Genomic DNA, 140,359 nt, shown 5'->3' on the forward strand with positions numbered 1-140,359 from the left:
GTTCGCTAGTTTCCACAGTTTTTTCTCAAGCCAAGTTGACAAAAGCAGGCAGAGAGCAGTGGAAAAGTGAGCACATGAGACAAATCAGAGCACAGCCAAAGGATGCGCTCTGCCCCAGGTCTGCCGCAGCCAACAGGGTACACTGAAGGCAACATGCTTTCACTCTTGGCTTTTCCTGAAATAAATAAATAAATAAATAATAAAAGCAACTCTGCACCATCCACATCACCTCTCATCTGCCAGTCCCTGAATCTACCGCATGGGTGGCAGAAGAGGAGAATGTGTCCATTCCTTGCTGCAGTAGCTCACAGCCAAGGTACCAACCTGAGGCAACAGCCTCCAGCAATTCCTTGAGGTGGGTGAGCTCCAAAATCATCCCAATGCATTTGCTGGGGCTATGTGAGTTAGAGCCTCAACAGCCCCACCAAGGGCTGGCTGGTCATAGGGATGGCCACCACTAGCATTGGCATGGCACTGCCGTGACACACGTGAGCTCAAACGAGAGGCTGTGGGTACATGAGTGTAAACTTGTCACGGCACAGCACAGCTCCCATACAGCACCAAGTATAACAGTGGAAAGCAGGGGGCCAAGTCCCAGCCAACTGCTTTTGGCACTCCCAGAACTGTTTATGAATAAAAATAATCCAATAGAGAGACCCAAGGGGAGCAGATGTGCAAAGTTACCTGACAACTGAGCCCTCGCAGCAGCAACAATAAACACAGCACAAGCAGAAATTATCAAAGACAACTTGGGAGGAAACCACAAGAAATGGCAGTTGAACCTTATTAGCGCTATAAATCATAGGGCCGGTTTCAGTTCCTGCAGCTCCTCACAAGCCCTGCGCCGCTGCCTCCCGCTCAGCAAGCAACAGGGGTCTGCACAGCCTGGAGGCACAAAGCCAAGCAGGCGGCGCGGAGCACCGCTTTTTACCAAAGTAATTCTTAATTTAATTGTAAATCAAAGGGGGGGGGGGCTTGCTCTCTGTGAGCAATGAAGAGCAGAGTGAGACGTGCGTGAGGTGGGAGACACATGAACTTTCTGAGGTTTGGAAACTTCTTTAAATGCATTTGTCAGGCAGCACACTCTCACAAGGCTATCGCTTTATTTATTTATTTATTTAAAGATTTACCACCTCCGTGCTTTGCGTTTGCCTGGTCGTATTTAAGTCCATCATACATCTTGGGCATTTTTCTTCTCCAGAGGTGATTTTGACAACAGGAGCTGCAATGTGTGATTCCTCCTCTGCCTCTCCTCTGCAGTGACAGTGGTGGAGGGAAGGGTTAGTTCATCTCACCTCCATTTTTAATGGTGTTTCAAGCTTCTTGAAGGACACGATCGTTTTTTACCTGGGATGCTCCCATCCTCAGCCATTGATGTGCATCATTGATTATCCTTCTTTTCCTGCATGGAAAATTCATTCTAAACTGAAAATAGAGATTTTCTCAGCAGGACTGTAGACTCACCAATAACCACTGTTATCTACCTTTTTCAGAGAAGCAATGAACCTAAGAATTAATAATAATCATTATTTATTTTTAGTATTATTTAAGGGCCGGCAATGTGCACAGCATAGTAAGAGACCCAAAACGAGGACAGTCATGGCCTCAAGACAAATGCTCTCACCCTGGAAATACTTGCCATGAAGGAAAATGTTGATTACCAGGAGTATCTCCAGAGACTTTAAAGGGAATTGCCAGCCCCCAAAGAAATCTCAAGCACTAATGTGTCTGCAGAGCACCCCTAACCATGGTGTGATGCAGGAGTATGCACTCCTGCAGTGCAGGGAATATCTGATAATCGCATAGTAGCTGTAGGTAGGCAGCACTGTAGGTAGGAACAGCAGGTAGGTAGGAACAGCAAACCAAATGACAAAGGTAAGTCCAAAGGGGGAGAAAAGTGGGTTTCTGTGACTTACTCTTTTTGCTCTAAGTTCAAATTAATGATAATCTTCTCCTGACCATCAAGAAGGTGAGAGTCACAGCATCTCGACTCCTTATGCTCCCAGAAACTAGTCCTTAACTATCTCACATAAAATACTGTAAAAGCTGTTCACATCCTCAGGCTCAGGACTGGCACTGCACGTTAGGGAAGGAAGCACCACCAGGACTGTGAGGGTGGATTATGAGAGGCCCACTCAGACACTGCAGTACACTCGAGTGTGCCTGCATGCCTGAAATGCCTAGTGAATGAATGGCTTTGGGTGGAAAAAAAAGAAGAAAAAAAAATTTTGCCCCATTGTGTTATTTCTCTGGAGGATCATGTTGGGTTCAGTTTCTCTCAGCCCACCAAGCTGTGCTTTGCTGTCGCACAGACTCAGAGGAGAGGCTATGAAGGCTGCAACCCACGGTGCAACCTGTTTGCTCCCTGGTGCAACCACTTCATCCAGAGGCACGTTACGGAGCGCCGCTCTTCCGGTCAGCCGGGGAAACCACAGGGTGTGCGCGGCCAGCCGCAACCCGGACAAGGCGCGCATGGATCCCTTCCAGACCACAAGTACCGCGCCTGGGGCAGAAGCAGAAGGCAGGTTTTCGCACTTTGAGTGTTCAGCCACCAGCAGCAAATGGCTCTAGTAGAGGCACTTCTCTGCACTAAGCTGCAGGAGCTGGTTCCATCTGTGAGGTCTGCAGTTTGGTGGTCACAGCCCAAGCCACCCCTGCTAGACACAGCGGTCCAGCATCTCCTGCCTCCTGCCAACACTTCCCACTCTGCAGTCACCCTCCTCTTTGGCTTCATGAGAACTGATCTCAGTATTTTTGCTGTCTTGGTTAATTTTTATCTTGACTTATTCCTTGATCCTGGTTACTGTGTGGTTGCCCATGTTGTGGCATCAAACAAGTGAGGGAGCACTAGGAAGCAGGACAGGGCAGCCAGCAGGAGAGTCTTCCTCCTCTTACTGCAGCACGTGCTTAATGCCACTGTGGCTTTTGGTTTTCATTTGGGTTTTTCAAAGGGGAACTCTCATTAATGGGGCAGAACATTCAGCTTCTGGCTCTGTGTTTAGGGCTGCAACAAATTCACAGTGACCTTGTGTTTCTCAGTAAGGAAGGTTCATGTGAGCCTGTTACACGGGCATGGAACTCCCACAGGCTCTGCTAACACACTTCTGTGTTTCAGACAACCTCATAAAAGATTTAAGGTGAACAGTATGAGCTCCACCATCTCGCTGGGCACACATCCCATGCTGACTCTGCTGCCTAGACAGCTTTCTGAGTGTAAAGGAAATCTATCCTGTTGTCCCGAGCTCAGGACAGCCTGGACTTCATGCAGTTGTGCTGTAGGACAGCCTACAGCGGTACATCAGATGCTGAAACATTTTATGTAACTGCTGTTGCCAGCGACCAGCAAAGCAAAGAGTAATGGGATACTTGGCTTTGTTCTGACTCAGTGTGGTTGTTCTTTTGTGTGTGATACCACTTCTTTCAGTAGCAATACCCATAAACGTCCGCTTGAAATGACTGTGAAGCTAAGGCTTGATCTACGACTACCTTGCTCAGGGAGCAGGGCTCCAGGTCAGCTTCTGTAAATAAGCAGATTGCACCAAGAATTACCTCAAAATCACATTGCTCCCTTCTCATCAGACCAGAACAAGACCATGAAGCTCTGAAATATGTCTTCTTCTTCCATCAGTGGGGCAAAATCAGCTTCTGATCCCTCCAGTCCCTATTCTGGAGGCAGCTCCGTTCCACACCAGCTGCCAGAGGACACTCCGGGGCAGGGAGCATCTAGCCTGCTTCCCTTGTCCTTAATCGTGTGCTGTTCCTTAGTCATGTGCTGTCATGTGTGGTCAGGGAGTGGATGACAGAGGGAGGCATCACAGGAATCACCAGTGACTCAAGTATCCCACTGCAAAAGAAAGGCCCCCACAGGATGAAGGAAGCTTCCCTCTCCTATCCCACACACATGCCGCTTGCTGCATTTCTGAGGGGGCTGATAAGTATGATATGTCACCTCAATGACTGTGGTCCTCTGCCAGCAGCTGCATTGCCTGCCTGAGGGTAAGGCAGAAATACAGCAAGGCAGAAGAGGCGTGGGCTGGTAAAGGAGGAGGGCTTTTAGCCCCTCAGACAGGCTGGTTGTTGGAAAGGAAGGATTAAGACGTAACGCCCAGCAGCCCTGGACCATGCAGACATTTGATTCATAATATCCAGGTCATTTCCTCTGCAGTCAGTAGAATGGAAATATCCACAGTACTAAGGATTTTTTTTTTAATTAATCTGTAGGAATCTTCAGTAACTCACTTCAAACTTTCAAGCCTTTCTCCTCTATCTCATCAGCAATTAAATAATGGTTAGGATGTTTTGTTTAACGGTGTAAGAGCACAAACTAAGGGTCTGGAATATAGGGTTGCACCTGTAACTTCGGCAAAGTCTTTGGCATGTCACTGACATCTCCAGGCCTCCATTTCCCAACTCATAATGTGCACTGTATGTCTAGGGACACCAAATGCCTAAGACAGAAACAATTTGTGCGTCCAAAGTTACCACCATCTTGTCAGATCTAAACAAAATTGATTCCCGCATCAGGCAGAGATATTGAAAATGGCCTTTGGCACGTCATGGTAAACATGGTCTCTCTTGTCACGATAATGCTATTGTCACTGCTAGCTACCTTCATGGTCATCAACATCCACTTTCTGCTGGATGTTCCCACTACCCAGGCTGTTCCCTGCTCCCCTGTTCAATACTCTGACTCAGCTTCCTGCTTAAAATCAACTCCCAAACTCTGTTTCTGTGGTCATGGCTCCCCCCACCACTGCATTTCCCTCTAAAGTGGAACAAGGGTTCAGATTTTGATATAGCGCAGTTACAGGGAACCAGCATTTGATTAGATTCCCCGAACAGTATTATATTCCCGCCCTTCTCATTACTTAGTGCTATCGAGAAACAATAGATGATCAGATGTGTCCAGAGAAACAGCTGGGGTAAGTACAGGGATAGAAAAGCTAACTTAGGAGAAAAGGCACTGAGCAGTGAACCACACTTTCAAGTTTTGCCAGCACAGCAAAGAGTGTGGGAACAAATTATAACCATCAGTGAGATACCTCTGTCAGTGAAAGGCCCAGTTTCTTCAGGAAACTGGTGTACATTATGCTGGCAAAAGCTGTATCTCCAGTAGGAGTTTGTCAGAAAACCCTTCCCAGGGTAGACAGAGCCAGCAATATTAAAAGGCAATAAAAGGCCCAGCTGTAGGAAAGCCTCTTTTCATGGGGAGAAATATTTTCCTGTGACAAGTCTCAAGCAGCTAAGCTCCAGAGAGCTTCAGAGTACAGGCAGAAGCTTTGTGCATCTTCTGTATGAATATGTATTTAATTACAGCTCCAATGCAGAACACATTAACATAAATAAAGAAGAGAAATAGGATGCAGAAAAGGATTTGGGGGGAAGGGCCTGTGTTTCACCTGTCTCCATTAGCAGCAGCCCTTACTCTTGCCATGCTGGGGAGGGTGTGGAGCAGCGCTTAGCCACTGCAGCATATCCATCTTCCTAGTACCTGTACCAACACTCATAGGTGCCCAACTTCAACTGGACTTCACAGCTACATTCCCAGGGATACAATGAATTTCCAAAATGTGCAATACTACATCATCCTTCGTTACTATGCTTCAAAAATACACTTGGATGGAAAAATAAATCTGAAACATTGACAGCAATCCCTCCCCTTTGTTTGTACTAACGTTGCTTTGTAATCCTTTCTCAGCATCATTAGCAGCAGTTGAATCCTATCTCGGCATTGGAAGGACAGACAGAAACCAGCTGCACTTGTTCACCTGTTTTATTTTTTTTGGGGGGGGTTGTTTTTGTTGTTGTTGTTCTTGTTTGTTTGTTTTTTGTTTTGTTTGTTTGTTTGTTTTTGAAACTCCTTGCTTGGAGCAGGCCAGGTGAAAACAGAAACATTCAGTGCACGTGGTTACTTGCTGTCCCATCTGCTCTACAGGTTTGCTGTTGTCAGTGGAGTTGACAGGGTTAATTTTAAGAAGCTTTTTTTTTTTTTTTTCTTTTTTTGAAAACAATCCATACTGTAGACAAGGATAAAATGTTTTAGCCTCTTGTGGTCAAGGCTGGCTGGTTCCCATACCTTACATTCAGGGCTGCCTCAACAAGTGCAGAGTTGCTTAATTACTGACAAAGAAGCAAGTGCTCCAATCAGTCCACACTTCATTTTAGGAAGGAGAAAACAGCTCTATCCAAACTGGCAATGCTTGAAAGTTTTACCTCTTTGTATTTTGAACATCAGTGCACATAAAGGAAAATACAAGGCCCAGCCTGAACAGCAGCTATGTGTGCTTAATATTCTCTTTGCAGATCCCTAACAAATCAGTGTATGATTTAAAAATGTCACTGCACATCTGTATGTTAGTGTGTGTTGGTGCATATGGGAGCAGGGGGAGGGGGAAGCAAAGAAGAAAAGCAGTAGATCATGCAAGCTGTGTTGAATAACATCCCTGACACTTGCTGCAAAGCGCACATTGAGTGCTGAATTTCACAGAATCACACCAAATCACAGAAGGATCAAGGTTGGAAGGGACCTTTGGAGATCAACTAGTCCAACCGCCCTGTGCAAGCAGGGCCACCTCGAGTTACTCCTGAGCTTCCAGGAAGTTCCTCTGCAAGAAGGCTCCGTGTCCTGCTGCAACCCCTGGCCTCTGGAAGGGCACTGCTCAGGGCCTCAGGGCTAGCAGACAACCTCGACTACTTCGAACAGATAATATCCGCAAGATCTTGCTTCTCTGTCGATTTGTAACTGCAATGGCTATGCTTTGCAATTAAGGATGCCCAAAGTTAATCTCCTAATCTTTCTCTTGGGGGGAAAATCAAAAGGCACTTTTTTTCTTTCCAAGTCATCTGCTGCAAATATTGCTCTTACAAAGAAGCATGGGGCCTGCTCCCACCATACATCTCCAGGTGACCATTAATAGCCCCCTGAGCAGAACTTTCAGGGTTTGTAAATGGCTTTGTATTACATCTAGCTTGCCAGAGGAGCTGCAAGGAGCTGCAAGGAGGGGCGGACGCAGCTTCATGCACTAAGTCACCTACGGCCCACTGGTAGGGCATGTGTTTTCATGGTAAGTCGCTCCTGTGGGGGGGATTTGTTTCCTCGGCTGCTCCCACTAGTAGCCTGACATACTCTGCTTGTGTCCCAGGCACTGAACAAAGCTCAGGGGATTGAACAGGCAGTACCAGAACCCTCTCATGGTGATAGGCCTTTTAAAATGTGAGTGGGGAGACATTCTGGAGAAATGTGGACTGCTTGTGCTGTGCAGCCCTGAAGACAAGTAGAAGACAAGTCTCCATGACAGCCGAACTGGCACCTTTCATGGGTAATAAAATACGCTCAACGCTTTTCAAGCTTTTTTACAAATAATCAGAATCATTTGTTACTATGTTGAGAGAATTAGGTTTTTAAGCACCATTGGAATGATTAAATAGAGGTCTTTCTTTCAGAAGGGCATGAAATTTCACTGAAGAGCAGAGTTTTGAGTTTTCCGCTAAGCAGGCAAACTATCCAGGCCAAACTGGCAGGAAGAAAGGCATACTCTCCAAGAAGGCATACTTCCCCAAGCAACTAAGCAGCTCAAAGCACCCCAGCTCTCAGCATTGCACGTGCTCCTACACGTGCCTGTGTTACTGTGTGGGGAGAAGGGCATGCTGAAAACACTGCCGTGAGATCAGTAGCCTCCAGAGCAAGGTAGGAAGCTTGTTGTGTCTCCTGTAGCGGCATGCAAAAGGGAGAGGACTGATAACCACGCTAGGAGGAGGTGTTAAATTCTCAGCAAGAGGTGGTGGCTAGACTTGAAGAAGAAGGTGCTTCAGGAGCTGCATGAAAGTCATCTGAGTACAGGTGGGGAGGTAGATCTGTGTGTGAGCTGTGCTATAGGCCAAGAAATGATCTGTGGAGAATGTAGCAGGATAGAGCTACCTAGGGACAAAGGTAGAGGAGAGGGGAGGAAATGAGGTGATGTCCTAAGCAATGCTTGTAGCAAGAAGGGAAAAAAAACATTAAGGAACAGCCAGAGAGTGAAAACGAGGGAAGCAGAAGTCTGTAGAGCACCTCAGGAAGAAAGCTTGCAGATACAGAAGGAATGAGCCACACCAAAGGCAGTCAACAGCCTAAAAAGGAGGCTTTGGAGTGTGCTGAGAGTAACAACGGAACTTGTGCTCATGTGGTGTTCCCTCTCCTCCGGCGGCACCACCCTCTTCTTTGCATTTCATCTGTAAACTCTGCAGGCAGGGACCGGCCCTCTTCCCTGTCTAGCAGTTCAAGTAATCATTTGCCACTCATTTGAAGACTGTTAATTGTATGGATGTGTATGTGTGCTTTTAAACACAAGGGGTGTAATCCCTTTCACCCCGCCAGAAACCACACTGCCATTAATTCACTCACATTACTGCTACGCCAATATTTCAAAATTTTCCATCAAGTCCTTTCCCTCTCTCCTTCCTCTTCCAAGACTTCTGGAGGCTCTGCTAAAGAGGAAAGAATACATCATGGAATTGTTTTGGCTTCAGCTCCTGGGGATCATCTCCAATGTAGCTGCAACAATCTTAGTGTGAAGATTCAACCTTAAAAGTACATAAAATTAACTCATAATTCTGCAGAACCTGGTTTTGCTATCTTTACTCAATTTTGCTTTCACTGCCACAGAAAGCTCTCCCTCCCACGCTCATCTTCTGCCTTCAACACCTTCCATGCCCCCCACTTGCAAAGACAACTTTCAAGATCCCAATTCTTTCAGCCCCTGTCTGCAGTAAGAGCCATGTTCAGCCCAGAGAATCTTTAAATATATTTCTAAATATTTATACTGTAGTTAGCTGTACTGATCCTGATCCAGGAAGGAATTTAGATGTTTCTTTGTCTCTCACTCCAGTGCCAGCTCCAGTGGCACTTAAAGCATGTACATAAGGGCTTTGCTAAGTAGGAGTGGGCCTTAATACATACTTAATTACTTTGCAGTCTGGGCCCAGATATTTGACTATATTGCAGTGATCAAGTTCTGTCTCTCGATTTCCTGCCTGCAGTACGTGGATAAGGAGAACAAATAATGACATGAGATGGAAACTCCACTGGCCTAACCTTGCGATTGCTGGATAACTCATGACCGGCAAATTCCTTGGTTGATTTCACATGGATTTTATGAGGCACGGAACTGGAAGGACTGATTTTTTTTCACCATCTTATTAGATGGCAATGATTATCCTGCCCATGGCTCCTTATCCTATATTCAGTATTTCCCATGTCTGCTGGATAGATATTTTCCTTCTGCTCATAGCATGCTGCTTTTCAATCTTCTTCAATTTGCAGACTCTGTGTACCTTCTAGCCCACTTTAGAAAGCGAGTAATCAAGGGACTGTCCACACAGGAGAGAATTTATGGCAATACTGAAACTAATTTTCCTTACCGCTTTTCTTGGACCCTTACTGGCAATCTATGTAGGTCCACAGAAAGTAGACAGCAGAGCACTGCCCTGGCTCTTACAAAGACATTCTTCTGCTCGCAGTTTCAAGTGTCACCAGTGACCGCTGGTATGTGACCAAGCACTGTTTGGATCTAGACCGGAGCAAAATCCCAATAAACCAAAGCTCAGTATCATTTCCCCTTCCTCCTGAAGTTAACCTATTCTGTTGTCTTAGTAAAATCAAATATTAGCACTACAGACTTTCTGCAACAGAATACTGTCTTGGTAATCATTCAGTGTACAGAATAGAAGGCCGGTAATAGCTCGCAACAAGGAGGAAAGAAGACTACCGCCTTCTAAACTTTCATTCACTCTACAGTAGCTAATGATTACTTAGACATCATGGTCAGTTATCACTATTTGCTAAGTTTCAGGAAGTTCTGTTTCTACAGTATTTTAAAAAGTAGTAAAGGTTTTTAGACACTCACTAAACCCAGCAAAAAATTATACACTCAGTGCCCTTACAAATCTGGATCCTTGTGACTGTAGCACTTGCTGTCAAGCGTTATGATGCCAGAAGTTTGAGATGAAATTAAAGCCTCCATCTACTCACAAGAGACACAAGCTATTTCTCTGAAGTTGTTTTTATTTTTATTTTTAAACCAGAACTGCATGACAACTTTTTCTTCCCATTGCTACATTAACGTTGTTAATTATTTGCTCTCAGTAGTGCCCCATGAAGGGCTTCTCCAGGGGGTCACACCTGAGGGGACATCTGTGCAAGAACAAGAGCCATCCCAGAAGAGGGCCCCGAATTCCGCCATCCATTTCCTTTTTCAGTCTGACAGGTCAGAGACAGATTTTATTGAGCTGCAGAGCAAACCGTGAGGCCTGTCTATTCATTGAAGCTTTTCTGGGAGCATGGGTTGAGAGGTTTATTGGATCCAGGGATAATTCACTATCCATTTTTCACAGCGTGTCCATTCATATTATCTCATCCTCACAGTCTATTTCCACCTCCACCCACACACACACCACCCCTTGAATACTGGAGGAGAATGGGTCAAAGTTGCCGCTCGTCTCCAGCCGACCACTTGCTGTTTGAGTCCCATGTCCCTCTGGAAACCACAGGCCTTCCAGCTCAGCTCTTTCCAGTGTGAGTAATTGGTTGCCTTTTGGAGGGCTCCCTGGGACAGTTTTCATTCAAAGCTCACCTAGATTTAATGCTTGGGAGGAACATCGGGGATACCAAGAAGAGCTTCCACTGCTCCGTCAGCAGTAAAGGCTGAACAGAGAAAGTGTGGGCCTGTTGCTGAACAGGGAAGGTGGTTTAATGACACTGGGTGGAGGATTGCTCAATGCCCTCTTTGCCTCAGACTTCAGCACAGTCTTCCAGGCCAAACAGAGATCAAGAAGCAAAACTACCAGCAGTGGATGAGGGTTGAATCAGCTTGAGAGAACTTGATCCTTACAAATCCATGGGACCCTATAGTTGCATCCAAAGATGCTGAGGGAGATGGCCGACGACCTTGCAAGGCCGATCTCTAAAACCCTTGGAAGATGTGGAAGTTAGGGAACACCTCTGATAACTGGAGAAAGGCAAATGTGAAGCTTGCACATACCTATGGAAGGTTGTTGGTAAGAGAGAATTGAGAACCTTGCAGGTGTGCAGACAGGAAGAGAAGAATCAATGGGCATAAACTGAGAGGAGAGGATCAGGCTAGATGAAAGGAAATTCCCCTTGAGGTCAGTGGGGCACAGGCGCAGGTTGCCCTGCAAGGTTGTGCAGGCTCCTGACTAGACAAAGCCTGGAGAAACCTGGTCTGACCTAGAGTTAACCCTGCTGAGCAGGAGGAGGTCAGACTGGAGACTTACTGGGCCCCTTCCCACCTGAACTATCTGGTGATTCTGCACTGAACTGAACTGGGTAGCAACAGCATGAAATTAAAAATACAGAAATAAAATCCTGCTGCTGACACAAATAGCCACAGTTCTCCAGACTGCTTCGGTTCTTGGTCTTCTCTAACTTACACAAGCAGCCAGACCAACTCTCAGCCTAGGCAGCAGTACAGATGCGTCCTTACTACTCTTTTTCCTATGCCAGTCTGAAGGCTTGAGGCTGCTGCCACTGCGAAAAGAGTCAGATGCCTCTGAAGCAACTGCAGAGGGTGGCTGCTTGTGTAAAGTCACCGTCACTTCCACTCCTTCTCCCAACTTTCTTCTCCCTTCCTTTCCCTCGCATTTCTCCTTTGTTAAAAAAAAAGAAAGGAACCAAGCCCCCAGGACTCATCCTACAGGCTCTGTGTCCCACCTCTCCTTGTCCCCTCTCCACCTCCTGCAGCTTGAGGGATTTGACTTCCGTCAGGTCACTGCCTGAAGGACAACACCCTCAGCAATCGCAGAGCATGCAGCCTGATGATATTACAGCTTCTTCCATCCTCCTCCCTAGCTGTGCTTAGGGGAGCAAAGCACTGCTCAGAAAATCGTAAGAAACAGGAACCTGATCACGGGTGGCCCTGGCCAGAGAGAAAGCTGCAGCAACCTCATGTTTAGAGAAGATGCTTGAACTCCCCTCCTGAGTGGTCATGGAAGCTATTTTCATCTTCAGCTGCTGCAGATTTGTTCCTAGGATGGTGGCTGCACTGAGTGGCTGACACAGCCCTGAGAATCAATCAAAAGTAATTGAAACAGAAGACGCGCGGCAATCAACCTATTAGGTTGCTGGAGCCAGAAAAAAAATGCCGCTACGAGGAGCCAGAGAAGGAGGAACTGACTTTCCTCCTGAAAACTTAGTGCAGGGAAGAAGCTTTGGCTGCACTGTCATTTCTTACAAGAAGAATGAAAATGTGTGGAATTCTCTCTCTGTGTATTTTTGTCCCCTTTAGTGGGAAGGAGAGAAAAGCAAGAAGCCATTAAACCATTAGCTGTCAAAAATACCATCTCGCTCTCTTTTCTTTCCCTCATTCTCCCTCCACTCACTCACAATAAAATGATTCTTTGCTCTCAATTGTGGTCCGCAGTGGCGGCAGTCGGAATGGCCTTTGTTTTTCCTCACTTCACTGCTCCTCACCGGAGGACTTCGCTGGCTATAGCAACCTATTAAGCTGGTTGCTGCATCGCCTCTGTCAGAACGGGAGTCACTGCCGGAGTCCGGTTATTTCCAGAGCCAGCATGAATCAGCTCCCGCCAGGCCAGACCTAGGAGCCGTCGACAAGCGGGTGAGCTGAGGTGTTAGGGGGTTGCCATCCTGCTCTAATTAACAGTGAGTGCCCCTCCACTATCCCTCATCCAGGTTTCACAGCCTTCTGGCAGAGGCCCCCAGGGGATTCACAAGGGTGAGCTTAATATTTCATTGAAATCATTAGAGTGAAAAAGAAGAATTAAATGTGATCTTTTACAAAGGCAAGAGGAAAGCTGCAGCCCGGCTGCTTAGCCGCTTGCATTCACGATAGGAGATGCACAAAGAGAAAATGTAACCCCCAGAATCTGAATTTGGAAAAGACTGCCCCGTGTGCCAGTAAGCAATATCTTATCAGCACCCTCAGCAAGCTGATGTCTGATGGACCACACAGTCCCCTCTCCTACACAGGTAGCATGCTGAGCTGAATTACTTTAGTTACAGAGGATGTACTGAGTTGACCCCAATATTCTCATTGACTCTGAATCCTCAGTTAGATGTGATTGTGAAACCTAATAACCCTTATTAGTATTTGGATGATTCTTTCCCCCACCTCAAATTCTAATTAATTTCAAGGAAATTAAAACGGAGTTTCCGCTTTCCTCCTTATCTACACAATAAAGCATGGCAGGGAGAGTTATTTAGGTATTATGGCTGAGATTTGTATTTTGATCTTTGCAGTGGAAATGAACTAGCTGAACAAGAGAATGTGCCTTTAGGTCCTGGGGTGGTTAGAGCAGTTGTGCCTTCTTCACGCTGCTTATGAAGAGCGTGGATATGTGGCACTGTACATGTTCCACCAAGTCCCCAACATCAGGGATTTTTACATGGTTTGGGCAGGCCATGGAGAGGGCACACAAATCAGAGAAAATTACTCAGGGGGGCTCTACCTGATGGAGGTTTTGTAGTGTTGAAGGAAATATCTCCTGGGGTCTCCAGAACAGAAAGTGTCTGGGCAAAGTGTGGGTTTGGAGACCTACTAATTCCTGCCAGTATCTACTCTGTGTCTGTGCAATGGTACAAGAACTGCCCAGATTCACTATCCCTTACAGTATATGTGGGGGTTATGCTTTTCTGTGGATTCTAGCAATACCACTCCGAACACTTTAAGAAAGCCTGTTGCTTTCATGAGACGTTTACATGAAAAGGGAGTGGGCAATCTGAGACAGGAGTTGTCCTTGCTATATGAGACAGGAGTTATCTTTGCTCATTATGTCCTAACACTGCTAAGGGAAAAATATGTATTTTTTTACGCTAACCCCCTACAGCAGTGCTTGATCCAGTATTACTCTCCTCCTTGGGAACAAGGATGATAATGCCATGCACTACTCAGGAATAACATGAGACTAATATAGGAGGTTGTAATTGCTGGACAACTATGTCCTAGAGCAAGCGTCCCCTGGAAATGCTGAGCTATCAGAAATGCAATGCCCTCCTGCCATCATCTTCAAACAGCATCTGCAAGGGGTGTGATTAGCCCACAAAGTTTGAAGGTGGAACCATCCAAATTCTGGTGCTGGTTCTGATCTCTCCCTCACATTCCCCCAGGGAGTGTTTAATAGGACATGGATATTCAGAGGTTCTTAACATCTGTCACTCAAAGACCTTCAAATGCACCACAAGTACTTAAGGCCTCCAAAGATCAGATACTTAACCTTCTGAAAACAGACAGAATACCACCTACCTCAGAAGGAGACTGAGGAAGAATAATTAAAGTTAGTATTTATAATGTGCTTTTACGAGGAAAAGGATCTGATTATTACTTTTAGTTCTTGATTATTTTGAGCAATAAAGCCGGAGGCTATACCGATGAGAAGGAGGAAAGGACTGATACTACTACTAGGAGCGTTGCTGCGTTACTGTTCTTTTTACAGGCACCTTTAATAAATAAATGCATGGATTATATGCAATACAAAGGAATCGTTCTGAACAGGTGATGTTTATTCCATCAAAGGGACATTCTCAAAGGACATGCAAAGTCTTCTCAACTTTCCAGGATTAGCAATGAGTGACCTCATATCTACTCCCACCACTGGTGCCTAGCACTTTGCAGAAATTTATGCACAGAATATGACAACTTGTCATGAAATGCTCAACTTCATGTATCCCGTCTTCCTGTTGACTTCTCTGCATAATATATAAACACAAGGGGAATAGGGGGAATGTCTCTGAAAGCTCCTGCCAGCTCACATCTATTTCATTCTTCTCTTTTGAAAAGAAACCTGTTTCTGATGGTTCATCATTAGAACAATTAGTAATCAAAACATTATAAAAAATGGGAGGAAAGTTACGTAAATCCAGGTTTAGCATGGTTTGAATGCACACCTGAGAACTTGCCATACTGAACCCTGGGCCTGTAGATAGATCTCCGCTGAGGGAACCAATTGACTGTCACGGGTCAACACAGCCAGGCGTGGGATATTGCTGACAAGGCAGGTTTTGGGCCAGCCTGCTGTGACGGGACAATTCATTCTCCTGTCCCCAGAGCTCTTGCTCTTCCTAGTGCTTGGGCACCCACTGTACCACATGAGCAAACGCGCGCAGACTGATGTCGGCAAGGTGATTGTGGCCGTCACCTGGGCTCACGGTCCACATTTATACCAAGGCTCGCACAAAACTCTCCAAACAAGGCTGTGAACAGGAGCTGCAGTATCTCCTGTGGAACTGCACGGCCTCCTGGGTGTTGGGACCGCCACCGGGCAGAGAGCCAGCGCGCTGAGGGATGTTTTAGGCAAGGCCTCTGAGACAAACCTCTGCTTTCAATGAAGTGCCACACATCTTTAACGGCCATGCCAGAGAGGCGGCCGCTACCCAAAGGACCTTCCCCACCCTTAAATTACATGGAAATTATTTGCCTCCGAAGCTATGTTTAGCCCACAGAGATCCAAATATATAATTCTAGGATATCTAGTTATTTGATTAAAATGCTCATGTAGCCAACTAATGCTGCCAGCTAACTGGACCTCCTCGGGCAGTGCTGCATGTGTGGTTTTGGTGTCTCACCCTAATCTGGGGGATTCTGATCACCAGTGCAAGCCCAAGGGCTCAACCTCCCCAGTGCAGTGACGCAGAAGAGCAGTCAGTGTGAAGGCTGGAGAGAAGGCAAGGAGTTTTTCCCTGCTGGAAAAATAAATAAATAAATAAACAAAAAGGCAATTCCAGGCAATTTCCCTCTCCTGCTGTAAGTTCCAGAGCAGTAGCTGGTACGGTCGGTTCCCTGAGGAAGAAAACCCCTCTCTGCTGAGGACACATACCTTCCAGTGAGAAAATAGTACTTTTCAAAGAAAAGCAGCAAAGCATGAATGAGTGTCACAGCCTTTGCTGGAACCTTGTGCTCACAGTCACTGCATGGACTGGCAGTGGTGCTTTCATCATCTTCCCCATGAAGAACAGTTCTCATTTTATCTGAAATCACCTCTGTCCCACATGATTTAAAGCTTGAGCTTTTTGCAGTGATTGTCACAGTCAATTATTTCCATTGAAAATCCAGGTGCCAGGATGCTCAAAAACAACATTACATATGAAGGAATTCATTGCACACCATTTTAAACTCCTGCTAGGAATAAATATTCCTTCATCCTGCATCCCTTTCCCACCTCAGAATCTCTGCAAATGAAGAGCTACGCTAGCAATGCTATATGATTTTGTGACAAATAGATCTAAATTCTCCCTTTTCTATTGATTCCTGGCATTTGTCATAGATGCTACTAACATTTAACAGGCTCTTTTACTGAGCAAGAACAGGATTTAGGACCATGCTGATGGTGTCCGTGCTAGCACTGCAGCGCTGGGACGGGACACGAGGCCCCAGTGCTCTGCGCTCCGTGGTGCCCACGTCCCAGAAGGTGGCTTGCCGCTGACTCCGCAGGCATCAGGGGAGAGCGTGAGCGGCTCCTTTTCCAGCAGGACACGGAGGGGAAGGATGAGTGTACATGCCTGATTAGTTACAGGCAATTAAACCCGTCTAGCTTCCCCTTGCCTCTCATTCCTAACCTCCAGCCAGCAGCGCAGCTTGGCTAGCAGAAGCGCGGCACAGCAGAGGCCCTGTGCACGAGCCTGACATCCCCGGCACGTGGGACCTGCATCCCCAGCACGTACACCCCCGCCTCCAGCCCTCACCCTCGTAACATGGTGCCTGAATCCCTGCAGTCCCTGGGTGTCAAGGCACTTACAGTGGTCTCAAGCGGCCACCGCTTATCTTGAACCAGGGCAGAAGAAGCTTTCAGAGACATAGGGCTGCAAAAACCTTCTGTGACACTCTGCTTTGCAGGTCTGTGGGCTTCCCTGACTGGTTCACCCCGAGCTCTTACTTTACAGAAACACTCTGTTCCTATCTAAATTTAAAGACTGTTTTTGTCCCGACGCCTGTCCTCTCTGACACTTTTCTTGCCTAAGAGCAGTGGAGCCTCTGGGGTTCTTCCATAATGAAACCATTGCAGGTGGAGAGGGATTGGTCTCTTTGTCCCCATCCTCCTGTTCTCCCGCAAGGACTGCTGTGTGTCCTCCTAGGACCCTCTCTCCTCCTCTCTCCCATAGTTTCTGGTGCTGTGGCCAAGCCCCGCTAGAACAGACTCATCAGGGTTGGATATTGTCCTCCCTCCAGCAGGAGAAGGTCATAGACCAACCTCTCTCCAGCTCTGCCCAGGCTCAGCTCGCATCAGAAGGCTTCCATAGTCGGACAGAAAGTCTCATAGAGCACAAATGAGCCTTTCCTCATGTCTCATTTCTCCCTCTTCCTGCCGCGTCAAATAAAACAGGGAATGCACTTGTGTTCAAATCTAGGAAAACACTGAATTGCAGGCCAGTCTTAGCTTAGAGAAGAGGGTTTTAAAAAGCGTTAAGGAGCTAGGAAGTTCCATCTCCATCTGAGGAAGAACTTCTTTATTGTTAGAGTGGAGCAGTGGAACAGGCAGCACAGAGAAGTTGTGCAGTCTCCTTCTTTGGAGATATTCAAAACCCGCCTGGATGCCACCCTGTGCCACGTGCTGTAGGTGTCCCTGCTGGAGCAGGGGGGTTGGACTAGATGATCTCTAGAGGTCCCTTCCAACCTCAGCCATTCTGTGATTCTGAGCTGAATGCATCATTACCTTTCTCCAAGATCCCGCCTCATGGCCCACATCTCACCTCATGGCCCAGGTCTACCCTGCTTGGCCCAAACCTTCTCCCTACATGTCTTTTCACCCATCCTCCATGAGGGCACTTTTGCTCAAAATAAAACTGAGTTTTACTTCAAGGTACATGTTGTCAATCCAAAGCTTTGGCTCGCCATGTTTAGGTACATACATAGGGAACATTATAAGCTATTTCCATTAAAGGATACTAGGGTGCTATTTGATACAGGGGTCAGAGTAGAGGACGTAGTCTAGATTTGACCAAGACAGAGTTTAAAGGTAGTCAGGATAAATGGGATTTCACTGTAGAGCAGACAGGGTTAAAGGTCAGCTTTTGCAGAGAAAGAAGAAGAAAAGAGTACTGATCCAAGCGGGTAATTTCCTCAAAAAGCAGACTTATTTATCAAAAGCTGAATTGATCTAGCTTGCACAGCATTAAAGCCAAAGAATAAATGATAAACAGCACCTCCATTTGTCACATAGTAAAAAGAACGAAAGTGCACAACTGGGAAAATGTAATTTGGAAAAAAAATAATATGGAAAAAAAATAAGGCAGGGTTGCACTAACAAAATAAAACCAACCTGTGATTTATTAGTGACTATTGTGTTCTGTGCTGCATTTCTTTATTCAAATAAAGCCCCGTTCAAATTCTTCTGGGGTGACTTTTCAGCAACATTTAGCGTATTGCAAAGCGGGTCTTGAGGGTCACGAGTTCAAGAAGGGACTTGTGTTCCTCTGTCTTCCAGCCACCTGATCTACGCTGCAGACAGGACTTACTCAGCTGTGGTGATGCTGCTGGTGGGAGGGAATATTCTGCCTTGTGCATGAGCGTCTCCTGTAAATTGTCCCAGGAGCAAGACTGCTGCAGCTGCAGACTGAAGTAGCATGTCGGCTGTCCTGAACAGCAAGAGAAAAACGGAATTTTGGAGGGAGTGGTATGAAAATTTTTTGGCCGTGCATTCTTTGCCCCGGCAAACATCAATAAAGCACAGACATGTCAGAATAGCTTGTTCTCCTCTGTCTTGAAGCAATGCAGGAAGACCTGCTGCTCAGGCTCCTGATGCTCCTACATTAGTCTCCTACATTTTCCCTGCCTTTACCTGGAAATTGCTTCCCGGCCAGCATGCTCTGATGGTGCATGGGCAGCAAGCTGGGCCCGGGCCACATAGGCCACAGGCAGAAGCGATGGCTCCTACTCACTGCAGTGACACCTCGGTCTCCTTCCCTCACCTTGCCCGACCTCAGAGAGCAGGGAGCCCTGGCCGTAATGCTCAGGCAGCAAAGAAAGCACAAGTCCTGCCGGACTTGCAGCTGGAGGAGAAACAACTTGAGGAACCGGGAAAGAAGCTGTCAGCCTTCATTATTAATATCCAGCTGTTAATATTTAATGTCATAAAACTGCGTCTCCCTCTGCAGCCTCGTCATCAGACATGCAGGGGTCACAGCAGCCAGGATCCTTTAGACAGACAATTCAATGTCCCTGTGCTTGAGCGTCATGCCAGGACTGCTAAAGGTATTCTAGACGTATTGGAGATGAAATGCTAGAAGCTTTAATAAAGATTGAGATTTAAAAAAAAAGAAAGGGGAAAGAGGAGAGAGGAAAGGAAAGGGGAGAGTGGAATATAAAGGGGGGAAGGGAAAGGAACTGGAGACTACTGAAGCTCTGAAATGCTTCAAGACCATCTAATCTACCGCAGCCTGTGCTGGCAAGCCCCATGGTTTGCACTGAAGGGTGCAAGGCAAAGCACGCCGTGAAGTGCTGCTGAATGCCCGATCTCTTCTCTCGGCAGATGAGGGGAGTCAGAGCAAGCCCCTCTCGCAGGGGGCAGCGAGGGACCTTCCCACAGGTGTCTCCAGAGCCGCCATCCTTGCGGCTCTGCTCCAGCGCTGCGAGCTGCAGTTCTCCTCTCAGCACCTCTCCCGGCGCAGCGCCGTCCCCCTCGCGATCTCAGGCGCTCCCTGCGAGCGCTTCCGTGCGCTCCAAAGCTGCCTCACAGCGTTAATTTTTAAAGACTCCTTCCTCCTCGCGGGCGCAGATTCGGAGGCAGCTCCAGCAGCCTACATATCCATGGTAGTGCAGCGCCACAGTCAAACACGTCCCACGAGATTTTAGGGGAGAATAGGGGAATAAAAAGCACACGCAGGGTGCTTTGGCATGCAAAGATACATGTGGCAACCCAAGCTGCATCTGCTGCCTCTTAGTCTTTGTCTCTCCTGTTTCCACCTGTAAGCTCGAGGCGGCCCACGAAGAGGTGGTCAGACCCAGGCACAAAGCTCATGAGCTCTGTCTGGTGGCTACTTCTGCCAGACTGGGGCAGCGCGAGGTCCCTAGTGTCTCTGGCTGCCCTCAGCTCCAGGCCTTGGCTGCTGCTGCGGCTTTGCGTGGCGGAGCCCCTCGGCTGGGTGACGGCAGGGGAACGCCGCACAGCGCCATGCCGGGAGCGCCACGCAGCGCCATGCCGAGAGCGCGGAGCGGCTTCCCCGGAGGCACCTCAGATGGAGCAGTGCCTGCATTCAGATAGAGCTATCAAACCTCATCTGCTGCAGGAGGGCAGTTCTAGCTTCATGCCCATCTATGGGATAATGCACATCCAATCGAATTGCCTACGGGTGTCCAGGAGCGGAAGGCAGCTAAAACAGGGTGGTTGTGACTGTCCCGGGTATGTGTGGTGAGCAGGACAAGGCAAAGCTCCTCCAAGCTCCTCTTCCACCCCGCTCAGCCACGGTAAAAGTGACTATTTACAGACAGCGTCTCACTGTCTATGACCAACAGTAACTTCAGACAACTCCTGCAAACTAGGACAACAAGTGAACTCCAGCAGTTAATTATAGTAAATATTTACATAACGGCTGGGCCCTTCAAATTTAGAAGGAATAGTTAATGCAAGGACATGCCCTTTAACCATCCCATTTTATTACACAAACCACTAGGGAGCCCAGCACACTAAGATTTGCAAATGAACTATTTGATATTGGCTGAGACATTAAACTACTTACCTAGTGCTATAAAATGCATAGGTACAGTACAGTACATCATTCTTCTTGCAGAAATTTCAATCCCATTTCCTTCAGTTAACTCTTCATACACACCTAATATTTTCCACGCTACAAAGAAACATAACTCCAAATAGACCTGGTGCCACCGCTTAGCAGAGTCTGGCTTAAAATAAAACTGTTTTCGCCTTCACTGTTACTAAATTTGGCATCACTTGTGTAGGTTCTATTGATGTGTCTAATCCACTTAACATCCAGGATGTTCTCCTATTAACGGGTTGCTTGGGAATTTGCCTTACATGAAAGATCCTGTACTCCTATGTTACATCCTCTGTTTATTCCACAAATGCACTATGTAATTAAACCAGGTTCTTTAAGTGGGGTAATATTTTACCATCCAAAATGATCTGGCTCTCATGAGTATTGCAGTGCGTCCTATAACAGCAGTTGTTAGGGATGCTGGGACTGAAGCAGCACCGTGGTTTCCAGTGAGGACATGGGTTTAGAACGAGCCTAACCTCAGTTTGAGAATGCAAGTCAGTCACAAGCACCGCAGGCTGGCAGGACTCAGATGCGCCCTGGCTAAAGTGTGAGCTAGTCTGGGAGCTAGACAAAACATTCGTGACTACCAGGGGCCACCAACGGCCGCCAGCATCCCGAGTGACTCCGTAAACACCCAAGAATGAAGCACAGTGATCATCTTCAGGAGCTCAGCGCAGAGGGAAAGGGAAAGGAATGAAACAGAAAAACACCCAGACAACATTTCCCTTGCTTCTTTACAAAAAAATTGCATTCCCAGCTACACAAATCAAATATGGGAAAGGGTTGTCCATGATTGCATTAGACATAGTTTTAGGTGGTTCATAAAAGAGCTCTTCTTACTGAAATGTTATCCCAGGTAGTATTTACTGCTCTATGACTTCCTTTCTAGAGGATTTTTGTATTACCTTGGGGAGGAAAATACTGAAAGGTATCATAAGTCAAGGTGCCAAAGTGCATGGTGTAAAATTAGCTGAGAAGAGAGGATGAAGCGGCCCAAGAAACGGTCAAGTTTAGCCAAGGGACAACTGCTGCAAAATCAAGAACCGAAAGCACTTAACAAATGGGGTTTTTTTGCATACGTCAGAAACCTTCTGCCAGGCTGGCTGATTTATGTGACTGGGAAGGCCGGGATGAACCCTCCCTCCTGAGCTTGCTCACAACATTACAGGCTAGGCTAAGAGGGTTACTCAACGTTATTACTGCTGTTGCTGTTGTTTATTTATTAATGCATCTGTATCAGAGACCGCGGCTGATCCTCGGAGTCTCGCTCTGCTACGTGCAGGGGATGCAGAGCAAGAAAGAGCAGCCCCTGCCTGAGAGCGCTCCAGGTTCTCCCTTTTCCCCAGGATCCGCGCACGCTCCGGAGGCTGTCCCTGGGGACACGGATCCCTCCTCTGTGCTGCCATGTTAGCCACTTATTATTTCCCAACATAAATATGTTTTATGGAGAAATAAAGTCTGCAATTCTGAAAAGGGAGTGCTTTCATACACCCGCTTCTCATCTGTAAAGGGCCATGATTTGGCATCTCAGGTTAGAGTATGAAATTATGACACCAGAATTGACTTTAGGAGTTTCTGATGCTTCCTCGGATGATTGCTTCTATAACTTATAGAGACAGGAGAGCGTTTGTATTCTAGCGAACACATAAATTAATATCCACACATGAAAACGATGTGGTGAGAGCAGGACTGGGGCAAGGATGAGTTCTCTATGGTTTGCAGCACCAAAGGAGGGCTTGTCATCAGCGGTTTCTCTTGTGTTTGGAGTGCTGTGGTGAGAGCCTGCAAGTGTAATGAAGTAAAATAAAAATGTTCTTATGCTTTACTTTTTAAAGCAGCTGAGAAATTTATGGTCTTTTCCATCATCATGACTTTTTTTGGGTGGGGGGAGGAGGGGGAAACTGCTAAAAATAAATACACGCTTTGCTTCTCAGTGGTAGATACAAACCAGATTTTTCATGTGTGTTCTGTACACTTTACACCATGAACAATGCAGATTATTTTGTGGAATAATGGAACAGATTTAAAGGCATTGGAGTCTGGCCTTATAATACATAACAAATAAGGCTCTAACGTTCATGCTTGCTAAAGGCTTTATTTTAGTGTGTCATGGCAGAGAGAAAAATGAGTTGGTTTTGCTTCTTCCTCACATCTCTAACAGCAGCAATATTAGAGCTGTTGAAAAGGAATTACAGTGAGGATTGGGCAAGGGACCACCCTGTGCCCTGCGCAGCCCATACACCTCAAGGCTGCTGCATTTGCGTCAACAAGGCCTAAACAGCAGAGTAAGCAGCAGCCCGGGCCTCGCGCGAGCTGAGGGAGAGCTCTCCGTGAGGGAGGCGGGGGGGACATGGTCTTGCCACGTCTGTGGACGGTCTGACATCAGAGGCAGCAAGCACTGCGGTTCTGTTGCTCTCACCCCCAGCCCAAACCTCTTTAAAATTTAAAATAAACCATTACGGAGGCAGCACTGAGGATGAAAGGCACCCCGGCTGCTCCCGGAGAAGCCACCAGGCTGCAGGAGCAGCAGGAGGCTCCGCGCACTCTGACGGCCGGGGCTGCGGGACGTGCCCCATGGCCGGGGCCTGCGGGCGCTGCCGCCGCCGCACGCGAGTGCTCCGCAGCGCAGGCCGTGAAGCCGCACGCCAGTCTGCAGGGCTGGAGAGCCCCAGCGATCCGCAGAGAAACCCCAGTCCCACATAAATTGTCTGGGGCTGACGGGCGGCAGGAGCCTCAACTATAAAAATCTCCGCCAGAAACATGATAAATAGTTGCATCCTGTTAAAAATAGGCAGCCGAGCAGCAGCCGCGCACGCTGCCTGAGCAGTAATGCCAGTCAGTGACTGAACTGGCATGGCATTCTGGCGTTCAGCTTCGGAACAGGATTTCAGGCTATTCTTGCATGGGAATGACCTCTGTAATGATCCATTTTTCAGTCCTTGCTGAGTTTCCCCTGGATATGTCAGGAACTGGCAGAAGCAAACCCAGAGGAATGTTTTGGTTGACTCTGGTTTTTATATTTAGCAAGTATTGAAGCCAGCCTCTCCTGGCCAAAACCAAGATTTTCCCTGTGGGCATCTTTTAAATATGTTTGCTTTACCACCAAATCCTTATTTTGTATAAAGTACTCGAGGGAAAAGGTTGCCTCCCTGCCTCCTCCACCAGTATTTCTGCATTTGCTTCAACAGCAGCACATTTGCATGGCGCCTGCTGCATTGGAGGCTTAGATTCCTATATTGTGGGTAATAAATATTACCTTGAACTTTTTGGAGCAACTCGCTCCTTCGTAAGATGTTCTATAAAACAACAGTTACTAGATTACAGACAGAACAATGAAACTTTCAAAAAAAAATCTCCTAGCACCTAAAACTACACATTAATGCACCAGTCGCATATTATGAGCTGCTCTGTAAGCAGAACTAAGGAAACCTTGCAAGCTTGGGGCTTCCACCTCCAAAATTCCTCAGCACACCCTTATCTCCCTGTGACACTTCCAATGCAATATCCAAAATCCTTCCCAAGCCCAGAGCCCTCAGCTGTTACATGTTCAGGTCTCTTCCACATCCCACAGGCCCCCAAACTAAGCCAACCTTTCATTTCCACTGCGCTGTGCTCCTGTCCTATGTGACACCCACCAAGTCCACACACTCCTTCCCACCACTTTTTTTTTGTTTTGCTAACACAGAGGATAGACCAATGACTGCCCGCTGCCAAATTTGTTTCCCAACTGGACAATGGTGCGCAGAAGCTCATACTTGGGGACCAATAGATAAGCACTATGTTTGTGTAACTTAGTGTGTCCTTAAGAAACAAGGACAAAAACAGGAATAAAAGCTACACCCCGTTAGCATGTTTACAAATATCTCTCTTGCTAATATTTTTACTGAACTTGCCCCCGAGGCTCAGAGCATCTCAATGCTAAGCACTGCGTAAACAGATAGCATGGTATAGTCTCAACTTCATTTAAAGAGGCAAGCAAGTTAGGAGAAGCTGTACTAATCTACTGTTAAAAAAAAAATGAGTCTTGTAAATATGCAGTGAGGGATAAAGCCCACCACACAAGAATGACACACAGAGACAGCTTCACACTGGAGCTCGCTCATCTCGGCCAGCTGCAAACACAGATAGGCCCAAACTTGCCCTATCTGTACCCAGCTTTGAACACAAATGCCTTGAAAAAGGCATTCATGCAAACTGGAATACTAAATACGAAGCCCCTTCTGCTAACGGGAAGGAAATGCTAATAAAAGGGCACGACCTAAACCACATCCCGCAGGCGCAGCCAGCCACCCAGTTCTGAGAGGAGGCAGAAGCCTCTCCAGAGGCCCCGCTTCGCACTGCTACTTTGCTGTTAACCACCTACCATGCTCTGTCCAGTAGCCATTAATCCAGGACACTTGGATGTAGGGGGGACACTTGTCTCAAGGCCCCACTCTACAGACGTGAACCTGTGCGGGATTAGCCTGTCCTCACGCAGCTGCTTCTCTTAACATTTCCTTGAGGCAAGGACTGGCATCTGAATCCTCCGTAGCTTAGGGAGCTACAAGACCACACAGTTAGCAACCAGCTTAGCTCTAATGCTTAATTAGTCTGCAAAGTGGTGATGAGCTCTGATGAGAATAGTCCATAGCTTGATGATGAGGCTGCTTCACTTGAAGAAGCATTTAAATCTGCCCAAATTAGGCAGGGTGGGGCTCTGGAAACAGGTTTTCCATTGCTCTCACCAACGGATGATGGGTGGAACCTGCCCATGAGCTTAGGAAGTAGCTCAGTGGAGAACATGAACCTCTGAGCACACCTGAATCGTATGCCTGAATGCCTTAGCTGGCTTGTACCTTGGTCCTTACAGCGGTAAGCCTCCATCAAGCCTCTTCAGATAAGCAGGACACCCAGCTGTCACCCTGTTCCTCTGCTGCATCAGGAAGGAGTTGTGCAACTCGAAGCCGTGCTGGTGAGGGCTTACAAAACAGGCGGTCACACAGAGTGTCCCCTGGCCATCCCAGGAAGCGCTCGCCTGCGTGCTTGGCTCTGCGTCAAGCTCCTAGAAGAGTTCGTGTCCGGCCCGCACGTCAGCAGACCGTGGCCTGAGAACTAGGATTCCTAGCCTGCAAAATCCTGCTGTGGTGCCACCCAGCAAGCAGTTAGAAATTAACTACACACACTGCGATGGATATGGAGATGTAAAGGTCCTCCTTACGGGTCAATCCACTTTTTTTTTTTGGAAAGGAAAGAGGCTTTGGGTGGGTGTGGAAGACTTAGCTGCAAAGTATCAGGAAAGCAAGCCAAACAAGAGAGGCAGTGAGGAGCTCAATTTTTACGTCTCTTGTCTTGAATCTTGACTTTCCTACAAGTCCACACACGGGGAGGAGTGTAGGGAGGGAAATCCACACTTATTTATTTCAGAAAGTTAAGCTGAAGTCATTATGACCTGCACTGTATGACGGCTGTTACGAAGCAGCAAGCAGCGCTACAAAAAGGGCATTTAGTAGGAAATACTGTCAGCTGGCAGTCTCAGGCACTTGAGTGCCCTCCATAACATGCATAGCGGAATCAATTTAAACCCAGTGAAAGGGATATTGTCTGATAAAGTAATTCCTCTTTGAACACAAGATGGCAGCCTTAAATAAATGCAACCCCGCACAGCTTTTAATCTTACACATCATTAAATTCCTAATTTACACATTATGTTTTCATGGGCCAACCCATAACTCATTAGTGTTGAACTCATGAGTTGTAAAGACCAACACACTAGACAAATGCTGGTTTCTCTACCCGCTTTTCTTTAGGTGGCAGTTCTCTCTTAATTTACCACGCAACCAAACTTCAAATTCAGCATCAAGAAAGCTTTCTGATCTCGAATGCTTTGTGCACCCTCCAAGCCAAAGGAAAATCTTCCTGATTGTGCCCATACATTTTACTGACAGAGGGTGGAGCAGGGAAGGGGGCACACAAGGTTTTTTTTCTCCTTGTTTGAGACACAGGAGTTCCCTGGCAGACATTATTTTTCTGGGGGAGGATTTTAAATGGGTCTTGATGTCAAAACCCAAATGGACTTCACAATCTGTAGTTTTCAGAATTCCCTTTTCCCCTTTCCTGCAAATCTTAACACCAGATAATGTTTTGGTGTTTTGCTTTTGCGTTCTCTTGTCCAGGCGTTGTCTGAAACCCGGAGCAGCCCACGAAGCAGCCTCCGTCACAGCGCTCTAGCAGAGGGACACCAGAAGCAGCTACACCAGAACAAGTGCTAATGGGGAAGGAAAAGCTGCGGTCTCCTCGGCTGCCTTCCTTCTGTCTGTTCCTGACAGAAACTCGGCTTCCAAAAAACGTCAAGTGTAGAATAAATCTTTGCAAGAGACCTGGTGCAGCAACGGCTTTGGAGTAGGTCAGGCCAAGGAAGTTTGCAGACCAAGCTCTGGTCTCTCTCTTTGCAGACCGTAGCTGCTGGAAAGCCCAGGAAAACCGGGAGCCACAAAGCTAAGAACAGGGAACACCGATGAGGAGCAAGGGGAGCGGTGCCACCTGAGGTGTGAACAGGGGCAGGATCTGCTCCCCGTCTCCGTACGGGCCCGGCTCAGGGTGGCCACGTGCAGCCCCAGCGCAGGAGGTCCTGACAAGAGGCCCCACCACTTCCCTTGCCAGGCAAGTCTCCACCAGTGCCTGCGCCATTAGACACCCTGCAGACTCCTTGGACACTTGCATTCTTATAGTACAGACATCTTCACCCTCACACAGTTCCTTTTTTCATCTGTTATATTCCATAATCATTCATTTTTCTCTTGATTTCTTTTTTTCCTTCATCCCTCCCTTCTGCTTTCTGTTAGTGGAGGGTAAGTTTTCCCCTTTCTTTCAGCTAAAGGGAAAGCTGGGAGGGAAAGACCGAACAAGCAGACAAGTATCTTCATGCCAGCACCACTCTCCCAGTGTAGCCTCCTGTGATGCGGATGGTGAGTGGCAGTGAGTGTATAGCAGTGGTGGATGTTCTCATGTGAAAATTGAACTAGGCTACTCTGTGCCCTAGTTTACTCACTCATTGGGGAAAAAAGGTCTAGCATCCAGAGGATTTACATGGTGGCCCCACTTTACAGTCGTGCAAACACACTGAGAACCTGATAGCCAAATCGATTACTGTCCTTCCTCCATATCTTCCTCACTGCTGATCACTGTAGGGGTCGAAGGGAACCCCCAGTAACATCAGTGCAGTCATGTAAGAACATACATTAAAGGCAATGGGACGGCACGAGCATCCCAGGAAGAGATGGATTACTTTTGTGGTTAAAGCCCAGCAGCAACTCCCTGAAGATCTGAGCTCCACTCCTAACACTGCCCAATAGTTTGAACAAATCATTTAATCTTTTCAGACTTCCAGGTGCCCCCTATGAATGCGGAGCCGCACCTAACAAGGATGGCAGAGGATAAGGCACACTGCGATCACTCCATGAGCACCGCATTCCCCGACGCGCCGCAGGGAGCGCTCGCCTTGCCTGGCCAAGCCTCTCCTCCTGCCCCACACGGGAGAGCGTCCCCAGGGTGGCGACCGCGGCGCTGCCAAAGGCAGCACCTCAGCAGCCCAAAGGATTCCCTCTCTCCTGGCCTCCTTCCCACACCAGGCTGATCTGCCGCCTCACTCCTCAGCGCACGCAGCCAGAGCCTGCACACGCCTGTGGATGCAGAAGCACTGGCAGCAGCGGTACCAACAAACCTTCTCCTGCAGGCAGAAAAGCGGGTGGAGAGGCAGCAGGAAGATGCGAAGAAAAATAAAATGAAATTAAATAAACAAGTAACTTCAGCAGAGGCAGAACTGAAAATGCAGGACTCCTTGGTCACAAGGCAGGGCCTTCCCTGCAGGAAGAGCTGTTGTCGCTCCTGTAACCACCTTCGCCTCCAGCATGCCAGCTCCATCACACACCAGTGCTTCACCTCTGCTCAGCCCCAGGCACACCTACACCCCATGGATAAATACTGTCCATAAGGGTCCTAACACTGCCATAAGGAGCATCACTGCAAGCCCTATGACAGATACAAACGCTCTGTGTCAAATCCACTGCTCCGCACGTCTTCCTTTGTACGTATGCAAGCACACAAGCGCTGGGTCAGTGTAGCCGCCAAGTGTACATCCGCACGTCCCATACGGAATTTCACACTGGTCGAGTCAATTGTGACTTGGTTATGGGACACACTGCGCTGCGGCTGCCAGGTCAAGAAACAGACCCCTTAGATCTGTATTACAGGTGGGTACAGTATGCCCAAAAGGGAGGCTCAGGCTGCTCGGGCCTTTATTCAGCATATTCATTTGCCCACTTGTATTCAACACATTAGCAAAAACTCATGGTAGTTGTTTATTCACATTTTTGCAGCAAAACGTATCTCAGGATCCCACTGTACGTGAGTGCTGTACAGGCAGAGACAGAGTCAGTCCTTGCACCAAACAGAATACGTTCGACGTGAGAAGACACCACAGCCAGCAGCTACTGGAGAGGAAGGCACCACACACAGCTGTTCTTTCTCTCTCCTCTTGACTTGTTACGTCAATTTACTTTCAAAATTTCTTGTAATTCTTAACATCTCAGTAAGCTGTTTTACGCCTTCCTGCCCTTTGCACTAGGTAAAAGCCGTTTTTCTCCCCCTGTCCACGGATGGCATAGCCAGCTCCACCTTGGTTTTCCCTGGCTTCTGTCTCCAGTTGCTGGCCCTGAGTGAGATTTCACCTCACTTTTTGCCCTTTTCATTGCACAAGGTCAGGTCACCTCCTCGCAAGCGACCTGCTGTGGTCAAGGTTGTTTTCCTTGACTTGGTTTATTGCCTTTTTAATGTTCTTGTGTTTTCACTGTTTCTCAGGTGGAGCTCAGGATGTTTTTCTGCGCCGGTAAGAGGTTAGTGCTGTAGAGCCTAGGGAGTGATATATGGATGGTTCATGCTTTCTTTTGGATTTAATTTTTCATCCTCTAGTGCTCTGTGGTGAAAGAAGTGTTTGCTGCTTGCCTAGGGAGACACCTGACATTTAGACTTTATCTTCCGCAAAGACGTGGGCCAAAATTCTCTTCTCTGACTTTGGGAGTGGCAGAAAAGGACACACAGTTGAGGTGAGGGAAGGGATAAAGGTTGTTTTGCATCCTTTTGATCCCAGACTGCGGCAGGAAACTGTGCAGCCCTCTGACAAAAATCCCATGCTCCAACGTACCAGCGCTTCTCATTCCTCCGGGCTCCCTGCAGTTGGCACTGCAGAGATGTCCCTGGATCCAGGCAACTCCTGAGCCTGGTGGCGTAGGAAGCAAAAAGCTGAGCAGCTTGGGATACAATGTCCTAACACAATGTCCTAGCACCAAGGGAGTCCCCAGTGTCCATTTTTTGGAGCGTTCACAGCCATTGCGTAACAAAGTAGGATTCAAGGGCTGATAAAAAGAGAAAGAATCTTTCCCTTGAATATTCTGTGCTCAGGACGCTGAAATGCAGATTTGGGCAGGGAGGGAATTTTTTTTTCCCCTAATTTTGTACTGCCCTAACCTGATTTGGCTGCCCCTGCCTCTGGCTCCAGCTCATGTCCTGAGTCAGTAATGTTGATTTAACAGAGAACGACCTGCCAGGCCTGGAGAGAACAAGACAAGGAGATGTTGCCAGAGATAGTCCTCCAGTGGCAAAGAGATGGGTGGCCCTCCTCTCATTCCTCTAACCTCTGGAGGAGCAATGATCTCCCCCTGCAGAACGGTGACTCCCCAGGAACCCAGGCTCTTCCACAGCTGCCCTGTTGGATGGGACGCTCCTGAAAGGCAGGGCAGCTCGGGGGGCACACGGATGGTGGGGAGGCAGGACGGAGAGGCAGGGAGAGGTTTCTTCCGTGAATGAAAGCCTGGAGGTTTGTGGCTTTCCTGCTCCAGCGATACCCCACAATCCGCATTTGGCCTGTAGTGTGTGTGCCCGCATCTGCGCCTTCCCTGTTACTCGGGTATCTGGTCTGCAATGACTGATGGTCCATTAATAGCTAAAAAAAAAAAAAAAGCACACCTTTGGCATGGTTGCTAAAAGAAGCATGAGCTTTCTATAATTGGTACCATTTTACACTTGCAGAAATAGTTGCTACTTAGCTGGTTTCCCAAGTTTAGACAAAGATTTTGTGTCTTCCTTGCTGCACTTAGTGTGGGAATTCATCAGTGTGGTTGTATTTTGTGGCTGCCGTTGCTGGCCTCCCCGTGGGTAAGCAGCAGCCCTTCGCAGAGCAGTAGACGATGACCTTCAAGTCTTTTGTTTCACCAAGTACAACAGGCGGTGAAAGTCAGACCTCCCGATCTCACTCCTACGCAGGAGCAGACACCAAATTACACTGCCCGATCCTTTTCAGCAGCAGTTTCAGTGGTGGGTTACATCTATCCAGTGGCTTCTTCACCATTCAGAAAGGCTGGCAAGCTTTCCTTGCCACGCTTCAAAAGGAGGCCCGAACGCCCTCGATATATTAGAATTTAGAGCGTGTTTAATTCCCATGCCTCTGGAATGAAACCAGTATTTATTCTGGAGATTTTGAGAAGTACTGCTGCTGCTGCTTTCTCGGCTGACCTTTAGAGGCTCTGCATCGCGCGGCGCCGTGTCGCCTTGGGCATCACCACGCACAGGTGGGAGCACGAACCGAGGCATAAACACATCCCGGGCGCTCCGCATCGAGCCTGGTCCGTGGCACCGCACACCTGGAAACTGCTGCCAGACATCTGGGCTCGGGAACACCGAGGGAGAGCCTGCTCCGACTTACAGTCCCTTCTTCCCATATTGTTTGGTTGGGGTAACTTTTTCAGAAGTTACTTTTTTTTTTTCTGGTGGTGCCATACACTTCTTTCACCAAATACAACTTCTAGTAAATTGAGATTTTAATCTTTATATATCTGTAATGTAATCAAGTCCTTTCTCCTTTCTTTCTTCCTTTTTTTTTTTTTTTTTTTTACTTTTTACATCACCTGCAAGGTAAAAGTATGTCAGTGGTTAATTTGTCCTGCAGAAATCCAATACAGCATTCAGCAATGCTTTGCTGTTGGACAGATGGCTGAAAGGAAATGATTAATCTCCTAACCTTGGATTTAGGAGATATGGATTCAAGCCCCTGCTTGCTGCAGACTTTCCATGCGACGCTGATGTGTAAATATCCTCGAATACGAGAACTAGCCTCCGTGCTTGAATTCCCTGCCTGTAAAATAGCATCACCCTATCTCCCCGGGCAAAGAGAGGAGAGGGGAGGCACATGGCCCCAGCCAGGGAGTCCCCGCTTCCTCATAGGTGCTGCAGGCGCAGCAGCAGCAGGGTGATACGGAGACGACTAGGGCAACATCTGGAGCGTGTGAGAGAGAAAAGGGGACATCAAAACACCTGATTACAGTTTGGGTGGCCGCGGGCGCACTCACGTACACTGCGATCGGTGAGGCTGTTGGGTGCTGCGCGTAGGGATGCCATGCAAGTTCCTGGCAAAGGCAAGCCTGTTCTCAGGAAGCTAGAGTATAATTTGCAGCTGCTCATGCTGACACAGATTTTTCTTCTGTTTTGTGTCTTGAGGACACTTCTATTCTGCATGGGCATAATTAGTGCCAGTGACCGTCTCCCAAGGGATGGTCTGAACTGGAATGCAGCCATTTCGAAGGCACGGTAACAAGAGAAGGTTATCTGAACAAAACAGGCACATCTTCCTAATCCCCCTACCTGTGCTTTTCCTCTCTCCCCACATCCCACGTGCATCCTCTTTCACATTAACTCCTCCCTAACACCTCGGAGGGAGCAGGCACGATGCTTGCCAAAAAGCTCTTTCCCATGCCTTGGCACCCTCTGTGCAACATGAGGCACATCCTAGGCTGCCCAGAAGCACCACATCCACTTCTCCATCCCCTCATATGGCTCAAGTGCACAAGTCCCACAGACAGGAGTGTTTTCATGTGAAGAATGTTCATTAAACACGTGTGACAGCCCCTCCAGTACCTAATCTACTGGGGAAAAAAAGGCTCGTATTTGTTGTTAAAAGTACTCGCTCCAGACCATCGTAAAAAGCGGAGTTGAAAGCACATAAACACAATGTTCCGTGTAATCCCTCACGCATCGTCTGCAAAAGCACTATCCCCCTAAACAGAGTTTCTCCCTGCCATTTCAATGAAAAATCCATCATCAAAAGTATTTATCTGATTTAAGTGAATCCAGAAACCAAGTCCCCAAGCTGCTGTCTTTTGCAATTTCCTGAGCCGACCCCACTTCTCTACACAATTCATCATTGCTTTCTTTGTGCTCCGCCTGTCGTACCCCCAAGAAACATTCAAAGACTTGGAGCACAGGCCTTAAAAACACACATGCCCGCACATGGCTGTCTCCACACATCCTGGGGCTATGTAGACTGAACTCTCTACGATTTGGAGCCTGCGGGAGGACTGCATTGAGCGGAGGTGTCATCAGGGGCAGGGAATGAGAAAGGTATTGCCAAGGTAGTATGTAAAGGTTGATTTGTCGGAGAGAAAAATCACAAACATTTCCCAGCAACTGGGATCATCACGGTGCACCTCCAAGAAGGGCTTTACATCTGGGGAGAAACCGCCTGCGGATAATTGGGTTTGCTAGAGTTGCCTCTCTAATTAATAAGTGATTTGACTTGGAAATTGAAAATAATAGTTGAAATGATGGCATAAGCACAGGGGCATTGGGGCTGCTGCTGCTGTACTATTAAGAAAGGACTTTCCTGCACAGTCTAATGACACTATATGGCAGTTTGAGGAATGTGAAGTTGTTTGCCCAGGAGACCAACAATGTGATAATATTGGCATATAACCTTCTAGTATTTGAGTAATTAGTTGCTTAGCTACTTTGGATAGGTCATTATTTTGCAAACTGGAAACATTTGCAAGTGGTGATATTTTCCTCCGGTATGGTGAAAGAGCTAAACCTATTCTGGCAGTGTTCAACTCCTAGAAATATATATGCATAAATTGTTTCTAATGAGACCATCTGCCTTTTACAGCCCCTTTGGAACTAAATAGTACCCAAAGACCACTCTGTCTTTTAGATATCTGTGGTCAGAAAGCCTACTCCTGGCAATAAAAGTACATAGTTTTTTGCAGAGAAGCTTCCTGATGCCTACATTTGAAGATGTGTGTGTGTGTGCTTGATACTGCTTGTATTTGTTAAAATTATTAGAAATCACTGGCCTCAATCCCTTAAGAGATAGCATCTTGTTACTCATCTGCTAAATTAGTATTTTTAACGGCAACAGAAATTCTGAGTTTCCCGTTAGAGGGCTGGGGCGAGCTCTGGAAAGCTGCTGTATGGCGTCAGCGTCTCTCCTATGTGCAAATGCGGCAGCATTGCTTTAATGCCTTCAATCTCGAAGCCGCTCCTGCTGCCCCCTGCTTCACGGAGCTCCGTGTGCTTCCCCTTTCCACCTTCCCTGCGGTCTCTCCAGGAGAGGAGGGGCCTACGGGCACAGGCTCTACCTCGCAGAGACCCTCGGCAAGGGGTAAAGCCAGGAAGCCACAGGGCATTATCGGCAGCGCTGCGGCAAGCTCACATCAGTTTTCCAGGCGTGAAGGTGGCAGTTTTACTTGGGCACTTAAAAATACGCGTGCTAATTTTACTTTACTTTAATCTTGTTAACTTGAGTATGCAGAGCATGGGCCTTGTCTGCCTCACAGTTCCTCGCCGCCACCCGTGTCCGCCGCCATCCCCATGGCACCAGGCCCTGACATGGCCACCCCACCACCATGCTTGCGCCTGCCACTCAGTTGGCCAATCGCAGCACATGCCCTGCCCCACCAGCCAATCACACACCCTGCAGGACTTTGGGCTGGCCAATGGGAAAGCCCCATTGGGTGGCCAGGGGGCGGGTGCTGAGGCAGAGGCGAGAGGGTTGAAATGGCAGCATCGGGAGAATGTTAGCAGCCTGCGGCGGCTGGTGCAAGAGGAGCCCAAAACATGGTGTAGACACAGCCTTGAAGGCTCTGTTCTTGCTTGTTTTTTGGCTCAATTGAAAGCCGTGGGTTTCCCTCGAAAGGTGTGCAGGAGGTTTTTTTGGGTGCACCCAGCCCGTGACCAGCCCCAAGGCGATCAGGTTTTTCCACGATGCTCTGCCTCGAGTTAAATATGACCCGCCAGGTCACATTAATTAACATCACATCTGTCATAACACAGCAGCCAGATACTGGACTGGGCGGGGGGGGGAGGATAAACACTTTCCTATTCGCTACCTGCTGCTAATGAGTGCCAGAATTAAAAGCAGGAAAAAAAAGAAAAGGCCATGCTCCTTGTAAGGGGCTGTGAATCCCTGTTTTGTGGTAACTGAGCTTCTTCAGGTGAATCTGGGGTGTCAACTGCATCCGAGATGACTCCGGAAGGTTACACAGCCAACCTAGCGCACATCCAGTCCTCATTAAGGCCTGGCATAGCCGTGCTAAGGCTTAGGCTGGTTACACATTCAGGAGGCTTCTTTTTTTTTTTTTTTTTTCCCAGATGTCATTTCTGCACCCCAGGAAAAAAAAATCCTCCTTTTGAAATCTCACTTGCCCTATTTCCTCTCAGAGGAAAGGGTTTTTTTTTTTTTTTTTCCCTGGGAAGTCTGATAAAACTCTTTTGGTGTTTTTAGAGGCACGCTGCTTTGAAATATGCCTGAATTTTCCTTTAAAGAACTTTTTCTTTTCTCCTTTTTCTCTTCCTGAGCTCAAACGCACCCCACAATAGCTTGGTCTTGTGTCCCATGTGAGTAGGTTAACTAGCAAAATAAGAATATCCAGAAGTTTGTAGTTTATCCTTCCTTCCTTTTTTTTTTTTTTCCCCAAAAGACAGTGAAATCCCATTTTCTGTTCTCAGGCCAAGCGTCTAGTAATTGCTACGTAATTTGTTAAGTTACTGCATGTTACTCATGGCTGGACTTGATTTTGACATGGGTTTCACTGAAACGCATTTTAAAAAACAACCTCTTTTTTTTTTTTTGATAACCTTCTTTGCAAATACGGGGTCTCTATCAGCAGGTTGGGCCTTCTACAGATGTGCGACGTAGCGTGGTTAAGGACGTCCATGCACAAAGTTACCACCTGGCTCATAAAGCAGAGCTCCAGGGGTTAGAGAGGGGCTTCCCTCACAGCTCTTGTCAGAGCTCCAAGTTGCCTTTCTCCGGACTCAGCTACAGCTCCAAGCAGTTGAAATGTCATTGTGCACTGCAGTAAAATAAACAAAAATACACATCTTAATCAGGAAAAGGCGCTGGCTTTTACCATAAATCAACATGACAAGCAAATTGCTCCTGTTGCATTTTGAACAGCGTGGCTAGCCACGGCGTTACGTCCATGAATGAAATGCTACGTGCATGAAACGGCATTTAACCACAGGAAGGAAAAATAAAAGTTCAAATGAGAACTCGAGATGTAGTCGGAGCAGCGAGCTCCCTCTCCCTTCCCATGCAGAAGTGGATGGTCAGAGATCCACAGCAGGCGAGAAGCAGGCATGGATCTGAGGGAAGTCTGAGGAGATGCTGTCTTAGCCCTTGCCATTCTGACATTTGCTCTTGTGACAGATCCCTTGGAGGAGAGAGAGGTAACAAGGCAAATGGCTATATTCATTTTCATAGGTTTCGGCACGGAAGGGTGGAACCAAAATTTGCGGAGTAATCACTATCCTGAGGTATTTCACAGGCTAGTGGCACAAGTGAGGATTTTCACTCCTCACCGCCTCCCCTAGGAGGGGAGCTCACCAGAGTGTCACTAGTATCCAAGGTGGACAAAGTAAATATATTTTAGAGAATATTTTTTCTTCATGCTGCAGTGTCCTGTTCTGTAACTATGCTGAGAGGCTGGTACAGAGACATGTATACAAATGCTCTTGACGAACAGTTTGGTCTGGGGCACACATTTTTTTCACCGCATGGCACAAGTTTACCACTCTACCTGCACGTACCTTGCACTTAACCAGGTGAGCCTCACACCTGATGCCCGAACACAAACAAGAGAATTTCAGCCATCAAGCAGAGCAGGATCCTAGATGGCTGTGCTATCTTCAACCCCTTTCCTACACTCAAAAGAGCAAAATTAAGGCAGCAGACAACACAAAACAGTTTAATTGAGAGTGTGTGTCCAGTTCAGCTTTGCTAGGTGGCCGGCTGTGGCTGGCATAGTGCAATCACAGTCTCACTGGCAGCATCAGCAGCCTGTGCTGTGGGGGTGACAGAGCCCTGGAACAGGCTGCCCAGAGAGGCTGTGGAGTCTCCGTCTCTGGAGATCTTCCAAACCCGCCTGGATGCCACCCTGTGCCCCGTGCTCCAGGTGTCCCTGCTGGAGCAGGGGGATTGGACTAGATGATCTCTAGAGATCAACCATTCTGTGATTCTGTGACTAACGGGAAGTGTTCTTGCAGCCTGCCTTCTGGAGGTAATCTCACTGGGAATCTGCCATCTTGTATCCGGCCATAAGGAAACTGTAAGGATTGAGGTGTGTGCACTTTTGTGTGCATCTGAGCACAGACATTTGTCTTTCCTTTGCTTCTCCTTCCTCAAGCATCCTCTTTCTGACATTCAGTAATTTAACCGGCACCTTTTTCAGAGAAAAATTATGTCTGGCATCACAATATGGTTAGGAGAGAAAGTGGTTTAATCCCCCACCTTCCAGTGCAGGCAACATTCACAGGCTCCTAGAAAGAGCAACCTCTCCATTGAGTCCTGGTGTTAAAACACCGCCTAAAGTACAACAGGCAGGATCTGCTGTCTGTTTTCCCCTTTTGCCTTCTCTTCCTCATCTTCACTTTCAGCTTTATCTCCGTAGTGCTGTTCTCGCTTTTTCTAGCCTTCCTACACAAAGAACGTTTTATTCTCAGGCTTGCCCTCATTCCCCTGAACGACTTTTACCAGATCCATCGCAGAGCCTTCCAGGTCGTGAGGGCCAGCCACGCTCTCGTGTTGTCTGAGCGCTGCGTCCGTCCCCGGAGCCGCGCTCTTGCCAAGCCTCCGGGCCGCGCTCCTCCGCGGCAGGATGTCGGCTCTCCTCCCTGCAGTGGGATGGCTTCCTCTGCTCTCGCTGCGATAAGAGTTTGTTTTCTTCTCCAGCATACCCTGGGCCACGGCCGCTCTCTGCATTCTTCTGCTTTGATACCTGCATTTATGTTCTGATTTCTCTCTCTCTCCCGGGGCTCTCCTGTTTTTTTTCTTTTCTCACCCAAAGCAGCTCCGCTGTAAAGACAGGTATAACTAATAGCAGTGGGCTCTGTCAATGAAGCAGAGATCAATTCACCCTTTGCAGAGATCATATGGAATCTGGCACAGGCAGGGAAAGCTGGGCTAAGATTTATGTGGGACTGTTTGTCTAAATGGGTTCCCTACTTCCTTATTTCCGTGAAGCGAGGAAGCTGCGGACATCTGCTCTGTGCCTGATACCACTTCTAATTCCACTGCTACAAACTTTCCCCAACAGGCGGTAGCAGGTAAATTCCCAGACTGGCATTTTTTATATCTATCTATCCATCTGTCTGTCTGTCTGTCTATCTATCTATGGGGGGCTGCATTTCCACAGGGCAGATGGATGGATGCAGGCGAGGCGCAAACGCGGAAGAGAGCTGGCCCTGCACGGGCGCTGTGTCCCGGGCACCCCGTGCTCCCCGCGGAGCAGCTCTGCTCCTGTTTTCCTCGCTTTGCATGCGCTATGCCAGAGGCTGTTCCGAGCACTGCCAGGGCCACGCGATGCTCCTCGTGCGCAAGCCATGACAGCATCCAGGACAGAGTGCGGCTACCAGGAATGCGGCTATGGGGTCAGGGCAGGCTCTTTGTGCATTTGGGTCTGGAGTAGGACAACAGTGAAGCACAGAACCACAGAGACGCCCAGGCTCCAACCAGAGATATAGCCGCTCTTATGCCTAAAGGTTATTTATGGCTTTGGAAGAGTGCACGGAAGCTCTTCTGTGTTGCTCGCAGTCTTCCACGCAGCTGTGAAAGAGAGCCGGGATTTTGCTGTGCAGACACTCGTGCCTTCAGACGGAGCGGGGCATTCAGAATAGCGACGATTAGACTGACTGTAGAGGAGCCCTGTAACAAAATAAATCGAGGGGAATGCGCTAGCTTTTGTTTTACTTAACTTTGCCAACTTTCAAGTCAGCTCTCAAGCACCCAGAAGGTTTCGCAAAATGTTTAATCTAGCTCAGACAATTTCCTGAACTCCCTAACTGGACCACCCCAATTTTCTGAAACGCTGCCAAGAAGCCGGCGCTACTCGCTGACTCTGGTGCGCGGCTCTTTCACAGCTCCCGGCTGTCCCCTAACCGGCACCCTCCGGCCGTTGCGCACGCCTTAATATAGTCCAGAAAGAGGAACCTCGCTGGAAATGCCCTGTTAAGGGCCCGCTGGATCCGCACTGCTTTTCCACAAGCAAGGAGGGTCGCGTGGGGCTCGCGAGGATTCTGCACTGCCCCTAAAGCCCCCACGGATGCAACTTGGAGGCCTTCAAAATGAACATGCTTGCGGCAGAGCGCAGTGCGGTTTGGCACGGCCACGGCTCGTGGGGTAGAACTAGCTCTAGTCACTCTCCCACTAAGCATCTGGGGGCCGTTTGGGGGCTCACTGTGGTGTTTTATCACTGTGTGATACTCATTTCCTCCCGAAACTTGAAGTTTCCTGCTCTTCTCCTAGGCTTCCCTCCGTTGTCCGCCCACACCGCTGTCCCCAAATAGGGGCAGAGAGGTCCCTGGGGTGCTCTCATCACCCACTCATCACCCCATTGGCCTTCCTCCCCTGCCCGCCCCTCCTCCTCCTCACCGAAGAAGCAGGAGGACAGCGCACATGGGCCAGGCTTTCCCAGGGATTTCTGGAGGCACTTGTGCTCTTTCACTCCACAGGTCCGAGCCTGACTGGCCTGTCCCTAAGGGTTTTACTGAAAGAGACATCGTTCAGCACCAAACCTAAATGATACAAGAAGATGGAGGGTGAACGCAGCAGTAAGAAAAACAATGAACTAATCCACAAGGAGCACAGGTCTGTCCGCAGCTCCTTGCTGGCCAAAACAGGCTCCCCAGGCACCAGCCGGCAGCCCTGGCACCAGAGGCAGCCCCCGGCACAGCAGGCATGTGCAGGAGGGGTGGCACCGCCAGCCCCCCGCGCTGAACCCGCTGTGTGTGCAGGGCTCTCCTCCCCTGCACCCGGGCAGCAGCGCTGCTGCAGCGCACACCCAGCTGCAAGCGAGCGGCCGCATCAGCAGTTTGCGAGAGCAAATTTTTGCCAGAGGCAAGGAGGTTTCTAGAGGCAGAGCCACACGGGATGAGCAGGGCTCAGCTGCCTGCGCTCGAGCCGCTGCGGTCTTGCCTTGGGGCTCGTTGCTGGCCTGTGGCTCCCAGGAGCTGTAGCCTCTTGCTGGAGACCTCGGCTCGGAGGGCGAGAGTGTGCAGGTCCTCACAGAGCTTCAGAATCAAGGAGTTATTGCTCAGGTACTATTCCCTACCTTTCACAGAGTTACTGCAGGAAAGAGAGGATTAACAGGTATGCAAATCACAGCAGGGAGAGGGAGGAAGATCTATGATAAAAAATTAATAAATGCCACTGTGGTACTGCCTTGCAAGCTCTCCGGTTCCTTTTTTTTTAAAGGAAACCTAGTGTGTTTTTTAAAGGAAACCTTGTGTGTTTGCAGGACGACTGCAGCCCCGATGGGGACATGGAGCAAACTTCCCCCTTCTGCCTCACGTGCCGGTGCTTGTGTTGGAAGCAGCATCACTCCGGCTGCGGGATCTCCCGCCCGCCCGCGCCTACGCGTGGGCAGCCCGGACGCACGCGCACCCCGAGGAGACGCAGCGCCGCCCCAGCACCCTGCGTGGGGCCACAGCAGCACCGCGCGCCCACGAGGGGAATCAGCAGGGAGGGCAGTGTGTGGCGAGGCCTCCTGCCTGCAGCGGGGCCTCCCGTCGCTCCTGCTCACCTCAAGCACCATCCTGGTGCCTCCCACTGTCCCGGTGCCTCTCGCCGCTCCTGCTCACCTCAGGCACCGTCCCGGTGCCTCCCACCACTAGCTGTGAGGTAAACAGGAGGCAGCACCCTGCAACCCACGTCACCTAAGGCAGGAGCCAGAGTCATTGCGGTAAGTTCCCTAGTGCCCGATCTCGGTTTCTAAATAAATCTGCTCTAAATTACATTGATTTATGATTCAGGTGTTTTTATTTGATCAGTCAGCAATGCCACAAAGCCTTCAGGTGCTTAAGGCATTTCTAATCTCCCCATCCTGTCAGACGGAGGCTTGTTTTTAACCCCTGAATCCTCCTGCCTCCCAGCCAAGGCTCCCAGCACTGATTCCAGAAAAGAGCCAGAAATGTGTGTCAGCCAAGACTCAACACAAACCTGTCTCTGGGCCTGTTACTGTCTTCCTGGCTCCTGGCCCCAGTGCGACTGGGGTATAAATCACCCAGCATCTCCGGGGTCTCTAGCTGTCACGTGAGGGTCCCCAGGACTTACCAAAATCCAGGGCAAGGGTTTTCAAGGTGCTGAGTGTGACGATACACAGCTCTGGGAATCTAAATTGTAACATTCGTGTCAGGAAATCAGCTCTCGGTGTCACAAGGTTAGACAAATACCTGATAAAGAAAAAACCTGCAAATAAATTTATTTTAGCAAAAAGTGAATTGAGAAGTCTCTACTGTGTACTTTCCAAAAGTGTCTTGCACCGTCTCTGGTGGCCAGGCTGAGGTGCTGCCCTCCTCCGTGCCCGGCAGCAAGCCCAGCACGTTGGGCATCCTAGGGGCCAACCAAGCACCCTTGGGCCTAGCACTGCCAGCAGCTCAGCCCAGCGTTTGGCAGTCTGGCAAGTCAAGCTGTAGTTTCGATTTGACCTGCAGACCAGCAGAAATAAACCCCGCCTGCAATGGGGCTTTCTGGAGCTTTCCAGCCCACAGGGCTCCTGCTAAGACTCTGGAAATAACCAAAGTGCCGTGTTTCCATTGGGCTCCTGCAGAAGTGGGTTGATTTCCTCCTGACGGCAGTTGTTTAATAGTAAATAACCTTGAAGACAGACAGAGACACTGCTTGGTGTCCACAAAGCCCCACGCTGGTCCAAGCCACTGGTTTCTCCAGAATTAACACACCCTTCCTTCTTTTAAAGTTTCCCGACGTCAACAACTGCTGCTTGCTGCTACCCAGGGCATTGACGTGAAAACCAACAACGCACCCTTTTGATGCAGCCCATTTGCATTCCTTTGGTGACTTGGCTAATCAAGCTCAAGTCTCGGCCTTTGAAAGCAGCGGCAATCAAAGGCACGTGGCTCTTTGGGCATGGGAGCCATTTCAGCAAGGGTAACCTCTCGAGGTCCAGGTACTTTCAGTCACACCTTGGGAGCTGGTGGTTGCTGATCCTCCAGCTTCGGACGCACACAACGTGTTCGGCCATCTCTCAGAGGGGAGCAGAGCCAAGCTAAGGCCACACTGCCACCAAAAGGGCAAGGCTGGGCTGCCCACCCCTGCCTTGTAGCCCTGCTCCCCCAGCCGGGCAGACCTGCCTCATTCCCATGGGCTGCATGCGCAGGTGCTTGAGGGCCCCATGGAAGATCTCCTGGGTCCAACTGTTGCCCGTGAGCAAGTGTGATCAGCTCGCGAGGGCAGCAGCAGCAGGGAGCCCTGTGCCAGGTGGAGGCTGGCTCGCCAAATTCCTGTTCTTCCTGCGGGGGATCCCAGCAAAGGCTCCTGTGCTGAGGGGCTCCATGTGGCAGGGCAGCTCGAAGCCCCCTCCTGCCTTGGAGCCGGAGAGGCGAAAGGGTGAGTCCCTCGCTTCGGGCTCAGCTCCCAGCCCACACTTTCCGCCGTGTGGCCTGCTTGAAAGGGGGAAACCCAGAGCAGAGAGAAGCTTAATTCCTCCTCACGTCAGAAATGGAGTTTCTGTGTAGGTGAGCAGCTCTCAAAGTTATCCAGAATTGGTATTTCCCCTAAGATATCATGGGGCAGAGGTAGGCATCTGGCTTCAAGCCATTCACGTTATTACCCTTGATGCCCCCAGGTTCAGCAACACATCAGGGTTAGCCGAGAGACTGTGCCCAGGTCCACCAAGCGCTTGGACATCTAACACCCATTATATTCCTACGGTCTCGGCTGAACTTTTCCTAAATAAGCACTCTGAGACCTCTTACCTTACACTTAACACGTGGCAAACAGAGCCTTGGTCTCACCATCCCCAGGGACAGGCTCTGCAACTGAAAGGTGCTGTTTTCTGAGCACCTGGAGTGGGTTGGTGTGGATGCACCTTCTGCGCACGCTGGCCTCGGTGTTCAAACTGTGTGCGGTATTTGCCAGGGGTTATTAGTGTTGATCAGCTGTTAAATAATCTGCCCTTTTCATTTGAGGAGGCCTGTCAGGACTTGCCTTCATGTAGGCTTTACTTAAACAAGAGTTTCCTGGCACATCAGAATAGGATTTTCGTTAGGGAGCCTTTTCCTTGAAATTTCGACAGCTACAAACACAAAGCAGCATCCCTGACATCACGAGTGTCTGCCACTTTTGTTGACTAACCCTGTACATCCGTGGCACGTTAAAATGGCCCCCTCAGAACAGCAGCAGCAGCCGGGCTTCAGACCCACTGACGAGAAACAGGCTGGATTGCCTCATTCTGCCAGCGAAGGGCCTGACAATGAGATGAAGATAACAGATCCCACGTCAGTAAATGAAATTATTCCCTGTGAGAGAAGGGCACGCGGAGGTTGGGATATACAGCCTTCAAAAAGCCGCCTCACCTTCTTCCTTGCCTTGGGGACAGTCCTTGAGGCTGCAGCAGTGCCTCGCGCTCCCAGGAGAGCTTCTAGCCATGTCCGGACCCTTTGCGACAGGGCAGTGAGGGGACCCCAGCGTCCCGGAAGGAAGGAACTGCTGGTGATTCACATGGAAGCGGCAGGATGGGGCAAGAGCTGCACTGGGCTCTCGGCCAGGCAGCGCTGGGGCAGAACGGCAACCGGGCAAAGAAGGTAACATGAGGACTGAGAGAAACTTGGCGGCAGCCAGCTGGTTCCCACATGCACTGTTGTGCTTGGTACCCTGGAAATCGTTAGCAGAGGCTGAAAGGAATAAAAACCATGAGCAGAGCAGGGAGGTGAAGTGGGGTTTGATACGCACACAGGCTAGCCTGGAATAAGCCTGTAAGGGAAAAAGCCCACAGTGTTGTCGTGTGAGAAGCAACTGTCGCCGTCACCAACAGTGCAGGAAATTGCATGCTGGCAGCACGGCTGCTCCCCCATCCTTCCACCTCACGTTTCGGATCCCGGCGGCTTTCCCAGGGCTCCGGCAGCATGGGAGCCCCAGCAGCGGGGTGGCGAGAACGGATCCCCCCCCCGAGCCAGGAAGCACGTGGGGATCCTGCTACAGAGCCGCGCCACAGGGAGCAGCAACCAGGCAGGACCAGCGGGCAGAGCTGCCGGGAGATAATGGAAAATAAAGCCAGCCAATTATGAAAAATAAATAATTTCACTCTTTTTTTTTTCACAACCAGTAAAACACATAAAAACTATAAGCTAAAAAAAAAGCAAAGCCACGAGGCTGCCACTTACCTCAGCGCCACGGTGACTCAGCTGTGCCCTAGCAGATACTCTGCATTACTGGGCGACAAAGCAAGAAGTTAGGATTGATTAATTGATTCACACATTAAACAGCTATTCCCGCTCAATTATTGACAAGTTTGTTAATGGATTACTGTTTAAACGGTTCTGATATTTTAAATTACCTGCTATTTTATAGCTGCATATTTACTAGGAAAAAAAAAAGAGCGCCCCTTGCATCTATTAACATATTAAAGGAAAAATAAAACAGCCAGGCTGATATAATGTACAATGTGGCATTACTCTGGGTGCTTCCTAAGCTAGGAAAATCTTATTTGTTTAATAATAAGTTAGTCATGAATATGCAAATCTGCATCAGTGCAGTACTTCACTTCTGTCACTATTAATGAGTTGCAAATTAATGTGACAACAAAAGGAAAATCTATTTAGTGGCAGAATTGTGGTTCATACCTGGCTCAAGAGAGCAACCATTTACAGACATTCCAGTCTGCTGGAGCAAAATGTGCCCGTGGTGTGGAGCAGCTTTGCTTCTGGGCCAGCAAACCAGAAAAAGCTTCAGTCCCCAGCACTGCAGGGAGCATCGCCAGCCCGGTCTTAGCGGTGGAGGGAACAGAAGAGCAAACGTGAGTGTGAGAGGCTTATATTTAATTTGGAACCTGTAACTTTGGTTATATTAATGATCAGAAACAACAGGAGCATTCCTAAAATAGTCATTAGTTAAGAGTAAACAGGAGCATCACTGGATTCATCGTACACTTAACTTCCAAGGAGAGGCCATCTCTTGGCTCTGCAATCAAGGTGAGCCCCAGCTAAAGGCTGAAATGCAGAACTAGCAATACTGCTCTAGGAAAGAAGACCTGAGAACCTGGCTGTGCTGCCTGCAAAGACCTTCACCTACTTCGGGTCTGCTAAGAGGGTTTTTTTCACCTGACAATGCTAGAGGCTCACAGGGGGAAGCCTGCTGGATTCAAGCCACTTTATTCTCCTGCCGTCCTCCAAATGGATGCAACTGCAAATAAGCAAACTGAGAGAGAAAATAATAATAATAATAGTAGTTGCAGCATTCAACTCATACCTTGTGATCAACTCTTGTGTGATTCAACTCACACCTTGTGTTGGTGATACCAAGCCTTCTTCTGCCATTGCTGGACCCGTATGGGGTCCTGTTGACTGGAAGTGAAAATAAAATGCCCTGCAGACTGTCTGGGTACTATTTTTCAGCCAACGTGCCCCTCTACCAGCCCGAAGCAGTGATGCTTGGGCTTTTTCCTGTACGTACGGCAGCAATGATGCCGGGTGTTTGACAGCAGTCTCACAGGGACCCGCAACGGTGGCTGCCACATTTACCACCCCCTGACGACACCGTGTTTGTATGAGCGCGCGGGCCACGGGTCCCATCTGTAGTTACCATGTTTAGTGCAGAAAGGAAGGGAGGAGGCAGCTCCAAGGTCTTTGATTCCTGGGGCAAGCCTGGCTCCCGGGAGCAGTTTGAGGACAATTTCCTTGCTGCCTCTGTGATCTCTCAAGCTAGGAGCCGGTCCAGTTTCCAAAGGGCAGCTGGGCTCTCGCTTTAGCAGATTCACCTCCGGAGAGCCCAAACTGCAAGTACAAACAAGGACCAAGCGCCTCTGGCCCTTCCCTGCTGGGACAAGCTCCCAGCCCGGCTGCTGGAGCAAGCCGGGTAAGACACGGCAGAGCAGAACAAACACGAGCAGCGTGCAGAGGGAGACGTAACCCGCACGGGAAACCACCAGGGCTGCTCCCGCTCCGCAGAACCAAGCCCTGGAGGGCAAGGCAAAGGAGGCGTTCGGGATCTTGCTGTCCCCAGCAGTCCTGCTTATCTTAACCGAAAACTCCCAGCGCTGCCCTCGCAGTGACTTCGCCTGCCTGCCATCTAGGCAGCCTGGAGCGGGGTATTTCCTGGTATTTCCCAGCCGGTACCAAGCAAACATTTTAGCGATGGAAACTCCCGTGAGGGAGGCTCACCTGCCCGCTCCAGCCAGTGCTGGGCCTTCCCCCGTGGTGCCCGTGGTTCCCCTGCACCTCCATGAGGCTTCACAACCCCCGGTCAGCCACGTCTATGTAACGAGCGGCAGGAATCCAAGGAAGCCCCTTGGCAACAACACAGCACTTCTACCCCACGGAAGGCAGCGCACGAGCACTGCAGCTTTACCACCTCCAGGGGCTGCATTTCTATTTCCTTATTGTTAATGAACCTGGAGCAACGCCAGCGGCAAAGCAAGCATCTTTGGCCTACAGAGGTTGCAAGCGGTTTCGAGGAGAGGAGCTTGAATCCAGAGGCTGAAAGATGAGGTGGCCAAGTCCCTGGCTCTATCAGAGTTGGATGCGGCCAGAGCTGCCCTAATGCTCAGCACTGCTGGCAGTGTGGCCCGCACTTTGCCTCCTGCCAGCTGCCCTGCATGCACTTGCTGTTACCGAGATAGCTCCTCTCTCCTCTCCCTGTGAGAACTATATCCTGCGTCAGCCAACTGCACAACTACCTGGGCAGAAAGTTTCCTGTGTCACCTTCCCTCCAAAAACACCCAGAAGAGAGTCAGCCAAGCTACCCTCCAACAAGGAGCAGCATGGGGTGCCGCCCAGCTCTCTCTTCTAACCTTCCCCACTCCCTCAAGCACCCTCACGCAAGCTTAGGCACAAGGGAAAAGCAGCCTGTCCTCCAAAAGGATAAAATGGCCACGCTGCACCAGGTGTCCCCACCAAGGCCCTATTTACGGGGAGCCACCGGGCCCCGGGGCGGGCGCTCGCTTGCCTTGCGGCAGCATCAGCTCCCTGCCGCATTCGGGCATTGCTGCTGGCGCCAGCACGGGGAGGCCCGGCTGGACTTTGGGCGCCCGTGGCGATAGTGGAAGCTGACTAAGCGGAGCCTGCCGGGAGCGCGCGGCCGCCCGGGGAGGAGCTGCCCCACAGAGGAGGCTTCGTGGATCTTCGGCCTGCCGCAGGGCACGGGCAGAGGCGAGGTCTCTGGAGGCGCTCGTGAGGCAGCACCACCTGCCTCGTGCCAGCCGAGCAGCGCACAGTGAGCGATCACACACAGGAGTCCTCCAGGATCCTTCCTTACCTTGATTTCTGTGGTTCACCTCTCATTTCCAGGAAAACCAGCACCCAATGCGGAAGAACATGGATGGCTGCGGGTCCCCAGTTATAGACCACTGTCTAAAGAGGAATTCCAGGAGGTGCTTGCAAGCTGGACTGGAGAGAGCATCACCTTCACCCGGAATCCGGAGAATAAAACGTTGGTGGTCAGGCATCAGCTTTACTTCTGGTTCTTTAGGACACCTTCAGGAACAAAGAGTCCTTCTCCCTTAGCTCCCATAATGAGCCCATCACATCCTTACGGAGGGGCCTGCCCAAGCCTGGCGAGTCCACGTTCCTAGGTTCAGAGTGATGGTCTCTTCCATGAGGGATTCTGCCTTTAGATATGCCCAAAATGTGCTTGTAGCCCTAAGGCTTTAGAGCAAAACTACAGCATTTACCCTCACACTATTTCCCCTCCTCTACAGGCACTGCGAAAAAAAAAAAAGTAAATTCAGCCAAATCAAGTCAAAAACATGACAAAAGAAGAAAAATAATTGAACCTATTCACAGTTTTTTAACTAAAAGGTAATGCAAAGAAGTATTGTGATTACTGCTTTTAAACCTCTGTCCCATAAAAGGCTCCCAGTGTTTTCTTGTAACCTTGAATTTAGAAGGGCAATGTAGATTCTACATCAGATTTCATAAAATGCTCTTCAGCACCTGTGCCAGCTCTGCTCTGCTTCAGGAAATGCAAGCAGAGCCTCCTTTCATAAGCATTAACAAGTCAGAGCTCCTTTCACAGTCATGCGCGGAATTAATGGAAGTCACTTGAGCATCTTCATTTCTCAACAGTTTTATTGCCTTTAAGAAAATTTTTGTAAAATATAAATACAAAGGCAGGAGATTTACTTACAAAGTTAAAACACAGATCTCAAACATAAACACACAATTCAGAAAATTTAGTTTATGTACAGTTTCAAGCAACTTCAACATATGTTAGTTTTTCAATATTTTACAAGGTACAGAAAAAATAGTTCAAAGTCTTCTTTAAATAAAGAGCATAAAATGTTTAAACATATATAAACAATCCGGTTTGATGTGTGAAAACTAAATTTCACAGCTTTTAAATTAGGATATAAAAGTTCTTACAATTAGTTGATGCGTATGGATATGGTTTAATTTATATTACAAACTATTGAATTATATTCAATAGTGCTTACCTGGCCAAAGCAGGTAATTCTGTAAACAAAAAAACAAAAATAATATCACGAAGTGCCTTACCAAATTCTATCTCCCAAACAAGCCACATGACTTTGATCACATCACCTATAAAAAGTATGTTCTGTGTAATCAGTGCTTTGTATGAAACAAAGTCAATGTGTGGGTGTGTTCCTTTAAAAAAAAAAAAAAGAAAAAAAATGTGTTCCAAGTAATAACAAACTTATCCCAAAGCCTGTGTGCATTTAAAGAAACATTATATAACAATTTTGTAAAAACTGATTGAAGTTAAAAAAAAATTCTTCCAAAATCCATCCAACTGGAATTCAGATCTCTTATATAAAGGAAAGATATTTTCATATTTAATAGTGTCCTTTCTTTACAGAAACAATTGCATTTGAACACATATACATAAAGAAGTAGCTGTATATAGTACTGTACATTTAACGGCCTGATGGTTCACCAAAGGATGTCGAAGGGAGGCTCCTCATGCGGATGCAACCAGAGAAGCGTGGAGCCGAGCAAGCTCTTGAGTTCACTTGTAAACTCTACCAAGTCCAAGAGTTCTTTGCTTTCGGGGTTGAAAGCTTCGAGGTCCTCAGCGCAAGAGAAGAGCTGACTTAGAGAAGTCTGTTTGTAAAACTCGGCCTCTGTGATCGTGACGACTTCCAGATTCGGGAAGTTGCAGCGGAAGATGCGAGATGACATTTTTAGCCTCTTCGCCACGTCCGAGAGCAAAAGCCAGTTTCGTGGCCTGCGAAAGCAAAGGAGAACAGGGCTCAAATAGCGGACGCTGCGCGTCGGGCTCCTCACCTCGCTCCCACCTCTGGGAGCTCCCACAGCGCATTCCGGTGCAGACCATTTAACCCATGCAACGGCTTCACGGGAAGAGCCGCGCCGACAGCCAGACACACCGGAGCTAAGGGACCCCCGCCCGAGCCAGACCTGGCATTGAGCAGGCTGGGAGATGCACGGCTGCTACAGCTGGAGATTTCAGCACCTCTGCTTTCAGCGGTGCCCGCATGAAAGTAAGTTTGACCGGAGATTTTAGCAGTAGAGCCGTTTTGTCATCCGTAAAAAAAACCATGTCCGGTGATCAAAACAGAAAAGGGTATTCCATAAAATTAAGAACACCTTAGGAACATTAGATCCAAATTAACGTATTAGAAGCTCCTGTTTTCTCTCATTATCAAAGTGTCTGTCTGGCTAAGAGAAGGAATTCTGATGTTCTGTATTCAAACACCATTCAAACATCAAACACCAAGCTCTGTGAGCACGAACAAGTCAGCTGCCTCCCTTTTCCCCTCCAACTAGGTTATTTCCAAAATGCCCAGCAGCAAGGTATTGACATCTGATTTACATTAGGCAACTGTAAATGCATTTCCCACAGATGCAACCAGCTGCCATTGCAAACGGACCATTTTGTCCATTTTTACCCGCTAATTTTTATCTCTTCTTACCCCTGAGAGAGACACACTTGAATGTTGTAACACGGCAGGGGAGGCTCCTCTGAAAATTCAAATTCAAACACATCGCTAAAGCCGTCATCTTCTTCATCACTTGGGCCAGGAGGATTTGCCAAGATGTCAAATCCAGACTCATCTTTTGGATCTAAATAATAAAAAAAGAAGAAAGATACTGAGTCAGCGTTGAAGAGATTGTTGCAAGTCTTGCTTTTTCTTCCAATAATATGATCTGCAAATAAAATCAGTTTACTTCCTTTCTAACTTCCTCTACCATAAAAACAAAGCAGCTCCCACCCCCACGCGCCGCGTGTTTGGAAACTCCTCCGCGTACACAGAAATAAAGGGTAACATTTGCTCACCGCACACGGAGCTGCCATAGAAATCCCAGTACAAACCAGGGTCATCACCGCTTCGACCCTGCAGGTCAGTTAAGTACTCTGGAGAGGAAAAAACAACAACAAAAACGCAGCGATGAGAACAAAAATCTGGCGAGTTTCGCAGGCTGCGTGGTACAGGGAGGCTCACTATGCACGCCTCATGCCTCCCATCACGGACAATCCACACCATATTCCTGCTGCGCATGGTGCAAAGAACCACACGCGCATACTTGCCTGGCAAGTATTCCTGGAATTCACTGCTCCCCTGCATCCCTTCGCCCATCACATCAAATAATCACCCATCACAAAAGAATAATCACCCATGGCCAAACACCCAACCCAAAGCTTCATGGAGAGCAGTGCATGATTTTCTCACAGTACCAGGCAGGCCACACTTCCTAACCCTGCATGGTTGCTCTGCACACCAAACTTGGGGGAGAAGCAGGGGCCACAAAGCAAATGGTAGGGAAGGTTTTTCCACACAGATACATTCAGAAGCTGTAAGTATTCTCAGGAGACTTAATAGGAGAAATTTGCTAGTGGAGTTGATGAAAAGATGCTAGGATTCAAGACACTGAGAAGTCCAAGACACCTTTACTGGGGTCCTGATGTATGTATGCGTTTGACTACCACAAACATTTTTTGGAAGCAAAAGTATTAGGGAGTTCTGTTTTTCTTTTCTTTTTTTTTAACCAAAATGAACAGGAAAAAAAAAGCCATGAACGTATTAGGATATGGACACGGGTAAAGACAAGAACATCTAATATCGTTCACAGCACCCCAGGTATGAAATGAATCTGGACTTGTTTCTGTTTGCTCCACACAGCACTTGTCTTTGTGCAAGGCCACGGCAGAACAGGGCTCCGCAGGGACCCGGAGAGGCTGGCAGCGGCGCCGTGCCGCAAGCGCACCTGTGAGGAAGGTCTCCATGAGCTCGCTGTGCGTCATCTTCACGATGCTCCTCCCCGAGTAGGTGGCGAGCGTCGGGTCGGCGCCGTAGGACAGCAGCAAGCGGACAATTTCCAAATGGTCGTTTTCTACCGCGTCGTGGATCGGCCTGGGGAAAAACAGCAACGACGAAAAAAAAAGATCGCGGTGTAAACGTTTTGGCACAACAATATTATGCAGATGTGTATGAGAAGTAATTTCTGACTCAGGATCGGGGTTATTTATAGCAGGTAGCGCTATTAATACAGCTGTCAAACCTCCCGTTGTCATTTTGACTCGCGCATCATTCCCTCCCCTTGTGTCTCTGCCGAGACAGAGCTGCTTGGGGCAGATGCCTGCGCTGCATCAATCCGCCGCTTTACATGTTTCCAGGGCCGGCACGACAGTCACACCGCGGCAGAACAGAGGGCAGGAGCTCGTGTTAAGCCTCCAAAATAAATTTTTGCTTCAGGTCACTGTTCCAAATCTCTGCCAATTTAACCTGCCGAGGAGTGAAGGCTCATTCAGCCGGCCTCTGGGCAGACACGTAAACCAGTTACCCAAAGCTTCTAAATTATGTACGCAGAAGTAAGTTATGAAAATTTGATAGGAATTTCACTACCACACTATATCCCCTTAAATAGTACTGGCAAAGTTACTTGCAGCACAATCCAACCTTTCCGCTCGGAGAATATCAGAACACGTTGTTTTAAGCTTAATCCATACAGAAGTCCATAAGGATTTTGCTCTAGCAAACCTCAGCAATACATAGATTATTCATTAGTACTCCTGCCTGCGATTCCGGGGTTAGAATTCCTTATAACTAATTATAAATTTCATTAACTTTTGCCTTAAAATTGATTATATATAACTGGAATTTGTCTGGAAGTAGAGCACATTGTGCTTCAGACTAATGAAGACGTGTCTAAACCCCATCTTTTCCGTAGAAGGCAGTGAGATGGGCACTGAAATCTCAAAGCGGGGTCAAATTCAACAGTCGGAGTGGGGGGGTCATGGCAATTCAACTCGCTCCTACCACTCCTATTCCTCTAATCCGTTGTGCACAAACACTGCTGCCCCCCAATAAGACTGTCTAGCTCTTGGAAAACCTTGGGGAACATGAGGGCGCTTGTCGCAAGCTCCGTCAGAGCCATAGAGATGGGGAACAGGCCGCCCGCTCCCCATCCCTGCGGCTCCGATGGAGCTCGCGACAAGCCATGGTGCCAACACAGGGGGCAAATAAAGAGGCAGGTCCCCACCCCTGGAGATAAGACAAGGTGGGAAGAAAAAGGGAATAAGGGAACACCGAGAGGCTCCTTTGCTGCGTCTCAGGGGCCAGCACGGCTCTCCAGCAAGCCCGTGAGCAGGACACTGTGGAACGCAGCCAGGCGCCAGCTTATGCCTGCTCCTCACGGGGTGCAGGGATAAAAAAAATAAAATGATGATATCGGGTGAGCTCATCAGCTGCCGGGGAAAGGCTAGAAGAACAGAGCTGTCTGCGGAGAGCCCCTCTCGCGACGGGAGCGCGGCGCTCCAGGCGGAGGAGGGAGCTGGGCTGCCGCAATTCCAGCGCAGGGCTTTGCTTTCCGCAGCAGGGCACACGGAGCAGCTGGAGCCCGGAGAGCCGCGCAGCGCGGCCGCTAACACCCGGCATCGCTCTTATCCCCGCTCTCCTCCCCGTAATTCCCCTTAGCCGGGGTTCGGTCAGGGAGAAAAAGCGTTCACCTCTTAAGCACGGCCTGCTCTTATTTATAGGTAAGGCGATTAGGAGCCCTTAGCGACCGCGGCACCTCCGAGACGGGGCTTAAAGCTCTCGCTCCGCAGTAATCTCTGCGGAGCCGCTACCTCAGGGGCTGCCGCGGCGCCCGCGGAGCCGCCAACGGGGCCGGAACGGGAGGGCCCTGCGCCCGGCGGGAAGCGCGGGGGCTGCCCCACTGCATCTCGCTGCCTCAAAACACAGACACAGAGAGGCGTATTTGATGCAGCTGAAAATAAGCAGGAGAGGGACGCAAGGCTTTTTATTACTAAAGACCTGGCTATTGTTCCAAGTGGATAACACGAGTCAGGAATTCCCATTAAAAAAAAAAAAAAAAAAGACAAAGCAGCTGAGGAAGAATGACCCTTCCTTCCTTCCCCTTAGAGCTTAAAGGAGAAAAACTTATTAAGGTTTCAAAAGAGAAATGGGATTTGTCTTATGAATGTGACAATTTATTTCCCCGAGATACTGAAGCCCGGTCATACCCAAAGGGCAGGGGATAACACTGATCCGAACTTCCTTAGCGAAACCTGTTTTCTGCACCCTGCTGAATGCTGGGCAGCTTATGCCATCTTTCACCTGTGTATTAGATGCATTTGGGATTCACGCTGTCCGCTGGGCAGCTTTTCAAGAAATCAAGCCTGCCATCGAAAAAACAAGGGGAAGCACAAGCCGAGCTCTGACATTACTATCTACCGTAAGATTATTATTATTATATTTATTTCTAAAATGCATGTTCCCCTAAACAGCTTCTCAAGGCCTACAAGCCAAGTTTATTTCTTGAAATTAGCTCCATCTGTGAGCCAAAATCAAGGGTGGACTCTGGACTCCTCGGTGCTTAGAGCCGCTCAGAAACTTTGCTGGGTTATTTTTCCACACTTTCCACACAAGTTGTTCTGGCAGGCGAGACAAAAATAATCTAGCATTCTTTTTATGGCAATTCATTGCTATTACGTGGGTCATGTATTTAGAGTTCCAGAAAGAAAAATGCAATGCAGGTTGATAGTTAAGGCTTCTCCCTCTCCCCCTTTCTGTTCCTGATGAATGGATGGGCGATGGGGAAGGAATCTGACAATTCAGCCAGTGTTTCTCCAGAAACATTTCCTTTCTGCAGCCTGCGATGGGCTGGTAAGGACCGACCATCACAAACCCCTAATGGACCATCTTCCCCCGGCCCCTTGGGACTTTGTTTTCCTGACTCCTCCCTTCCCAAGTTGATAAGTAGAGAGTTGAAAAACAAAAGGGGCAGACTCTTAGTTATGCTAATTTTGCCTCCCTGGCTATTTGGATGGTGATGGCGAATGTGATAAACCATTAAAGATAACAAGCTGCAGGAGCTGCACAGAATACAAAGTGACCTGCCCCCAAAACAAATAGATTGAATAAGGTTCTGCATTTACGGAGGAAAAGGTATCCCAAGGTCAGTCCAGCACCGAGATGGTCAGAGAGGTATTTAAAAATCGGATAAAGCCTTTTCATTCTCTTTCTATTTTTCCTTAATTAGGTTATATGCAAGAAGCCTAGAAAAGATGCAGAGCAGCATCATGTGCATCTACAAAGCAAAAAAGCTCAGTATCTTTTATGCCAGTACAGCAACTAAAGCACTCTTAGCACTGGGTGAAAGAAAACAAAAAGCCAACATCAGCATAAGAAAAATAATAATAATCAAGCAAAAAAGAAAAAAAGAAACAAAAACACAACCAAACATCCGAGCAGATGCAGCGAACAATGAAGCAAATCAACATTTTCATGTGATACACAGGGAGCTTACACACCCCAACGCTGCAAAGGCCGGAAGTGCCCTTAAACGCCACGCTACCACGGAGGCAGACGCTGCTCTCTTGGCACAGCCCAAAGGACCTGGCACCTCTACAGGCAGGGCTGCAGCCCAAGCGTCGCTCCTTCCCGCCGCTCCAGGCGGGACTTTCACAAACGCAGACAAAACAAAGCAAAAAACCCACCCACAAGCCTTACTGAACTTGCAGGAAAACACCCTTCGCTGAACTCGAGCGGCAACAGAAACCTGCCGCCCGCGAGGAGGAATTCACCCAGCCCTAGACCCTCCCGTGCAGGGACCCGCGTTACGGAGGCCCCCAAGCAGGGGGCGGAGGGGGCAGCGTCACCAGCTCTGGGGCAGTTTCTGGGGTCTCCCTCAGGGGCAGGAGGGAGATGAAGCAGCAACACGGAAGGGAGAGGGCAGAGGCGCTTCCTCCACCCGCTACGGCGGCGGAGGCCAGTCCTGCGCGGCGGCCGCCTGTGCCAAGAGCCCGTCATGGTGCGGAGGCGCCGTCGCCGCTCACCTGGTGCCGTCCTGGGCGCTGCAGTTGACGTCGGCGCCGTACTCGAGGAGGTGCCGCACGATGCTGAGCCAGCCCCGCGCGCAGGCCTCGTGCAGGGCGCAGTAGCCGGCGTTGTCGCGGTGGTTCACGTCACACACCTTGTTCTCCAGGCAGTAGAGCACCACTTCCTGCGAGCGGGAGAGGGGCACACACACACAGAGTCAGACGCCGCCACCGAGCCGCACGGATTGCGTTACAGGAAAGGCAAAACAAACAAACAGAATCCCCAAAACATGCAAAAGTTATCCCTCCTCCGGCAGGGCCTTCAAAGGGAAAAGGGGAAGCCGTTCGACGTCGTGTTTCATCCGGAGGCCCAGCAGAGACCACAGTTCCTCAGGAGCAGGCCGCTGGGCCAAGCCGTACCGTGCCTGCGGCCCATAAAGAGATTTTCCCACAATTTTCCCAATGTTAGTGATAGGAGCAGGAGGGGGGAACTTGCACATTTCACTGAGACAAACAACAATTCCCCCCAAAAAGCCTTACAGCCTCCACTTTTCAAAACTTCCATATATAAAACTAGTTAAAAAGATTCCACTCTAACATTTGCTTTTTCCTTTTTTTTTTCTTTTAAGCACAAAACACTGCAAGCACAACAGTAGCACAGCCGTCAGTTTAATTGCAAAACAAAAAATCGTAACCCAAAACAGACCGCATTTAAGGCACACAAAGGACAGTTTGCTATGGGAAAACAAACCAAATAATAATAATAATAATAAAAAAAAAAGCCCTGCTCCGTGAGCCGAGGGAAATTCCATTTGCACCCGCGCTGCTTTCCTGCACGCAGGACTAACGCCAGGCGCCCGTTTCCAATAAGCCCCCGGTGGCGGCGGGAAGCCGCGTGAATTTAACGCAATTCATCTTCCAGTCAAACGTGCCACGGATGAGAGCCTGGGCCCAGCTCGGCTGCCGCGCAGCCTCGGAGCAGCGACGGCTCCATCGCTCAAGCAAAAACTGGGGCCGCTGCTGCAACCCCCCCCTTCAGTTTGTGCCAGGCACCAAAAAAAAAAAAAAAAAAAAACTATGTATATTAAAATAAAGCATTTTAGATGCCGTGCTAGGAGGATAAAATAGCCCGCACGCTCCGGCGTCAGCTGCAAGCCATTAATTTTGCACTCACTCCCCTCGGAGGTTAAGCAGCTTTCCCCTGAAGCGCCGCTCGCCTCTCAGAGAGCAGCGCGCGCTGGGGGGAGCCTGCCTGCCTTTCTCTACTTTTATTTTTTTTGTCAAAACAGAAGAACAAAATAGACGCCGCACGCGACACGTTTTCAAAAATCTCCCCAGAAAGCCTGCAATAATCCAAGCTCCCGCTCTACGCAGGCCCATGGGAGCCCATGCGTGCGGCCCCAGCGCCCTGTCCTCGATGCCGTGCGGGACGCCAGCAGCCGCCCCACGGCGCATCGAGCCGGCGCTCCCCACGGCCCCTCAGCCCCAGCGAGGCCCCAAACCGGCCCCAAAGGGACACGCTTTGCTCCGCACCTCGGCCCGTCCGTGAAAACGGGCCGCGTGAGGTTGCGCTCTGCGGGAAAGGGTTTTCCTTCCAAACCAGCTGCGGGGCAGGTGAGCTGAGGCAGCAAAAGCCTGTAAAGGTGGTCGCACCCAGCTCCATTTTAAACATGCATTTAAAATAGATTCTGAAACTCAAAACAAAACAAAAAAAGGAACTTTCCTCTCTTTTTGTAGTGTGGGCAGCCTCCTTGTAGGGTGGCGTAACTGCTACTACTGGACACTAAAGCCCATTCTGTCAGGCAATTCCATGTTAAGAGGCTATAAGAAGAATGCCATTAACCACAAAATGTAACCATAAAGACCATAAAAGTCTACATCGTTAATTAATTAAATGCCTCGTTAACTTTTTTTTAAACATGATTTATTCAATTTACAAAAAAAAAAAAAAAATCAGCTACCGCAGCTGGGCAGAGGAGCGCGGGGTGCCACAAACCCTCCTCCCTCAGCGTCCGCACGCGCCTCTCCCTGGCGCCGGCGCAAGGCCGCCTCAGGGTCGCTCGTGACCGTTCAGGGGCTCTACTCGAACAGCAGCCACGTGAAAATCGCTCCGAGTCGATCCGCAGAGCCAGGCTCGCGCGTCACCAGTGCCGGGATCCGAGTCGCTGCTGCTGCTGCTGGCCACGCGTCACCCAGCGGCACGCGGCGTCGCCGTGAGGCGCACGCCCGCCTGGCCCCCGCCCGGCAGCAACGCGCGGCTCCTCCGCTCCGTCCTGCCCCGCGCGTGCCTCCGATCTCGCAGCCTTTCCTGGCAGGATTTCATCCCTAACTCCCAAAGAGCAGGAGACTTCCCGAGCCCAGGCCCGGCGAGAAAGGCAGCGTGCAGCACAAAGACGAGCAGTGTTTCCTCCCGCACCCAACTCGTTACGCAAGCCACTGGTAATTTTTTCTTCTTTTTCGAAAAAGACTCTGTACTTCCTATAATTCTCCCTCCTTTTTCTCCCTCCACAAAAAGTAAATTACAGTTTTAAGACTAGTATTATCTCAAGTCATTTGTTTCAAATGGAGAAAACATAATGGGTCCAGGAGCGAACACGCACTGCGATGGGCTGCTAATATCCTGCTTAGGCAAGACCTGACGCAGAAGCCAAGCGAAGGCACCGCAGAGCTTTCCAAGAGCTCCAACGGCGCTTTGCTCGCACCATATGGATTTCCAGAGCGGAAGAGGATTTGCCATGCCGACTCCGAGTAGCTTCGCTAGCGGCAGCAGTGCGATTTATCTGGCTAGACGCAGGCCGCGCTCGTCCTTCAACATTTCACACGCGCGTCAGCCTTTGCCCACAAAATCACCCCGACGTGCCCCGTGACAACTCCATCCCCACCGAGCATGGGGCAGAGGCACCTGAGCTGGCGGCGTGTGGGCTCTCCGGAGGCCTGGGAGCGATACATACTGCTCCCGGGAAGCGGCTCACAGAAAAGGGTGGGAATTGCTCCACGTTCCTTTCGCACACTGCCATCGGCCGCCTCTTCGAGCACTAGGAGCCGCAGCTCACGCTCCAGCCACTTAACCTCACCGATCCTTTTCCTTTTTTCTCCTCCCCTTTTTCCCCTTTTTTTTGAATTTTTTTCCTAATGAAGATTTTACATTCAAGAAAAAAATAACTTCTTGAATATTCTCTTTCTCCAGTACTGCTCCTGTCTTTCCAGAGATTACCACAATACAGTGTTCCACTAACTGCAGCTAGCTGCTTGTGAGGGGAAAGGGAGAGCAAGAGGGGATGGAAAAAGAAGAAAAAAAGTGGGAAAAAAATGAAAAAAAAAAAAAAAAAACCCACACTGCTATGCAGTTTCCCCGGCTGACCAAACTATCAGAGTTGACCACAGGCCAAATGAAACTCTGACAGGGCGGTGTGACCACCCACCGCTCCAGCCCTTGAAAGGCGCTGCCGATGCCAAAGCGCAACCGCAGCTCGCGCACACCGGCCCCTTCCCGTTGTCCCACTTCTTCCAGCCTCGCACTCGGGCAGCAGCGGGGCCTGCGCTGACCCTCTTGCTTCAGCCTGATAACTGAGGCGAGCACGCTGAATGTTTAAGCACGTGAAAAGCGTGTGGCCTGCTCGCGCGCTTGGAGGAGTCCAAGTCAGCTGCTCAAGGACTGTTCTCGCCACCAGAAACTGCAGCCCTTCATCGAATTGCGATGAGAACTTGCGCGTGGCAAGAGCGCAAGGTCATGCAGGGCCTTCAGGGCCTTTGCTGTGGGGAGCTCCAATACCACCGGCTTTCCGTGACCAGGCGCCAGCAGAGCGATCCGAGGGTCCTCGGCTGGAGCGAGGCCCCTGCCCGTGAGCGAGTTCCCAAATCCCGTCCCTGACCTTGGCGGGTGCCGTGGCGGGTCCCCCCGTGCCACACGCCAACGCTCATCCCAGCTGCAGCGCCACGCAGGGAGAAAATTCACGCCGGCAGCCTGGAGCGCACGTACACGCTCGTTTTAGATCCATGGGAAATTTTAGATCCGTAGGAAATTAAATCATGTAAATTATGACGATTGCCATGGCAACGTTGTAACAACGGCTTCTCCTCCGCCTCCCTGGAGCAGATAGTGCCCTGAGTTTAGCGCAAGGCTTTGTCTAGGGTAAACAAAACCTTTCCAGACAAATCCTGCCTTCCAGCGCTGCAGAAGGCTTCCCTCCAAGCTGAGCCCTCCACACACAAAGGGTATTCCAAGGTTTCTGTGGGTCCCTGAGGTCAAGCCGGCCGATTCGGCCAACCTCGCTCCGAGGTCACGCTGGTCCTCTCCCAACCAAGGCCAACTCTGCCACTGGGACGGAAGTCAGGGACTGCTCGCCAGCAAACCGGTAACCGCTCCAAGCAACGAAACGCTCCTCTGCAAGACCTGGCATTAAGCAACAACGGCGATGCTCATAAGCCTGTATTTCCCCAACTAAAAGGATGCCACAAGCCAGCAGAACTGGTGGATTCATCAGTTACTGATTTTCATAGCAACAGGAGGTCTGTTTCATTAGACAACATTGTTCCAGCTATGCTGGGAAGCTCCAGACTTGGAGCATAAAACATTCACAGTGCTCCTGTGATGCACCTGGTCTTGCAAGAGGGCACAGGAAGCACTGCAGTCTGTGCCACAGCAAGGAAAAAACAAACAAAAAAATCTTCAAAACTACACGCTCTTCACAAGTAACAAAAGCAAAAATCATATGGCTCATTAAAGATCACCATACAGACACACACACACAAAAAAATCTGCTTGCAGATGGTTTATGTTTAAACAGAAGCGAGGGTTACTTATAAAGCTTCACACTTCGCTTGCTCTGTCAGGATGCTGCGTGCCCCACAGTCCATCCTGCCGCCCCGACGAAGCAGGGACACCTTCCCGCAGCAATAACCCGCCGGGAGACCCACGGGAGAGGCAGCAGGAGAGGGGCAGCACACAAAAACTCAACGACCAATCTCAAAGCTTCCAACTTTCAAAATTACAATGTGGAAAAACTAGGAAAAAAAGATTTGTAATTCTACATCTGGGGAAAAAAAAAAAAAAAAGAAAAACGCAAGGCCCCAGGCAGCCCCTCTGTCACCTACCAGCCCCTTCCCCATGCCCAACACGCCAGCGGCTAGCACACCAGCAGCACACTAGGACCAAAAGGACTCCCAAACGCACTTCCAAACGCCCTGCAGAACAGAAACACCCACGGATCGTGCGCAAGGCAACGCGTCTCCCGCGCGTCGCGGCGGCGGGCGCCCCTCACCTCGTATCCCAGGCGGGCCGCGCGCTGGAGCAGCGTCTCGCCCGCGTTCTTGTTGACGATGAGCCGGCGCGCCTCGGGCGGCATGGGGCGGCTCGGGGCGCTCTCGGGCGGCGCGGCGCTCGCCAGCTGCAGCGGCAGCGGCGCGCACGGCACCGCGGGCACCAGCGCGGCCGCCGGCGCCAGCCGCTCGCACAGCTTCGCCTCACACGGCTTCTGCTCGGGCGCTGGCGACGGGTCGCGCTCCGAGGCTGGCTCCGCTCGCTTCCGCGCTTTCCTCGTCACCGCGGCCTGCCGAAAGAGGAATTTATTTTTTTCCTTTTCCCTCCTCGCTTTCGTGGAGCAGCGTATCATAATTCTTGCCAGCCAACAATTACGTTTTTCTAATCATCTTCTTAAGAAACATCAACTATTGCTCTTAAGTGCAAGGTTCCTCCAAGCCTGCAATAGCAGCTCACACTCAGGCAGGTTAAGAGGAGCAAATTATAAATGTGCAAGCCACGCACAGGAAAAAGAAGGAAAAAAAGAAATCACTGCTCCCCTGCACGACAGCGCGTTACTTTTAAGCAGGCTTGCTCTGCATTTGGCCATACTAGCGGACAATTAAGTCTAAATAAAGATACCTTATCTTCAGCATTTTCGATATCTGTGGTGTCATCCCCTGTCAGAGATGACCTCCTTCTCCTCTCCTGCAGTGCCAAGTGTTTTGTTTTACACTGACGTTTCCCTGATGGCTTCTCACACTCAGCGTATTTCTGCAGAGATGCAGGTTGGAAATCCTCCTCTTCATCTGTGTACAGCCCATCTGTCTTCCGGCTTTCTTTAATTTTCTGCTGTTTGGCAGCCAACCTTGAGGCTGGAGTACAGCTTGGCTGAGCCTGCCTTTTGCTGTTTGCATTGGTGGATGAAAGGCTCTTCATGTGCGGAGACACTGGGAATACAGGCAAGCCTAAATAGGAAGGAAAGGCATTACACGTTGCATGGTGTGTTAAAAGGAAAACATATTGCTAGCACTTAACACGAGCTCCTCGCCTGCTTAAGAGACCTACCAATTACACTTTCAATTCATTAATATTTTAAGTGTTCCCGAACTCAAATTGTAAAGAGCATCTTGCAAGTTAAAATAAGTTAATAGTTGTAACAGTCCTGATAAAAATAAAACCCAAAGTCTCTAACAGCTGCTCTCTGCGCACGGTGCCTGGTTATTGCACGAGCGGCGTGGGAAGCCACAACCCCATCTCCTCCCTCCAGGAAAATGCGCTTCCTTACCTGGAACTGCCTTATCTGAACGGGAACCAACTTCTCCCTCATCCTGGGCCCTACTGGGCTTTGCTGCCTTTTCCAGGTTCAAGTTCAGGGCGGATACATGAAGGGCAAGGGAAGGAAGAAAAAGAGGAAGAAAGAGTAGCATGGAAGAGGTCTTCATGGGACAGCATGGAGGGGTTTTGTGCTGAGCGCTTAAATTATCAGTAAAGTATGCCACCTTTCTGTGGCATTTCACTTAAGAAAAAGAAAACAAAAGCTACGCAAGGAGCCATTGCTAAAGAAGCCCTGTGCAAACTCCCTACCAAGAGGTACAGGTATTTCGCAGCAAAAGCAAGTGGCTACGTTTCCCTTGAGCAGATGCGCTGCGAGGCTGCAGGGCAGCGGGAAGGCGCCGACGGAAAAGACTGGAGCTTTGCGGCCCTCCGCAGAGCGCTCACGGGACGGGGATTTTACCACAGCTCCCTCCCGTGCAAGCTGAGTCTCTCCATCTGGGCCACACACAAACAGCGTGGTTATTCATCTATTTGTTGTTGTATGTATTTATTTTTTCAGAGTGCAAGTAGGTTTGCAACAAAACAAGAACAAAGAAAGTTGACTTTTCTACAGTGAGAATTTCCCCAGGCGGAGAATTGAAGCGGCCTCAGAACCAAGTCCTTTGGAGAAAATAAATGAATTAAAGGTTGCTGGAAAGGACGGGGCACCTCAGCCAGACGGTACCATATCAGGGAGGGAAGGTGCAGACACACCCAGAGTGCTGGGGAAAGGGCTCCTTTGCTCTGCGCAGCCTCTGAAGTGATGCTCAAACAGGGGAGGCGGCAGCAGCGATGGCAGCACATGGCTGCCCTGCCTTAATGCAAGAAAGGCGATCAAAAGTTGGCTGGCATAAAATAAAAGCTAAACTAAAATAAAAATCTGGAAACTTGTTAGTGGGTAGCTTCTCACCTATGTTTCCTCTCCAACAGGCCTGGGATCACGGCCCTCAAAAGGTTTTCTAGATTAAAGATGACAACAGAAAACCCTCCAGAGCTCTTCAGAACCACCTTCTAGAAAGAGATGTGTAACACGGCTTGCCAACCAGATGTCAGCAAATTTATGGGACATATGATGTGCAGACTGTTCAGCCAGAATCCAGTCCCTTTGGTTTCCAGGCGCTGTAATCAGGAAGAAAAGCCTTCTCGCTGCAGCCTGAACCTCCTAGTGCAAGGTTGTCTTTCCAACCCCGCAAACAGCATGAAATAACAAGAGCGTTTCTAATTCTCCTGTTTCCAACTAACCTAATTGGAGTAGCACATAAAAAGCCCAATTCCAATACAGAAGTATCATCATTAGCTCCTTAATCGCTTACAAAAAAAAACTTGTGAAGATGGAAAGCAGCAGCAGTGAAGTCTGGTGAGTGCGAAGGGAGGGCAGAAAAAAGCACCGCGCGGAGGAAAACGAGAAGGGAGACCTAACAGGTCTGGGGAAGGTCAAAAATACAGAAAGACTGGGAGGAGGGATAAAAAACTGTAGGGAGAGATGGGGATCTCGGCGAGCTGCAGGCTTTCCTCATCAGGGATGCCCAAGGAGACGATAAAAAAGTTTAATGGCTGCAGGAAAGGTGGCTCCCGGGCTGCAAGCTCCGCGCTGCGCTCCGAGCCTCGGCGGCGCCCTCCCCGCAAGCAGCAGCGAGCTGCTAACCCCCACGCGCCCCGCGGCGCCCGGGCTGCACGAGGCGCCGGGTGTGCGGGGCTCTCCCCACTCGGCCGCGCAGGCGCCGTGCGCCGAGGCCTCCCCGCTCGCTCCGGCGCTCCCGGGAGGCTGCCGAGCTGCTGCCGGCCGCGCGGGCGGCAGCTTCCCAGGGCGCCGGAGCGCCTGCCGGAGCCCGCGGCTCTGGTTGCCACGCCGGCCGCCTGCACGGCGAGCGGCACCGCCGCTGTGCTGCTGGCTCCGGCTCCCGCAGGCGGCCGCCGCTTCCTGCTCAGCCGGGATTCCCGCTGCAGGAGGGAGCGCGGGGCCCGCGGAGCTGCCGCGAGGGGCAACGTCACCCGTGCAGCGGCACGGCCCCTCCGGCTGCAGCCCCTGCGGAGGCAACGGCACGTGCCCAGCTAAGGGCACAGCTAGAGGCCACCGGGCGCACGGGCTCAGGGGGACAGGGGCGGCCGCTCAGCGACAGCTCTGCTTGCAAACCATGGCTGCTCCCGCTGCAGGATGCCATGGATCCCCTCCAAGGAACTGCACGCTTTAAGAGAAAAACAAGGGCTACTCCTGGGCAAGGAAAGCAAAAATCATCTCCTTCCCTGTGCAAAGGTCACACGGAGAGCTCTGCGTTATGCACTGGGGAGAAAAATCCTCGTCCCAGTGAGCCACAAAAAAGGAGATCCGAAGGTTTGCACTTCAGTGGGGCTGTGAGCGCGTTAGCAAAGTGAGCTCTGCGCAAGGGATGGTGAGGCATAATTTAGCCACGTTTATGGTGTTGCAGAGGCTTCCAAACCAAAAGGTTTTTCACAGCCACGGGGTGACTGCATCTGAGCGCCCTCGGGAGCAGTGTGGAAATGGGAGCCACCTTCTTCTCCGTCCTGAGGAGCTGTGCTGGAGCAGCTTGTGCTATCGCAGGAGGCACCGCAGAGGAAGGCCAGAGCAGCCCTGCATAACGCAGCCCCTTGCCAGCGACCCACCTCGAATCTCTACAAGGTATCTCCTTCTGAAAGCACAAAAGGCTGATGAGGAGCAGGGATCTGTGAGTGCACCCCATGCTCACCAAGCAAGGGATGGAGAGTCCAAGTCCCTTTTCAAGTCAGCTTTCATCTTCTGCTCCACAAGTCCTTCTGGAGAAGCTTCCCCATCAATAAGCATCCAAGATCGGGGTTTTCTGCCCTCAGACAATCCCACCGAGAGGAAAGGTGGGAAGACAAGCGAGGACGCTGCGGTGGACAGGCCCGCGAGGTGGGGGGGATGCAGCGTTTCCTGCACGCAGGAAGGAATCGGACACGCTGCCTCAAAGCACTTCCCCAGGATGGGGAGCGAGCAGAGCGGAGACGAAGAGGAAGGGAAGCAAGCGAGGAAGGCGGCCGGACAGCAGTGACAGAGAGCGGACATCCCTGGAGGAAGAGACCCCCTTGGAGGGAGCTCTGCACGCAGCAAGACGAACCAGCCAGGCGTCCTCGCGGAGAGGGCCACGAGCCTCCTTCTTGCAAGCCTTGGAAAAGGCCAGGAAACTCAGCAGTCCCAGGGATGATGGAGCCGTTGGATTCCCCAGATACAAAACTCCTAGCAGTACTTACACTGTCTTAGAGCAGGTCGTGCCCACTCACAGCTCAGCTGGGCTTAGACGCGCTTACGCGCGCTAGTGACCTGCTCGCTTTCCTCCTCACTCAGAAACATGCCTGCACTAAATGCCCTCCCCAAACCCCAGGCCTCTTCTGGAGACAACCTTCTTCCCCACATAGCTATGACAGAATTATTCCAAGTCAAAACACACACACAAACACATACGGTTACACACACATACACAAACACATCTTCTTCTCCGCCAACTATCAGCTACGGTGCATTTCTTAAGAGTGGAGCGTTCCGTCCTTATACAGATGGACATCTCCAGAGATATATTAAGCAATTAAAAAGAAAAAGCTCTCGACAATTCCTTAACATCGGTGGCAGCATGCGTCACTGTAAAATGCTCAAGCCAGCTGGTTTCCCTAGTAGTCTCTGCATACCTTGTTCATTGTCACTTGTTTTGAGGGACTCTTCAGACCAACTTCTATTGCTTTTGGCCTCTGACCTTTTCTTGGTGGGCCTTTCTTCTGTGAAGTCTTTGACCTTTGCAGTGGTCTCTGGCTGAACAGCCTCAGCTAAATCTTTCCTGCTTTGCCGGCCCAACTTGCCGGACGGGGATCTCTCTGGTGACACCTGCTGCTCCCATAGTTCCCTAAGGTGCTGCAGGTGACGCTGCTTTTTGGGATGGAGCCCTGTTAATTCAATGCACACCTTCAGGTTGGTCACCTCATTACAATTGGGCTCTTCTAAGTGGTTAGAGGAATTGTTTGTCATTTCCCTCTCAGGCCAGTCATCTAATGGAAAAATAACTAAAAATTAATCAAAAAGCCCCCTCAACTTAAAACAAAAGCTACATTTCACTTTCGGGGCATATAGTCTCAGCTTTACCACCACACTATGCATTTTAAAGGTTCGCTCATTACGGGTTACATGCACTACAGTAACTTGCACTGCTGTGGCTACAGCGCCCAATGACTACTGCTTTACCCTTATATACCAAGGTATTTATTTTTCGACAGAGAGATATACATATATATACACATACATGTATATACATATATATAATTTTAAGTGAAATGACAGTGCTCACATTAGTAACTATCAAGTTCATAAATGGAAACACATTAAGCCAAAGGGACGTTCCTTTCACAAGACATTCCTTGAGAGAGATCAAAGGAAAACGCTCATTTACCTTTGCAGATCTTCTTCTTTTTTGCCTTTGATAAAACTTCATCCTGCAGCTCATCCATAAAGTTGTCGTGTTGGCTGCCATCGTTTTGCACTCTCTCACCAGAGTGTTTACGCTTCCTGTCCAGACGTGGACATGGATGTTGGCCAATATCTTCCGCTGGCGGCTCTTCCGCTTTCTCATATATAGAATGTCTCTCTAAATAACAATTCTCATTTGAGATATCTTTTTCCTCTGGAGCTTCAAGAAAGTGACCTTGGTTGCTTTCTCTGCTAATAAAGTTACCTACAAATAAAAAATGAGGCATAAGAAACACAGTAGGTAAGAACTAATCCCCCCCCAAGTGCACATTGTGTTTTTTTATAGATCAATAAGAAGTACACCATTCATAATGCATGCATCTATAGAAACATCAAAATACGCTTTTTAAAAAATAAAGAAAAAGCTTCAAACATGGAAAGCATGGACTCTTTTCAGAAAGCAACCTCACTCCCCCAAAGCCCTGACAAGTAGTAATCCAAGCTTCACTTTGCAAGGGCTTTTTTTAGTAAATACTTTCTGCCGATAATAAAAGGTAGTCTTTCACTAATCCAGAGTCTTTCTCTGCTCCTTGCAGCAAATGCAGATGCTGAGTAAAGGCATTTGTCCCTTTTTCTGCAGACACAAAAGGGAAATGCGCGGGTACGCACACGCACACGCAGAGGAATATCATTAAGAATAGCTATAATATTTCACAAAAAGTACTTAGGGTTATAAAAAGGCTTCCTTGCTTGGAGTAATGAGCCAGTTTATGTTATCACACAATGTGTCACCTCAAACTCTGCACTTGTCCAGGACATCCTTCCAGCAGCAGCGACCACGTGAGCCTTAAAACGCTTACTAGAAACTAGCACAAATAACCTCTGCAGCCACGCTCGCGTGTAACCCTCAGCCTCCTCCCACCCCCTCAAACAATATTCCTCCCCCAAATTCAGAGACTCCTCAAGGAACTTTAAATGGATGCCTGGCTCAAAAGGGCACTTAATCAGCACCTTGAAAAGGCATTCTTTCTCGAGCTGAGCCAACCTAGCTGAGGCACGACAACGCAGACGTGCCGCACGGAGCGCCACGCGGTTCATCAGCTTCCTATTTACAACCCTCCCCGGCACGCTGGCGTTCCCGTGCTTCCCAGCGCTCCCGGCTAACTACTATATTCTTTTCACACGGCTGCCGCTGCTCGGCAAATTCTCTCTATTCTCTATTCCACCTCCCAAGGGCCCAACATCCCTTTTCCCTTTCCTCCTCCTCGCCGTCTCCCCTTCTCTCACTTCCCTTCGTGCAGGTTCACTTCCCCTCCTGCAAACAGATCTGCTGCTTTACCCTCCTGACTAGTTTTCCCATCCGTCGTCACTCCAACAAACCCTTTTTCCACCCCTTTTGGCCCGTCCCCTTGGGCTTATCCCCTTCCCCGGGACAACCACTTGTCCTCTGCAGCCTCCCCTCTCCTCCTGCCCAGCTCCTGCCGCCGCTATCTCGGCGGTGGCAGCGCCTGGATAAGGTCCAAGCGTGTTCGCGCTTTTATCTCGAGAGCACCTTCCTACAGCTCTGCCAACACCTGCTGGCTTCACGACTGACCCCAAAATATCTCTAATCAGCAACGGAAGGCAGAGAATAAAAGCCCCTCTCTGAGGAGCGTTTTCTTCGCTGCGACCTGGGGAAAAGCTGCGTGTGGTGCCTAGGGCCCTGGAGGCGCCTGCTGACACTGGAGGACACCGCAGCGTCATTTGGCGCTGCCTGACAAGCGGCTGCCGCGGTGCTGCTTTAGAAACAGCGCCAGATGATCTGGCCAAGGGAAAGGCGACTGCTTGCAGGCGAGCGGGACGCTCGGGCTTGGGCCCTTCTTCTCCCCCCACGCCCATCAGGTGAAACACCCGCTCGCTTTAAGGCTTTAAGACAGAGATTGTCGCAGTCCTTTGGGCCAGCAATGCTGACAGGTACCTCTACAAGAGTTAAGGGGTCAGAAGAAGAAAGTAAGTATCTCAGTAAGCGCCAACCGTGCCTTTAACCACGCAGCATTTCCCCAAACCCAAACGGACCTGCAAACACCGCGCACGTGCACATGTGGCACAAAGATGCTGCACAACAGTTGTGCCCTATCACCGCACCAGCAGCACGGCGCACGTGGCGTCACGCAGCGTAAAAGAAGCCGTCCAGACCAGCAACACTTTAAGGATCACTCTGGAAATGCTTCTATCGGATTTCATTTGACAGCCTGACCACAACCCGCTCTCCTTGCACCCTGACACAGGGAGGCGCGGCGGGCTCGGCATCCCTGTGACGGCAGGTGAAAGAGCAGGTCAGCGCGCTCCCAGCCCCACCAGAAACACCCCGGATGACCCCCAATATCCCTAAACTGGGACAGGCTTCCTGCTCACAGCACTGCCTGCCCTGAGAAAAGGCAGGCACATCCTGACTAATTCCCGGAGAAGCTTTTGAAGGGTCAGGAAAAGTAGCAGGCTACCCAGGGTTTACGATGGTCTTAATCTTTGGGGCTTGCAGGAAGCGGCAATCTAATTCCATTTCGCCACCACTGAAATCAACTGGCTTCAGATTAACTCTTTTGCTGTCTGCAAGAGGACTTGGCAGAGGCACACAGGCTGCCTGGGTCTTCACAGATAGTCGATGCTAAAAAATAAAAGGGGGGGCAGGGAGGAGGCGTTTGCTTTAACCTCTTTAACAGTTCTTGGCTGTCATCGTTTCTTCATCTGCGTCTGTTGAAGCTTGTCCAGAAAGCGAGTGGTTGGCCACCACCGAGAGCAGTCACTGCCCTCAGACACCTCACTGGGACACTGACCAGCGGTGCTCTCCTCCTCTCCTCAGCACAGCTGCAATGCCCGATGAACTACATTAATATTTTAGCAGCAGACTCCGCTCTGTCCTCAAACCATTCTGCAAATAACCTGTATCAGGCATAGCGTCTCCCCAAACTAAGATGTAAAAGTCAACTCAAAGCACAACAACATGAACATATCTCACACACCCAAGAAGGGCAAGGAGAATCGATTTGCTTGTATGTCCCCCTCCCAAATATATCTACAACATCCTTTTCTCTGCCTAAAGGAAAGAAAACAGCAATATAATACATTGAGTTTTCACATCATCACTATTCACACAGCAACAAGGTAGCCAGAAACAAGCTAAATGCCGAGTTCTCATAGCAACACACTTCCCCAAGAAAGGAGATAAACTCCTAAACGCGTTCGTTTCTCACCAAACGAGCACTTGCTAGTCCTACAGCAGCTGTGAGAACCAGCACCAGCAATTCAACCCCCTTCTCACTGTCCTACAAAATCGGAAATGGGGAGGAGTTAAGGAGATGCTTCTCACGCAACATTTCTGCCTGAAGCGGCACCTCCTTAGCGCGCTGCTCAGCACCACACAAGAAACAGTTATACCTACACACACACCTGCTACAAACGGAAAAAGGAGAGAGGAAAGTAAGAAAAGATACAAACTTTCCCTCATTCTTCCACCTTTCTGCTGCTGTTGGCGCAAGACCTGCCCGAGAGCAGGGTCTCCCGCGCAAGGCAAACAAGGGAACGCATCTTGGCATTTACGCGGCGACGCTTTTGTTCAGCTAACATGGCAGCTGAAAACAGCCTTTCCTCTCCCCTTAAGCAACCGCTCCCTGCACTCACTTAGGCAAGGAAGCTTGTATTTTTTATGCATCATTCCAACTCTTCACTGGCTAATGACTATCCAAATGCTAGAAACCGGTACTTGGCATCAAGCTCACAGCGCAGGTAAAATAATTCAGTAAGTCACCTTCAGCACCTCATTTCAGGTATCCCAAGGGGCAGAGGAAATCCAGGCGGCTCTGTTTCCTGTCCAAAGCATCTTTCCTTGGGAACTTTCTGTATTTGTTTCTTTCTGTCTCAGCCTACCGTGCTGAGCAAACAGACCCCTGCCATCCTCCCTCCATCCTCCCTGTTTTGTTTTTGCACTCTGTCCCACTGCAGGGCGGTGACACTGACCAGGGCAAAGGACATATTTACCATTTCAGCCTTTCCTTTGCCTAGGTAGAAAAAACGAGAGCTGCCTACGACTATGCAGAGGGCCCCTGGCACTGGGCTCCGACAGTGGCGATGTGTCCTTAAATACTCCTGCAAACCACAGTGTTTCGTTTCCGCACACAGAAACTCCAATTTCTTCCTCGTAACCCCATGCCTCAAGACCAGCTTTTTCCTTTTCTTTTGTTTTTTTTTTCTCTCCTCACTTTAGGATTAGGCGGGCAGCGCCTTGCTACTGTACAATTAGACCAACGGGTAACGATGCTCCTTGATCGAGGAACTCCCAACTTGCAGCATTCGCCGCGGCGTTCGCACTTCGGCACCGCTCCCAGCAGCGCCAGGGAGCTCTGCTGTAGACCGCCCCGCGCTCAGCACGTACCCATGTTGGCGCGCGCGCCCGTGCCAGCAGCCTAAACCGCTCCGGCTCCGAGCGGCCCCGTGACTCGCGCCACACGCGGCCCCTCGCTTGGCACGGCGGTGCCGCGGGAGCTCCGCGGAACCATCGCCCCAGCAACATTTACCGGTCACCTTGGCAACGAGTGCCCGGCACATCCCCGGGAAGGCGGCGGGAATGACGCCGCTGCCGCGCTACCCCTCGGCTCACGCTTCTCGCGGGCTGGGGCAGCGCAGCTGAGGTCGGGTGGGAATCGTTTCACCCTCCTCCGGAAGGGAAGACGATGCTTGCGACGACTTTCTCAGCGCCGGAAACATTAAGCCGAAGGAAAAGTTTGGGGAAACGGACACTGAGCGAAAGCCTTCGTTCACAAAAGCGAAAAAAAAGGTTAAAAAAGAAAAAAAAGTCCCAGGTCAAGCTAAAGGAATCTGTGTCCCTGCCATTGGTCTGTAAAGCAGCCTCCAGCTCTGACATTCAGCCATTCCCGCTGTTGCTGTATTCTCAGGAGATGCACGGGGGCCGAGGGGCTACCAGCCGTTCGGGCCCTGGTCCTCGCTATGGTGCGAGCGAGACAAGGCGAGACGAGACGGCTGCCCTGCGGCGAGAGAGGCTGTGAACCGTGAGCCGCCTCAGCCGGGAGGCTTCGCTGCCGAGCACGACAGAGCGTCGAGAAATCGGAGGAAACGGGGACAGGCAGAGCTTTCCCGCGGGCAGCCGCTGCCGTTGGCAGACGCAGGCGCGTGGCAGGCAGCGCGCGGCCCTTCTGCCCAGCCAGGGCCCCACGGGGAGCGCCCCGAGCGGTTTGTCGCGCCGAGCCGCTGCACCAGGAGCGTTCGAGGAGCGCGAAACGCGGCGGCCCTGTTTGCCAGCCGCTATTCCGCGGGCCGGGGGGTGAAACGCCGTGAGAAAGAGCTTGCAGCAAGGGGCCACGGCGGAGCAGATCCGCGCTCCGAGAGGCTCAGGGACGAGGCCAAGCTCCGAAACACCCTGTTAGCTCCAAGCTCCGTAGCAGAGCAGAAGGACGAACTCGCGCAAGACGGAGCACGCTTCCCCCTGCTCGGCAGCGCGCTCGGCACACAGGACCCGCGCGGCAGCAAGCGGAGGACGCGCAGCAGCCGTGCACACCAGCGCGGCCCTGCCTCCCTGCTCAGACACCTCGTCCACGCGAGGGGAGGGAGCGCGTGCTCTGCTTCCAGCCCCACACTGGGACCTGCCACATTTCAACAATTAAAACTTCCCCTTGCTCTTTCACCAGGCGAACTTTTTGCTCATGCTGTTATTTCAGCAATGGTAAAATACCCCAAGTAACTTGTTTTCGGTGAGAAACCGAGTGAGTACAACTGACCACTACACAACTGTGCCAAAATTTGCGTTCAAGAAAGAGCAGAACAGTAATTCAGAGCTATTAAACTGCCCAAGTGAGATTTTCCCCCAGCCTTCCTCACTAATCGGCACCTGCAACGAGCGTGCCCAGCCACAAAGTTACGCGAGCACACACGCACACACACACGAACACCCACAACCAAAGCCTGCAGCGGGATGTGTTTTCCCTGGTTCTGCAATACTCAGCATAGGTGACTTTTTTTTTTTTAAGGTTAAAAAGTAAAAAAAGCAATAATGCTGCAGATGCAACCACAACCTGCAACGAAAAGATGCAAAAGGCAAGCACGGAGCGCAATGGACGTAGCAGAGCAGCCTACAGAGGCAGAGCTTTGCAAGCTCATCCATTACTTACTCTAACCAACAACACCCTGGCGATACAAAGATTACACTGCACACTTGAGAAAGGCACCCCAATTCGCTTACATCTGTCATTGTCATTTTGGTCAGCAATGGCATCTTCCAGAGTGACAGACTTTGGCTTCTTTTCACTGTTTCCTTTCAAGTTTTCCCAGTCTGCCTGGCTGAATCTGCAGACCTCTGAGTCTTTGGTAGCTGTTTGGCCTTCTCTCTCTTTCATCTCCAACTCTGAGAAGCGCATCATTGCACGCTAGAAAGAGAATTGATATGAAAAGTCTTGCGATAAAAGCTACTTCATTTACCTTACCTTATATGAAAGCATTTCCAAAGAAAAAAGCCTGCTCAAAATCAAGGCTTGAGATACATATCTAGTGTTAAGAGTTTAAAACACCTGACTTATAAAACAGTATACAAACTTCTAGCATCTATAGGTAAATATCCACACAGTTCTTTCATATATATGTATATATGTGTATATAAATATATATATATATAAATGCATACTGTATATAAAAACATTAAAAAAGACATTCCGTTTTGGAGGTAAAAAAAGACAAAAACAAAAACAAAAACAAAACACAAAACTGTACAATGAATAAAGACGACCATGGCCCACAAACTTCCCTTTGTGTATTTGGAAATGAAATTTAACTCAAAGGTTTATGTAAGAGTCTAGTAATAAAAATTTGAAGAACTGACCTCACAGTAAGCAGCAGGTAGACATAAAATACTGTCCTCTTGTAATCCTTCCATCTATGTAATTAAAATGGGCACTCAATGGATCATTTAGATAATTTCATCCATTTTTATAAGCATAAACCAATTCTTTTCTTAACAATGCAAAACAATTTGGCTTAACTCATCCGTTCATTAAAAGTAGAAATACCTTAAGGATATTCGTACACAATATCTCTCTGCCATCCCTCAGCATCAAACTTCAATACTGCTTCTACACTTTACTACGTATTTGCCCGGTGAAAACGTTGCGTAAGTCCCAATAATACATGGCTGCTACTCCTCTCCACCAAACGTCACGTCTGGCATACTAATCACACCTCCTGGATACGCTTTGCTATCTGACAGCACCGGCCAGCTGAGAAATTACTGCAATCACTAGCTCGACATAACATGCATTCCTTTCTGACGCCCCTCCGTAACTGCAAAAACATTTAATACATACGTTAACATTTTAACCAGATCTTATTAAAAGTCCTGTAAAGCTTACTAACAAATACATAAATAAAATCCATATATACAAGTTATTATTTACATAGCCTAACTTTAACTAACAAACTTGCTTTTGCCTTCTAAAGCCATTCCTGATCAGTACGCCCTGACCGCAAATACCTCCTTTCCCCAACCTGCGCTGCTTATGCCAACTTTAATCCTCCACTGCGACTTAACAACAGAGCAATAATCACAAAGCGCTGCGGCCGTTCGGCCGCGCGGACTCACCTGCAGCGCGCGCTGCTCCCGGCTCAGCTGGCTGGAGTCCGCGTACAGCTCCGTCGTGACACACTTGAAGCGGTCACCTACGTAGCCCGCCGAGTTCGCGATGCGCTTCGCCAGCTTGGAGGGCTTGGGCTTCAGGATTTTGCCCTCGGCAGACTCGGCGTCGTCGGCCCCGTCTTTGGTATACGCCTGGCTCGCGTCGAGGCCCGGCTGCACAGCTCCCATGCAGAACTGCTTGGCGTCGTCCTGCGCTTTGCCGAAGGCCAGTGCTGGGCCGTCGCCCTCGTGCGCCGCTTCCAAGAAAGCGGAAGGCGGCTGCACCATTACTCTCTCTTTATTTTGGCTTACGGATAAATCTTCTTTCCTTAAGCTGAACACCGACGAACTCTGGGCTTGCTTAAAATTGTAGGTTTCGTGAAGATCATTATTTCTTCCAAACTCCTCTCTCATTACAATAAAATCCCTGTGCTGAGACGCTTGTTCTACCTTGTGCTTTGTAGGGTCATTAGCCTGATTACTGCTTTCAGTAGCAAAGACGGGTTTCGTTAAATTTGTTTCGCTTTTAGCATCTTGCTCATCTCGCAAGAGGTCCGGGAAGAGGTGTTTGTCGCTTTTGGTGGAGTTTTTCCCGTGGCCGGAGCTTTGGTGCAATTTCACGGTCTTGTCGTTGGGCACCTCGAAATGCAGCTTCCCACTGGGCTCGAGGAGCTCCGGCAACCGGCTCCTCAGAGCGGGATCCTCATAGCGGAGCCTCTCGTGAGACCGTGACCTCCTTTCCGGCTTCTCGTCCTTGTTCATCTCCAGAGTCGAGTGCTGCAGCAACATGGGATGCACCATCCCCATTCCCAGCGCATCCTGGTAAGTCATGAACTCGCCCCGTCCTGCCGGCAGGCTGTAGGGAAGGCCGGGCTTGGGAGCCAGGTGCCCAGGGAAGAGGCTGCCATTGGGCAAGAGAACCGGGTGAGGATATACGGGGCCTTTTCCATGGAGGGATAAAGGGCTTATCGCGATACCCTCCGGAACGGGATACGGGAGGTAACTTCTCGGATAGGGCAAAGGTGGGGAGCGGAACGCCTCATTGGGTGGCAAAAATATGGGGCTCGACGCGAGGGCATTCTCGCTGGCTTTGAAGTTGGTGTCCTGGCCGCAGGATTTCGTTACTTTACTGTTATGCTTCGCGGGCGCCGCAGCCACGGCAGCCGCCACCGCCGGCTGCCCTACATGCTGGATGACCGATGCAGTGCTGTCCGCAGCTGTCCTGCTCGCCTTGGCGCACTCGGTGTTGGCGTTGGGTGCGGGCGACGCCGACGCTGGCCGCCCGCCCGTTGCGGCGGAGCCCGAGGCGCCGCCACCGCCACCGCCAGCCGCAGCCTCCGCGCCGCCCATGCGGGGGCAAGAGGAGCTGCGCTGCTGCGGGATCACCCAGTCGAGCGCTTTGTTCTTCAGCGGCATGCTCTTCCCGCTCTCCTCACCGGGGCCGGGGCCGGGAACGATCCAGGAGGACGAGGCTGTGCTGATGATTTCAGGTCTGTAGAGGGGGCAGCCGCTGCCTGGAGAAAGCGTTTCCTTCTGCACATCGCCTCCGGGTAGGAGCGAGCCGCCCCCCGGCCGGCTGTGCACCAGCACCGTCGGTGCCATCTTTTTAATGTGGTCCGACTTGGCGCTTTCCGCGTCGACCACCTTCGCCGACAGGTCAAGTGGTTTGTCCACGATGTCTTTGGTCGGTGCCTGCTTCTCCAGCAGCGGCGGCGAGCGGCTCTCCTTCCGCTCGGGGCCGGCTTTCCGCAGGTGCGGCGCAGCTGGCGGCGCTGCCTCCACTGCCTCACTCGCCTTGGGCAGCTTCCCGTTGGGCAGCCGGGATGGCGGGAACTCACCGCCTACATTCAGGTAGGGCTTCGGGAGCGCCACCGAGGAGGAGGAGGAGTTGGAGGAAGAGGAGGGGGACGTGGTGATGCGCGGGAAGTGCTTGTGGAAGTCGGCGTAGGCATCTCCCACCGGGGCGGTGAGAGGGACGCGCGGGGACGGCCGGGGCGAGTGCGGCAGCAGCAGTGCGGGGTCGGGTGCCAGGCTGGCGGGTGCCGCCTTGGCGGCGGCCACGCGAGGCTGCTTGCCGCCCTGCAGGTGCGGGTAGGCGTGCGCCTCCACGGCGGCGCCGCCGGCGCTTACGCCCATCTTCCACGACAAGCCCTTGTCCGGGCAGTGCACCAGGGGCGGGATGGCGGGCGACGCCGAGGCCGCTGAGATCCTCATGGGCGACGCGAGGGACGAGGGGATGTGGGGCGCGACGTAGTGGGAGGGGGGCAGGTATAAAAAACGTTCACCGTTCGTACACACGGGCGAGTATGCCAGATGCTGCGGTAAGCTGTAGGTGGACTGCTGAGGTAGCAATGCCTTGTACATGTTCAACGAATACTTATTTGGTGAGTCAAGGAAAGGGTATATCGTGGGCGTAGCGCCCTCCATGTAAGGGTTTACCCAGGGCAGCCTTAGGTAACTAGCACCGTTGACGCCGAGAGGACTTTGCTTGTCGCTGGCGGCCCTGTCCAAGCCGAGCGTCTCTCCCGTGGGGACAGAACTTTTTTGTATTCCAGGTGGCGCTTTGTACATAGCACTGAAGCCATTTGGGGCTTTCGCAGAGACGGCGGCATTTTCTACTGCTTCGGAGGGGTTGGATTTGAACTGGATCTCCGGGGTTCTTTCCGGAGTAAATCCAAGACCCGCTATAGAGCTCGCCGCATCCCGTGACTTCTCGGAGCCAAGTCCGCACAAGCTGGAATAGACAATACTACTGGGCACCCTGAGTCCTTCTCGCATAAGTCCAGACCTGTCCATGCTCAGAGCCGTGAGGCTGTCGATGCGATGTGCCGTGGTTGCATCCACCTTCACAGAACAAGAAGTGTGTTACTCTCGGGTTTCACTGCCAGACGACTTACTACGCGCTCGCGCTACAGATGCACTCCGGTTCACAAGAGAAACGACGCCGACACAAGCCCACTGACGGCTGCAGAAAGAGCACCGAGGCCGAGCACACGGGAGCACATGGGAAGCGGAAGCTCTGGGGCAATGTGCATCACTGCGTGTGTCAAGAAAAGCCTTTCTGCACCCCAAATTCATTGGCTAGAAACAAAGGTTTGAGGAGCCGGCCCACAGATGCTGCTCCCGCTCCTCCAGGAGCTCCCTCCTCCGCAGCTCTATCTCAGGCTGGCCATGGCTACACAACATGCAAGGTGAGTAGGAAAAATATTAAAAAATCTGCTATCCCTCGAGAGCACAGTGCCAAATATCTGTTCCACTTGCCCTTCCCGTGTGCTCTCAAAGAGGGAGAAAATTGCCACCTTTGCTGAAGCGCTGGCAACATGAGCTACTCTCGTTAGATGCGCGAGCACGCTACATGGCACTACCCAAAATGGAGCAAAAAGTAAGAGTGCAATGTCACAGGACAACATGCACGACAAAGTCAAGAGATTAGCAAGACAAACAAGCAAAGTCCAATTTCACTCTTTCACAAAAACAATTTGTATGTGCCCAGGCATAGCTAGAATTGCAACAGAAATGTATTTTAATCATTTCTCCAAAAGGATCATCTAATAGCAAATTGGGGGAAGGGCTTAGAGCCGATTCAGTTTCAGCTGCTAAATTCTTACCACGCTGTGATTCAGGTGATTTTCTTCCCTCAACTCCAGTCTGCTTTTCGGTGCATCGCCATCATTAACTGGAATTTTCCTATTAAAAAAAAAAAAAAAAAAAGACACAGCTATTTGAAAACATCCTGTGCATTTCTTATCATACAAGATTATATCACCACCATATTTTGATTTCCCCAGGGATGTCCCATACGATACCATACGTATCCTTCCATGTATTAAGGCACAGAGACTATTTTAGAAAGTAAGACCCATTCGGAATTGGGTACAAAAGCAAAACAGGTTTTGACACTGAGAGCACACTGAGTACATACATCTCCAAGCAACCTCACCCGACACACGGGATTTTTGTTAAGGCTTCCTATTTTGTGCCTCCCTTTTTTTTCCCAAGGATATAATATACCATTTCGAACATACTCCATTCATGCGCCATCCATACACACTGCAGTGGAGAAAATTCACACACACACACACACAAATATCATACGAATATCAGCTGCTCCATGCTAAAGAGGCAGTTGCACATCTGTGCCACACCAGTGTTGCAGCATTGGGACTTGTTATCACAGAAAGCGCCGATAAAGAATAGACCTTAGTGCCAAATTTCAAATCCCAGGGATAAAAATCGCTGACATGTAGCAGAAGGAAAGTTTCATCATTACCCAAAAGAATGCCTTTCAATCAAAGTACTTAAAGACATATCATCACCTGACACCAAAAATGCAATTTTAGGGAATTTGTTTATTCCTTTCTATAAGATCCACCTTTCCTGCAAGCTGCATGTAAACAACTGGGAGGGAAGCTGGTGCTGGAGGGTGGTAGAGGCAGAGGGAGATGTTTGGCTGTTTTCCTTCCGTTTGTGTTTGCAAACAGTTTTCCCTCCAAAGACCAAAAACTTTCCCTGGCTTCTGTGAGGCTTTTCACACAATGGTGAGAACACAGGCTCAAAGAGGAGACAGAAAAAACACTGTAAAACCACACAAAATTGGCATGGAGAATTGAAAGCGTACCTGTGAGTTCTGCTGAGTGCTGTTTTGCTTTTTGAAAAACTGGATTTTAAGGGAAGGGGACACAGCCAAGTGCCTGCACCGCCCCATTCAAAATTATTAAGGAGCATAATTTTAATCATCAAATGAATGGTATTCAGAAGGAGAAGGCAAAAAAAAAAAAAAAAAAAGCAGAGACAAAGAGAAATTCACTTCTCGGGGAGATGAAAAGGCCACTGTCTCTGTTTCACAGGACAAGCTGTTTGTTTGATGGAGGGGAGTGCCAAGTCACATGCGTGAGCCCCCCTAGTTGGTAGCTGCTAGAAGAATATGCTCGTGGTTGAATTCTCCTCCCTAAACACGAAACACCAAATGAACTGCAAAAAGTGCACTTAGGGGCTTGCACTGGGGAGTAATCTCCCTAAAGTGCGCCCCTGCTCCACTGACCCAGCAGCTTGCTTGTTAAAACAGCACATCACTGGCTGCTCTACCACCTTTGGGCACGTCTTGCTGCCCTCCAGCACCATCAGCCCTGTCTGACCGGGCCCGCTCCCAATGTGCAACAGCAGCCGTCGGCTCCGGCACCAGGGAGGTGAGTGAAGCCTGAGGCCTCACGCTGCAGACCTACGGCTTGGTTTAGCTTGCCAGCAGCTTAAATATTTACCTGTCTTCATTAATTCCACACATGCGGACCCTCTCATTGCTCATCCAGCTATGCACATTGCCATACAGGGGAGTTGCGCAGAAAGCATGACGTCTTCTTAAAAATCGCCGCTTCTCTTCACGGTTTTATATTCTAATAAAAAAGAAAGAAAGAAAAGGAGAGGAAAAAAAAACAAAACAAAACAAAAAAAGTTGAGCAGATTTGTCGAGGAGGAAGTGCAAACATCGCAGCGAAGCAGCCAGCCTCCCTCCGGGTAATTAATAATGAATGCAGGATTGGTGCGGGGAGCGAGCTGCCTACGTTAACCGCTAAGGGAGATACCCGGCAATAAAGGAGCAAATTGAGGGCATTTATAGGTCAGAGGAGATGGATCTTTTCCCCAGCGCACATCCAGAAAATTAAGAATCATTTCAGGTTATCGACAAATAAAAGTTCCTCCAATGCATTTAATTTGAGCAAGAAACGATTCGGACGGCCAAGGAGCCAAACCAGGAGCCAAGCACTCGTCCTAGGCCGGCTGGAACAGTAAGGGAAGCCCCCATGCATGGGGCGAATGCTGCAAAGGGCGCTCACAAAAGCCCCGCATCCACCACACACGGGAGCAGGAAGGGCAGTCACACACCCCGCGCCTTGGCTACGCCGGCTGCTCATAAAGCGTTTACGTGCACACTCGGAACGGGAGAGGCGCTTCTGCAGAAGGCGTCCAAATAAAAACCTCCCCTTCCGCGTCTGCACACGACTAACTTGGAGAAAGGGGTTAAAAATAGTAAGTGGGTTGGCGAGCTCCCCACCCCTTGATTTGATTAAGCACCGAGCCCTGGTGGCTTCTGCATCGGAGCCGCCGCTGCCGCTGCTGCTCCTGCCGCTGCTGCGAGTGCTTTCAGTAATTCAATGACGCCTGCTCACTCCAGGGAAAGAAATCATTAGCGGGCTCGCTGGAGAAGTATTAGCAGTCCGAGAGGATCGGCGCTGTGTGCAGCGGCAGAGGCAGGTGAAAGGCACCCACGCGCACGCGGCCAACGGCACTGGGGCAGCCTCCGCGCGCGCCGCACCTCTCTCGGCGCCATCTCCGCGCGCATTAAATTCCAGTTTGCTGCACGAGTGGAGTGTCAGGACAAGCTGCGTTTTATTAACAGGATTATCGCGGCGCATGATTTATTCCGGTGCAAGATTTTAATTGCTCTTCGGAGGTTGGGTCGTTTCTTTTGACTGAGCCTCAGCCTGCATCCTGCTGCTAAATGCTGGGCTAATAAGTAGGGGGAGCCTTTAATGCACAGGATATCCCCCAGCTCTTCCTCTCGCACAAAAATAGAAGCCTTGAAGCGGGAGGCATGATACTCCTTCTACACACACACACACACAAGCCAGTAATGGGTGATTGACCACTGGGAGTTTAATGCATAACGTCTCCCAAAGCATACATGCTTCCCGAGCAAACTCATTTCCTTTGTTAGGCTACAAAATATGCAAATGCTCACTTTGGCATTTAATGGGGAAGAATCCCAGATTGTGCCTTTAGCACAATACTTCACACACGTTCGGGGAGATTTAAGAACTAAAACGGCAGGAAAGCCTTGTTCCCGAGCACTTTTTTCTCCCCTCAGAGAGGCCTTTTGTGCAAAACTCCACGTCTGGAACAAATGTATATTAATGAAACGGCGCGTTGACCCTCCTCCCTCCAGAACAGTTAGCTTTCCATAATGAAGCCCGCAAAAAAAAAAAAAAAAAAAATTGCTGTGAGGAAACAAAAATCTGCGGAGATTAGATACTGCGCTATCATTCAAAAGGAGTTATTTCACTGGAAAGATGGTTTCTGGACAGATTTACTGTTTTCCAGATGCGCCGCTCGTAATGTTTTCAATAGAGGCAGCAGCAGCATGGCAAGAGTGATTTAGGGTTTTACATAAGGTTAGTGGTAGCCGCCCCGCGCGCTGCCTCATCCGTGAGGAATGGACAGCAGCTCCGAGAAGCCCTGCAGGCCTCCCTGGCACCAGGGCCCTGCCACTTTCGGCCTGTCTCCTTCGGGGCACACGCCAGACCATCCGGGAGCGCTCACGGGAGCGGGCCGCCTTCACGCTCCTCATGTCCCAGTGGGAAACGCATCCTGAAACCAGGGCTCCGTGCCCCGCTCAGAGCCTGCTGATCCCCTGACACTTGCAGGGAGTGAAGCGCCAGAGCCGCATGGAGGGCCACAAGCGCAGCTGGACGCAGCGGGCAAGACACGGAGTCTGAGCTCTCCCCGCCACCCCAGCAAAGCCCCACAGCGGGGCCTGCGGCCCGCAGGGCCCACTCGAGGCACAGTCCATGCCCCAAGCCCTCTCCCCAGAGCCCATCCACACCGGGGTGGCGCAGCCCAGCTGAAGCGCGTCCGCGTTGGCGACCGCCGCCCCGGTGAACTTGTAGTGAACTGCTCAGAAGTGGAGGTCTGCTCCGCGAGCAGCGGCGGCGCCACTGCCAGCCATAATTTCATTGCAGCGAGCAACAGACTTTTAACTCTTCACACGCCCCTCTCCCTCCGCGCCGCCCGCCCCGATGGTGGCCTGTGGTGCCCGGGCACTCGCCGCGCGGCAGGGGAGAGCGCAGGAAAATCCAGGACACGTTTCTCCCGGCGCTCCAGCGGCGCACACACGAGCCCGCGGCCCCCCCGCGCCGCGCGGAGCATGGCCCGGCCGCCGGGCGCGCACGGCATTTCCTGCGGGACGCGCCTGCCCGACAAAGCCGCTTGCGGCTAAATATAGACGCCGATGGGCGGGCGGCGAGGGGGGGAAGCGAGGCGGCTCCGCGGCGGGGCGCCGCGTGAAACCAGCTGCGGAAAGAAAGAATTAAATAAAATAAAAGAGAGAGGAAAAAAAAAAAAAAAGCGCCTGCGAGCACTGACCTGCAGAGCCGCGCGGGGAGCAGCCGCGCACACGCACACGCCAAGCCCGCAGCGCGGCTCCCGGGCAGCCAACTGAAACGGGAAGCGCTCGGGTCTCCCTCGCAACGTCAACAGACTCTTGGCAGCCATTGACACCGGCAGCAGCGAAGTTTTGCTAAGGCGCTCCTGGCGCGGAGACGAGAAAAACCCAGTGCCCGCGGGGGGAAAGAAGAAGAGGAGCAGGGTAAGGGGGGGAGGAAGGCGCAGCCACCGCTGCTTCCCCGCGGGGCAAAGCAGCGATGCCCGACAGCAGCGACGGGGCAGGCGGCTGTAGCAGGAGGAGGAGGATCGGAGCGGCGCACGAGTTCCCTTTTGGCGCCTTTACTCTTTCCACCTCCGAGGCGCGCCTGGCAGCGCGCCAGTTTCCACTGCACAAGCCACAGAGGCGGCGGCAGCAGCGCGAGCGGCGGCCGGGGAGGCTGCACAGGGTAAAGTCTGCACGCCGCGGAAAGGAAAAAAAGAAAAACCAGCCCGTGGCAGCAGCGAAGCGAGAGGCACTTAGGCAAACAAGCTGGCCTTTCGGAAATTAAAAACAATGCAATAAATTACCCAGCTCAGATCCCCCACCCTTCAGTTACAGGCCACTGAAAGGATCATTTCTAGATTTGCGAAAATCCCTGCGAGAGGAGCGCGAAGCAACGGGGGACTCGCAGCAATCGTCTTCGATTAGCCCTCAGACCACTCCTCTGAGCTTGATTTAAAGGGCGACACTCACACTGCATTTATAAGCTTAACTACAGGCAGCTGCTTATGAATGTGCTTGGCGACCTCGTTTATCTTGTGCCTCCAACTTACATATTTACAAGTTATAAAAACAGTGACCCAAGCCACCTCCAGAAAGGGGGCTTTACGGACATGGTGTAATCACGCCGTCTGCAACACCCTGTATAAAGCTCTGGCAAGAGTGCACGCTCTAATATTAGACAAGTGTTTAAAGAATGGGACGGCTGAGCGCCTTTTTTTTTTTTTAGAAAAATTAAGAAAACAAACCACCTCGGGCTATTTCTTGCCCTCTCAGCACAGCATCCCTGCCGGGGACGCGTCCTGCGAGCACGGGGAGGAAGCAGCAGCCTAAGTGGCCGCGGCGGCGCGGAGCCGCGGATTAGAGGCGAAGTTTGACCTTTACCCGGGACGTGTGGCATTTCATTTAACCAGAGCGCTAAGCACAATGCGCCAGCGAGATCGCTAAACCGATTTAAAATACATATTGAGTCATGCGCGCCAGCAGCACGCTCCGGCTCGGGGGGGTGTGCAGCGCCAAAGGGGGTCGGCGACTATTTTTAGGGTTGGTGCCGCGGGCGCTCTCCCCCCGCCGCAGCTCCCAACCCATCACGTGTCGGATGGTGACGGCGACGGGGACTTTCTGCCGTGTAAACAGAGCAGCGCGATGGAGCCCGACGAGGGCACCCGGGGCCACCCGCCCCAGCAGGGCCCCCTAGCCGCCCCTGTGCGGCCTCCTCTGAGGGAAAGAGGCTGAGGGGGGGACACCGGCCTCGTATCCGTGTCCCCCCCTAAATCCCACGCCGTCTGTCGTGCCTCGGACTGGGCACAGACGGTGGCTGCGCTTGCCCCCCTCCTCGCCCATATGCTGCGAGGCGAATCGTTGCCTCGCTCTCGGCCGCAGCCAAAAAGGGAAGGGGGGAAGGAGGGGAACACACACACACATAGACGCACCAAAAAGTTTTCAATTAACGATAAGCTTGGGCAGCGGGGAAGGTTGCCGGTGGGGGCAGGAAGGGAAAGTTAAAATGGTCGGAGAGCCTTCAAATAAGGCTGTCTGCCCCCCTGGCTCGGGGGAAGCCCGGCAGGGGCTCCAGGCGTGATGGGGGAGTCTCCAACACGCTCCCCCGCAGGGCAGCCCCGGGCTTCCCCACACCACGCTATGGCGGGGGGGGGCTGTGGGGCACCCTAGGGCAAGGGTCCTCCCGGGCTAAACGCAGTGAGCGGGGAGGGGGCAAGGCCGGGAGAGGGGAGGCGACGCGATCGCGCCCGCCTTGGCGGCGGGAGGGAGGGAGGTGATTCCCGGGCTTTCGCGGGAAATACCGATGCCGCCCGCTCCCGCGGCAGCGCCGGGACGCGCGGCTCCCCCGGGGCGGGGGTTTCCCTGCTCGGGCGGCCCCCCCGGGCCCCGCTCCGGGGCTGCAGCCCCGGCGGCGGGCAAGAGCCGCGACCCGGCCCTGCCGCGGGAACGGGGCCGGGACCCCCGGCGAGAGCCCCCCCTCCGCCGCGGCATCTCCGTGCGCAGCGCGGCCGCGCCATTTTAGAGACACGCTGCGTACACAGGCAGCCACACTCAGAGGCACAGTCAGTCACACTCGCACAGCCAGCCACACTCGCACGCACAGCCACACACGCACGCAGCCGCGCTCGCTCGCACGCCGGCAGCGAGGTTTCCGCTGCCGCTGCCAGAGACAACAGGCAGCCCCGCGCGGGAGCGGCGGCAGAGCGGGACACAACACGCGCGCGTTTCCGCACGCGCGTACCCGCTCCGCGGAAATAAACGCGCCTTTCAGGTAATATTTTTTTTTTCTGCCGACGCTTCCCCCCATCCCAGCCACCCCCCACCCGCCCCCCAATAACCCACCGCGCACTCGGCAGTCCCCCTGCTTGCCCCTGCTCCCCTGGCTCCGGCTTCTCGGCGTTGGGGCGGGGGTACAAAACAGGGCAGGGAAAGGCAGAGAGCAGCAACGCGGCCCCTTCCCGCGCTGTTCGCTGGCGGGATCGCCGCGCACGGGGCTTCCCTCCCCCGCGCTTATTTTAGGAAACTTCCCGGGCTCGGCGCGGAGCGGGGGTGGAAAGGGCCCCCCCGCGCCGTGCCCACCCCCGCACTGAATAAGCGCGAGCCTTGCGCGAACGGCCGCGCGCGCTCCCGCAGCGTTATCCCGGCAGAAACCGGCCCCGTTTCCTGCACCTCCCGTTTCCCGGCGGGGAGGGGAGGTGATTAATGCGACACGCGCCCTCGCCTCCCCGCCCGCCGCAGCGCAGCCCGCGCGGGGCCGCCCCCCGCGCCCGTCGGGGACGTCGGCAGATCCTGATCGCGGGCGGCTCCGCTTCGCCTAATTGCGGCTGACAGGGCCTGCGCTTCCCTCGTTTACGGAGCAACAGCTCCGAGGCGCTGATGGATGGGGAGCAGCTCCCGACGCTTCCCTCAGAAACACTCCCTCCCCCCTCCTCGGGCACGGACGGCGGCTCCGCGCAGCGGCAAAACGTTAAAACGTTAAATAACTGCGGCCCCGACGGCCCCCGGCGCCGCTGGCCCCGAAGGCTCCCGCTGCCCGCAGGGCTTGGGCTGCGCCAAGGGCCCCAGGGCACGGCCGGAAAAGTGCTCGGGAAGTTGCAGCTTTTTCTCTCTTTCCTTTTTTTTTTTTTTTTTTTTTTTTTTTTTTTAATTCACCCCTGCAAGAAGCAACAACCACACAAGCAGCTCGGTTTCCACTAAACAGCACATAAAAATCAGCCTGGTCCCGGATTCCCACCGGGCTTGCCTGCACCAGGCTTCCCCACACCAGGAGATGCTTCCCAGGCACTTTGGGGAAGTGCCGGCTTGGAGAGGAATTCGCCAGCACCTCTGTAGATCCTTGAACATCCACATGTCCCGAGCTTCCCCACGCCGCCTTCCCCATCCCTTTGGGAAAAGGCACATCCGCAGCGGGCGCTCTCCCCGTGCAACCACCTCCTTGTGCCACACAGCGTGCTGAAGCCCCCGAGTCCCGCCAGCAACGGCAGCAAAGGAGGGAAAATAGCAAAAATAAATAAATAAATAAAAGTTGTTGCGCGCGGGGACGTCCGTGGCAATGGGGCTGCAGGGAGAGGCAGCAGCGGCGTGAAGGCCCCGCTTCCTCGCAGCACGGAGCTGCACGCGAGACAAAGCAGCGGCTCGGCGGCCATGCAGATGGGCGGCTAGGAGGGTGGCTTTTCCTTTTTTTTTTTTTTTTTTTTTTGCTGCTGCTGCTGCTTAGAGCTTTAATTACTCGTTCTTGATCCGTGGGACTACGACACGACACCGCCAAGGTTAAAATGCCCTGAACGGCTCCGAGCAGATGTGAACGAGTTGGCAGACGCGCAAATGAGGTCTGCCTCTAAGCATGATAACAAGTGACTAATACATTGCATATCGCTGAAAGAAAATTATTTTTCTCTAATTTGCATTAGCTTTTTTTTTCCTCCTTTTTTTAACGCCAGCGACATTCCCTGCTCAGAGGCAGCAGCATAATCCTGAAAATATTACTCCGTGACTTTAAAAGATTTGGAAGCAGGCAGAGATTGCCAGTGTTTTGGCTATGCAGCCTTGTTTATCTTTCCGCCTTTCCTCCAAGGCGAAACTAGTTTCGCAAGCGGTATTCTAGCAGAAAAAAATGGCACATGTCACATAAAACACCAGTTTATAGGAACTGATGCTAAAATTGTTGAATGAGTCCTGGCGTACTTTTGCCACTAATAGCACAGCGCGATCCATAATGGACCAAGGGGACGGTCAAGGCCAAAAGAAAAAAAAAATAGATTGACTGGGGAGAAAAATAGATAAAGGCAACCCATCGAACAAAATTACCAAAAAGGTGGGGGGAAATAAGCATATCCCTGTCCTCCCCACTCTCTACCCCCTGAGCAGCCTCATAGAAAACACAATAGAGTTTGCGGAGGTCACCTATTATATAAAATACAGCGAGTCTCGTAGGTAGGAAAACTATGTCAGGTACAAATATAGGCCGGAACCCAGTTCTCAAGTTCCCTCGACTTCCCAGAGGCTCTCCTGAAAGGGCTCAGAGACTGGCTACGATACAGGAGCAAGCTCGAAGAACGAGGAGCATTTTACATATTGAACGCGCAAAATAATAATAATAAACAACAATAATAAATAAATAAATAAAAACCACACGAGCAGCAGGCTCGGATGAGGAGATTTTGAGGAGAAAGCAGCCGGCCGGGTTATTTATGCAGGCGCGGCGTTTCACCGAGGATCCCCTCCGGAGGTGCCCGCACCTCCAGGTTACCAAGAGATCACACCAGGCGATCTCCGGAGACAGCGGCTCCTCCCGGAGCAGCACGTGCCCCTGCGTGGAGCGGCGCCGCCTGCCACCACACGCGAGGCGCGCGAGCGACTCCGGGCACCCAGTGGCAGTGCCCGAGGGCACAGGGCCGGAGGCCGCATGGGCCGGGGGTGCCTCCTGCCGCCCACACTGCCGTGGGCAAGCGAAGCCCTTCCCTGTGCCGCAGGGGCGAGCACTGGGCCTACTCTCAGGGCCCCATGGCGCTCGCAGAGCACACAGTGGAAAAGAAACAGAAAGGAAAAGGAAAAACAAGAGCGAAATGCGGAGGCTGCGGGGTGTTTGCCGAGGGGTGTGTGGTGCCCGCGGGCTCCATTGGGTCGGGCGGCCCCAGGGCGACCGTGGCTTTTGTGTGCAAGCGGCAGCGAGGCGCGGGCTATTGGCGCTCCAACAGCTGTCACATTATTTGCACTAGCTGTAAACAGCCTTCGTGTTCCCCCCCCCCTTACCACATAGTTAAATCCAGACTAACAATCCACAGCGAGAGATCAAACCAACAACAGCAGCATTGTGTCTGTCCCCATCGCAGCGTTACCAGCAACTGCTGCAGCTGGTTTAGTGGAAACAAGGAACACCCTCCGCCCGCCTCCCCCTCCTGCTGCCCCATGGCGAGAGTCGGGCAGCCTTCAGGGGCCTCGCTGCTCCAGCGGATGCTGTGACTGGCGGGGAGCAAGGGTGGTTTTTCCCCACCAGCCCCATCACTTATTGCCCAGGGTCCCAAAACCGGACAAGAGTTTTGCTGGGACTTGAGCTCGGCTCTTGGGCTGGCTTTTGGACCAGGGAAGCACCCCAGGCCAGTGCCCACAGCAGGTCCGCCCAGCCTACAGGTCCAATCTACCTCTTATCACCCCAAGCCCCCACGGGAGAACGGGGACGACGCTCCCGTGTTGCTCCCCACAACTGCCCCGCGCTCAGCCGCAGCACGGCCAACACAAACACATCCAGCAGAGCCAGGCCCCGCACACGTCTCTAAAAGCACCCGCTCCACCTTCAGCCCTTTCCATAATAACAACAGTAAATTTTAAGAAAACAGCAACCCCCTGAAGCGAGAATCAGACTTTGCTGGGAACACAGGCGCCTGGCAGCACAGGGTGCTGCGCGCTCCCGCACGCTTTTGGGTTTCGGTACCTCTTGCCCGGTGCTGACTCGCATTTCGTGTGAGCAGCAAAGTTACAGGAGGGGTGGAATTTATTGAATCGAGGTGTGGGGAAAATAAACCGATTTGAGAAAATCTCTCCTTGCCTACTGTTTCACTCACAGCGCTACCCAAAGTGTCCATCTGTAAAGGAAGATCCTGAACGATCCTGAGATTTCTCTAAATGTCGTGTAATTGGACAAACTCTTGAAGAGACCTCAGGCACCTCAGGTGTGTTTGAGTTTCTAGATGCCCATATGTGGCTTTGGAACCAGCAGCAACACAGGCAAAAAAAAAGGTGGATTTTATTGGAAGGACATTTCCACCTCAGCCCGACTCTTGCCAAAGGGCAGCATTTCCCACACAGGTCGGGTGCTGGCACTGATGCACTACGTCCCTGCTAACTTCCCAATCACACTCGCCGACAACCGATGCCGTGCGTTTGCAGGTCACTGTCATCGACTATTCATTGCCTATACGTAGCTCGAAATCTGCTGGCCTGGTAAAAAAGCGCCGCTCACAAAACAATGTCAGCAGAGGCTGCAACACATTCTTGCGAGAGACGGGCGGTTCGTGCCTAGCGAGGCTCGCTCAGCACAAAGGCTTTTAGAGGAAGAGGAGAGAGGGAGCAAGGCAGAGAGAGAAAAAAGGAGGGAGGGCTCTCGTGTTTCAGGGCTGCTGTCCCCTGGGAACCAAGAACCAAGTGTAGCTTCAATCAAATGCTGACTTCTCCTCGGGGAGCTTGGTAGGAAACCTGATCTCACTAGCTCATGCCTGCCTCCATGCATATAGGCTGCCTTTCCTTTCATACTAGCAATTGGTATAAAGAGGGGAGCCGACGGTGTTTATTGCAAGCGAGATCGCGCTGTAGCGGATCCAGGGAGAGGTTTCTGTGGCTAAAATAAGACAACCTTCAGCCGGCTGCTCGGGGCAGGCTCCCCGCAACGCAGTGCCGCGCCGCACGGCCTCCTGCGCCCAGCATCCCTCCCCAGCCGGCAGCCGCCGCGTTGCGTTCTTCCGCAGGGCCAGGTTGCGCTTCCATTAAAAGCATTTCTCCCGGGAGAGCGCTTCCTGCAGGCAAGTGTTGTTCCCGCTGCCCCCACAACTTTAGCCAGAGCTATTTCTCCGCTTGCCCGTCGCCATGCGGAGAGTCCGGGAAGCACCCAGCCCTTCCCGCAGGCCCTGGCCTGTCCCGGCACGGGAACGCCGCCCGCGGAGGCGAGTGCCACTGGCGGAGCTCGCCGCAACTTTGCACAGGGCTGCTTAATTCTGCACGGGGCTTCGCTAATCCACTTTGTGCCTGGCTGCGGAAACGGGAAGAAAGGAAAACACTGTGCAGGCGGCACAGCCAGGCTGGAGCAGGGTGAGCTTGGGGAACCAGGCCAGAGCAAGGTGAGCACAACGCAGCACTCCCAGCAGGCTGCGTGGGATGCGGGAGCAAAGGGGATTGCCCAGGGATCAGAGATCGCGGCAGGATCGCTCCACAGCCAGGAGCTTTTGCACGCAGAAAGTTTGGCTCACCCGAGGGATTTGCACTTAAGGAAGAGGCGCTTGGGCTGTCCCACCTCACGCCTTTCGCAAGTTTTCCGGGAATTTCAAGGAGAGCTGAGAATCTGCCCCTCCAGCTTTGATTTCACACCCTGGCCCCTACCTGCAGCTACGCACAAGCGCCCTCCTCCTTTTCCACGCTTTCCGGGCAGGCAGCAGCCAAATGAGCCTCCCAGGCTCTCCCACCCCCACAGGAGACCCCCAGCAGCTCTGGGGCTCCCCACAGCGAGAGGAAAACACGCAGCCATCGAGGGCAGCCCTGCGGGACCTGATCTGGATATCCATCAGGATGGCCATTGGGCTGGCCTAGACGTGGCGTCTGCTGCCTGTGCTCGTCCGCCGAGCCGAGCACCACCGCTTCGAAACTCCCTCTGATATGAGGAGGAGATCCGACTTCCATAGCTGAGGATACAGGCCCAAACCTTCTGCAATGCGCAAACACCCGCAAGGCCCCTAGGTGAGGTATTCTCCAGCGTTAAATTAACTGCGAGGGCAAGGGCTGGAGCTGTTCCCCCAACGCACGGTGCGGAAGCAGAGCCCGCCCGGCAGCGCGAGCCAATTGCCACGGGTCGCGGAGGCGCACGGGGAGCGTGTGCGCCGTGGAGCCGCGTCCTCGCAGCGAGCGCGCGGGGCGGCTCCAAGGGAGCACGCGCTGGCCCGGGAGCGCTCTCGCCGCTCAGAGCACAATGCCCGGCTTTCCCGGTGCCGGCTCCGGCATGGAGCACGGCCCCGAGCCTCCCCCACTCCCGAGCGCTCTATTGAGCACACTCGGCTCTTTATGCTAGCGATTCCCAGCGTGGCTGGTGGATTCTGTGCTTTCCACTTTAATTGTCTTATCCAAATAAAGCTTTGTTTTCCTTAGCACGACAATCCCAACATTCAGCCCGAGATTTCCATTGGACAGAGGAGATATTTTATTCTCCGATTGTTTAGAGAGCCCGGGCTTACACGGCGCAGCCCCGGTTTGCATGCGCTCTGCTCACAAAGGGGGCTTTGCAGCCCCGCTCTCCGTGGGGCAGACGAATTTTCGAGAGCGACCAGGAACAGAAGGGTTTCCCCCCCCAAATTTCATAGTGCACCAACTCTACCCCAGACTTTAACAAGTCTTTTAGTTTGCACCTAGACAATAAATTTAGTTTAATTTAGCTTCCGGTCCTTAATTTTAGCAGGTCTTCTTTTTGCATGCAAATCAATATGGCAATTACCATCTAAAAGCTCGCCCAGCCCCAGGTCAATGTAAATTGATCATTGTCCGCCTTCTACAAAATAACACCGGGAGTCTGTGGTGCATAATGAGATTATACTGGAAACTGTCTTTCAGATCACAAATTATATTTCATGCTGTCAGGATCTTCTCCAAGCGGACTTCCTTGCATGTCTAATCACACGGCACCGAATCTATTACGGCATGAGGTAGATTTGGGGTGCAAGGAGGGTTTGAGCGCAGAGGGGGAGAGTCCCAGAGTCCTCAGACAACATTTCACAAAAAAACATAGGCAGGTACCAAAGCGTTCTCTCGTCCGCTAACTTTTCCAGTGGCGAAAGAGGAGACGGAAAAAAATCTCCCTTCAGCCAAGAACTGCTGTCCAGCAAACAAGGAAAAATGAAATCTCCGCTGGAAAGGAGCAGAACTTTCCTAAATCCGCGCTCACTACGAGCTTTTGGCCTTCTTTCCATCCCTGCCTCGCCTGCTCATCCATTCAAAGGCGCGCTGCATGCTCCGCAGAAACCTTCGGGAAGCGTGCATCGCCTCCGGAGAAGGCGGCTTCCTCCAGCCGCCGCCTCGGCTCCGGAACAGCGCGGAGGGAAAGGTCGCTCCGGAGCGGCGCTCGCTCCGCGGGAGGACGCGGGTATGGAGAGCACGCCGAGGCGGCCCGCGGCCATGGGAGCTCCCCCTCGCTGCGGCTGCGGCTGTGGCCGCGGCCTCGGCGCGGGCTGCCACGCGCACGCACACAGCTCAGCCCGCCCCCGCCGACGAGCCCGCCGCGCCTCCCTTCCCTTTCCTTCCCTCCGCCGCGCAGGTTATTGCGAAAACGCCAGACCCGGCCCGCCGCGGCTATCAATTATTTCCAGGGCGGCATCAGCCTGAGGAGGAAATATTAAACTCGGCTTTATGCTGCTCTTCGTAAGGCTGCACTAAACCAGGATGCATCGTGGCGCTCGGGGGGAAAGGCAGCGGTATCGCCGATCACCTGCGTGGCCGGACCGCACTGCAGGGCCCGGCGCCCTGGCCCACACCACCGGCAGCCGGAACCCAATCCCCATCCTGGCCGGAGTCACACTTGCTCCACAGCCAGCTGGAGCAGGCCCTCTGCCTGTCTCTGTGAGGGCCACTCGCCGGGAAAAGTTCAGTGCTCACCGAAGCAACAGCCACGGATCTGCCGAGAGCGCTTTGGTATGCGCAGCACCGAGCCTCCCGTGCCGCGCTGGCCTCAGCCCATTTTCCCCACAAGCCGGGGCCCAAAGCACATCAACAACTTTGTGTGGTCTCGCAGCTGCACAGCCCCGCAAAGTTTGCTCCCGCGGATGCTTGAGCGCTCCACAGCCTCACGCTGAGGGCACCAGATTTACCTTCTCCGTGCTCTTGGCCCCGGGAAGAGCAAATTATTGTGCGGCGGGGGAGGCCGAGGGGAGAAGGGGACAGTTTGGAATCGCCTGGAAGGCTGCCACTCTCAGCACATCCTGGTGAAGGCAGATGCAGTGCGTGACATGGAGCCGGGGTTGTCCACCACCACCAGGAATGACGCCAAGGCACCAGTATTGTTTCAAGGCCCAGTCCATATTTGGGCATACAGTTCACACGTTCTAAGTACCGCTTTAAATATTGGAGTGGGGTTCAAAACACGCTTGGTTCTGCTCAGTCTCACGTTACCAGCTTGGTCTTGCTGCTGTGTTTTTTTGGGGAGGGGGGCGAAGAGAGAGGGAAGCCCCGCTGAGTCTGTTTGCACTGGTCTCTATTAGATATGCAACAAATCTGCCATTTCCGGCATTGCTTCTATCTAATTAGAGATGTATTTAGATGTGACGTGTAAATAAGCGCTGAGCTGCCTGCTGCCCTGCTCCGCGGGCTGCGCGGGAGCATTTCCAATAAGGCTGTAGCGCCCGGAACCAGGGCTCAGACAAAGAGGAATGGGAATGGTCTGCGCTGCAGGCGAATCCAACAAAACCCGCTTTTATCTCGCGCTCGAGAGCTTTAACTGCGTTTAATCTGTGCCGCCCAGGCTTGCACGGCACGATCGCAGCTCGCAGTCCACGGAGATCACCGCCGTACAAAAGGAGATGCACGCACACAGCAAGAGAGCACAGGGGCCCGAATGCAGCCCAGGAGGGGTGCAAGCCCTGCGCTCGCAGCTGCCCTTTCACCGCACGACGTGTGCCCTCTGTCCAGCCCCACGTGCCTCAGCCCGACGTCTGCACCTACGTGCTACAGGCTGCGCACACACGGAAAAAGCCGCGGGCTTCCTAGCGCTGCAAAGCCAACGCGACCCCCGCTTTCACGCACACACATCCCTTGCAGCCCCTGGCCCAGGGCGGTGCAGGGACAAGTTGCCAGAGTGGGAGACAGCAGGGACGGACGGACATCCCTGGTGTCGCCTCCCCGCGTGTTTTCTGTAGCAGCCCACGGCAGGGGGGCCGGGCCCAGGCAGCGGCGGCAGCTCCTAATCGCCCGGGCCCCGCTGCCCCCAGGGAGGGGGACGGCAGAGCGGCTGCAGCCGCTGAGCGGCTCCGCGGAGTTTCCAGAGAGAGGAAACTTCTGGGAACGAAATAATCTGGCGCTCGCCTCGTAAACTCCTTTTCCTGTTGTGGGAAACAGCTCTTAAAAGGCAATTAGACGGCCGGCGCAGCGCACCTCGGACCCCCAGAGCCTCCCCGTCACATCCCTGCGACCTGCTGCCGAAGCCACGATCCCCTCTCAGCTCTAAGGGTTAACAACCACGGCCACCAAAAAAAAAAGGAGAAAAAAAAAAAAGAAAGAAAAAAAATATCGCGGTGACCTTTTCCTCTCCGGCTCCCCCACTCTCCCTTTCAGGCTCCGGTTCCCGAGCTCGCAGGGAGCCTGAGCGGCTGTCTAGACCGATCTATCACAGGCGGGCAAACAATACCGGGAGAAGCCCCTGCCCGGTCCCTCGGCCTCCGCCGCTCACCTTAGAAATGGCGAAGAACAGAAAAGTGACCGCGATACAATCCTGCCCGGTGTATTTATAGCCGTGCACACAGCCCACCTTCATGCCTGACAAATGAGATTTTGTCTGCTCTCTCAGCGTACGCTCCAATAAACACATACACACTTTTTTTTTTTTTTTTTTTTTTTTTGTGGTGCCTGTTTGTTTTTGGTAACATTCCCGGCTCGTCGCTCCGACCTCGCGGCGGGAGAGGGCCCTGCGCGCCCGGCCACGGAGGCAGGTTTGCGAGGCAGGTTTGCAGCGCGGGGGGGGACACACGGGACGACAGGAAGGGAAGGGGGCAGCAAAACCCGGCCGCGGCTGCTCGCCCGCACACAACCTGCCACCCTGGAAACTCCGGCGCCCGCGTTAACCGCGGCGCTGCCCCCGTCACCCGAGGTGCCCCCCGCGCCTCGCGTTAAGGAGGTGCGGGCCGAGGAGCCGGAGGTCCGACGCTGCAAAAGGCTGGGGAATAACTAATGAGCTGTGCAGCCCATTGATCCAGTGCATACTTCCTAATTAACTCTGAGTCACCTATTTGTGACAGCAATTCAAAGAACTGCACCAGGGATAAACTGCAACCCCGGCGCGCGAAGGCAACCGCGGGCGGGGAGGGGGTGAGAGGGGGGAACGTGGCGGGGGGAGAGAGGAATTTGCTCCTAATCCTCCTAAAAGCAATTAGGGGGAGCGCTGCGCTGCCTCGTGGAAAAGAAGGAGGGAAAGGGGGAAAAAAAAACACCCAGCGGCTTCGGCAGCGGAGCCGAAAGGAAATGAATCGGTGTGTTGCAAGCGACGGCACCGGCTCCAGACACACACGCAGGCGGCAGCTTCTCCGGGGCGAAACCTCGGCGCGAGACCGCGCTACGGCGGGGGCGCCGCGCTAGGAGAGGCGGGCGCCGCCGGGGACGGCGGGGACACGGAGGGGGGCGGCGGGAGCCGGGGGGGGACGGCGGGGAGCCGGGCGGGGGGACGCGGGCGCTGCCGCGGGGCCTCGCCCCGCGCCCCCCGCTTTGTTCCGCGGCGGCTCTTTAGCGGGGCAGGGCCACGGGGAGGGGAAATAATCGTAACAATAATAATAAAGTTAATGAAAAAATCCGCGCCTTGCCACAAGGCTGCACGGTGCGGACAAGCTGCTTCTCCCCCGCCCCGGATTTTTTTTTTTTAATACAAACAGGAATACAAAAGCTGCGGGCTCCCGAGAGCAGATGAAAGCAATGAGCAGAGTTTCTGGAAAAGATTCATTAGTGGGAATTAACGCCGCGAGGAGCTCCGCGGCGATGCCATTAAAGCGCAGTCCCCGCACTTTGTCAGTTTTACACCGCGCTCGCTACGTCCGGGCTTTTTTTTTTTTTTTTTTTTTTCCTGTCGGGGGGGAAGGCGCAAAGCACCACCCCCCCCCGCCGCTCCTCACCCCCTTCCCCGACCGCTAAACCCTGCAGCCGACAGACATCGCGGAAACGAGAGAGGGAGGGGAAAATAAAAAGGAAAAAAAAAAAGAAAGGAAGAGGAACGCGAAGGCTGCGCAGCCCTCGCCCCCGGCCTCGCTCCGCCAACATCAAATGCCTCATATGCTGCGCAGAGCCGCCCGCTTGGCCCGCGCTTCACAAAGCGGCCCCGCCGCCCCCCGCCCCCCCCGCCGCTTTGATGGCCCCGCCGACCCCCCCCGCAGCGGCGGCCCCGCGCTCCCAGCGCCCGCCCCGCCAAACTTCCGTGTCCCGCCGGGCCCGAGGGCAGCGCGCGGGGAAGCCCCGCGCCGCGCGCCCCACGTGCACCGCGCACCGCGGGGGGGGACACACGGCGCGGGCTCCGCTGCCGCCGGCCGCCCCGCACCTACCCCGGCCGCCCCGCGCCGCGTGTCCCCCCACTCGCTCCCCGGGAGCGCGGGGCTCCCTCGGTGGTTCCCACAGCGCGGAGTGAGAGACGTGGGGAACAGCCGGCAGCCGCCGCGCGGGAGCGGACAGCACGCCCGGCGCCCGCGCCTTCTCCCGCGCCCCAAAACACGCAGCTCCGCGAGCAACTGCCCCCGAACTCCGCCCGACGCCCCCGGCCCCGCAGCCCGGAGCGGCGGAGCCCCGCGGCGCCTCCGCACCCGCGCAGCGCAGCCCGCTCCGCTCCGCGCAGCACTGACCTTCGTGTGGGCGCCGCGCAGCTGCGGCGGGCGCGCTCCGCTCCGCGCCGCGTCCCGCCGCGTCGCCTCTCGCCGCTGCTCTGCCCGGAAGGGCAGCCCCGCCGCGGGGGCTGGAAAAGCGCGGGGGGGGGGGGCGGGAAAAGTTTCCTGCTCTCCCTCCCGCCGCTCCGCGCGGGCGGCGCGGGGGACGCGGAGCGCGGCGGCCGGGGCAGGTGCCCGGGGCGGCTCTGCGCGGCCCGGGGGGGCCCTGCGCGGCTCGGCCCGCGCCGCTCACGCCGGCTGCGCGCCCGGCTCCAGCAGCGCCATGTTGCTGCCTGGCTCCGGGCGAAGTTGCGGCGCTGCCCGCATCGCCGCCGTCTCCCGTGGCCCGGCTTTGTGTGTGCGTGTGCGTGTGTGTGCGGCTGGGGATTTAATTCTCCTCCTCCTCCTCTCCTCCTCTCTCGCTCTCTTTTTCTTCCTCTCGCTCGCTCGCTCTCCCCCCTCCCCTCCCGAGTCCGCCGGGAAAGCCGCTCTTCCTCACCTTGCCGCTGGGAGACCGCGCTCCGTCTGCTGCACGCTGCGCTCCCCTCGCATCCCCCTCCCTCCTCCCTCCTCCTCCTCCAGCCGCCGCCTCCCTTCCCCTCCCCCCGGGCAGGCGCTGCACCGAGGGAGCCGCCGCCAGCAGCAGCAGCAGCAGCGCCGCCGCCACCGCTTTTTTTTTCCCCCTATTTTTTTCCCCCTCCCCTGGCTGCGTTTCCCTGCCCAGCCTGGCCGCCCCCCCGCCTTGCCCTGACTAATTGATTTGCTCCCCCCGCCGCCCGCCCCTCGCCCGCTCCGCGGGTCGCTGCCAAGCGGCGGGCGCCCCGGGGGGGACCCCGCCAACCTCCCCCCCCGGACGGGAGGGGAAAGCCGCCCCCCCCCCGTGTCCCCCGCTCCCGCTCGCTACCCAGAAGGCCAGCGGGGAAGCGCAATTACCATAAAGCTCCGCTCACCGCGCTCCGCCGAGCTGTCAAAGCCGGCGGCGGCGGCGCTGCCAGACATCGCTGCGAGGCTCCGCGCCGGGCCGCGCTGCCGCCGCCTCCCCGCGCCCGCGGCTCCCCCGCACGGGCACCCGGCACTTCCCGCAGCCACCGGCGCTGTCTCCCCGCGGCCCCCCACCCCGCAACACTCTGGAGGTGCCCTCCTCCCCACACACGCCGTCCCTTTTCGGGACCCCCCCCCCGGGCTCCCTGCCCCCCCGCAGCGCTTAGGGACCCTCGCGATTCCCACCCCAACTTCCCATAGTCCGCACCTCGGTCGCGCTGCTTTGCTCCCCCCCCACACACACACACACTCCGCCACCCGCCCCCCTTTCGCCTTCTGCTGGCTCTAAAAATGGAATATATATATATATATTAAAAAGGCACTCGTTTGTCAACGTCTGCATTGCGCGGGGCGGCGGGCGCGGGAGCGGAGCGGGGAGGCACCGTATTAAAGTGCCGTAGCGCCCGGTGTCGGCTCGGGAGCCCCGAAAGGGGTTTCACCGCGCACGAATTGTCCGGCAAGACGGGCCACAGTGGCGACGGGAGCGCAGGTCCCTGGCTCGCCTTTCCCCGGCCACTTTAAGGTTCCAGGAGCCCTTTAATCTCCGGCTTGGTAGTTATCGGCTGCATCTATTTACTTTGGCAAGGGAACTTTCTTGGCTCGCGGAGCTCCTCTCGTAAATTCCGCGTCCGTCCCGCCCGTGCGGGCGGCTGCCGCCCGCTGCGGAGCGCGCAGCCCGCGGCGCGGAGCCTCCCGCGGCCCCGACCGCGGGGCCCCGCGGGCGCCGGCGCCCGCCCCGGGAAGCGCCGCTCGGCCACGTCGCTGCCGCGGCGAGCGCCGCGGCTCGTGGTGCGAGCGGCTGCCAGGCACGAGGCGATTAGCGCGGACAGCGCGCCCCGGGGGGCTCCTAATCGCCGCGTCCAGGACCCGTCGCGCAAAGAGGAAAAAAAAAAAAAAAAGAGGCTCCGAAGAGGCAGCGAGCTGCCAGGGAAAGAAGGGAGAGCGGCGCTTAGCGCCAGAGCAGGGCTGCCTGCTTGCTCGCTAACGCTGCTGCGTGTCTCTGGAGATGGCAACGCGGGAGTTCCCTAATGGTGGTTGTATCAAAGCGTGCCCCCACCCCCTAAAAAATAACAAAACCGCTCAAAGTTACTAATCTAGCACCTAAGGCACGCGAGGGAAAGCGCCGGGGCCGGCAGCAGCCCGCAGCGGTGGCCGCGCACGCGGAGGACGCGCTGCGCACACACGATCAACACTCCGCGCGCACGGCCGTGCCGGCAGCCGGGCCAGGCCGCGAGCTGGGGACGGGGGGAGCGCGTTTTATGCAACCGTCTGCACGGGGCTTTGCTTTCCTGCTACGTATCTCTTCAGAAGTGGCCCGGCTCAAAGCAGAAGTGAAATATCCACCGCCTGAAACCCGAAACTCCAGCCGCGCCGCTCCGCTTCCCCGCCCGGGAGCTGCGGAGCCGCCGCCGCGGCCCGGCCTGGCCCGGCCCGGCCCGGCCCGACCCGGCCTGGCCAGGCGCCGCAATGGATCCCGGCGTTGCGGGGTACGCATCTGAAAACGCTCCCACACGTTTTTCTAATCTCCGATAACAAGCAGAAGGACACCTGGCCTATTACGCTGTAAAGCTATTTTTTATAAAGACGTTTTAGGGCTAGACATTAAAAGTTATTAGACTGAACACACGTGAGTTACAGACACACAGCTGGAGGAAAGGCCTCTTTTTTTTTTCTAGGAAAACCTCATTAAAATTGCTTCTTGAGCTAGGAAGGCAGGACCTGCGCGTCTCCCGGCTTTGCTCGGCTTTGTCTCTCGCGCAGCTCTGACCCGCCGTGCCACTGGCCCGCGCCTGAATCGCAAATGTCGCCCCGTACGCTCTCCCGGTGCAGCACAGCCCGGGCCACATGTGTGCGGCCACAGCGCGGGGCTTGGGGTGTTTTTTTTCCTTCTTCTTTTTTCGCTCCCCTTTAGTTATCTCGGGGAAAATTCGCTTCTCTTTATTTAATTATTTTGCATTATTTTATTTTTTTTTTATTTTTGACTGCCGCTAAACTTTCTTCCTTTGTGGCCGCAGTTTCCCCGGCGGCCGGCAGGAACAGAACGGCGCTTGTTCCCCTCTGTGCCCTTTTTGTTCGCCGGCCTCGGCGGCTGCCGGCGCACACATTGGCGCTTCAGTTCGCTCCTCCCGTGGCCTGGCTCGGCCCGGCCCGGCAAACGCAGAGCAGCCTCTTGCAGATGAGCGGGCCGTTTTTCCAACCCCCCGCTCCCGCTCTTCCCACAGGGCCCGGAGGGAGCCGACCCGCGGGTCAGGCCGCTGCGCTGTTCCCTCCTCGGCGCGGCGAGGGGGGGGCCGCACGGCTGCTCCGCTAACGCTCAGCGCTTAACCTCGTAAAGTAATAATAATAATAACAACAACAACAATAATAATCCGTTGCTAATGTCAGCGGGGGCTTCTCGCAGGAGGCTTCCCGTTGGGATGGCTGTGCCCTGGCTCTCCTTTACCTCGGGGCTGCCTCTCCTCGTCCCGCTTGGCCCGCTTGGCACCTCACTCACTCCGCAGCTCGGGCAGCGCCTCTCGCTCGTGCTCCAGAAAGCTGGGGGTTAAAACGCGCAAGCGGCGAGGCCGGGCCCCGGCCCCCCTGCGTTCCTGGCTCCCCCGCTGACAAAATGGAAAAGCGGAGCACTCGGGTCTCCTGGGCATGGGAAAGGAGAGAGGGGAGCTGGGCGTTGCGAAGGTAAAATGAATTAATGCGAGCGAGGTGCTCAGACAGCCTGGTGATGAGTGCTAGGAAAAGCCTATAAATAACAGATCACTGTCCTAAGCTCTGAATTGCCCTGCTTGAGTGTGTCTTAAATCAGACCTTTATCATTGCTTATTGTGAGGCTGTTTTTAATGGAAGTGTAGAAATCTGAATAACAAAACAAGACAAGCCTCAATTGGCGTTATACAGGGTCTGCAGCGCTTTCAGACCTGACACGGTGCCAGCATATTGTTACACCGCCGCGCAAACTCCCCGCGCAATCAAGGGGGATTTTGCATAGCACAAGTACTATAATTTTACTCCGTAGTTCAGGGCTACTCCGCTGACAGGAGATCCATTATTTTCCCTCCCGCTCCGCAGAAGGGCCCGAGCCGCGCTCGGTTCACGGACTGAGCGCCGCTATCTCTGCCTTACAAAGGAAGGATGACAAATCTGCGCGCCCGCTCCGCACCCTTTTCCCGCTCTTTATGAGAGCCGCGGGGCCGCGATCCTCGGGGCGCTGCGCACGCTCACACTCACACTCACACTCACACACACGTCTCGGCCTGCGGCTGCCCGGGGACACCGGGGGACGGCACCGGCCCGGCTGCCTGCGGAGCGGGGGCCCTGCCGCCCCCTCCTTCGCTCCTGCTCGCGCATCTCGGCCATTTTGTCCGCTTTGGGGCGGGGGGAAGGACCCCGGTGTGCAGCTCTTTGCAAGGGGAGCGGGGGAGCTGCAACCGCAAGGCGAAACCCCGCGGGGAGAAGTCCGGGGAGGTGAAAACGGCAGCTCGAGGGGCGGCGGGGAGCGCTCGGGAGCGGGCCCGGCCAGCACCGGCAGGGCCGGGGCAGGAGCCGGGCCGCAAGCAGGGGCTGGAGCGCCGCAAAACGCCAGCTCCAAGAGCGGAGAAGCCCGCTCCGTTAGAAATCCGCCTCTCCACGAGCTCCGCGGTTCCCCCCGCGGCGGAGTCTCCCGCCGGGGGGGAGCCCGAGCTGCTCCCGGGTCCCGGCCTGTGCGCGGAGGGGGAAGCGAGGGAGGCTCCGCGGCCGTGGCGCTGCCGAGCTCGGATGTAACGCGGGGAAGCGCCATGGTTTGCAGGAGTGTGCGCGCAGCCTGCGGCCTGCGTGTTAGGAATGGGATAGAGTCGCGGAACCACCTCCGTCCTCCTCCTGGGTTTGTTTTTGTGCTGTGTTTCGGGGAGGGGAAAGGGAATCGCCGCCTGCCGCTCAGCGCTTAATCCGCGGCCGGATCCATAAGACCCGGGCGTTATTCCCTGCGCCCCGCGGAGGCCTCCGCGAGCGCGGCACTTGCTCCCCGGTGGGCAACTCAAACGGGAGCGCGCAGCATCAGAGCGGCCACGGCGCTCGATGTGCACACGTGCGGACTTCTATTTTTTTTCCAGAGAAAAGCCCCTATTTTTTCAAGCAGGATCGTATTTGATGTTTTTTTTTCCCCCTCTCTCCCGGCAGACACGCGGAGAGATTCTTTAGTCCTGTACTTAACACTTCACAGTGTTTTTAGCAATTAAGGCGAGAGGGGGGTGGGTATAAAGATAAGCCACTTTTTCGCCCTGCAAGTGTGAAAGATAAGATAACAGTAAGCTGGGGCAAAACGTCTGCTTACAACCTCCCCCCAGCGATTCTGATCGGTCACCTCTTATCGCAGAAATGTTCATTTCGAAAGCGGCTTCAAAAAAGGGGGGGAAGGGGGGTAAAAGTTCCCGTCTACAAATGCCATTTAAACCCCAGCTCTCACTTCACGCACGCTTGCACCCCCTGCGCCCTCCCTCTACAATCGCTGTACCCGAAACGAGGCAGGATTTGTCTCGTGGCATGTGTCCCACGGAAGGCAAATCACGCAGGTCATCAAGCGGCTGAAAATCGCGAAACGCCGAGATTAGCAGCGCAGCCCCGGCCCGAGCCTGGTTCCACCAGGGAGGGCCCAGCCGGGCACGAAACACGCGAAACACGGAGAGCAGCCACCGAGCTCGGTGTTTACAGGCCGTTTGACCGCAAAAAGCCCCGACGGGAGCAGGCGGGGGCGGGAGCGCGGCCCCGCGCGATGCTGCTCGTGGGGCCGAGCCGAGCGCACTTGCAGGATCCCCTGTCGGCGGCGGCGGCGGCTCTCGGCGCCGAGTCACTTCTGCTTCCTCCCCCCGCCAGCCCCCGGCCGTTTCCTTCCCCGTGGTCGTTTCCTACCCTGCGCCCGCCTCCGCGCTCCGCGGCCTCGCCCGTGCGCGCAGAGGCCGCCGCGGGCGCGGGCGGCTCCGCGGGCACGCGGCGCCCGGCGCGCACGGCAGCCTGCTGCAACCGCGGAGCTCCAGGCACGCCGCACGCTGCTTCCCATCCCAGCGGGGCCGGAGTTTCCCCCTGCTGCCCTCGCTGAGTCGCGATAAGCCGCGATGCCGCTCAAGAAAGGCATCCCTGACTTCCCCGGGGGCACGGCGTGACCGAGCCGTGTCCCCGCCGCGATGGAAAAGCTGCCCACAGGGCTCACGCGAGGCCGTGGTGGGGGCACCGTAGTGCGCGCCCCCGCTTGCCCCAGCCAGGCCGAGCGCACGGACCCACGCGTGATCCGGGACGCGAAACCCCGTCCCGGGACCGGCAACTGGGGCGGCCGCCAGGGAACAGGGGGTTCCCCGGCGCAGCGGCGTCTCCTCCTGCCGCCCTTCTCAGAAACCCGTCGGTGCTGCGTTCTCGGAGGGAGTGGGTCTGCAGCTGATGACACGGGGAAAAAAAAAAAAAGAAGCAGAAGAGAGAGAGAAAAAGAAACTCCTAAACCCTTAGCCTGGCGCGATTACTCATCCCCAGAGTTCCCCTAAATCAGAACTTGGCCGAGTCCCAAGACCGAGCCGTTAGCACGGTCCCAACTGCCCGCACACGGCGGGGACCCGAGCGGACGCGGACCTGGGCCGGGCCGGGCCGCGCCGGGAGGGTTGCGCGTGCTCGGGCTGCGCGCTCCCGAGTGACTGTGGAGCGTTTTATCTTCACAGTCATATCGGCAGCTAACGAAGCTCGGCGGCTGCAGCCCACACGACTTTGGTTCTCTGCATTTATCCTTCAATAAAAGCCGATTCCTTTATTAGAAACAGGAGACGTGTCTCCTACCGCCCCTATCAAGTCCCAACCGGCAAGGCGCAGCCGACACCTCCCCCTCAGCCCCCACCCTGGCCAAGGGGGCAGAGAGCATCACCCCACGGCCTGTACGCCCCTGGGCCCCACTACGAGAGCATCCAGCCCCCCTACCCTCAGCACCCCCCACGATCAGGGACATCCTTTGCCCATCCATTTCCATTGCAGCCAACGTACTACCCCCTAGTGCCCCCCAAATCGCCCCCCCCCCGCCGGCACGGGCAGCCGCCTGCCCCCCTCTCGCCGCCAAAGCCGTCGCCCCCACCAGGCACCCACACGACTTTCGTTCCCCTGCATTTATCGTTCAATAAAAGTCGTTTCCTTTATTAGAAACAGAGGAGACGCTTCTCCCACCGCCCTCACCTCCAGCCCCCTCCGCGGGCGCAGCCCCCCCTCGCCAGGCACAGCCTCCGCCGCTCCCACTACCTAAATATAATAACAATAACGGCAATAATAATAACAATAATAACAACTGCCGGCCCCGGCAGCGGCGGCAGCCACCCCCCTCCCCCTCCGCCGAGCCCAGCCCCCCTTCCCTTCCCTCTCAAATCCCCCTCCGCTCGGCGCAGCCAGCCCGCCCCCCCCGCCCGCCTTTCCCCAGGCGCAGCCAACGACCCAGCAAATCCCCTCGCCGGGCGGGATGCGGCCCCCCCGCCTCCCGCCCCCGGCCCCGGGCAGCTCCGCGCGGCTCCGGGCCCGGGCGGCCGCCGCAGCAGGCGGGAAGGTCTCCCCGGGCGCCGCGGAGGATGCGGGCGCCTCTCCGCGCTTCTTTGCGCTCCTCCTGGGCGCTGCGCCCCGCGGGGAGGCGCGCGGAGGAGCCCGCGGCGGAGGCAGGTGATGCTGCCCCGCACCGTGAGGGCTCTGAGCGCTGCGGGATAAAGAGCCCTCCGCGGGGCCGCGCGGGGCCGCGCTCTCCCCTCGCCACCCCCTCGACTCGGTGGGCGGCAGAAGCCCCGGAGGGTGGGGAGACAGAGCCCCCCCACACACACACCGGCTATGCGCCCTGCGGGGGGCAGCGGGGCTCCCAAAAGGGGAACATCACCCTCTAATTCTCCCCCTACTGCCTGGGGCCACCCGGAGCGGCGCCGGGAGCGCGAGGCCCGCGGGCCGCCCCAGCGCAGAGCAGCGCAAAGACGCGCGGAGCTGCCCGGGTGGAGGCCGTGGCCGGTGTTGTTTTCCTCGGAGAACGCAGGAGGAGGAGGAGGAAACCTACGGGTTTTTAATGAGGGGGTGCAGCAGGGCTGAGCGCCGGGATTACGCGGCGCCGAGACGGGGCTGCGGGCCGCGTGTGCGCGCAGCGCGGCTGCTCCCGCCCGCCGCCTGCTAATCGCACGTTTTCCGCTGCTAAAAAGAAACCGAGACGCTGTGGCCGAGCCCGGCGCTGTCTCTGCGACTGTGACATGAAAAGATGGCGCGCTCTCCCCTCCCCCAGCCTCCTCTCGGCTTACACTTCCTCCCCAACAGCTTTTGCCTTCCAGTTTTTTTTTTAAAGCCCGCTTTTCTCCTTTCCTTCCCCCCGCCTCCCCCGGCCGGATACCGCGAGCTTCCCAGCCGATCGGTGGGTCTCGTTATTGCGACTTTTTTTTTTTTTTTAATCTCTACCTCGCTATTTTTCGCCTTTCCTTTTTATTTTTCCCTCTCGGAAACCTCGCTTTCCCTTTCTTTCTGCCTCGCTCTCCGGTGAACTTCTGCTGCTAGTGGGAGGCAGTTTGGGGGGAAGAGAGGAAAAAGGAAAATAAAACGGGGGGGTTGCTAAATCGTCCTCCCTACCCACCCCCCCGAGCAATTTCCTCCCCCGAGGCCCGCGGGCAGGAAGGCTGCGCGGACGCGGCGTGTGCGCGTCGGCGGGGCAGGAAGGAGCGGCGGGAAGGAGCGCGCTGTGCTGCGCTGCGCGGGTCGCGCTCCGCGGGCTCCTCCTGTGCTCGCCCCCGCCTGCAGCCTCCCTCGCCGCGCTGCTCGGCAGGCAGCTCCGAGTGTTATTTTTTTTTTTTATGCCTGCAAATTAAATTCAGCGCCGCGCTCTCCTATTTTAGTGCCTGTGATGCTAATTGCGCTCAGCGCCGGGGCGCTGCTCAGCCAGGGATGCGTGGAGGCCTCCGGGACGAAGCGCGGGCTCCTGCACGGCCCTTCCTAGCGCAGCCGCGAGTTGCGAGCGGGGCTGCGCCGGGGCTGGCGCTTCCCTCCGGGCTCTGCGGGGAGCAGCGGCCGCGGGCATCTATTTGCGTAGCGATTTGCATTGCGGGAGGACAGGTATTCCCGTGGATGTTTGGGGAAAAAAAAAAAAAAGAGAGAGAAAGAAAAATTATCGCGAAGGCTCGTAGGCAGAGAGGCCGCGATCTCGCTGAACCTGTCGGTTGTGCTTGCTGGAGGAGCGGGGAAACCGGACACCTTCGTGGACGGCTTCTGGAGCCGCTCTCCGGACGCTCGCTCTGCTTATCGCCATCTAACCCGAGATAGTCCTGGGAGCGTCTGGTCGTTGTCGTGTCCCCTGCCCTGGCTGGGGACACGCGTTCGGCCTGCGGGCTCACCCTGCCTGGCCGCTGAGCAGCGGGCACGGGTGGCCTCCTCAGAGGTGCCCTCTCCCCAGTGCCTACTGCATCTGTTCGATACCAGGGAACGGGGCGAGCCTAACAAGCTGCCCCCTTGCTCGTGGCAGGAGCATTGATTGCTGCTTCCAAGGCACTCTGTTCTCGCGCTGGCTGCAGCTGCGGGGCATTTCGCAGCTGGTCTTTCGCCTAGACAAATATCAGCGAGAATGTGCGCGTTATTAGCCACATAAATAAATCATTAACGTGCACACAAATGTTATTTTAACATAACTTCCAAGGAGAAAAGCACCGCCGCGCGCAGAGGCGCGTTGTGTGCGCGCCACCCGCACTCGCCTCCGCGCAGCTTGGCCGCCGCCGCGGAGCCGCGGGGAGGCCCATCCGTGCGCGCCGCTTCCCGCGGCCGGTTGAACATTAACCGGGGCGCTGCGCGGGCGCGGGCCGTGCCCGGGGGACCTTTGTCTGCTCTGCCGCGGCACCGCGGGCGCTTCCCCCCCCCCGCGCCGCCCCGTCGAGGGCGGCGGCACTAATCAGATTATCCCGCGGCTAATTTTGCTGAGCGCCGAGCGCGCCCGCCCCGCTCGGGCGCCGAGGGCCGCGGAAACGGCAGTGGTGACATTTGCTCGCGCGGGAGGGCTGTTTTTTCCCCCGTTGCCCCCGCCGCTTCGGGGACGCGGCGGCCGCGCAGCGCTGGCCCGGGCCCCGGTTGCGCGCGGGTGCCAGCGGAGCCGTGCCCGGGAGCGCGGCCAAGGCGCTCGCTTTGATATCCCGCCCCACGGCCGCTCCTGCGGCCGCTGCTCGGCACGCACAGGCGGCCGCGCCGCTCCGCGTGCGCCCCGGGGGCGCGGGAGCCCCGGGAAGGAGCGGCCCGGAGGCGCGGGAGCCCCGGGAAGGAGCCGACTCGGAATCTGCCACTTTCCCAGCGCTTAGCAACCGGGGGAAGCGCCGCCCGAGCCAGGCGCGGGGTGATTTACTCTCTGGTTGCGATGCAGATATTCACTTGTCAGTTCAAGGGCAGGACAGGAACGTTGCAAGCGGAGTCTTGCGAACGGAAATCTCCCATTTACAGCGTTCTGCCCCACCACCAAAAGCCACCCTGGAGCACCTTTGTTCTGCAGGCAGATGTTTTTATCTTCTCCCCCAGCCCGCCCGAGCCGCAGCTCCATCCGACCCTGCTTCCCACGTCTCCCTCCTCAGATGGATTCCTAGTGTTTTCCCGACTGACCGCGGGGGAGAAGGCGGCGGCGGCTGGGACGGGAGGGGGGCAGGGAGGAGGGGACGGGGAGAGGTTGATTATGAGTGACAAGGCAAATGATAAGCGCCGAGGCGACAGCGAGAGCCAACACGAGCGCTCTGCGCTGCCCCTCGCCGGGCCCTGCGCTCCGCGCCGCTTCCCCCGGGCGAGATAAACACATTGCGGTCACGCGGCGAGCCCGCCCGCTGACGGGCTCCCGTCGGGCTCCCGTTTGCCTTTTCCACAATAACCCGCCGTCCGCCAGCCTCCCTCCACGCAGCACCCGCGGGCCGGGCAGGGGGAGCCCCGAAGGCCTGGGCCGGGGGGCAGGCGCACGCCGCGTTGCGCCTGGGGCCCCTCTTGGCGCTGGTTTCACCTCCCCAGCTGGGCCTGGGGCTGGTGGCTGGCTGCACCCCGCGCTGGCCCCCGCGCCGCGGGCAGGAGGCCGCGGTGATGGGCGGGGAGGCCTCTCGCCCGGGGACTGCAGGTGCAGGGCGTGTGCGCAGCTCGGCGCGGGGGGAGCCCCAGCTCTGCGGCCCCGCACGGGGGGTCCCCGGAGCCACGCTCCCCTGCAGGGCCGCGCACGGCGGGAGGCGGCCGCGGGCTCGGCCAGGCGCCAGCTCCGCGCTTTAAGATGGCTGCAGAGGGTGTCCCCGGACATCCCCCGCCACACGCACACACAGCGGCACCGGCGAATCCCAGGGCCCCGAGCACGGGCTCCGCAGGGAGCGACGAGGCCCCGCGGCTCCCCGGGGCCGGGCGACGTGTCCCGGCGGGGCGAGTGCGCCGCTTAATCCCTTCATCCCCGGGGCGCGGCGAGGCCGCCGAGCCACCCGCGGGCCGCGAGCGCGCTGCGCGCCGCACGTGTCGCCGCCCGGAGCGCGGAGCTCGGCGCAGCGGCGCCACATGGGCCGCGACCGCCCGGGGGGCAGCCCCGGCGGGGAGGAAGGGGGAGGTTAGCAGGCAGGGGGAGGGATTTCCCCCTTCCCGGCTGTCGCGGATCGGTGGCTGCTGGGCCCCGAGGGCTCCCGGCCGTCGGGCAACGGGGCCGTGCGCCAGCACCGCGCTGGGCCCCGGGGGCGCCTGCAGCCTGGGGGCCTCCTTCCCGGGCAGCCTCCCTGCTCCCCGCTGGAGCACCGGAGCCGTCCCCCCGGGGACGAGGCGAGGGACAGGCACCGCTTCGGCGCCCAGCTTGGCCGGCTGCCGCGCGGCCGCCGGAGCTCCGAAATGCGGCAATTATGCAAATGCCCGGGCTGCTTTCCCCTTTGATGTGAACTTCCTCGGAATGATCCCTCCTCATTACGGAGCGTGGAGCCTCTCGGACACGCGAAGCGAGCGGCCGAGCTCCTTTCAGCCGCCTGGGTTGCGGCGCAGCGCTCGTCCCTGCGGCCCCGCGCTCCCCAAACGCGGGGGCCGGGACGGGGTCGCGGCTGCCGGGGCCGCCCCCGGGAGCAGGGAGCGCTCCGGTTGTCATGGCGAGTGCGGCCCCGCTCGCGAGCAACGTGCGACCCGGCGGGTTGTGCCCGGCGCGGCCTCGCGCTCCCGTCGCCTCCCGCTGCGGGGGCCGCAAGGGGCGGAGGAGCCGAGGGGACCGCGGGGCCCCGCGGCGCGGGGGCGCCGTCCCCGTCCCCGTCCCCGGCCGCGCTGCCCGGCTCCGCTCTCGTCCCGTTGCGCTGGATGCGTCGCGGGCTCCGCGCGTTTCTTTTACAGGGCTCCTGGGAGACGCGGCGAGGACGTTGTTGTCGTCGCCCTTGTTGTTTTCTATTTCTGTTCTGGGCTTCTAAGGGATTCTAAGGAAGTTTGTAGGGTGTCTTGAAAGCTACTCTGGTGTAAGAAAAACAGTCTGATCCGCTGAATGACCGTTTGCCGGAGGCCATTTTATGAAACCTCAGGACGGTTAATAGCTTGCATAATTTCATGAATACTAGGAATCTCCTTACTACCTTTTCCCTTTCCTCTGCCACTCACTCGGAGAAGCTACAAGCTCTGCAGGCCAAAGACCCGTTTGATAGGCAGTGGATTCCCACCTATAGACAGGGGTTGCACAAGGAACGTATGGGCTTGTTCCAAACTCTGCCTATGTGCAGAGCACAGAGAAAGCCTGTAACACTCCTGTGACATGAAGGGGGGCATACGTTGGAGGATATGGAGTGAGACGTCTACCCAGGGTATGTGTATTACTTATATTATTTTGCCAGAATTTAAGATTCCATCTAGAGAACCCACAGTTGACACAGCACTAATGAAATTGTGACACTGAAAAACAGAGCTGAGCAAATGGGAGAAGAATTAGTTGAGCTGTCTAAAAAATGTTGTCATATTTATTAACAACTGTTTAACAAACACTTGAAAGATTTTTTTTTTTTAATGAGAAGAAGAGGCAATATTCCTGCTTGCACAAAATTAAATGATGACAGCTTACAAGGCATTCCTTAAAGACCTCCACTAATATTACGTCTCAGGGACTTGACATACCTGATTCATAGATTTTAAAACCAAGAAAGGACTGTTGCGATCAGCTGGTCTGACCTGCTGCATAACATAGGCCAGTAAATTTCAACAAGACAGTCTTGTATCAGACTCATAAATTCTGGTTGAGCTTTTAGCCTGGCATACAATCTTACTCCAAAGACTTTTAAGTAACAGAAAAGCCACTGCTTGCCTTGGTTGTTCCAGTGGTTATGTCCCCTCACTGTTTTTTTTTTTTTTTTTTTTTTTAAGGGCACCTATTCTACTCAGAATTCATAGAGCTTCATTTTCCAACATAGGATCTCATTATGCTTTTGTCTGCCACATTAAAGAGATCTCTACTATCAGAAATCTCCCCATAGAGACACTTAGGGCACTTAAAGACTATGATCAAACCAAGTCATAGCCTCCTCTTGGATAAATTAATAGATGGGATTTCTTTAGTCTTTTGCAATAAGATGTGATTCCCAGGCCTTGAATCACCTTTGTAGCTCTTTTCTGATCCCATACTAATTTGCCAGCGTACTTTCAACGTACAGACAGCACAACAGAAGTGGACACAGTATTCTAGCAGTGGCCTCATTCATGTCATAAACATTAAGAGCATCATTAAGTTTACTTGTTTAAAACCCTATGCAGGTTACTTTTATAGATAGCCTTAGCAATACTGACTTTATTAAAATCCCATTTAAAAAGTCGCCTGTCTTCATGCAGACTAGAGTTGTTCATCAAATCGAAATGCTGAGCATCGCTTGACCCAACTGCAGAGCACCAGTGTTTCTAGCTAGGGCTTTCCGGTACTTCATTAGCCCTAGCCCTCCGTACAGCTTCCTATTTTTTACCTTTTCTGTGAGAAGCAAGGGCTACATGTACTTACAGTGCACTAACTGTGCTTATTCACTAACAGGCATGGAAGGGAACACTACAGAATTCCCTCACTCCCCTCTGCCTCTCCTTAAACGCCCAAGCACCAAGTGCCAGCAAGATGCAGAGAGCTCAGTCTTTCAGCAGCCACCCTGGACCTTATTTTGGGGACATTCCTCCCCAGATAGCTCACAGACCGCTCGCACTAGGGCTTCTTGGACAACAGCAGCGAGCCTGCTTTCCTGCCCAGCTCCACCCCACATCTCCCTTCACATGAGTGTCTCCTCCAAGGAAAAGACAGAGAGCAGAGGAGAGCTGTCCCATCAGATACCAGCTGAAACATGCCCACTGGCAAGGAAATGGGAGCTGTCTTTGCTAAGCCCATCCTGATGATGCCCATCCGTTTTTGTCTAACTCAGCTTCTGAGATAGCCTAACTGTGCAAAAACAGTGTGCAACGGCAAGATCTCGAAGAGGCCATGCTCCACGTTCTGGAATTGCTGCACCGCTCAGGTATTTCCCTAGCTCTTATCTTCTGCATCTACACCAGGGGCTTTACATGAAACACCGTGCAACCTGCTGCGCCACCGCTCTGGCTCCTGCATGACCTGACTCTGTTCTGTGTCAGAGACTGTTGGAGATCTGACTTAGAGGCCCTATATTATTTGCATGTGAGAAGTTCCCATGTGCCTCAGAAATAGCTAGGACTGCATTGTATTAGGCCTGGTATAAAGAGGAAGAAATAATCTCCACACGGAAGATCTCTTTCATATTGTGTGCATCTTCAACAGTAGAAAATCGCTCAGGACAGACATGGTCTCAGAAACAGCTAGGCTTCAGCTTCATACATGACCTCTGTGTCTCCTAGCTGAGCTGACACCTAAGCGCTTATTCTGCCACACGAAATGTCTTTTTTTTTTTGAGATTGAAGCTAATCATGACATTCTGGTCACACATGAGACCAGCAATACTATTCCCACCAGTGAATGCTCCCACCATCCTGTGACATCTAGCTCCGTTGGTTCCCCAGGCTGTTCCTGCTGATGTCTCTGCCATAGCAGGGTGTTTGCCCCCACTCATCTTCTGTGCTATATAGTGGCACCACCGCTGCCCGTTAAGTTTAAGGTATCCAGGGAAAATTATTTTTTTCCCATGACACATGGCACAACATTTGGGCCCTAGTAGTAGCACCCTTCCCTTTGTTGAGACTTCCACGTGCCCTTGTTTTACCATGAGTCAGACACACTTGCCCTCTCTTCCTATGGCTTACACTTCCCTACCTCAGAGGACACGTATGTCGGAAGAGCTCTCTGATAGCCCAGTTTATGGATATCTTCTCTAACGATTGGCACCAGTGCCTTCTGAAAACACTGCTTGCTAGGTAGCCTACAGGTTCAAATGACATTCTCAGTTAGCCCTGTCTATAGGGAAGTGAACACAGAAGAGTCACCTTTGTTATAACATGGCAACCCTGAGCGACACGTAATTCTAGCAGGCAGCACATCATCCTCATGAAAAGTACCAAAATGCAGTTTATAATTTAAAAAGCAATATCATTCAAAGCATCAAACATGCAGCTTTGAGTCACTATGTGACACTATATGAGACTGTTTCTATTCTTTCTAATTCACTTTTAAGTGTGTATAGTCTAGCTGCTCACCGCAACATCTTCTGTCTTCCAGGCTGCTGCAGCCAGCTGCATTTGGGTCTGAGTGCCTGTTTGGGGCTCTGCTTTCCTCAGACTCTCCGAGGATTTTGTCATTAGTTTTCGTGGAGAGCAGAACGGGGCTGCATGTGGAAAACCAATATTGACATTTCCTTGTTTAAATATCATACATCAGAAGGGGTCACAGGAGCCAAGGCCACGAGAAAGGGTTCCCCCACAAGCTATTATTTCCTTTTAAAAAGCACCAGGGACACAGCAGTCTCAAATGGGCCTCACACCCGCACGTCTGCTCTTCCGTGCGAGCTGGCTGGCTGATGGCAGTGCCACTTAGCAAATACAGATGTTCTGGCCACCTCCTTTTACCATGGGTCTCACTCACTGCTGTATGGCAGCCTGATAGTAAATGAATGTCTCATTTCAGCCCTCTTTCAGACTGTGCAAAATACATAACCCTCCTCTCACCTTACTCTTACCAAAAATGCAGCACTTCCCCATCTCAATTCAAACTAAGCAAAGAGCACACTAACTTATTTTAGAAACTAATTGAACCAATATATCAACTTTCATATTTCCCGAGCCTGCATGGCTCTTGCCTGAGAAATCAGAGCCAGAGGAGGCTAATTCTGCATTTAAATCAGCCTCCTTCCACGTGAGGCTGCCTCCCTTCTTTTCAAGCCAAGCAGTCGCACTGGAGCTCGGATAAAGAAGAGACCACTGGGAGTCCTGCACCTGCTTCACACCCTCCCTCCGTGCTAGGATGGGCTTCATGGGGGACACTGAGGGTGTCACTGGTCCACTGGCACCATGCTGTGCAATGGGCTCCAGATGTGCCAGAGACGGGTCCTTTGCTCCCATACGCTCCAGCTCCTTGGCATCCCGTGCACCGGAGCTACATCTCACCCTCTGCGCCTGCCTTCCTGCGCACGTTTTCTCTCTCATCCCAGCACAAGTCTGCTTCACTCAGAGGCTGGGGAGGCTCTCGAGGTGAGATCAGATGCTGAGCTAGGAAAAAAGAGTGTTTGGGGACTGCTCAGAAAAGGAATCAGAGCAAGCAATAGAAGACATGCCCTTTCCTAGTGAGGGAATGGCTGCAGGATTTCTCTTTTTATCTAAACCCCTGAACGGATTTGCCACTAAAAGAAAGATAATCCACACAATGTAGACACAAAATCACATTCACGTGAACACACGCGTACAGGCGCGCACTCTTCTGCCTCGACCGCAGGACACAGGCCCTGGCCGCAGCAGCCTCAAGGACCCGCCACGAGCTGGGATCATACCCGCCTCCATGTGCCACCCGAATGGCCCTGCTGTCACCTGGGGTGGCTCTTCTTACAGTTTTGTTTCCTTTGCTTGGGCAGGCAGGAGCGATCTGCCTTCTGTGCACACGCAGTTCCCAGCAAAACTGCTGTCAGGTAGCACAACACTTGTGAACACACTAAGACAAAACACCAGAAATGTACCTGATGCCCCCAAGGTAGCGCACATCAATTCCCCCTTTTATCTCTAGGCATCCCAAGCTTCTCTTCACCCTAGCACCAAATCTCAGTGCTCTGCTATCTGGTTATCCGCAGTGCAATAGAGTCGTACCCCAAAGAGCTTGCAAGTCTGAACAGAGCCCAGACAGGCGGCATACACAATGTCTCTGAGCATATCAGGCCGTCAGTTAGGTGATCACACAGGGGTCTTCATGAGTACTTGGTGACTGGATTTTATTTTTTTTCCCATCATTTCCCCCATTCATTCCCGGGAGCTCTGCAGCGCCGGCGCGACGTTAGCGATCAGTGCCAGCGCGCGACACCGCAGCTCCACCAGCGGCTCCCGGGAGCACGCCAGACGTGCGAGCGGCTGCGAGGGCTGCCGAGGCCGCCCTGCGAGCAGCCTGTGACTGGGATCCTGGATCTTGGCACAGAGCTGCTCCGGGCTGCCTTTCCTTGCGCCTGCTGCCTGCCCCGAGCCATCGGCGCCGGCCCCTTCTGCCCCGGGAGTGTTCTTGACTGCTGTGTTTCCAAGGCTTAGCGACTGCTGCATAAAAGCACTAATAAGCAGGTTTAAAATGCCTTTGGTGCATCAAGGGACAGCAGCAGGAGGACGATCTGAACCATTTTGGTCTGAGACATTTGGACTTAGGTGCATCCAGGCATTAAGTCAGTGAAAGCCGGGCAGGATCAGGCTGAAACTGGCATTAGGCGCTGCTGGAAGCAAATCCAATTCACATAGTTTTAAGCACACGCAAAACGCCTTCTGTGGGGACTTGGAGTGCTTTACAAGAGTGCTCAAGGGACCAGGTGACTTTTAGCACGGTGAATTTCTGTAGTGCAGCCGTAGCCTCGTGTCGTGGCCGTAGCCCTCCTGGAGGCAGAGCGAGATGCTCAGTCCAAGCCAAGAAGTTAGAAATTTTTCTTCCTGTTCAATTACTACTGTCTTATTTTGGGCTTCTTGTTATGTATAGTGCTTCAAGAGAAAAGCCTTGCGTCTTATCACCATGACGCAAGCCTCTGTTTTCCCGTGTCTGTTCAGATGTTGCCAGTTCATAGTGAGAGAACAGCTCAGAGCGCAATCTCGCTGCAGATGCAGAGACCCTGGGGCCATCTATGGCTACAGCTCTTCAGATCGCTCCAAAGTTTTGCTCCTACCTTCTCCTGGCGACCAACAAGGCCCAGGGCTAAAACCAGTGACAGTGCATCACACACCTATGCAGTGCTTCTCCTGTGGGAAGGGAGGGCGCATACAAAGCATGGGACGGTGCAACTAGAAACACAGTCCATCCAGACTGTGACACATCTGCTCCAGCATTGGCCCGCCACAAGTATTGCCCCCCAAAAAGGGAAGAAGGAGATAGTCTTAAGGCAACCTGAAACAGCTGCACAGACGCGCACATATCCGCTGCTGTCTCGTTCTCTTGCTCTTCCTTCAGGTGTTTCCTTGCTGTGGGAGGGGGTGTCCCCAAGCCCCCGCGTGCACGTACTCACAGCCCTGCTTCCAAGCCACAGCCTCCCCTAGGTAGGAGTGACTCCAACATCTTCATGCATCATGCATCTTCCTGCTCAGCCTGGCCAGGCGCCTGCCACCACGCAGCCAGTGCCCTTGCTGCGGCCACGGCCTGGCCCTCTCTCCCACCCCTTCCATAGCTTGCACGACAGCCACCGCTGCGGCACCGGAGCAATGGCTAAGGGAGCAACAAGGGCACAGTGCGGGAGAAGTGGGGCCAGCCCAGCCAGGAACTGCCTGAGGAGGATGGTGGCAAGTGTGCAAGTTGCCTGTTCTGCAAACGCAACTGCACAGAGTGAGACCATGTCACTCACAGTGCCCAGGGCTGGGGGCTGTCACCACGCTGTGGGAGCAAACCCAACTCATCTCCCTTCAGGTATCTATAGGGCCAGGACAGGGCTCACTGCAGAGCCACATGTCAGCCCCAGGTTGTGGATGCATCACACTGCTTTCCCTCGGGAAGCAGCGTGTCCAAGAGGGACCTTTTCCTGTGGGCTGGCCCATGGCACACGCAGAGCAGCCCTGCCTGCCCCCAACCCTGGCCCCACGGTGCAGCCCAGCCTGTGCCAGAGTGGGGGGAGACGGGACAGCCCGGCCAAGGGTACAGGGACTAGGGAAAGCATGAGTGCGTGCTCAGACTGCATCAAGGGTATTTATTTCGATGATCCCTTGGCCATAACTTCCATCGCTGCTCTTTGTTTTATAGCTGCTCAAGTTTACTCGCAGAATTAAGGCAGATTTGGGGGGAGGAAGGGGGGAGGAAGCCTTTGTTCTCCAGCGTGCGCTTGTCTTCCTCATGCATCATGTGGCGTGAGCGGCAGTGGCCCCGCGCCGCCCCGCTCCTATTTACTCTATCTCGAGTGAGCCCTTTGAAGGAGCGGGCAGAGGCGCCGTTAACCCTCTGCGCGCTCAAGAGGACCCCGGCCTGCACAGTGACGAACGCCACGGGGCCCAGGCCTGCCCTCACGGACGGCATCACCCCCTGCACACACAGCTGGTCCCCACACTTACCCATGCGCTCATCCACACACACACATAAATCCATGCACATGCAGCCCGACCTGTCACGTCCGCGCGAGGGGAACAGGCAGCTTTGGGCCTCTCGGAGCAGACCCGGGGATACCCGCTTCATCACTAGCAGCCTGGCCCGCCGAACACGAACCTCGGAGATGCCGACAAACTCGAAACAGCTGCCGGCCTTCGCTTGGGCCTGCCTGCTAAAACGCGCCGATCTCCTTTTAATCTGTTTCATATTCACAAATTAAGCACTTAGCCTAGGTAATAAATCATGAGGCAGTTTACGAGGCGAGCAGGAGACAAACAAGTGGAAAGGGAAAACAATCGCCTAAAAGTGCATCCAGCGTAACTGCAGGGACGTGTTCAAAGGGAAAAAAAAATAGAATACAGAGCCCGCCCGGGGCAGCGGAGCAGAGACCGTGCCGGTACCGGCCAGGGGCAGATCCAAGCCGAACCGCGGGGCTCCGGACCCAGACGGGGCTCCCGCCTTCGCTTCCCCGCGGTGCCGGCTGCCTGCCCGGCTCCGGCTGGAGCCCGCTCGAGCTGGCGGTAGCCTCGCACACGCTACGAAAGGGATGCGTGGGAGAGTGCGGGCTCGCCTGCCTGCCCGCAAACCCCGGGAGCCCAGGAGGCTCCGCTGGGGGCTCCGCGCAGCGCGTGAACGGCCCTTTCGCCCCGGGGCATCTAGAAAGGGGCGCTTTGGCTACCGGAGCCCGCCCGGCTCGCGACCCTCCGTCCCGGAGCCCGCGGGCAGGACGGGGCTCGGCCCGAGCCACTCGGGCCCCGCGGGGGAGGGCGAGCCCAGAAGCGGCCCCCGTTCGCGCCGCGATGCCCGGGCCGCTGCCGCCCGAGAGCTGCCCCCGGGGCCGCACAAGGAGGCCCCAGACAAAAGAGCCGGCGCGAAGCTCCCCCCGGCAACGCACACTCTCCCGAAACCCCTCCGGCGACGGGAGCCTCTGCGTCCCCCGCGGCGCTCCGCGGCGAGCAGAGCGCAACCGGCGCGGAGCGCGGCGGGGACGGGACGCGGGGAGGCGGCGGCAGCCGCCCCCGGGAGCGGCTGGGGAGGGGAGGAGGAGGAGGAGCGGAGGGCGCCGAGGACGGAAACGTTGGTTTCAAGGGACTCCCGCGAAAGGCAGCGACACCGACCTGCGAGCGTCCGCGCAGCGCGAGGGGCTGCGCTGCCGCTGCGACGAGGCGCTCTCAGCGGCGGCTCCGGCGCTCCCGCATGGCCCGCGGGCAACAAAGGCGGCGCGCGGCGCTGCGCGGGGCCGGCGCCCGGCGGGAGGTGCCCGCGCTGCGCTCAGCGGCCGCGCTGCGACCACCCCGGTGCGCGGAGCACCGCGCTGCCGCTGCTGCTGCTGCTGCTGCTGCCGCTGCTGCCGCTGCCGCCCCGCCGCGCTCCCCCCCGCCCGCCCTCCGCCGCCTTCCCATTTCCAGGACTTTGGAGCCGAGCCAGAAATGTCAGGAGGGGATGAAACTTGACACAGAGATCTCAACCCAGAGAGATTTCCTCCTCCTCCCCCCGCTCCCTCCCTCTCCCGGCACCCTCCTCTCCCGCGCCAGCCCCAAGCACCTAAGTTAACTTTGAGACACTTTGGCCATGTTTCAGTTTGAAAGAAGGGGAAAAATCAGGTCACGGGTGCACGGTTGGGCCGAGTTTGTGTGTGGGTTTGTTTGTTTGTTTATTTATTTATAATTTAAACCAGTAGACGCGGAGGCCTGAGAAGCATCCGCAGCCTGTGCACTTTAGCCCGCGCGCTCGGGATGCCCGTGCCGGGCTGCGCGCTCCGCCAGGAGACTTTGGACCCGCCCGGGCAGCGGCTCCAGCCCCGCGGCTCCTGCGGGCCTCTTCTGGCGCCTTCAGGGCCGGGCCCAGGCCCCAGAACAGGATGCGGCCCCGGGAGGAAGGCCCAGCAGCCCGGTGGAAAAGGGGGTTCCCCGTGTAACGGCGGGGAGCAAGAGGCGATGCCCGGGTGCCTTCCCGACAGCGGGACGGGTCCCCGGCTGCCAGGCCCCTCCGGCGAGCACGACGGGCCCCGGACTCCCCGCGCAGCCCCCTCGCCCCATGGGCCCGCCGATAAAGGCGGTGATCGGGGAAGGGGAGCGTGGAGGGAGCCAGGGATTGCTCTCCACCCGGGAAGTGCGAAGAGGGAGCCAGGGATTGCTCCCGGCCCGGGAAGCGCGGAGAGCGAGCCCGCGCTAACTCCGAGGAGGATGCCTCAGCACTTTCTGTGTTATGCATTTCCATCGCAAGGAAAGCTAATTCCTCCGCTGAGGGCCTCAATCAGGCATTTATTTGACACTCATGATGCATGAACGGCTAAACACTAGTCTAAGCGGAGGATCAGCCTCTAGTTTATAGCTCCCGAGCTTTTTTTTCTTCTTCTTTTTTTTACAGGTGAATTATGTTGATCTCTGAACGTTTCGTATTCTTGGCGGGGGGGGGGGTGAGTATCTCGGGGCAATGGAGAGGGAGGAGGGAGAAGGCAGAAGAAGAGAGAAAGAAAACAAAAAGTGCGGGGAGGCGCGATGAGAGCTTAACTTCTTTAGTCTCTTTAGGCTAGGGACTGTTTGGGCTTTAGGCACACCCGGGAAACCCTCCGGCTGGAAGTTTTATCTGGCACCGCTCCCTGGCTCCTCGGGCCCTCTCGTGCCCCCCAGGCTCTCCTGCCGGCCCTGCGCGCTTTGTGCGCGGCGCGAAGCCCTGCGCGGAGCCGGGCCGCGGTGCAGCTGGGCGGTCGCGAAACGCTCCCTCGGGGGCCAGCGGCTTAACATGGAGAGGCGCGGAGACAACATGGAGGGGGGAGAAGAGGAGGAGGAGGAGGGGAGGAACCATATGGAGCAGCAGGGAGGGAAGGAGGCGGCGTGGAGCGAGCGAGACACGGGAGAGGGAGCAGGGAAGCGGGACCCAGTGGGGCCAGGACACGGTGGGACTGGGACCGGCGGGGCCGGGACACGGCGCGAGGGCCCCTCCAGTCGCCCTCCCGCCCCGCTACGAGGCGGCAGGGTCGGCCAGGCCGCGCTGCCTGTGCTCCCCCCATCCCCCCGGCCCTTCCCCGAACACGGGCCCTTAATTCCCCCCGTGAAGAGTGTTTTTTTTTTTCTTTTTCCTTTTTTTTTTCTTTTCCACTCCCCTTTTCCTGGCCTCTTTCCAACTGTTGTTCCACGACGGAAAAAAAAAAAGAAAAAAAAAAACAATTAAGTAGGAGTCATGTCTTGTGACTTGCACAATCTCTTCTAACGCCTGAGTTCAATTTTACACAACATTTAATACAAATATTAAAAATCAATATATCAAGGGGGTTGTTAATGAAATGTTACAGTGAGTGTGTGTGTCACCAGATAGGATTTCGGTGGGAAACGTGTCTGATTTAGCAAAGCCGAACGCGGTTGTATGTTTAATCCCCCCTGCTAAAAACAAAAGATAAAGGTGTTCATTAAATCATATCAAATCGAATTAAAGTCTATTGGCGGGTCCTTCCAGCAGAACAGGAGCCTGAAAAGCAGGGAATGGAAAATGAATCTCAATGCATCTCTTGACAACGGAACAGGAATCGGAACGCATTAAAAATAAATCAGAGCGCTGCTGTAGGTCACAACACAAGGATTAGACTGTACCAGAATAATGGGACGGGAGGCAGAAAGACCGAGCCTACCCTGCAGGTACACCCTGGCACTAGGAGGGGAGGACAGATTTTATTTAAGCAGTAGGTCACGCAGTATTTCTAGGAGACAGACAATCTTTGCCCCATCGCAGCTGCTTCTCGAGGACTGCATCGCGCCCCAGCCCCTCGCACTCGGCACGCTGCCAGCGCAGCATTTTGCTGGCTGCTGCCTCCGCACACGCCCTCCTTGCACCTCTCCCGTTCCTCCTGCAGCAATGCGGGCCCCGTCATCCCCCCTGCAACTCTGCCCCTCTCAGCCCTCGGAGGAGAGTCGGCCCTTTGGAAACGCTCGCCGAGTGCCCTGCCGAAACCGCTGGCAGCTGCGGGGCGAGGAGGCAGCGCGGCCGCGGATCTCATCCGCTCAGCGTTGTCCGTGCGCCCAGCCGCGGAACTGGCCCGGGGCCAAAACCGCGGGCCCAGGGCGGCGGGGAACCCCGGGGCTCTCCCCGGGGCTAGACGGGCCGAGCCGGGGCCTCGCTCCGCTGGCGCCGAGGGAAGCTGCTCCCTCCCTCCGGGCAAGGTCGGGAGGAGGCTGAGGCTTCCCAGCCTCCCGAGGTTTCCTGCGCTTCCCGAGCCGCAGCTTGGACTTCGCTCTCCGCTAGCCCCGCTCAGGCCCGCGAAGCCCGACCCGCTTCCCGCCTGCCTCCTCGGGGAGCGCCGAGTGCCGCTACCTCCATCCCCTTGGACCGGGGGAGCCGGGCCCATCGGGGCGAGGGCTCCGCGCCCCTCCGCCGCTCCGCGGAAGTTTCGCACGGCCCTTACTCTGGTCCCTTACTCTGGTCAGGGCCGCCTCCTCCGCCCGGCGCGGCCCAGGGCAAGGCCGGCGCTGCAGAGCTCAGGCCGCAGCGTGGGAGGGCACCGGGGGGTCGCGAAGCGCCGAGGGGCGCCGTTCTCGGCAGGTGGGCCCCAGTGGAAACCCGCGCGGGGAGCCGCGAATCGGCTCCAGGGCCGCGCTGCTCCGCCCGGGGCTGCTCCGCGCCTCGCTCCGCCGGCGCGGCCCTTCGCAGCGCGCGGGCGGGCGCGATACGCGAGCGCGGCCAACTGCGCCGCCAGCCCGCGCAGCGCGGGGCAGTGCCATGCGATGCAGCGCGGCGGGCCCACAGCGCGCAGTCCCCGCGGTCGCGCAGCGCAGCCGCCCCCCGTGTGCGCGGGGGCGCCGCGGGCTGCGCTTGCCGGGAGCGCAAGTTGTGCTGCGAGCTGCGCCCGCGGCTCCGCTGTTTGCGCATTCCCGGCCGCGCGGGCGGGCTGCCAAGCACGCGGACCTCGCCTATTAAAATCCCATTTTTCTTGCCCTGCGCGCAGCAGCCGTTTCTTCGCGGCGCTCGCTCGCCGCTTTTAAACGCACGGGAGGCAGAGGCTGTTTACGTGCCGGGGGGCTGCTGTCTGTCCGCACGGAGGAGGGGGGTGACACCCCCTGGCTCCCCCCTCGCGTTGGGGCCGCCGCCTCGGCCCCCGCTGCGCCTTTTCCTGCCCCGCCGCGCTCCGCTCGCCCGCGGCCAAGCGGTAGCTGCTTCTGCCGGGGGGGCTGCTGGAAAAGGGAAAGAAAAAAAAAAAAACAACCGCAGCGAGCGGCAGCGGTAGCAGAGGGCAGCGGCTGATCCCATTAGCTGCGCCGAGGCGCAGCCGGGCTGAGCCGGAACAGCGGGAGCAGCGCTGCCCCGCAGCCAGGCGAGCCGGGCCCGCGCCGCCCCGGCCCCCCGCGGCTCCCCCCGCTCCCCATCGGCCGCGGTGCCGCGGGGGGAGGCGGGCGCCGGGGGCGACCTCGGGGGCAGCCCCTGCACAGCGAGGGGCCGTTTTCCCCTCGCCGCTTTGTGTGGCGGTGCCGGAGCCGCCCGTGAGGCCGGGCCGGGCCTCGGGGCAGCTGCCGCCGCCCGAGGTCCCCTCCTGCGACACCCCCGCGCCGCCTCTCCCCGCTGTCGCCGCGAGGGCGACATACAGGCCGGCCGAGCCACGCTGCTTTTCGAGCAGATACAACAATAAAGTAGATTGAAATAAGTCTGCGGTTGGTGAGTTTCCAGCGATACTTAATGGCACTCGCAGTAAACAGTCACTCTCTGTGCTAGCGGGGAAAATCATCCAGACACAAGCACATTCCACCCTCTTTAGGGCTCCCTGGCTGTTATTATAGTTATTGCATTACTCTGGTGTAAGCCTTTTGTAACTAAGCTTCTATAAAGCCCCGCTTACAAGCACCCTGATTAGAATTTTCCTTGCCAGTAACCAAAGGCCACCCGCTTGCCAGTGCTATACAGAGGGAGCCGTCAGCAGCCACCCCTCTGAATGTGCGCTTTGTTCGTGGCAACAAGGCAGCGAGCGGGCTTCTCCCGGGGAGAATGCGGCCCTTCTTTTAAATATCGCGTAGCAGAAGCCGAGGGGGCAGCGGGCTCCGCAGGGGCGGCCGCGGAGCGGGAGCGACGCCGCGGGGTCACGGCTGCCGCCAGGGAGCGGGTCCCGGCGGCCCAAGGATCCTCGGGCTGATCCCGGCTCAGCCGCGCGCAGGGAGGGAGGCAGCCTGGAGAGGGGAAAAATAATAATAAAAAATAAAAGAGGAAAAGAGGACCCTGCCTCCACAGGCCCCAAATTAGGGAGATGGACCCGCGTGTCCCGGGGCAGCCGCCGCGGAGCCCAGCCCGCTCCGCTCAAGTTGCTATTTTGATACGTCCACCATGCGCGTTGGGGACGTTGCTGAGGAGGTGAGAGCCTGGCGCTTGGAGGGACGAAATGCTGGGCTTTCGCTTTCGTTCAGGATGTGTGTAACACGGAGTCTTTTCTCAGCTCGCCTGATTTTTAACTTCCTCTAAATCTATTTTTTTTTCTTCTCCGCTCGGAGAGCAGCAACGAGAGACCGAGAGGAAACACGCTGCCGCTGTGCAAAATGTGGACCATGTGTGGGAACTATTTACTCAGAGTGCAACTGCAGGCACCAGGCGAGGGGCTGGCAGGACTGGGGGGCGGTGAGAGAGAGACTACGTTTCTCGCTCTATTTTTTAGGGTTTTTTTTTTCGCCTTTCCTAAAGCCAAACCACGTCGCTGTGTGTGTAACGGTGCCTTTTGATGACTTCTCGCCGGGTGCGTGTTTTTTTTTTTTTTTTTTTTTTTTTTTTTTTTTTAAGTCCCAGGGTTTCGCGATCTGCTTTTGTGCTCAACCACCCCAAGTCTTTGCGGGCAAAGGGTTAAATCTTCGGAGCCTCTGGAAGGAAGCAGCTGAGTTTCAACAAAACAGAAGAAAAAAAACAAGGAAAAATAAAAGAGGAGAAGAAAGGAGTGGGAATGGGCGAGGAAGTGGGAAGAGAGAGCTGCATGGTCCGTCGATCGTCCATTTGGCTGCTGTAGAATAATAAAAATAATTAATAACAATAATAACCCTCAGCCTGCCTTTTCCATTTGGTTGGATCAGGAAGTGCCTCTGGCCTTGCAGCTCACTATTACCTCTCTTCCTCCCCCCCACCTCGCCTTTCCCTGGGAAGTGAGAAGAAAAAGGTCTGCGGCTGACAAATATTATCCATCCTTTCCATCGATCGGAGCATATACAGATGTGATCGCTTGATGTACCCTGCAAGCCGGCTCATCCATCGCTTTCTCCCCCTCTCGCTGGCTCTGGTCCGCCCCCCTCCACCTCCCCTTTTGTTCTCCCCCCCCGCCTTCCCTCTCTTTAAATAGATTCCAAGGCGCTGCCTGTTGGAGAGCAGCTCTCCAGAGGGAGCGAGATATTGCTTTCCCCGCCGATAGCCTCCTATCTTTTCCCCGGTTTCCAAAGAGAAACCCCCCTGCCCCCGGTCCGAGGAACCTGCGCTCGGGCTGCAGGGAGGAGTTAAGGCGGCAGCGAGGAGCGGGATGAGGAGACTCGCTGCTCGCGGAGCTCTTGGTGTCGCAGCATAAAGAATAAAACTAAGAGCAAAGAGGGGGGAAATAAAGCAAACAGACACCCCGCGCAGTCTCGGGGCGAAGGGGGCAGTTTCTCCTCGGCGGGCTCCCGAGCTGGCGCGTTCCTGGCCCGGGCAGGAGCCCTCCGGCGCGAAGGGGTTAATCCTCCCCTCCGCCGCCCGCCTTCCTCGCCGGAGACCGAGCGCTCGCACGCAGCCCTTGTGGGGAGGCCGGCTGCGAGCGGGCCCCTCGCCACGGATCCCTGGCTACTTCACTGCCTGTCGCTTAAATTACGATCCCCCGCCGGCGGCCCGGTGCCCCGCGCGGGCAGCGCAGGCTGTTAACAGGCACTTGCAATCAGTTCTCCCAAAGGTTAGCCGAGGTCCCCGGCTCTCGCGGGCGGCAGGAATTACGAAACCGCCTTTGTATCTGCGCGCACTTACACAAAAATAATAAAAAAGAGGGGGGTGGGGAGGGCGAGCGAGCCCCCCCCGGGCGCGCAGCGAGCGCGCTCCGCTGCCCGCGGCGCTGCCCGGGGAGGCGGCGGGGCCCGCGCGGGGCTCCCGCTCCGCGAGCCCGCGGAGGAGCCGCGCGGGGTCCGGGCCCTCGGCGCCCTGCCCGGAGCCCGCGCCCTGGGAGGCTGCCGAGGCGCGAGTGGAGGTGGAGGAAAAGCGCTGCGCGCAGAGCTGCCGCCACAAATGCTGGTGCGAGAAGGAGTTAAACGCGAGCTGCTTTCCCGGCGAGCTGCTTCCCCGAGCGTCGGGAGGAGCGGCTTGCTAGAAAGCCGTCCATCAGCAACCAGTCCAACCTGCCCGTGATAATATGCGATCAACACCAAATCACCCCCGCCAGGCACGATCCATCATCGCGGCGGTGCAATGGGCCCTCGTATGGATGCGTCGCCGAGGGGGGGCGGGCGGGGAGCGAGCGGGAAGGAGGGTGTGTGTGGAGGGAAGCGAGGGGGGGATGCATCATCCGCCGGGATGGGAATCGCAGCCTCCCCCGGCTCTCGGCGCTGCCCGAGCCAGCGGAGCCCAAAGTTGCGGAGCGGGGGCCCTGGCGTCCGGCCCCGCCGCGCCGCGCCGCCTCCCCCCGCCACCAGCCTCCCCTCCCCCCCGCTCCTCCCGGGCGAGCTTGACTGGCGTAAAATTAATAATTAATAGGGTGAAATTGATTAAAGGGCTCGGCGCGCGGCGGGGGCGCTCCGGAGCAGCCCCCCTCCCCCCCGCCCCCGCCGGCTGCAGCGGCCCCGCAGCGGGGACGCGCCGGGGAGCTCCGGGCCAGCGCAGCCCGGGCAGGAAGGAAAAGGGCGGCGGGGAGGAAGGCGGCGGCGGCAGCTGCAAACCCCGCCGGGCGCTGACTGGAAGCGAGAGCGGCCGCGCTCGCAGGCGGGGGTGGCCCCGGCGCTGGCTCCGCTCCGCGCGGCGCAGCTGCCTCTGCGAGCGTGTGTACAAAGCCGCGGCCGCGGAGCTGCCCGGGGGCGGTGCTCGGCGCCGCGGGGCCAGCCCCTCGCTCCCCTCCCCACCTCACGCCCCCTTTCCTTGCCTTCCCTTTTCCCCTGCCGCGATCCGTCTCTGCCACGGAGGGAGCGGGGGACCGCGGGGGACGCGGCCGGGCCGGCGCTCGCCTCAGCCTCCAGCTCCGCGGAGGTGCGAAAGGGTTAAGCGTGGCAAGGGCACGGGGGGGGGGGGGCGGGGGGGGAAGGCGAGCGAGGGGAGGGGGCTGCTGAGCGCAGGGAAACCACAGCGCACCTGGGCTCGGCTCGGGAGCCGGAACGAGCCGCCGCCTCCTCCTCCTCCTCCTCTCCCTCCCTCCTTCCCTCCCGCTCGGTGCCTGCCCGGCCCGTATCATCGCCCTATCTCTGCAGCAGCGGGAGCCGAGCTCCTCTTTTCTATCAGCGGCTCCCTTTCACCCCAGTAATCCAGATAAGCGCGGTGCTTCCCCTCCCACCCCAGCTCACCAGGGGCCTCGGCCCGGCTTCCTCCTCCACCCTTGCCCCAGTGCCGCCCGCCTCCCTCTTCCTCCCCTCCGGCCTCGCGCCCGCCTCCGGGCAGGCGCTGCCGAGTGTAGCCCGAGCGGGATCGTCCGTCCCGCCGGGTGTTCCCGCCGTGGCCGTGGGCGGCGCGGCCCCGGCTGCGAACCTGGCCCCGCGCCCGCCACGCACGGACCTTTTCGCTCCGGTGAGGGGGGGTGGAGCTGCCTCCCTTCTCCCCCCCAGTTCCTGCCCCCCCCGGGGCTTGGGGCACGGTTTACCCGCGCCGAGGCAGGCGCGCCGTCAAAATAATAATTAAAAGCAAAGCAAACACCCCGATCCGGTCTTTCCTGGCCACGCGGGCCGGAGCCGCCGCAGCCCAAGTGTTGTTATTCCCTGGCTAGAAATAGCCCTGGCTCCGCCCTAGACAAGCGCCTGTCAGAGGCCTCTTCTGTGCCCTCCCTGGAGGCCCTTCCCTGCCCTGGTTTATTTACTTTTGAAGTGTCTGGATTGATGGAGAACGGCGAGCGGGACTTTGCTGCGCTGCCTCCAGCGCAGCGCATCCCAGCTCCGTGCCATGACCCGGGATAACCCGGCCGCGAGGAGCCCCGGCCAACGCAGCGAGCCGGGGGGAAGCGGGGGACTCCCCAGCTGGGGTGGGTCTGGGAGCCCCGCAGCGACCCGTCCCGTCGCGTCCTTCGTGGGGGTCCAGCTGGAGCGGCGGAGGGGGGGCAGGGGGGGAGGGAGGCCAGGCCCGTAACGACACAAGGGATAAACAGCAAAGTTATCACCAGCCGTGACCAAAATAAATGCCCGCGATAAAAAAGCCCTGACAGGATGATCCATTATGCGGGTGTCACGACGTACAACGAGGTTCAATCAGATACGTCGGTTGCTGTGGACAACGGGGGAAGCGGCAGTACCGGGCTGACTACTTTTTTTTCTTCCTCTTCTTTCCCCGCTTTTTTCCCCCCTCGGGAGGCGGGTGGTACTTGCCATAATGGAGGTCAAACAATGCGGTTTGCGCGAGGGTGGCCCGGCCCTGCGGGCACCGCAGCCCCTCGGGGCCAGCTTCGCCCCGCGGCCCCCTCCCACCGGGTCGCCTCGGGGGGCGCAGGGGGGGTTAGTGGGAGCTCCCCTGCACCCCAGGCAGCCGCACCGCTGTGGGGAGAGCGGCTGCCCGTCCTCGTCTCCCAGGGGCCGCTGGCTGCGGGAGGCTGCGCCGCGGGCTTGGGGGCACGGCCCCCCGGTCCGCGCGCCTCGCGAAACAGCAGCAGGTCCCGGAGGGGGGATGCAGACCGGGGCAGGGCGGAGGAAAGCACAAGGTGCCCCCCCCATGCCCTCGCTCGGGGCCATCCCCTCCCCAGCGCCCCGGGCCTGGTCGGGGAGCGAAGCCCACCCCGTGCCAGCGCCGTCGCAGCGCAGCCGCCGGGGCCGAGCCTTCCTCCCGCCGCATAAATGCATTTCCCGCGACTAAATGCATTTCTGTCGCCGCCGCCACCCCCTTCCCGTCACGATTTAGTGCTTTTCATGTTCTTCGGCAACTGCGTTTCCGCAAAGAAACCCCGGCGCGTTCCCAGCTCGGCGGCTCAGCTGTATTGTGGCGAGCTCAGGCACAGCCGGAGTGAATCCATTACGCCTCGATCCTACAATACAGGTTTATGCGGATACCCTCTGATTTACATTTAAAACAGTGCGCGGGCATTGTCTGCCAGCCTGAAAAGAAAAACACAGCCCCGTAACTTCAAATGACCTTCAAAGAAACGCAATTAACTGCTGTAATTATCAGTCCACGCCTTTTAGAGAAAAGACACAGGTGCTCGCCTCGCTGCTGTTCCACCTAGTTAAGCATCCTCGTCCTACCGGTGAACGAACCCCCCTCCCCCCGGCACCACCCCCACCCCGACACACACCTCAGCAGTGCCCAAATCTGGGAGTCGCTCCCGCGTTTCGAAATGTCCCCTCAACTCCCCCTTCTCCCGCCTGCACTGAGGGGCAGCGTGCTCGGCGCTGCGAGCCTTTGTCACACCGAGACACCCGCACACACCAGGACACGCACGGGGACACCGGGACGTGCTCATGGACATCGGAATACCCACACGGGGACACGCTCACACACACCGAGACACGCTCGTCGCCTCGCTGGCCGGTGCCGGAGACACCTTCGGCTTCGCAGCTGCCCAAAAGCGCTGCCCTCCCGAGCCGCCGGTGCCGCTGGCAGAGCGCAGGCCACGCACATACGAAATTTAGGTTAATAGGATGGGCTTTGATCCGTGATCGCCTTCGCCCTCCCCTCACCCCGAACGACATCGATCCGCTACATTTACTGCGGCGTCGATCGGCCCCCAACGCTGGCGGGAGTCACGGTCCGGGCGAGCTGAGCTAATAAATATCCCCGAATGGGCGCCCCCCCCCAGCCCTGCAGCCGGGGCCGCCGAGGTGCCCACAAGTGGCAGCTCAATGTGCACTGTCACGATGGCTCCTGTCGCCGCGGGCAGATGGAGGCGAGGGGGTAGCGAGGACGGGGCAGATCCGTGTGTGTTTGGGGGCTCGTCGGGGCCCGCTGCGCCCCCCCCCCCCCCCTTGCACACACACACACACGGGCGCGCACGCACACGCAAAATAAATAAATAACGAGGCGGCTGGAGCCATCTGGGGTTGGATGGCTTCTCATCTCATTACAGAGCATTAGGAGAAACAGGCAAATATACAGCTATTAAAATTAATCGCCTCGCGCTGTCAGCTGAACATAATGGAAATTATTTATAGGCTGCCTACGATGCCTCGCTCGTCACGGAGGCTCGGTGCGGAGCGGGGCGGCGCGGATCCCGGCACGGGCGGCGCGGGGGCCGCCGAGTCCGGCAGCTCGGGACGCCCGGGGGCAGACGGGGGCCTGGGGCGGCAGGAAACGGGAAGGGGAATGGGGGGCAAGAGGCAAGGGCGCCGCTTCTAGCGAGCTCGCTATATATATACATATATATTTTATTTCAGGTGACTGGAGGGGCAAATAGAGCCTCGTTGTTACCCCCCTCCTGGGGTCAGGGGCGGGGGTGGGAACATTTGGGCTTCTCCAGAAAGAATTCCCCTCCCTCCCTCCCTAAAACAGCTCGGAGCGCTTAGCAATGCACCGTGCGCTGCGGAGCGGGTGCCGCGGAAGGAGAGGCGGGGAGGGGGGAGATTCGCTTCCCCGCCAGCGCTAGCCCCGAGCTGTCTGCAGCTCTCCGCGAACAGATGAAATGTTAATTGTCAGCCCTTCCGCTTCTCCCCTCGGAGCAGCCTTTCGCAGATACGTGCTAGTGCTGTGGGAGAGGTGGGGGGCTCTTCCGCTGGGAAAGAAAAAAATAATAAAAAAGGGAAAACAGCCGGCTTTAGCAAGGCGAGCCGTGTGGACCTGTTTTCCTTCTCCACGAAGACAGGGAAGCGGGTTCGGGAGCAGGGAGAGGCTGCCCGGTCGCGCCCCGCCCCCCCGCCCCGGCCACCAGCCGAGCCCCGCGGAGGCTGCTTTTTTTCCTTTTTTTTTTTTTTTTTTTTTTTTTTCCCCAAACTGCTCGCTTCCCCGCACAGCTGCCTGGCTGGTCGCGATCTTCTGGGCACATGAGGAGGCAAAGTACAGGGAGAGCCGCAGAGGCGGCCCGGGGGCCACGGGCAAGGAGCGGGGGGAAGGGGCGAGAGAGCCCGAGCGAGAGGCTCCGCCGGCCTCGGGAGGTTAATAAATAGAGGCGACCCCATCCCCCAGCCCGCCCCAGGCGAGGGCTCGCAGCGCAGCGGGTAATTGACGGTCTCGATCCAAAATTGAAACATGTGTTAACAACAACGCCACGCATCCCGGGAGCTACCCGGGAGATCGCCACCTCACGGGCTTCATATATTATTTGAATCCACCAGGGAAAAAAACGTCACGGGGTTTTCAGAGCGCGTCTCGCCGCTGCCTCTAAATCAGCTCTTATCGCTCGCGCCAGAGGAGGTCCCCCCGTCCTGCCCCAGAGCCCCGAGCCCCTGCGCGGGCCCGTGCGCGGCGGCAGGGAGCGGGAGGAAGAGCCCGCTCGTGCCGGAGCGCTCGGACGTGCAGCGGCAGCCCCGTGCTGGCAGGGAGCCCCGGCCGGGGCAGCTCTCCAGGGCCTCCCACCGCCAGCTCCAGCCCTTTCCTCGCTGCCAGCGCGGGCGAGGAGCAGCCTCCTCCCCCGGCAGCGACGGGAGCTCCCGCTGCAGCGCGACCCCGCGCAGCCGACTCCGCGTCCGGCGCAGGGGTCGCGAGCAGCGGAGCCGGCACATGGAAAATCCCAGTTCCTGCTGCACGCAAACAACGCGGGGACGGAGGGGCAGCGCGGGGCGGAGGGGAAGGGCGTGGGGTCCCTCCTCCCTGGCCCGCTGCCCGCCGAGCCGGGCGCCTCTCGCCTCGGGAGCTCCTTCCTTCCCTCCCGCCGAGCCCACGGGGATCCCTCCGCGGCGCCCGCAGCTCGCGCCCACGTGTGTGCGGACTCCCACGCACTCGCTGCCTCGCCCGCACGCACTGGCACCCACAGAGGAGCGCGCTCTCGGGCACACTCCCTGTCTCCGTCACGCACCCGCCGCACACGCTCTCGCCCCCGGGCTGTCACGCAGGCGCACGCGCTCGCCGTGACTCGCACACACAGCCCCGCCGCGGCTCTCACGCACACGCGGGGGGCTCCCACGCAGACCCGCGCACGCTGCCCCTGCCGCAGGCCGGCACGCGGCCTCGCTCAGGCGCGGGCTCCCCCGCGCACGGTCCGCGGGCTGCGCGCTTGCAGGGAGCTCCAGGAGCTTTTCCTGTGGCCTCTTTGGCAGCGCAGCACAACCAGCTGCGCGGCTCCGCTCCGGAACAGCCTGTGCTCGCGGCCCCACCGGGAAGGGGGGGCCCGGAGGCTACACCTGCCACGGGCAACCCCACCCTGGGGGGGCCCCCCTTATTTCGCCCTCCTTTGGCCCTCGTGGTTTCTCCCGCCCCGGCCGCCCGCGCCGGAGGCCGCGCTCGGCGGCTGCGGAAAGGCCCGCGGCGGCGGCCGATCTCTTGGCAGCGCTCGCAGCGCTTTGGCTGCCGCCGCCGCCGCGGGGCCGACCGGGGTTATTCATCCCGGGCGGGCGAGCACAACCCCCTCCCGCCGCGGATACGCGGTGCCGGCCGCGCGGAACAATATCCAGCTTGTCCCCTCTGCCGGGGCTGCCGCCAGGAGCAGGCGCCTCTCGGGGAAGCGCCGTCCCGCTCTGCCTCTCGCGGCCGCGCTGCCGCCGGGAGAGCGCGGAGCTTCCCGCGGAGCGGCTGCTTCCCGCCCCCGCTCCCGGGATGTTCCCTGCGCGGCCGCGGAGCCGCCGTTCCCCCCGCTGGAAACCAGCGCGGAGCCAGGCCCCCCCCTCGGACACATCATCCCGCCGGGCTCCGCCAGGAGCCCTTCCTCTTCCCCTTGCCTTTCCCCCGCTCCCTGCCCTTCCGCGCCGCCCTGGAGCGGCCCATCCAGGGGAGTTTAGCAGCCGTTCAGCCGAGCGCATCCTGCTCTTAAATCAAGCCTGGATATTTAAAGCTTAACTCCCAGTTTATTTTCGTACCAGACCGAAGGCGCTCGCTACTTATGCGCGAAGCTATTTAAATACTCCCCCGACCTACCCTCGAGGCTATTAGCGTTTGCTGTTCGGGAATTTCAAAAGGATTTTGGGTGCTGTCGCTTCTTCGCACCAGGACAAGTACTGAGCGCAGGGAAGAAAGCTGGGAGGGCATTTTTAAGGGAAAGGTGAAGTGTTCTTGTGGCGCCGAAGGGAAGAGATCCTATATATATGTACACATTTCAGCGAGAGAATCGTGGTGCTTCACAGTCATTTCGTGCTTTATTATACAGTTCTGCTTATAGGCAAACAGTATTTACCCTGGGCCGTATCGATCTCTAAGCAATTCTTCCCACCGCTTTAATTGTTTTTAGGAATGTCCATTGCGGCTCTCGTGTCTCTTGAATTCATCAGTGTCCCTGCGATAAACCAAGTCGTCACCCTAAATCCCACTATCGTCTGCTCGTTGCTGGCCCTGTCCCCTCCCTCCCCCAGGCCTCGCACCCGCAGGGACTTCACGCGTTTCGGGGCACATTCAGCCTTACGTGGGGTCCCGGCAGAGGCTCCCACTTCCCTCCAATTCTGAGCCCCTCCAGTGCGTCTTTTAAGTTTCACAGGGTGTAAATGACTGCGCTGAAGAAACACAGCTCTACGGTTAGTCACGGTTTCTGCTTTCGGCTTCTACCGCGCAAAATCCCCATTTCAGTTCAGAGAAGCCAACATAATAATAAAAAATAAAATAAAATAAAATAAAATAAAATAAAATAAAATAAAATAAAATAAAATAAAATAAAATAAAATAAAATAAACAACCCGCACGGAAGTCATCGAGTCTTAAAAAAAATCAGGAAGAGGAGCGAGCCGAAACTGCGGACAAGGCGCTGGAAACTCCGCGCTGGCAGAACCCCCGCCTGGTCCCCCGCGTGTTACCCCGCTGCTGCATCGCAGAGCACCCCCCGCCCCCGCGCAGCGTCCCGCGTGGCGAGGCGGCGCCCACGCGTGTCCGGGCAGCGCGCCGCGAGCCAAGGTCACCGCGCTGCTCTCGCCGCCGCCGAAGACGACAGTGAGCGGCGAAACGGGAGCAGCGAAACGCCGGGCGGGCGGCGCGGAGGCAGCGGAGCCGCGGGGGGGTAGGGAAGGTGCCCCCGAGCTGCAGCGCGGCTCTTTCGGCCGCCCTCCCGCTCCGGCTCGGGGTGCCCTTTTCGCAGCACCCTCGGCCTCCGCGGCGGCTCCCACGGCACCTTTAAGTAGGCTCCTTCCAGCACGCGGCCCGCGCGCTGCTTCCCAGAGCGAGCGCTAAGCGCATTAAGGGCGAGCCGTTTAATTTGTGCCACAAAGTTCTGCGCTGCCGCTCGGGGCGGCTGCCGGTGCCGTGCGCGGCGGGGGAGGCTGGCGGCGCGGCTCGGAAACGAGCCGGGGGCTGCGAGGCGGCTGCCGGGAAGGGGATCACCGCGATGGGCGCGGAGCTCCGCGAGCTGCCGGGGCCGCCGGCCGCGCTCCGCCCGCCGCGAAGCGCCCCAAGCGCCGAAGCTCCGCGGCAAACGCGCCGCGAAACGTCGCTCCCGCACGCACCGCGGAGGCTGCGGGCCCCGCTCCGCACCGGGAAGGCTGCGGGCCCCGCTCCGCACCGGGAAGGCTGCGGGCCCCGCTCCGCACCGCGGAGGCTGCGGGCCTCCCCCTCCGCGCTGCGCCGCGCCGCGCCGCGCTGGGGGCGAGCCGGGCCGCCGGCAGCCCTGGGCTGCTGTTTATTTTGTTATCAAATCAATTAAGCTGCTGCTCTCCTATAAAACGGAGGCGGTGGAGCGGGGGGGAAGGGGAGAAGGAGGAGGGGGGTTGAAGCGAGACCGTGGCCACTCCTTGGAGATCGCCTCTCCAAAGCGAAGAGCTCCTCCTGTTGGAGAAAAGCTTCCCTGTCGGAGAGGAACGCTCCCCCGCACCCCACTGTACACACACAAAAAATGCTCATGGCTTTTATTTTATTCTATATTGTATTATTTAGCATCACTCTATTTTGTTTCACTTTATTTTGTTTCGGTTTATTTTGTTTCTCTTTATTTTGTTTCACTTTATTTCACTTTATTTCATTTTAGTTCGTCCTTCGCTGGTGCCTGCGGTGGAAACTCACATCTGGTCCCTGCCTCAAGTGCGTGCATGGTCTCCTCGTCTACTGTCATCACATCTGGCCCCGGGGCCATCCAGGGGCCTGGTCAAGTGCTGACCACAAATCAGTGACCTCGTGGGGTGCCCAGACAGTGCTCAATGTGAATAACGTTTAGCAAATGCAGCATTTCTTAGTGCCATCCAAGATCTAGTGCAATTCACCTGCATTGGTCAGGCTCTCCTGCTGTGTTGAGAGCAGGGGCTGGGATTTCAAGCAGACTCCTTCGCCACTTACATTGAAACGACTCTCGCCTCTGAGGACGGAGTCGGTAGAAGGCTGTGCCCTACCAGGCAGTGACACATGATATCATTTGATTCTTTTATAGCTCCGAAAAGAGAATCATGACCTCAGTGCCCACAAAATGCTGCGGGTGAGAGAGGAGGCGTTTAACTGTTTCCCTCTCTCCTAGCTGGTCTGACCCACGTGGGGAACCAGGACCTGCTCCTGGATGGCTTTATCCTGAGATACATCATCAGCTGGACCGAAGACTCTTCCCACAGCCCTTTCTCCAACTTATAGGATTCCTCACCTTGGCAAATCGCCTTCCTTTGCTCATTCCCTTTCTGGGAGCCGGATGCTGAATTCCCTGTTTGGATGTGCCGTGTGTCTGGAGGGGTGCAGGGCTCCTGTAGCTCTTGAAACTCGAGTGGGGTGGAGGCAGAGCCAGGCTGGGCACGACAGAGCAAAGCAGCTCTGAACAGGCACCAAACTGGTGTCGCTGGTGCCAGTTGTCACTCAGTCACCATGGATCGTATGCATTTTGAACCGATAGCACCGTTGTACCCCACGGTCCATGGCAAACGCTGACGGCAGGAGGACACTGGTGCTCCTGCTCCCTGTGCTACAAGTGCTCAGAGGACAGGTTCCAGCCCAACGTGTAGGTGTCTCATGGGAGACATTTTCAAAAATAGCCACTAATTATGAAAGCCTTCATTTTTGGGTCACTCAGCTACAACCCTGTACTCAGAAGATGATACACTCAGAATCAGCAACTGCTTTAAAAAATCCTAGTTTAAATTTGGTTTGCCAAACGTGGGTAAAAATAATAAGACAAGCAGGCTATGTGCATTGTAGGATGGTGAAAACAGGGAGTAGAGAGTGCACTTTTAAGATATTTTCTGCTGTTCTGTACGATGACTTTGGCCATTTTAAAACAATTTACTTGGCTACCTTTGACAAGTACAGTCGATGTTTGTTGTTTAAACAACGAGTGGACTCTCCCAGGCCATCTGCTCCTCCTACCCCGTGCTGCCGTGGCCTTGTGCTCCATGTAGCCTCACAGATACTTTCTAGCCAATGCACAAAATAATGACATAAAAACACTATTACATATTCACATCAAAGTGGTGTGAGTGAGAATTGGAAAAAAACTTAGCAAAGCCAACAGCTGTGACATGAAGGTGTCAACAAAACATCCAATTTGGAAAGGATTGCAAAAATATATTATTTTGTTAAGTTTCCACAGTCAGTTCTTACTGCTGCTCTTGTCCTCTCTCAGTGTTTACTGAAAAAGAAAGGGTGAAAAAAAACAAGAATCGCCTATGCAAAGTATCAGGAGAGACAGTGTAGCTCTCAATCAGCTTCTCAGATCTGTGAGTGTGTTTTCACCTTCTCCACACTACGTCAGCCACATCCACCACCCACAGCCCACAGGCCTCCTCCCTCCATGGCCACAGAAGAGGAGCGGCGACGCGCTTGAAGCAGGCAGCGTGGTTAGCGAGACGAGCAACTGACCGGCATGGCGATGCTGGTGGATGCGTCCGGCGGGGCTTTAGCTGTGGCTGAAGGCTGTTGTGTAAGAGGATTGTGAATAATGCAAATCACTTGTTTGCAAGAGTAAAATTGATTCTCCGAGTTTCATCATCATGAGAAGTTGTCCTCGGCCTTGGGTCATTTAGGTGGCCTGGTGAGGAAGGATGGTTGTTTGCTCTGCAAGGGAGGTTTGCGCACGGAGTTAAGTCTGCAGGGTTTGGGTGGACATGGAGGGAGGAAGCCCATGGGTTCTAGGAGCCGGTGTCATCATGTGCAACCTTGGCTAAAAGTTTCAAAACATGGGTGAAGGACGGCTAGAGACTTAATGGCTCTCGAGTGTTTTTGTTGGTGACATGTGCCATGGGCAACTTCACTGTATTTCAAGTAGTATAATAATACTTGGCTTGGGTGTTTTCACAGAATCACACAGAATCACAGGATGGTTAAAGTTGGAAGGGACCTCTAGAGATCATCTAGTCCAACCCCCCTGCTCAAGCAGGGACACCTAGAGCACGTGTATTTTCATCCCTTCTTCTCACAGAGCCTTGCAAAGCCCTGGATCTTCCCCTTTCTTTCCTTATCACCTCTCCTCTTGACTTTCCCCCTCTGTCTCCTTTTCCAGATCTCGACCTGGATTAATTAATGTTCAGTTGTCCCCTGAGTCTAGACTATTCCCTTCTTTCCTTCTGTTTTCTGCCTCTCAGGGCAGCGCTTCCACCACCCACATACACAGGTAAGCTGCTGTCAATAGCCATGTATGTAGGTAAACCTGGGCACTGAGGAGAAAAATGTGGCAAAGAAGAAGGAAAGGAGAAAGACGTTATATGTAGGGTGGGAAGGAGCAGCAGCATGAGAGGTGGCAGTGAAGATATTGCAGCGCAGGAAGCTCTCTGCGTCTCAGAAGGAGCCCATTGCCCTCGCCTCAGCTTGGCAGTGCAGTGAGGGTTCAGGCTTGAGCATCCTGGGGCTTTCCGAGGCTGAGCCGCTTGCCCACATCATCTGTTGTATCGAGAGCCCTTCACGGCATGTGCACGCACACATCCCTGCATATCCTGCTCTTCTCCCTCCCTGGAAATCCACCTCCTCCTTCTACTAGCAAGCGTGTGATGCAAGAGACTGAAGCCTTGTAAACACCCATTGCAGACAAATCCAAATGGACCTTCAGCTAAACCAAGCATAACTCAGACCTGCCACCCAGAGCAGGAGGAAAGATTTCATGTAGATGACATTTCCAAAGCAATAGAAACCTTGAGGTGCCATCCAAGCCGCTGTGTGTAAAATTTTGCATTCACAATTATTTGGAAAGAAATGTATGAGAAAGTGAGCAGCATTTAGAAATGTGGTAACAGTGCTAGAAAGCAATGTGTGAAACAGACAAACAAACAAACAAACAAAAACCCCAAACTGTGTCATGCAAATGCTAGATAAAATCTGGAGATTAAATTTGATCATAAAAGTTTTATACAGAGGGATTTGACTCCTGTTTTGGCTGCAAATACTGAAACAGCTGTAACCACAGTCTCAATATAGCGTCCACCCTTTTATTAGATTGAACACAGGTTATTTTAGCAAGTATGCACAGCAGCTCCCCCTAATATGAATACCCGTCATAAGGAATCACTGGCAACACTAGAAATGTAATGGAAGATGTTTAGTCACCACCTGAGCGCAGGTAAGAAATTGCAGATACATAATGCAACTCAAAGTGGGGCATGGAAAGAAGGAAAAAAAAAATGAAGTATTTAAAATTTGAACGAGGCTCTGAATTCCCGCAGTCGCGGAGTCACCAAGGGTAGGAGCCTGCTGTTGATGCGCGGTGTCACGCACCCCTCTGCAGGGACTGCACTCGCTGCAGGTTGCAAGCGGCGCAAGCCCGAACAGGAACCGATCCCCGCTTTGAGCAACAGGCTGCGTGTTATCAGCACCGAAAGGTGGCCGGCTTGTTTATACAGTTCCTAATGGAGGTGATGGATGAGCCAGCCTTTTGCAGTGTACTTAGGCTGAAATGTTTCTGACCTCACCTTAAAGGAGGAAACTGTGTATTTACCTCCACCTTCAGTGTTTTGAGCCGCATGACCCAAGCCAGACAAAACGCAGGTCTAAGTCCAATTAAAATGAACATAAACATTTATGACAAATCATTTGAGTAAGGTAGTGGGTTGCCTTGGGGTTCATCTACGCGTCTCACTGTCATCTGTCATGACATGTTCATATGGGACCCAGCTGCTGAGGCTTACACTAAGAAAGAACAAACGTGGAAATAATTGGTTGCTGTTTACGTGGTTCCTTCGGCTACACCTGTACAATCCTTTCCAGGGCTCTTTATTTGGAGAATCATTAACTTTACATATGCTGTTGTGGATCTTGAGGAGGGTGCCCTTATGCTACTAAATCTTACATAAGACATGTGCAAAGAAAGCTCTGTCACTACTGAGCACCTCCCAGGGAAATTTGTCTATGGCTTGGTGTCAAAGCTGAAAGCAAAATAACTTTTTAACAAACTTATTTCTGAAGTGAGATTGATTCTCCTAGATTTTCTAGGAGATTAGAAATCTTTTCAACTGAGAACTTTTGGAAATCGCTGGAGCCAGTGGTCTGAAGAAAGTGATGGCTCTCATGCTGAGCCCAAGCTTGCTCAGGGTCTGCCCCAAAACTCTGCCAGGCAGAAGGCAGTCAAGTAGCATCCTACCACAGGCATCGACCCAGTTATGGTGTCGTGGTACACATTTTCTATCTGCTGTGCACATCAGAAAGGGCATCTATGCACCAAAAGAGGTGGAAAAATTTAAAGACATTTTCAAACAGTGAAAATATTCCCTGTGCTTTCCGGCTACCTCCTGACTGTTCTGGAGATTGTGTTTACTGTGAGGAAAAGAGCAGCAGGACAATCTGGCAGATTAATGCTAGAGCAAAGCCACCTGTATCTCTGGCCTCGGAGGGCCCAGCTCGCAAGCCCTGAGTCCCCTCCGTTTAGAGAGCGGCCCCGACGCCGCCGCGATCTCCTGCGCGCGGCAGCTCGGGCTGCTCCCAGCGCTCAGCGCCGCCTTGGCCGGCTCTCCTCCCGGCACAGCCAGCACCGTCAGCAGTGCTGGCAGCACCTCCGCTCTGCTTGGGTTATGGGCTTAGGCAATACGCTATGTATATAGCAATGTGCTATATATATACCCGGTATATGCTCAGGCAATATGTTACTAGTATGGGGAGAAAAAAAAGAGAAAGCACGAGGCCTTAAAATAGAGATGCACGCAGCAAAGAGCCCTTTAAAAGAAAGCCTTATAGCCCTGCAACACAATTTCAGAGAATTTGGAGAATTTCACCCTATTGTTAGAGGGTAAAAATACAGTAATTAGGATGCGAGACCAATTGTGCTCTATTGCCAGGGAAGATAATTTAGATAATGTACAGCTAGCTCTATTTTTATTCTATCACGTCTCTTTTTGAGCAGGCTGAAAAACTCAGAGAAGAAAGAGTGGCAAACAGAATTCAGAGGTCTGCAAGAAAAGTTGCTTTTGAGCAAAACATAATCCATCAGGACACCATTTATAGTCTCTCTTCTTCTTCTTTTTTTTTTTTTTTTTCTTGATAAAAGCTCCCAAAGTTCAGTTCTTCCAAATTAAAATAAATATTGATATAATGCATAGCATAGGCAACTGGCTTCTGGATTTTACTGTGCTGTCATCTATCACTGTAAGTAGTTTTTAATGTAAAAATGGAATATACATTCTGCTGCTGCTGCTTATATTTTGTGCAATGTTGTTTGCTTGTCTGGTTTTAACCATACTGTGCTGGAAGGGGAACATGATTTGACCATCAAAGGGCCATGTTGTGTATACATCTTTTACAGCTGCCAGCCCGAGAGACTCCCTGTGTGAAATCGTGTCAGGCTGGACCGTACCGTGCTTGGCACATGCAGTAGTTGGTCCGAAACCAAATCAGGTCACGTCTGGACATCAGGACTTCCCGAGGGATGACGCTCCCAGGAACGCGTGGTAGTCTGGGAGCCCCGACCTGCTTCTTTCTGTTCTTCGATCAGGCAGCCGCCAGGCTTGGCAGGGAAGTTCACTGACAAGCTGCAGTTTTGTTTAGCTTATCACCCCGGCTCGTGCATTAGCAGGCTCTGTATACACATCGTGGCACACCTAGATGTGCTCTCCTTGGAATGAAGTACAGAATAGGGCCACTCTAAACATACCCAAACATTATTTTTGGCCTCGGTGAAAGCGCTCAGTGCACAAAAAAGAAACAACAAGATGCAGAAAAGCGAAGAAACTAAGGGAGCTTATGAAAAGAACTGAAATAGCAATACACTTCTCACAGTAGCTGAATATTGCATTTGCGTTACCTGAGCCACTTTTTTGTTTTATAATACAGAATTAAAGCTCGTCCAAGGCTATGCTCCCCACAGGAGTGTTTGTCTACATAATGACTGTGACCCGGGCGTAGGGAACCAATGGGATTGTCCGTGGCATCTCCAGAGAGATGGGGAGCAGCCTCAGAGGGCTGGACAACCAGGGGGACATCTGCATAAAACGTTGGGAAGGCCCAGGCAGACACTCTGGAGGCAGGTTGGTGTGCCTGGGGATACCCAGGACCAGACAAGGGTCCTGGAGGAGCCACCTGTGACCGCCTGCGCATGTGGGACACAGGTTCTTCTGTGATCAGGACCTGAAAGAGCAGCTTCACAAGCTTTCCCAAAGCCTGAAGATTGTCTTAGTTCACCAGATTAGAGAGAGAGCATCATGTTTAATTCACTGGATTTATTTTTTAATAAGAGCAGTGGAAAATGCTTCTTGCTTTCCTGGCCAGGACAGAAACAGACCCTTTTCTCCTCTAACCAGCATTTGACAAAAACAGAAGTGCAAATGGCCTATTTTCCTTTCCTCTCCTCTCCTCTCCTCTCCTCTCCTCTCCTCTCCTCTCCTCTCCTCTCCTCTCCTCTCCTCTCCTCTCCTCTCCTCTCCTCTCCTCTCCTCTCCTCTCCTCTCCCCTCCCCTCCTCTCCTCTCCCCTCCTCTCCCCTCCTCTCCCCTCCTCTCCCCTCCTCTCCCCTCCTCTCCTCTCCTCCCCTCTCCTCCCCTCTCCTCCCCTCTCCTCTCCTCTCCTCTCCTCTCCTCTCCTCTCCTCTCCTCTCCTCTCCTCTCCTCTCCTCTCCTCTCCTCTCCTCTCCTCTCCTCTCCTCTCCTCTCCTCTCCTCTCCTCTCCTCTCCTCTCCTCTCCGAGAGCCCTCAGGCACCTTCGTTATCCTTGGGATGTGGCCCCTGTGCCACACCATGTCCCGAGGCAGACAAGGCTCCGCACTTGGCACTCTGTTCCCACCTGCGGCCTTGCCAGGAGCCTTGTGCCGGGTCCGGCTGGGTGATGGGGCTTGTGAGAGCACAAGGTCTCAGCAAACGCCCAGGTCCCTTGGAAATGCTGAGAGCTGCAGAAATGGAAACAAGCAGCTCTTCCATGTAGTGAAAAATCAGCCCCTGTTGGGCCCAGTCCTGCTTCCACTGACAGGAGCTTTGCCTTTGCTCTGGGTGGGAACAGGCTCCGGAGATTTCCAGGCCAGCTGCAAAGCTACTTCTGCTCCAGAGGCTTTTCCAGGCCCATGCCAGTGCCTTTGATTTCCCACACACATTCCTGGG

At 54.2% G+C, this 140,359-nt stretch overlaps 1 protein-coding gene across 1 annotated transcript; it reads right to left on the reverse strand.

The window, feature by feature from the left end:
* Positions 1 to 48,082: 48,082 nt before the first annotated feature.
* On the reverse strand, positions 48,083 to 97,121 carry BCOR (BCL6 corepressor). Its single transcript, XM_088521988.1, has 16 exons — positions 97,073 to 97,121; positions 96,102 to 96,211; positions 79,166 to 79,290; positions 77,516 to 77,594; positions 73,875 to 76,751; positions 73,119 to 73,172; positions 72,486 to 72,669; positions 66,240 to 66,521; positions 65,488 to 65,841; positions 61,153 to 61,478; positions 60,533 to 60,820; positions 55,290 to 55,456; positions 51,218 to 51,363; positions 50,289 to 50,366; positions 49,924 to 50,074; positions 48,083 to 49,217 (listed from the first exon to the last, which is right to left on the reverse strand). Exons 1-16 carry the CDS (start codon positions 97,119 to 97,121, stop codon positions 48,923 to 48,925), a joined length of 5,565 nt encoding a protein of 1,854 aa, XP_088378114.1. The 3' UTR covers positions 48,083 to 48,922.
* Between the last annotated feature and the right edge of the window lie 43,238 nt (positions 97,122 to 140,359).

Source organism: Tinamus guttatus, unplaced genomic scaffold (genome assembly GCF_059628265.1).
Source record: "Tinamus guttatus ecotype Peru unplaced genomic scaffold, ASM5962826v1 Tinamus_guttatus_pri_ptg000008l, whole genome shotgun sequence".
NCBI lineage: Eukaryota > Metazoa > Chordata > Aves > Tinamiformes > Tinamidae > Tinamus > Tinamus guttatus.

Bases quoted from the DNA above. Each gene is read 5' to 3' on its own strand.
- BCOR (XM_088521988.1), bottom strand. From the start codon at position 97,121: ATGTCTGGCAGCGCCGCCGCCGCCGGCTTTGACAGCTCGGCGGAGCGC. The intron at 50,075-50,288 runs GTGAGCAAATGT...TTTATTATTTAG, and splicing joins CTATGGCAGCTCCGTGTGCG to ATCCAAAAGATGAGTCTGGA. The intron at 49,218-49,923 runs GTAAGAAGAGAT...TTGCTTTCGCAG, and splicing joins CAAGTGTGTCTCTCTCAGGG to GCCACGAAACTGGCTTTTGC.